This window comes from Leopardus geoffroyi, chromosome A1 (assembly GCF_018350155.1).
Source record: "Leopardus geoffroyi isolate Oge1 chromosome A1, O.geoffroyi_Oge1_pat1.0, whole genome shotgun sequence".
NCBI lineage: Eukaryota > Metazoa > Chordata > Mammalia > Carnivora > Felidae > Leopardus > Leopardus geoffroyi.
Genome location: NC_059326.1, coordinates 20,530,596 through 20,674,774, shown reverse-complemented (window position 1 = coordinate 20,674,774; position 144,179 = coordinate 20,530,596). Strand labels below are relative to the sequence as shown.

The 144,179-nt window shown below is 41.0% G+C and overlaps 2 protein-coding genes and 2 long non-coding RNA genes across 7 annotated transcripts in view; 3 read left to right on the top strand and 1 right to left on the bottom strand.

The window, feature by feature from the left end:
• DLEU7 (deleted in lymphocytic leukemia 7) overlaps positions 1–20,409 on the bottom strand; it is a 21,106-nt gene extending 697 nt beyond the window's left edge. Inside the window, 5 exon segments of the mRNA XM_045497119.1 lie at positions 1–1,175; positions 17,905–18,040; positions 18,042–18,102; positions 18,105–18,585; positions 20,329–20,409. The exon segment at positions 1–1,175 is cut by the window's left edge and continues 697 nt beyond it. Of these exon segments, the coding sequence (XP_045353075.1) occupies positions 909–1,175; positions 17,905–18,040; positions 18,042–18,102; positions 18,105–18,585; positions 20,329–20,409 (1,026 nt within the window). The 3' untranslated portion in view covers positions 1–908.
• Positions 20,410–50,864: 30,455 nt separating this feature from the next.
• Positions 50,865–54,977, top strand: LOC123602748. Its single transcript, XR_006714719.1, has 3 exons — positions 50,865–51,877; positions 52,989–53,054; positions 54,326–54,977. It is a non-coding gene; the product is annotated as an uncharacterized LOC123602748 (long non-coding RNA).
• Positions 54,978–70,975: 15,998 nt separating this feature from the next.
• RNASEH2B (ribonuclease H2 subunit B) lies at positions 70,976–128,758 on the top strand. Of its 4 annotated transcripts, none has more exons than XM_045475326.1 (11): positions 70,976–71,230; positions 95,547–95,618; positions 97,489–97,596; positions 102,245–102,321; positions 106,606–106,720; positions 116,305–116,369; positions 118,207–118,312; positions 120,635–120,716; positions 122,280–122,322; positions 126,518–126,598; positions 128,309–128,758. In XM_045475326.1, the coding sequence occupies exons 1-11, from the start codon at positions 71,179–71,181 to the stop codon at positions 128,414–128,416; spliced, it is 909 nt and encodes a 302-aa protein (XP_045331282.1). In that variant the 5' UTR covers positions 70,976–71,178; the 3' UTR covers positions 128,417–128,758. The 4 variants fall into 4 exon arrangements, with proteins under 4 accessions (XP_045331282.1, XP_045331290.1, XP_045331273.1 ...); XM_045475334.1 differs by having other exon boundaries at positions 97,475–97,596; XM_045475306.1 differs by lacking the exon at positions 70,976–71,230 and adding an exon at positions 71,602–71,839.
• Positions 107,130–110,668, top strand: LOC123597048. The gene is made up of 2 exons (XR_006711930.1): positions 107,130–109,719; positions 110,553–110,668. It is a non-coding gene; the product is annotated as an uncharacterized LOC123597048 (long non-coding RNA).
• Positions 128,759–144,179: the final 15,421 nt, after the last annotated feature.

Below are 144,179 nucleotides of genomic sequence, written 5' to 3'. Positions count from 1 at the left end.
TAAGGGTAAGGCATCACTTTAATTTACTTTGGTTCTCAATACAGCCATTAAACGATACAATCATTAAGCAATAGGAAATTTAGTTTTTCCTAGCATGTTCAGATCATTGTTGCAAGAAAAGTTAGCCTCTCTTTTCCCAGCTCTAAGTATTTAGGGAAACCTGCCAGTATATCCACTCCCTCCTTTTTTCACAAGAATTTCCTACTTCAATTGGAATATTTAGAAACAGTAAGAAGAGCTACATGGTTCCACATGAGACTTTAATAATACCGTACTTTGTATTTACATATCATATATCCTTGGTACTTCATAGCTCATTATCATTATAAATTTACAAATCACTACATGAAAGCACAAGGCTTAGAAGCAACTCTTTTCCTGTCCAACAGTAAGTTATTAATGCCAGTATTGGAACTCATAATTATTGACACATGTGGTCCTACAACATCTAAAGATCATTTTCATAACATGAAATGAAGTGCTCAGTAAGTAGAACATATCAATTATCAAATATCCTATTTATTCAAGATAATTTTAAGAACCATGAAGCTTTAACCACATAACCATATATAAATAACCATATTAAATAACCATATTAAACCTCATAGGCCTACATTAATATAAGTATAGATTAATGTATCATTTGATCAAAACTAATCCTTCTGCGGATTAGTAAATATAAACATATATGATACAATCAGCTCTACCAAGTGGAATACATTTCAATCAAACAGTAAACAAATATATCAACATACTTAAAAATGTGAACTACTGCTTTAAAAACCTGTCACCAACATGCTGTGATTCTGAAGGGTACAGATGCCACTGGTCAGACTGCTATATATGTCATCACCTCTCTCCTTCCTGGGAATAAAAGCACCCACTGTCTGCTGATTCAATTAGGAATGTCAGGTACCCAGTCCTCTTAGCAGTACTGGCTGTGGGTCTAATTCTGGTGTCTTGAGCATCCATATGTCTGGGAGATTCTGTAAGATCTGTCTCAAAGAAGCACAGGCTACCACGTGGGCATCTGAAGGAAGATTAGCAAGTGACTGAATCAGCTTCATGACTATTGTCTTCAAACACCGGTGGGCAATATCCAGATCTCTGTCAAACTGTTGTCCTTGAATTTGTAGAGCCAAATGACTGCAGATGTGTCTAAACTCAACACTATCCTGAAATAAACAGCAAACACATACAATTAGATAGGTTATGGGACATTTGTTATGTTTTGTGTACCTAGCTTCCATTCCCATCTCTTCTCATCACAGGACCTCATTTTTTCTCTCAGAGAACCTCTCCCCTCCATTTTCAGCCTATGTGGTTTGACTAAAGCTGACCCCAATTCCACAACTCCAGGGACCAGGCCAATCGGAGACCACCCCCCTTCAGCCACGTGGAGTGGTCAGGAATGGACAGGTCTAACACAGACCAATAAGCCACAGTTCCAGAATGTCTGTTAGATTGCGAAAGAGAAGCTCTCTTTAAGTGGGGCTTTTAGAAAGCATCTTGTCACTCTAAGGGGAGAATCCAAATGAGAATGAAGACAGCACAGAAGAAAGTAGAACAAAGGAATTAAAAGCGATTGATTCTAATTACATTGTCCGAGCATATTGACCCAGCAATATTTGAACAATAAACCCCAGGATTTTGGGGGTATCTGAGTCAATAAATATGCCTTTTTACTTAAGCCATTTGGAGTTGAGTTTCTGTTATTTGTTCCTAGCAGAGCTTTGAAGAATACACAGATAGCCTTTGTTGCTATTATTCCATATTCACTGTCTTCAAAATTCCAATACAGGATTTGTATTTGATAACATCATCTCAAGAAGTTTCCAATGTAAATTTAGAAAGAACAGTTCCCAGGGGCGCCTGGGTGGCGCAGTCGGTTAAGCGTCCGACTTCAGCCAGGTCACGATCTCGCGGTCCGTGAGTTCGAGCCCCGCGTCGGGCTCTGGGCTGATGGCTCAGAGCCTGGAGCCTGTTTCCGATTCTGTGTCTCCCTCTCTCTCTGCCCCTCCCCCGTTCATGCTCTGTCTCTCTCTGTCCCAAAAATAAATAAACGTTGAAAAAAAAAAAAAAAAATTAAAAAAAAAAAAAAAAAAAAAAAAAAAAGAAAGAACAGTTCCCAGGTAGTTAAAAATAATGAAGTAACTAAACAGATTTTTAATCCCCAAATGGTTCACATTTTAAAATCCATTATATAGACATGTATACTAAAATTATTCCAATAGGGGCGCCTGGGTGGCGCAGTCGGTTAAGCGTCCGACTTCAGCCAGGTCACGATCTTGCGGTCCGTGAGTTCGAGCCCCGCGTCAGGCTCTGGGCTGATGGCTCAGAGCCTGGAGCCTGTTTCCGATTCTGTGTCTCCCTCTCTCTCTGCCCCTCCCCCGTTCATGCTCTGTCTCTCTCTGTCCCAAAAATAAATAAAAACGTTGAAAAAAAAATTTAAAATTATTCCAATAAATAATCAAAATTATTCCATCTCAGCGATAATGTTAAATAGATAACTTATTTTAAATACATGTAAATGACTCTCCACAGGCTTCCGGCTCTGGTAACATGGCACACTTAGTTTCCCCGAAACCTTTTGCTAGCTGAATTCTAAATAAAATAGAACAAACATCCTTTCTGATATTGCAAGAAAGCAATGGAAATTCCTAACAGCCAAAGATAAAGGAAGAGTAGATTATTTTAGCTGTGCATCAATACTCATCAAAAAAAGAAAGTCGGTCTCGAGCTGGGTTTGGGATAGAGGATAAAGTTGCCCCGAGGATGCATAACTACTGACCTTTACTACACAGCAGCTTAAGTTTGGAGCTGCCCTCTATACTCCATACCATATATACGTTACGGAAACACTCACGCTAAGAAATTAACTTAAAAAATTGGAACTGGGCTTAAATATCCACAGACACGTTGGTAAAAGCAAACAAGAGCCTAATCCATGGGGACACATCCACAGCCCATGCCCCACAGTAGTATTCTCATAAAGCTTTGTCAAAGACAAACTCAGAATATGAAATTTAAAACATAGTCCACCATGATACAGCAGATACCAATGCAGGGCAGGATTAAACTCCGAGTATTTCAGCTAGAAACTATACAATCTGTTTAAAGTGATTAAAAATATAAAAAGGAATCAAAACTATTTTAAGTAAAAACAGGCTTGAAAAAGAACCAAATGCCATTTCTAGCATGACAACTATCATGACAAATTAAAAACTCAACAGACAATTTATACACCTGAATAAACCTCTGAAGTGAGGAATGGTAAACTGGATGGTTAATATGAGAAAATGACTCAGAATTCAAGATGAAAAGTCAGGTATGGGAAATATGAATGAGATGTTAAGCAACATGGATGACAGAATGATGAAACCCACCAGATGCACTTCCAGGAGAGACGAGAGAGGCTGGGGGAGAGGTGGGGAAGCAATATTCAAAGAGAAAAATGGATAAGAATTATTTGAAATTGATCCAAAACATGAATCCAAGTTCATGAACAGAGATTCAGGAAGTAAAATAATCCTGGAACAGAATAAGTTAAATGAGATTAAAATCTAAACTTATTAAGGCAAAAGTACTTTAAAAAAATTTTTTTTCAATGTTTTTTTTTATTTTTGAGAGACACAGAGTGAGTAGGGAAGGGCACAGAGAGAGGGAGACACAGAATTCAAAGCAGGTTCCAGGCTCTGAGCTGTCAGCACAGAGCCTGACGCAGAGCTCGAACCCAGGTACCATGAGATCATGACCTGAGCCGGAGTTGGACGCCCGACCGACTGAACCACCCAGGGGCCCCAAGGCAAAACTACTCTTGAAGGCAACCAGAGAGAAAATGGCTGATGGCTTCAGGAGATGACAAGTCAGACAGCCAACTACTGAGCTACAACCACTGAGGACAGAAAGGAATGAGATAATTTTTCAAATAATTGTCAACATAGAGTGGTTTTTTTAGTCCAAATAAACTATTATTTAAACATCAGGGCAAAATAAATATACCTTCATTTAATAGCACAACAAGAGTTACCCCACTGTCATATTTTTCTAGAGCTCTAATTCAGAAAGAGGAAATTTAATTCAAAAGGAAAGAATGAGATATAAGAAGCAACAGTGGACAAAGGAACTTAAAAATATGACGCGAATCTAAAGAACTGATTAAACAATTAGCTAACAATGAACTTGGGGCTTATAAAAGCAAGAAGCTTCTAAGACGCTGAATAGGAGTAGCATGTAGGATGGAGTGGCATTCTGAGGCTTTGTACATATTCAGAGAAAGGTGGCAAAATTGATAAACATCGGACTTGTTAAGTATGCATGTGGGAAATGTCAGTGCTATCATTAAAGCACAGAAATAATACGTAAAGTTAAAACTCAACAGACTTAAGAGGTATATTAAAACTTAATTGATCCTATCATTCGTCAGTAAAAATGAAGAAATATAAATCGAGGTGAAAAGAAAACATCAAATAAGCCACCTTTTGAAATATAGTGTTCACCAGATTGGATTTTTTAAAAAAATCTATTGGTATGTTCTTTATAAGAAACACATTTAAAACTAAAAACACCTAAAAACTTAAAACAAATGGATGCTAAAATATATACAAAACAAACAGAAGCCGAAACAAAGCCAGAAAATTCATTATTGGGGATAAAATAAACAACAATTAATAAAAGAAATTATATCCCAAGATGTTACAACAGTTTTGTACCTGTGTGTGCCTAATATGATACTGTCAATTTACATTCAATCCACAAACATAAAAGCTGATTTTTACCCAGCTTCCTCAGAAACTAATAAGTCAAACAACAAAACAATCAACCTTGAGAGAAAAGATGGAAACACTAATCACAAGCTTGGTCCAATAAAGATAAGCAGATACACTTATTCTCAAAGACATACAGAAAAATTATGAAAGCTGATTATATTATAATAGGCCAAAAGCAAATTCTCAATGAATATCTAGAAGTCTGTATCATACAAATCACAATGCAAATAAATGAGAAATCAGTAACATAATCTTCCCAGTACATATATGACTTAAAAGTCGACTTCTAAATAATTCATAGATCAGTGAAAGAATAACTGAAATTTTAAAATGCTTTATACTGAACAATTATGGAAACAGTAGATCGCGAATTTGTGGGATCCAGCTGCATTGAGAAATACATACACTTAATGCTATAGATAAGTAAAGAATAATCACTGGAAAGTCACGAGCTAAGAATTCAACTCAATAATTTAGGAAAAGGAAAAAAAACAACAACAACAGATAATCCCAAAGAAAATGAAAGAGAGAACTGAAAGCTGAAATTAGAGTTTGGAACTAGAGTTTTCTTCCTAATTCTGTACAGAAAGAGAAGGTATTCTTCTCCCTAACAAAAAATGCTGTCACTTGGGTTAGAAGGACTTGGGCTTCTGGCGAAGTGTTTATTACAGAACATCTTCTGGGAAACAAAACAAACATTCATCTATTCAATTCAGCAAACCATGGCAAACCATGGCAGCAGGACCCAGGTGACTTAGGTGCTGGGATAAAGATAAACACAAGACACCACAGTTCCCTTACTCAACTATTCACAGACACCCATGCTTCTTGTTTTGAATTCCTCTTTAAAGCATTCTCGCGCCCCTGCCTTTGTGTGTTGCTCCTTTCTGCTCAGAAGGTATCAAGGGGCTACTTAGATAATCTGTCCCCTACTTTATGGAGCAACCTATATTCCTGGAGCATATTGCTTGGGAATGGGAAAGTAGAGGGGGAAAAAATGCCTCTGGACTACTTCCCCTAGATCCACATCAAGGGGAATTGTCCGCTTGCTTTATAGAAGTAATACAACTCTAAGTACAAAGTGGAAGGATCAAAGACAACATGCAAAGGGAAATTCAAAATTGAAGGAACCACCGAAATGTGTGCTGACGTGCGCCTATTAGCCAGTCTGCAAAGGCATTCATCACCCAAATAAGATTAAAATGCCTTTAAAAATATGTTTGTGGGCCTAAAATCTGAAGTCAATTTCACGTTTACTGTAAAGAATCAAAGAACGCATCGTTTGAGGAAAGTATACATATAATAAAATTCCACTGCTGGGCTGTACTGGTCCCTGAGGCCCTGGGTAAACTTCAAATCCCTGGCAAGCTCTGCAAAGTCTCTTTATTTTACTCTTTTAGTACAGTATTTCTTTTTAATCCTTTCTCAAATATATTCACAGTCAAAGAAAACAAATTAATAGGCATAGGCTTTCCATGGGACTCTTAAGTCAGGGGATGGAAATATAGAGCAGGTGGTTGCTTCTCTTCCTTTCTGAAGGGTCTGAAGGCCAACTGTGAATCCAATAATCATGGCCTCCAACTAAACCTCTACTGATTCTGTTGCACAGGCGGGGGCCAAAAATTCACAGCATAGAGGCAACGGAATATTGAATGGCTCATGGGCTTTCAGTAGAAAATCACATCATCAATATTCGTGATGATTTCCTGTATGGTGCTTTCCGTTCAATGACAGAGCACATCCTCCCGGCAGCCTTTATTTGACAAGTCCCAGATGCTTCCAGAAATGATGTAATATCCTACGTGGGGTTTTGAGCACATTGTCAGCATTAGCACTATGAACAATCTAAAAGCAGGTTTTGTAGCTTCCAAAGGCTTGTGTAATTTCAGACTCTGGATATGAAATGTATTGATTGCTACAGTGGTCCAAACTGATAGCCAGCATCTACATTTTATACGGACTCAACTAATCTACTGGGGTAATGGCCTCAGCCTGTTTGGCTCAGTTAATTTAAGTTAATAATTACGTTTATTTCAAACGTGTAAAATCTCCACTACATGATTGCCCTCACTGGGTAAAAAGCATTAAGACATGAGTGCCTATTTTCTAAGGAGCTTCTAACCTAATAGGAGGATTGAGACACATAGAGCATATATCCAAATGTCTAGGGAAATGGGATGGGGGCTATGGTAAAAACACGGAAACCCAATCCTACAGAAGACAAACATTTATAGACTCATAATCCAAGCACTGCAGAGGGTTCATACGAAGCTCGTTCCGATGTGTGAATCCTTTCTATGGCATACCTGGTGTCCCACTGCTTGCCACACTGGAGGCAACCCCTGGCTCTAGTCTTCAGAACATTTTTTCTTAATTCCTAGCCAAAATCTGCCTTATAGTAGACAGAAGAGTGGCCTCCTGAAGATGTCTATGTCCTAATCCTCAAAACCTGTGAGCATGTTACCCTATGCGGCAAAAGGGACTTCATAGGTGTTAGTTAGGATGGGACAGCCCTCCAGGTATCTACAAAGACACCTTGAATGTGGGGTTGACTCCTTCATGGGCAGTGGATTTGCCACCAGAGCCCTGGTTCTGCCCCTCTAATCGGCCATCTGCGGACAAGACGTTTTATCTATGGAATAGTCAGTATTCTAATCTGTAAAGTGGAAACAGCGACCACGTGGAGAGACCATGAAGGTCAAATAAGCTTACAGTCCCACAAACTCTGCATTTATAAGGCACTCCATCAACCTAAGCTTGTGCATAGGGTACTCCGCTAGATGGTGATATCAGCAAGAAGGACAGAAGGGGAAGGAAGGACAGCAAAGCAAAGAAAAATATGTCCCATAGGAGTTGGGAATCTAATTGGTGAGATGAAACTATTTAAACTGTTCAGTAGAGATGTCACACAGGATAAGATTAAGGCTCAAAAAGAGTGGTCGAGCTCACCTCATATCCATTAGGATGACCACCGTCAGAAAAACCTGACCCCAACAAGTGTTGGTGAGGATGTGGAGAAGCTGGCACCTCTGGGCACCGCTGGTGGGAAGGGAAAGTCACCGAGCCACTCTGGAAAACAGTATGGAGGCTCCCCCCAAAAATGAAACAAGGAATTACCGTACGATTCAGCAATTCCACTTCTGGAACATACAAGTACAGCCAAAAGACAGAGTCAGGGTCTCAAAGAGATACCTGCACATCCACATCCACAGCGGCACTCTCCACCACAGCCTAGAGGGGGAAGCAGCCCAAGTGCCCGCTGACAAATCGATGGATAAACAAACTGTGGTATATACATAGGAGGAAATACTATTTAGCCTTTAAAAGGTGCTATGATGTGAATGAACCTGGAGGACATTATGCTAACTGAAATAAACCAGATACAAGACGATAAATACCGTACGATTCCACTTATGTGTGGTACTTAGAGTCAAAGTCACAGAAACAGAAAGAATGGTGGATGCCGGAGCCGGGGGGGGGGGGGGGGGAGGAGAAATGGGGATTTGTTGGGTTGTTTTTTTTGTTTTTTTTTTCATTTTTTAAAAATGTTTATTTATTTATTTATTTTTCATAGTAGAAGCCTTTATTTTATTTTTTTTTTTTTAACGTTTATTTACTTTTGAGACAGAGAGAGACAGAGCATGAACAGGGGAGGGTCAGAGAGAGAGGGAGACACAGAATCCGAAACAGGCTCCAGGCTCTGAGCTGTCAGCACAGAGCCCGACGTGGGGCTCGAACTCACGGACCGTGAGATCATGACCTGAGCGGAAGTCGGACGCTTAACCGACTGAGCCACCCAGGCGCCCCATAAGCCTTTATTTTTTTAATGTATTTTTGGGAGAGAGAGGAGAGAGAGAGCGAACGGGGGAGGGGCAGAGAGAGGGAGGGAGACACAGAACCCCAAGCAGGCTCCAGGCTCTGAGCTGTCAGCACAGAGCAGACATGGAGCTCGAACCCACCAACTGTGGGATCGTGACCTGAGCTGAAGCCAGAGGCTTAACCCACTGAGCCATCCAGGTGCCCCTGGGGATTTGTTGTTTAACGTGTACAGAGTTTCGGATGTTCAATATGAAAAAATTATGGAGATTAGTTGCACAACAATGTGAACGCTCTCTATACTGCTGAACCATACGCTTAAAATAGTAAACTTTATGTTATGCCCTTTTTTTTTTTTTTTTACCACAATAATCTTTTTTTTTAAGTGGTCAAGACCATCAGAGTTCTGTCCTGCCAGCCCTTGCAGAAGAAATGAGGCATCAGAGAAGTGGTGGGAAGAGTGTACCGATATTATGAGACAGGTGATTCTAGGAAAAGCAGTATCGGCCCCCCAGGGAAAAGACGGCCCCCGCAATCAGAATGAATAACATGAGCTACGGCCTGAAGTCAAGGAGGGGCTGGGACTGGGAAGGGGCCAGTCTGAAAGATCTTTGTGCTCCGCACCAGGACAGAAATTAGTATGTGAGCCTTGAGCGCCACAGTAACGTCCCTGGACTCTTCCAAGCGTGAGGATAACAGGGCGAGCCAGAGTTTTAAGAACGCTGGTCTGGCCTAACCCACTAGATGCAGGATCCAAAGCCAGGCTCCTGACACACCCTGTCTCACTCAGTCCTCACAACAGTCCGTGAATGACAGGGGTTTAGAGAGATCAGGCAATGTACCCACCTCGCACAGCAAATGAGTGGCAGGGCTTGAGTTATCCTCTCTTCCCAAACGCAGATGTTCATCAAAGACCCGCCCCCAGATCAGAAACCGGGCTGGTACAGCAGTGATTTGCAAAGCAGAGCTCACTCTCCAGGGCAGGCGGCAGAAGGGGGTGGGGGCCTGGATCCGCCCCCACCGTAGATGCCACAGAGGGGTGAGCAGGGATACCATGAAAGCACGCAGGAGAGGCACCGCCCTAGCTTCGGGATGGAACAACAATGTCTGCAAATGAATGTTTCTTCTTTGGCCACAGTCACTCTATTTTTCTTAAGGCTGAGTGTTACGAACCTCAAACTGGCATTGGTCACATACAAATTGAAAATTGGTCCATTGGCCCATCCCTCCTCCCTGCAACATAATTGAGAGGGTTTGGCTGTCTGGAAGACGTTCAAGGTGTGGAACCTTCTACACCCCATGCAAAGCCAACCCGTAGCTAATCAGAGACCTCCTAGCTGGAGCTCACTCTTCCACTGCTGGGCCCTCTCCTACCTGGGAGAAAGGGAGGTCTCTTACAAAAACTTCCCACTTGCCCTTTGCTGCCTTCTGCATTGTATTTATTAGGAATGCGCACATCTGGAACCCTGGAGCAATCGTAAATGCACCTGCAAAATCCAAAAGGGAAGAAAAGCTAAGCCTTTTTTTAGCTTCTTACTGAAAATAAACACTCCCATCGAAACTGAAGGCTTGAAGGCAAAAAGAATATGGCAGCAGCAGTTTCAAGGCTTGTTTTCTGAAACCAACACCAACGGATAGTAAAGTCAAAAACACAATATGACTTTATAGGCTCTACAATTCAGATAACTTTTAAGCAATCCATGTGGAAGATTTTTGGCTTTTTCCCTACCTCATCACCTTCAAAATCACTTCTAGATCTATAAAAACTAAAAACCAGTTCATATAGGCTTAACCCACCCCCCCCCCAGCTTTAAAATAAGTCCATTCTTTTGGAAACAGCAACATTTTAAGCTATATTCTCTTACAAGGGCCTCCGCAACCTTGTTTCTTTTCACATTTTCCTTTCTTGCTCCCCATGAACTTAATGCCCTCTACAGAGAGGATTGAAGAGCTTTTTCCCAGCTTTCTGGGATGAAGCCTGACCTTAATGAACTTCAGCTTGGCCAGCAGGCCGCTCTCCACTAAAGGAACACAAACCCCCTCCCCCAGACCCATCACAACCTTCTGCACTGGATGTGTACGTAAAATGGGAACGCCATGTCTTTATTTAGAGGCGTGTTGTGAAAACCACGCTATCAGAAACAGTATACTACAAATTGCCCCTTGGTTCATCAACATCTGGCTTTGAACTACAAATGCACAGGGCCCAGAGCAGACTCCAGTTGCCTGGACCCCAGGTCAATCTCAAACAGATATGCAACTGTGTTAATAAAACACTCAGTGAAGAACCAAAGTATCTGCCAGTCACCATAAAAAGTCTATCGTCCACAGGAAATTAAACATTTTTACGTGAGGGGTACCCAGTTTCAACACTCAAAAGTAACTAAGGTTCCTTATGCATTTGCTTTGGGTATGCTACCGTTTTCGTTAGAAAAGTCCAGTTAAAAGCACTTTGCGATAGATACAAGCACTTGATTCAGGTACATTCACAAGGCAAACCCCAAAACTGTAAAATAAAGCACGGCAGCATTTCCAGCAAGATGTTGTATATAAATAGTTTTGTTTTGGGGCCTTCCTGCCCTATCTTTCCCCAAAGTTTCATTTTGGAAGCATAAATGCCCTGATTTTCTTATCATTCACATTATGAGCAATAACAAAGCTAGAGTTAAGCTACTTGAAGAGCTGTCACTGGGCCTTTTTGTCACAGAAAAACATGATTTTATCCCCAGTGAAGGGCGATTCTGTGGCTGTGCTACTAACCCTATAACCCTGAGCATTTATTTCTTCAATAGTATGTTAGTAATTTTTAAAGGCACAGTTCCCACATTTGCAGAAATTGGCTTCACAACTCATGTTAATGAGGAAAAAAGCAGTCATCACCAATGTCTTCCTCTGAGTGACCCAACATTCACACTTGCAGTTTGCAAAGAACATTAGCAGGGACCGTGAAGCCAAAGCCAATGGTTTTATGACCACCGCACTCGGTATGTAGAATGAGAAAACCAGCAAAGACTACTGAACATGAAGGAATGACTGCTAGTGGAATTAGCTCATTGAAATGAGTGAACCCACAGGCAGGTTTTTTTTTTTTTGAGCTTTATTTATTTTGAGAGAGAGAGAGAGTCCCAAGCAGGCTTCACAGTGTCAGTGCAGAGCCCGATGTGGGTCTCGAATTCATGAACAGTGAGATCATGACCTGAGCAGAAATCAACAGTCTGACACTTAACCGACTGAGTCATGCAGGTGCCCCTCCAAAGGCAAGTTTAATCCGTAACAGCAGGAATGTTCTCTTGCCTCTGAAAGTTGGCATCAGCCATAGTTTCCATGAAACTTGCTCCAGAGCAGAACTCTTGGAAACTGTAAATGGTTTTAACTCCTCAAAGGAAGACAGACAAACTCAATCAGAGTGACTTCATAATTGGCTTGGTTAATGTTGTCTATGTGAGTTGGTCATTTTCAGCAGCTCTTAAAATCCTAGACTGCGTGTTTCTATGTTCCCTTTGAGTGGTGAGTGCCTAAAGCATCCTTGATAGTTATTGCCAGTTTGATAATGATTTCCTACATTTGTCTGGTGCTTTTTGTCACTATGTAAAGTGGCCATCACATAAAGAGACACACAAATGACCCAATATAATGAACTAAATTGTGTCCCCCCACAAAAAAACTCATATGTTGAAACGTAACCTCTAGCGTGACTGTACTGGAAAAAGGACATCTAAGGAGGTAATAAAGGTTATATAAGCTCGTGAGGGTGAAGTCCTAATCTGATAGGATTGAGGTCCTTGTAAGAAGAGGAAGAGACATCCAAGATCGATCTCTTACTCTCTTTCTGCATGTACAGAGGAAAAGCCATTCATGACATAGCAGGCAGTCTACAAGCCAGGAAGAAAGCCCTTAACAAAACCCAAATTTGCTTGCACCTTGATCTTCGACTTTCCAGCCTTCAGGACAATGAGGAAATAAATGCCCGTGGTTTAAGCCACCCAGTCTATGGCATTTTGTTACAGCAGCCCACGCTAAGATACCCAGTCTACAAGGTGACTGTTGTAGTCCAAGCAGTGTGCAGTGCACGGCACACACGACTGTACCCCGTCAACTGTACACACTCATGTACTTGATTTCAGCATGATATTCATAGCCCCTCTCTAATTGATTTGGTAGAAAAAGTCAGCTAAAACCATGTTTGGATCGTGGGCCATGACTTCCCGGCTATGAGATCTTTAGTAAAATCCTAAATTCCTCTGAACCTCAGTTTCCTCTTGTAACAGATGTTTGTCAAACTGATTAACTCTAGCCTCTCCAACAAATTTAACAAGACTCAGTACCGTGAAGCATTTTTTATCCACTATAAAGAATCTCACTTCATGTATGTTTGGCGTGTGTTTGATAATCTCTAAATATTCAAAAAGAATATTGTGTTGGTTTGTTTAAGAAAAGACTAAAATACTATTAAATATCCATTAAAATATCCATTAAAAAATATCCATTAGTATTAAAATATCCATTAGTATTGTGCTGAGAGTTTCTCTGCCTTCGAGCCTAAAAATTTCACTTCTTTAATTAATCCTCAGTGGTTTGATCAGGAAGCCATTCAGTGATAACGTCTCTATGCTATTCATAAGAGACATGGGCTAAAGCTGACTTCTGGAGAGCAGAGGCTTCTTAAAAGTCTCCTTGGGTCATCCTGACTCTGCTTCTGTAAACTCAAAAAATTAAATAGAGTCCATGGGTCAGATCCATCAATATCACGAATGCAACACAATAATAATAATTGACAAGAACATGAGGCATCAACTTATTAATAATAATAATAATAGCTCAAAGGTATTGGGACTTTGTATGGGCAGCCACTAGCTAAGACTTCATGTGCATTATCTTAGTAACCCAGTAAGGTTAGATCCCTCTCCCCCCACTTTACAGGCAAGGAGATTGAGGCACAAAAAGGATACTCTGTCCAAGGGCCTACAGCAGGCAGTGGCATAGTAGGTTTGAAATATTCTGGAAGACCAGATCACCGAGCTGTGCTGCACTGTCTCTGCTTTGGGTCCCTGCTGCCTATCACCTGGGCTGTGGGCTTCAGGCCAAGTGAGTCCTCCTCTCTGTGGCAAGTAACACTGTGAAAGAGACCTGATGTTGGAGACATTTCCACACACTTCCAAGTGACACACAAGTGTTATTTCCATTAGTACAAGTCCTCCTGAAATCATTCTGTGTAGAAAATCAATCTGCGTGTCCTTAATTTGAAAATATAGAAAACATGAAAGGAAGACACACATAATGTTTTGGAGAAGACACACATAAATGGAAATATATTCCGTATTGAGGGATTGAAGGAATTAGTACTGTTAAAATAGCCATATGAACCAAAGCAATCTACAGGCTCAGTGCAATCCCTGTCAAAATTCATGGCATACTTCAAAGAACTAGAGCAAATAATTCTAAAATTTGTGTGGAGTTATAAAAGACCCCAAATAGCCAAAGCACGATTAAAAAAGAACAAAGCTGTAAGGATCATGCTCCCTGATTTCAAGGTATCCTACAAAGCTATCCCACAATACTGGTGCAAAAACAGACGCACAGATCAATGGAACAGAACTGAGGGCTAGAAATAAATCCATACATATATGGGCAATTAATCTATGACAAAGGAGCCAATAACAATGAAGACAGGACAGTCTCTTCCGTAAATGGTAATGAGAACCTTGGAGAGCCACAGGCAAAATGAAAATGAAACGGGGGGACAAAACATAGGCAGTAAGCTCCCTTGACATCAGTCTTAGGGACACATCTTTGTGGATCTGACTGCAACAGCAATCGAAACAAAAGCAAAAATAAATGTGACTACATCAAACTAATGAGATTCTCCTCCACAAAGGAAGCCATCACCAGAATAAACGAGCAACCTATTGAATAGAAGATATTTGTAAACCAAACATCTGAGAAGGGGTTAATATCTAAATATATATAAAGAACTCATACAACTCTACAACACAAAAGTAAACTACTGGCTAAAAAACGTGCAGAGCACGTGAATAGACATTTCTCCAAGAAAGCATACAGGTGGCCAGCAGGCACAGGAAAAGATGCTCAACATCATTAATTATTAGAGAAATGCACATCAAAACCACAGTATCTCCTAACACCTGTTACAATGGCTAGTATCAAAAAGACAAGAAATAGCAAGTGTTGGTGAGAGCGTGGGGAAAAGGGAACCTTTGTGCACTGTTAGTGGGAATGTAAATTGGTGCAGCCACTTTGGAAAACGCTATGAGGATCCCTCAAAAAATAAAGAACAGAACTGCCATAGGAGTCAGCTCTTCCACTTCTGGGTACTTATCCAAAATATATGAAATCACGAATGTGAAAAGATATACGCACCCCTGTGTTCACTGCAGCATTATTTTTAATAGCCACGATATGAAAACAACCTAAATGTCCATTGATACATAAATGGATAAAGAGGTGGCTCCACACATACACACACACACACACACACACACACAGCCATAAAAAATAATAACATCTTGCCATTTGCGACAGCATGGATGGATTCAAGGGTACTATGCTAAGTGACATAAGTCAAACAGAGAAAGACAAATATTGTATGATTTCACTCAGATGTGAAATCTAAAAAACAAAACAAAAGGACAAACAAAATAAGGCAAAGACAAAAATCAGAGATACAGAGAACAGACTAGTGGTTCCCAGAGGGGAAGGGGGTGGAGGGGTGGGTGAAATGGGTGAAGGTGGTCAACCGTGTGGTGATGGGTTGTAACAAGGCTTGTGGTGATCACTATGTAGTATATACAGATGTCAAGTGATAAAGCTGTGCACCTAAAACTTATGTCACAAAAAATATATAGAAAGACAATTCTCCCGACTTTTTCGAGTTAACACCAGTGATAATGAAGCCAACTCTGCATAACCAGCCCCCTGGAAAGACAAACTACTGTGTCCTTAAGTCTGAGTTCTTTATAATCATTACTCCACAACCAAATGGAGATACTACCTTCTCTCCAAATAGAAACCCAAGAAAAATCCCAGGATGTTAGTTAGCCAGGAGGCAAATCATCCAGAGAAACCTCTGCCTGTTTCTCTCCCTTCTGAAAGTACTGGCTCTTCTCAGGAGCTCTAAGAACTCACCCTTGCAGGTGAGCAGCAGACTCCGGGAGTAAGAAAGTTGACAGCTCTGTTCCTAATGAGCACTCTGGACACTTCTAGAAAGTGGAAGCAACACATGCAGACGTCTACTTGTTTTCTCGGAAGGTGAATAAAGGACTGGGACTCAAGGTGCAGGGAGGTAAGGGAAGCTTGGGCAAGTTTATGGACTGAGGAACCGGCAGAGTGCAGGCAGCAGAAACTATATGGATGAGAAGGGAATTGATAGAACGAGGTCCAGGGCAGATGAAGGATTTGCTCTAGCAGCTAAGAGGAAGGCTACTTTGGTTGGGGGTCAGGGGGACCAAACAGCATTTCTTTATTAGCGACGAGAAGGAGGATGAGTGGAAATGAGATTTTTCAGGTCGAGAGGAAGCTATTTGTGTCTGTCGGCCTCCATTTTCTAGGCAAAGGAGTGAGGGGGTTGAGGTTTGGATAAAGAAAGCTTGAGGACGGTGGAACATGTTGAGGACAAAAGTCAAGTCGAAAGCGTTAAGAGGGTCACCAAGTAGAAGTGACAGCTGGGTGAAGTTCTGGAGGTGTGATTTGTAGGCCAGAGCAGAGAGCTCAGTGCGTCTGAGCTGGGTCAGGCCCTCGGACCACGGTCTCTGACCTGACCCCCAAACCGCGACCTCCCCGGCTGTGATTTATCCAGGGTCAGGTCCTCGCCTCAGTCATTTCAACAGTTGCCTTTGCCTGCAAGACGATTCAACGTCCTCTGCGTGACACACAGGCCTTTCGCCACCTGACCCCACTTACGTCTCCAGCATCCTTTTATACCTTCTGCCATAGCGAGCTCATTTCAGTTCCCCCAAAGGCCCAGGCCCTTTCCTTGCTTCCGGGCCTTGGATCACACAGCTCCCCCGAAATGTTGTTTCCCTTTCATGTCTGCGAGGCAAGCATTCATTTTGTTTCTTAAAGATCACTTCCTCTGAGAAGCCTTCCGAGATCACCTAAGGTGGAACTCATCACTCGGTCTCTCCTCTTGCCAACCTACCTGTGCCCCAGATAGGTTCCTGACATCACACAGCGCTTCCTATTTCGTCAGTTCTAAGATGCACCTCTTTTCACGAAGTTTCGAAAATCTCCGAAGTGGCGATACATCTTAGAAACGGCGCATCATAGTTTAACTGGCAGGGGTTTTTATTTCTTTGGGGTACCAAATACAAGGTGCATCTCACACGAGAGAGCATTAGTGAAATGCAGCTGCTTTTTTAACTTTCTAACATGAGTGGAGCAGCACTTCCCATTTTTGCCCCAAACCCTGGCTTGTAGAGAAAGAAAAGCAACTCTTGAGGACGGCTCTAGGCTTTCCTCAACATCCCTCCCTCATTTCCTTCTGCTAGCCGCCTGGGAGGCAGCAGTGAAGCAAAACTGGAAAGCCAGAAGATCTCCAGATCCGTGACCTTCAACCAATTAAGGTTAGTTAATGACAAAGCGGAGACTGGATCCCAAGCCCCCCCCCCCCCCCAGGTTCCCACAGCCCCACCCGGCCTGAGAGGCGGCCGCTATGTTCCCTGGCTCGACTGACTTAACAGTTTGGTACCGTAAGAGGAAACGTGCCCTACAGATATGAGCTGCGTGACTTAGCAGGAGTTTAGCATTAGTATTCACGCTTCAACACCCGAAACCCACCCCGCTCTCACCCCACTTTATGAGAATTTAGGTTGACTCTGTAAGGCCTCTGAACTCGGCGGGGAGTTGGATTTATGCAAAAATAATCGTGAGTCTTAAGTGTGAAGGAACTTTAAATAAATCTAGGTGATTTTGTCATGCAAAAGACAGAGGGGACCTCATACGTGTATGCAAGGCTCTGGAGAAAGGGCTATTAATTTAGAAGGGGGGCAGGGGGAGCGGTCCTCCATCCACAGACCGCTGCACATGTGGAAAGGGCCTTCAGCTGGAGCAGGAAGCTGATTTATGTGAGAGACAGAAAGGAGTTCCAGAGGCAGGTTTTGGCAAGGCTTCCCTGCGTCTCGGCTCCGCAGTCAGGTGGGCTCCAGGTGGGCACGAGTTCCTGGACTCAAGTCCCCGGGGGTGTCGCCTCCCGCGTTCTCTCTCGCCCCGGCGGAAGGTCTGTGGCCAGCGCGGCCTCGCAGTGGGCGGCCCCGCCCTGCCCGGGGATCCTGCGCCCCACGCGGGCGCGGGAGGCCAGACTCGCCTTCGGATGGTTGGGGAAGGACCTCTCCTGCAGGAGGGGGCCCAGCAGCAGCGTCTGCTCCACGCTGACCAGCTCCGAGGTCGAGGCCACCACGCGCGCCAGCGCGCTGCGCATGCCCATCTGGGCCGGGGTGCAGCTCCGCGCCCCCCTCGGCGCCTCGCACCGCTTCCGCTTCTGGGGAGCTGACCCGCTCCCCAGAACCCCCCCATTCCTGCCCTCCCCCCATCCTGGCGCCCCAGGACAGGCCCGGCCGGCCGAGGGCCTGCCTATGCGACGCGCTGGGGCGGCGGACACGTGGTCTGGATCGCGCGGGCTCCCGGGGTCGCTCGGACCGTCCCCTCAGCCCCACTCCTGCTGCAGCAGCTGCAGAATCTGCAGAGCCACCATTTGGTGGCTGATGGAGGCCACTAAGGGCGCGGGGCTAAGCCGGCTTCCCTGTCGGCGGCTCGGCGCGCTCCGCGGGCAGGTGCAGCAGTGAGCGAGAGGGGCGGGGGCGTTTGGGGTCGCCAGGGTCACATTTCCTAACCCGCGGCCTCGCGGCCCCCTCGCCTCTCCCCCGGGTGGGGCCGGCCCCGCCCCCGCCCCCGGCCCGCAGTGGGTGACCCGGACTGGCCGCTGAATTCGCTCCGTCCGAAAGGGCGTGTGCAGACCCAAGGCTGCCCGAAGCGCTGCCTCTGTGCGCTCGAAAATCAGCCAAATGCTGAGCGTTGGTTTTACATCGACTCCAGGACTTTGCCGGGGGGGGGGGGGGGGGGGGGGGGGGGGAAGCGTGCTGCTTTGAGTGGATGCATCTACCTGCAGGGATGGCCCGCCCCCATCTCCTTTGAAAGAGGCCTGTCAGTGACCATTCGTGCCGCGGGTGCTGGAGGTGGCCGGTGAAAGACCCGGCCCGATCAAAAGTGCGAAGAGCCAGAAAAAGCTCACGAAAGGAAGACTATGCCTGATCATGCCCCCCCCCCACCCTCTTTCCCAACCCTGAGAATGTTCAGGAACTTCGTCAAGGCCTTGTGTTCCCCCAAACCAAACAAGGGGACTCGGGTATGGGAAGTCCTGCCCCTCTCTGCCTTGCCCCATGCCACGTGAGCCCAGAGGATCTGACCCCTAAAGTAGCATCAGGGCACAGCATGGGGGGGGGGGACGGGGGGGGGCGCTCCTGAAGTGACTGGGGAAGCACGGGTCTGGTAACTGCCCAGATGAGGGGCCTAAATGGCTTTGTGTGAAAGTCCCAGAGGACAGGGGCAGGGAGGTTTGAAGCTAAATCCTTTTACGAGCCATGAACCCCGAGACAGCTGTACAAATAGTTGCTGCTTTTAATTAAACTTAACTTCGCCGCGTCCTTGACTTAGGAGAGAAGACTGGGACATTTAAGCTTTGATAGATTGGAAACTATTGGTGTGTGGTTACATGTTAGGAGGGGGGAGAAAAGCAACACACGCTTGAGGAGAATGGTTGGAAGAGTGTTACAGAGCAGCATGGTCTCCGCTTTCTTCCTGCATGGGAAACTGTTTGCATAACTTAGCAGGTAAGGAGGGTACAAGCCCAGGGACAGACACATAGACCCTAGCCCCGGGGGAGGTGGGGGGTGATGGAAAATGGGATTTCATTCTTCCTTTAGAAGGGAGAGTCCACTCTTGGTGCCGTCCAGTAAGAGCTGGAGAGACCTTTGTGTGGGAAGGCTGCTCCAATGAGTCTGTTAGTCTAAAGGGGAGTCCTCAGAGCTATGGGGTGAGATTCAGGGTCCTTTAAGGTTTCTTCAACTCTGGGATAACATGACCCCATATAATCCTCCCAATTCTCCAGCGAAGGTTCCTTCTAGTTCTCAGTGTTTTCTTCGCCTATGAAAACAAATCTGAATGCCAAGGTAAAGAAAACCTTTCTTAAACAAAAACGAGCATGTTCACACTAATTATAACTAAGTAAAAATGCATGTCTGTGCATTGACAGAAAGGAAATTACTTTGGAAGGAAGTAAATAGCTTAACATTGATGAGATTCTCTTGATGAAGTTACTTAAGTTCATGATAAAAAATTAAAAAAAAAATCTTTGAGTTTGTGTGTGTTTTAGTCCTCAAACATTGAAATACATTAGGTTTAGCGGAGACTAACCAGGAATAGCAAAAACTAAGCCCTAATTTGCACAGAGCACGTCAGATCTCCAGGCGTGCTCCTCTTTCTAGATAGGCAGGAAATCCAGCTTCGTGGGCTCACTCTTCCGCTATCAAATGGCTGACTGCAAAACCTTCTTGACAGATGAAATTCCAGCCAACAGCAAAATTGAAATGGCTAGACACAGCCTGACCTGAGGCCCCACTGTTCTACAGAGCAGGCTGATTCTGAGACCCAGGAGACCAGCTGAACTTCAGGGACTATGAGAGAAGGGGACACAGAACCGTGGGGTCCAGGGGCCGGTACATACTGCCCATACTGTCTGGGTTTCCTCGTATCTTTTAGAGAGCCCTGGATCGCCCGGCAACTCAAGGCCGTCTCCGGCATCTGTCATAGCCATGGACCACGTTTTTCTTTGCTATGACCTTCTAATGGCTGATGTCCCAAAGCTGGAGATATGAGGCCCTAAGTGAGGAAAAGTATTCATAGGCTTATTGAGATGGGTCAGCAGCACAGCAGATCTACCTTTGGTTTAAACACCCCCAACGTTACACATGCTAGGCTACCAGACCAAGCAACTAATTACACACTCCCAGCTCACTATGGTGACAGTTTGAGGCCACTGAGTAACAGAAGGCACACTCAAATTGGATGAGGTACTGGGCACCAGACATTGTTGCTTCACAGTATCTATTTCACTCTTTAATGGAAACAACACCCTCATCACCCAGTAGCTATCCGTCCTCCTCCGTGCTCAGTCCATGTAGTCAAGTAGGATGAAGCTGTCCCACTGCACAAGTGGACAGGGGCATCTTAGGCTGGGGCCACTTACACATCACATTCTCACTGTGATGATCAGGAGTGGGCACATGACCCAACTGGGGCAAGTATGACAATAATATTTAGGATGCCTTCAGCTGAATGTACTATGTCAAATAAAATGATGGAACTAGAAGAAAGTGTGGACCAAAAGATGAAATAGCAAAAAAAGGTGAATTCCTCTTTTAACAAGAAACCCATATAAAGGCATTTTGTCAATCAGAATAAGCTATTGTCTCGGATCACACACCTTAAGGTAGGATGGCTCCAGGGTTGGTTAATCTCTAGGGGTGTCGCATCTCCAGGCATGCTCCTCTTTCCAGATACCCTGGAAATCCAGTTTCATGCAGCTAATCCTTCTTCTATCAAATGGCTGACTACAATGATCCCTTGTGGATGTGGAACTAAGAAGACGTAAGCTCCGGAGCTTCTGCAGCCATCTTGTGAGTCTGAGGGATGAGCCTGTCCAGGAAGGAGCCAACACTCCAGAGAGAAGAGCAAGGGGTCCATAGAGAGATGCCAGTGGCCTTACCCAACACACGTGAGCCCTACATTTGGCAGCATAACAAGTAACCCCACCTCTGAGCTCTTCAATTATATAGGCCACTAAAATCTCTTTTTTGTTTGAGCCCCTTCAGGTTGAGTTTATGGCCTCTTGTAACAGAAAGTCACAATGAAAGCAAATTGCTTGCCATAGCTTATAGGGTGGATATGATGTTACAATGTTAACAGGAGTGATCCTGTAACCAAGTGCCCCTCAGGCAAAACACCGCTAAAAGGTCCTTCCAACCAGTTCCAGCAACACCTCTGTCATTCACCTCAACTTTCTATTACTTCAGCACTCGTGGGGAAAACTCTTGGAGCAAGTCTGGTATTCCGGACAATTGATAGGAGCATATTACGAAATGAGCAGTGGAAACACTCATGACCCTGGGTGATGTGGGGTGAAAAGGAGAAGAGGATAGAAAACTCGGTGAAATGAGAAGCAATATTCTATCTGTTAAGAAACATGATAGAGTGTGGTTAGAGGAATACGTAGTCCGGCGCCTCTGTTCATCCGAAGGTTCTTTTCCACATGAGCAAAAGATATGAACTTCTTTCTTCTTTTCTCTCTCTCTTTTTGTCGTTTCTTCTATTGGCATACAGTCAATGCACAATGTTACACTTGTTTCTGACGTACGGCGAGTGTTAGACCTCTCTACACGTTCCACTGCGCTCACCAAGAGTGTAGCAAGATACGAACTTGGATGTGGAATCTTGAAGAAGCCTGGCACAGTGAGGGGAAGGGACGTGCAGCTACATGAAGCCTTCCTCAAAGGACTTGGTAGAGCCCAGATACATCTGAGCTCTCCTTATATACTTTGGCACTTTTCTCCAAAAGGGATCCAAGAGCATTCCAGAAATGGAGCTGGTAACCTTCAACACACCCTGGCAAAGTTCATAGGCGGGAGCAAAACAAAACATGTCCAAAGAGACCAAAGAGTTATTATTTTTGAATGAAAATTATGGTTGAGGAGAAACAGATGCTGAAGAGATATCCCAAGATAGGAAAATGTAGCGTAAAAGAGAAAACAATGGCACCAGAAAGGATGGAAACCTGAAGAAGAAAGAGCAAAAAAGATCAAATTCCCTTTTTAAACATACAATTGTAATGTTTGAATATGCCAGGTCATAAAAATGCACGTGCAACTCCAAGTTTGGCCCAAACATTTGATTTTCAGAAAAAAAAACAAGAAAAATGCAGTCCTGCCACGAAACCTCTGAACTGCCAAAAACAATTGTTTACATAGGGCAAAGTGTTTTCAGGACATCATATACGCACTGCCTGCCCAGACCCTATTAAACTGGTGAAGCTAAGTGAAGTTTGGTAAAACTGAGTGGAGAAAAAAAAGGGAAGTGTAGTAAAGGGAGGGGGGGAAAGAAGAAGTTTAAAATGCTGAGTCTCACCTGACTGTGCCGACATAACCTGATGTGCAAGTCACATCCTCACCAGAAAATGCAGTTCTTTCTGGACATGTAAATCATTTTACTTGGTTCTGTCTTTCTGATAAATTTACCTCCAGGAGGAATCCTTGATGTTGGCAGAAAAAAAAAAAAAATCAAAAGTGGATTTTAAAAAGCACAGATAGGATTTTTCCTAATTCTTGTAGCTTTGGTGGATGCTTTTATGTTGAAGAGTGACAGAGTTGTTTTGGATTTCATGCTGCCTACACATAATTTCAACAAGACAACCTGGCAGGGTTTCCCCTTCAATTTCTGGTTACAGAATGTAACCCTTGAAGAATAACCTTTCCCTTGGAGGAAAAAAGTTAAAAGCTGCTTAATTCCCTGAACTATTTGCAGGTTCTTTAATGTTAGGGGCGGGGGGCGGGGGGCTCCTGAGGACGTGACCACCCTCATCACTTCCCATGACCATCCTGTATTTCCAGTAGGTACTCTCTTAATACGATCTAAAGAAATATACTACTCCTTTCCTTATATTTATCCTCATTCCCCGCTGCATTTTTTTTTTCCTCTAAGGCATTTTCTGTTCTTGTTCCCCAATTCCTCTTCTGTCTGGCTTTATGGTGGAGCAGACGTTGGTGTTTTTATCTACGTTCTCATTTCCTCCTCTCTCCCTTCTATTTTTCCGGAGCTCTCTTTCCTAAGACAAATAAAAGAAAGGGGGGGGGGCAGGGAGGAGGGATTTGGGGAGGTACACAGTTCTGTACAGCGTTCGCTGCAAGATCACTATGCTTATGTTTCTGCGAAGTCAGAACTTCTTACTGGGAGCTTCAATCCGGTTTCCAACTCTTAAACCCTGCGTGAGGGGAGGGGGAACTCCACATTGGCAATCTGTGTTAGGAAAACAAGAGAGGCTGACAGATCTGCTTGTTTTATTTGTTTGGTCATTTCAAACCTTTGTTTCAAAATATTATTGAGAATAGTCAGAAGAGTTGAAATAAGGTAAAAGACATTTTAAAAATAAAGATTTGTTGAATATGACTGGAAGCAATCCATTTTCCCCCCTTGGAGGAAAAAGATATAAACTATTTTAAAACTTCTGTTTACAGAAAAACATGACATTGCGTATTTTGGCATTACGAATGTCTATATTTTAATCCTCATCATCTGTTTCTTTGTTTTTGTTTTTTTTACTGTTCACTGTTAATTAGCAAGTGGGGTCTTACAGATGCTAATCTGACCATAAAACACCAATGGTCTATAGAAGTGATCAAATTTCAAGCATTTGTTCAAAACACCCATATATAAATTTTATTTGGTCTGTACTTCCCATTTGAAAATTGAAACCACATCCAATAGGATCTATAATGCTTCTGTTCAAATATCTAAGCTTACTCATAAGCTTAAATTGTAGTCTTTAATGGATCATTCATAGATAATGGTAGATAATTTGTTAAAGAAGCGTTGAAGGAATTCTTAACATCTTCATTTCAGCTAAGAATGAAATTTAATGCTTTCTGGGTAAATGTTAATTTTAATACATGATTCTATTTTACAAAGGCTTCGTTTTCTTTTTCTTAAATTTTTTTAGCATTTATTTATTTTTGAGAGATAGAGTGTGAGCGGGAGAGGAGCAGAGAGGGAGGGAGACACAGAATCCAAAGTAGGCTCCAGGCTCCCAGCTGTCAACACAGAGCCCAACGCGGGGCTTGAACCCACGAACCCTGAGATCATGACCTGAGCTGAAGTTGGACGCTCAACCGACTGAGACACACAGGTGCCCCAACAAAGGCTTCGTTTTAAAAAAAAAAATTTAAGTAAATATTATTCCAAAGTCAGCATAAAATATAAAATGCGTGTGACGGGATGCCTGGGTGGTTCAGTCGATAGAACATGTAACTCTTGATCTCGAGGGCATAAGTTTAAGGCCCATGTTGGGCATAAAGCTTACTTAAAATAAAATAAATGCATATGATGAGCAAAAACATATACCCTAAAAACTCTTATTTATCACAATTTACACTATGCTTCAAAATAAAACCTTTTTTAGCTTTCTTAAATTTCCATGTTAATATTTTAAGTTCCCAAATTTAACATTCATGGAAGCTAATAGATTGGGCTTTTGTGGATGATAGAAACACCTGCCTGTGGAATCCAAGAAAATCAACTTAAAGCTATAAGAACAAGTGAAATTTATTTCACATATATATAGAGTCAACATACAAAACCTGATTAGCTTTCCTATATACCACAATAACTGATTAGAAGTGTCAGGGGGGAAATGGTCCATTTCATAATAACAACAAACCTAGAAAACAGCTGGCAATATAGTAAACATGAACATTTTCAAGACTTATGACAAAAATTATATGTAAAACAAAATTACTAAAAAACTATAAAAGAAGATCTAAATTACTAAACTGTAAGAGAAGATCTAAAAAGAGAAAAATACTCCCTTACAGATTGAACAGTCCAAATGTATAAAGTTATAAATTTTCTCTAAATTAATCTAATAACTCAATGCAATCCCAATAAAACCTCAATAGGATTTTTATGAAGCTCAGCCAACTCATTTGCAAGTTCATCTAGAAGAGAAAATATCAAAATAGCTTAAGAAAATTTTATTTAAAAATTTTTTTAATGTTTATTTAATTTTGAGAGACAGAGAGAGCGTGAACAGGGAGAGAGAGGGAGACCCAGAGTCTGAAGCAGGCTCCAGGCTCCAAGCTGTCAGCACAGAACCTGACACGGGGCTTGAACTCACAAATCGCGCGATCAAGACCTGAGCCGAAGTCAGACACTTAACCGACTGAGCCACTCAGGCACCCCAAGAAAATTTTAAAATGAGAAAAGTTAGGAGGGACTTTCTATCCTGTGTATCAAAATGTGCTATAAGCTATACTAACTTTAAAAGTGTGATAATGGTACTAAAATGGACAAATGGATCAACAGAGTCAGAGCCAGGTATGTGTATATATACTAGAAGCTGCACATATGGTAAGGGCTTTCAACAGGAGCAGGGAGCTGATTTATGTGAGAGAGGAAAGCGTTCCAGAGGAAGCTTTTGGCACGGACTTCCTGCATCTCCGTTCTGCAGTCAGGTGGGCCCCACGTGGGCCCCAAGTTCCCTGCCTATACTGAGTTCCCATAAATGTATACAAGGTACAGTATATATACACCACAAAGGAAAAACTGGATAGATTTTATTACATAAAATTGTAAAACTTTTATTTGATGAAGACCATAAATAACATTTGAAAACTAGTGAAGTCTGAGAAAATATATTTGCAGCACAAAAATCAGGCAAAGGATTAATATATGGACACACAAAAAGAAGCTATACAATATTTTAATGAGACAGATTTTAATAAAATGTAGGCACAAGAGGGGCACCTGGGTGGCTCAGTTGGTTACGTGCCTGACTTCTTGATTTCAGCTCAGGTCATGATCTCACGGTTTATAAGTTTGAGCCCTGTGTCGGGCTCTGACTAACTGCAGAGCCTGCTTGGGATTCTCTCTCTCTCTCTCTCTCTCTCTCTCTCTCTCTGTCTCTCTCTCTCTCTGTCTCTCAAAGTAAATAAATAAACTTTAAAAAATATATATATACATAGGCAAAAGAGATAGAATCAATGGTCTAATAAATATATGAAAAGATAGTCAACCTCACTAGTTCTTAGGAAAATGCAGGTGCAATCAACATTGAGATATGGCCTTCTACTCCTCAGCCCCTCAAACTGGCAGAAATAAAAGCTGATTAAAATACATGTGGCCAACAATGTAGGGTAATGCCTACTTTCATATACCATTAGTAGGAGTATACTAAGTCAACTGTTTTGGAGCCTAACTTTTATCCTCCAGAAAGAGTCACATGCGAGGACAGTTGTACATACACTGTGTGCAATAAAGGAGGAAAACGCAAATAAACAAAACGCTTATCTGTAGGGGAATGGGTAAAGAAAATCATGGGACACTGAGAGTATATATCTCTGTTACAAAGAATGCTGATACGAAACATAAGTAGAACTATAGCCCTTAACATGGAAAGAAGGAAGTCACAAGGCAATGCCCTCACCTGACAAATATTAATACTGATTGAGCTTCTCAACCGCTCAGGCACTGTGGTAGACTCTGGGACACAGAAATAAGCAAAACAGGTCAAGTTCCTTCCCGGAGCAGCTTGCACTCTAATGCAAGTTTGAAAATAAACAAATCAACAAATAAATGTCACCAGTCGTGTTCAATAAGTGCTGTGAAGAAAAAGCAAGCATTGTGTGTCATTTTACTGCATTCAGCTGTAGGAGAGAAACCCAAGCAGCCAAGGCTTGAATAAATAAGGATTATTTATTTATCAACGTGTAACGGCAATTCGGGCTAGGGAGAGGGAAGCTGAGGGTAGCTTACCAAAGAACGACGTTCCTTCCAGCTTTCTGCTTACCACCCTCATTTGTGGCTTTCGTCCTCTTGCCTACAAGAAGCACACTGGCTGTGTGATTCGTCAGCATTCCAGGCGGGGACTATTCTTTTTTCAGTAAGCTCTACACCCAGCATGGGACTTGAACTCACGACCCTGAGATCAAGAGTCACGTGCTCTACCCACTGAGCCAGCCAGGTACCCCTCATGGGGCCTATTTTAGATATGGCAGTCAAGGCAGTGACATCTGAGTAGAGACCTATGTGAGGTGGAGGGAGTGAGCCTTGAGATGTTGGGCCTGAGGGAAAGGCTAGCAGTGAGGCCCATGGCAGGAGCAGGCCCAGGTGTTTGAGAGTAGCAGGCTTTGTGGCTGGAGCAGAGTGAGGGCTGGGGTCAGAACACACAGGGTGTTCTGCATGGACCTTGGAGGGTTTTTTTCTAAAGTTTTTATTTTGGAAAATATCCAACAGAAAAGTTCTAAGAATAATGAAAAGGACTCACGTACTCCTCGTCTAGAATCTGGATCCGTGGTTGGCATTTTTGCCCCACTTGATTGATCTCTCACTCAAATCTCTCTTTCACTACACGTATTTTGTATAACCCATTCAAGAGTAAGTTGCAGACATCAGGACTCTTAATCCCTACGCACTTTTCATGAGTCCATTAAAACAAGGACGTGTTCTTATATAATCATGGTGTGATTGTCAAATTCAGGAAATTGAACATTGATTAAACACCACTGTCTAATACACCCAAATTTCGCCAATTGCCCCAGTAATGTCCTTTTCTTCCTGAATCAGGATTCAATCCTGGATCATACATTACCTGTAATTGTCATGTGTGTTTAGTGTGTAAGCTGGAACCATTCCTCAACCGCTTTGTCTTTCATGACATCAATCTTTTTTAAGAGTACAGGCAATTTTTTGGGAGGTTTTCCCTCAATTTGGGTGTATAAACGTTCTCTCATGATTAGATTCAAGGCCTGTGCTTTAGACAGTGATGCTGCACAAACCACGCGTCCTCCCCGGTGTGTTGTATCAGGAGGCACGCAATGCCGGTTTGTCTTGTTGCTGGTGGTTTATGCTTCCGATCACTCATTTAAGACGGTCTCCTCTGCATAGACACCTTTTCCTCTTGGTAAGTAATAAATCATTTGTGGGGAGATATTTGAGACTCTGTAAATATCCAGTTCCCCCCTCCCTCACCACCACCACCAATAAACTTTGACCCAATGGATCCAAGGACTTTAGACTTTAAATTGTGGGAAGCCACTAGAGGGTAATAGTGCGATTCCAATATTTTAAAAAATTACATCTGTATGTAAGTGCTCAGTGCTAAAGGCTGGGAGCATTGTTAAGCAAGGGATTAACTGTAGACTTCTACATTATTTAGGTATTTGAGAAGAATAACATGTCCTTGAACTACCTGGGTAATTTTTTTTTAAATGTGTATTTTTTTTCATTGAAGTGTAGTTGACACACAATGTTTCAGTCGTTTCAGGGATACAACAGACTGATTTGACAAGTCTATACAATATGCTGTGCTGCCAGTGTCGTTCCCATCTGCACCATAGAATGCTACTAAAATACCACCGACTATATTCCCTACCCTGTACTTTTTATCCCCATGAATTAGTCATCCCCTGACCTGAAGCCTCTATCTCCCACTCCCCTTCACCCACTTTGCCTATCCCCTTACTCACTTCCCCTCTGGCAACCATCGATGCCTTCTTTGTATTTATGGGTCTGGGTCTGCTTTTTTTGTTTGTTTGTTTCTGTTTGTTTTGTTTTTAATATTTCACATGCAAGTGAAATCATGTGGCATTTGTCTTTCTGTACCTGACTTATTTCACTTAGCGTAATGCTCTCTAGGTACATCCACGTTGTTATAAATGGCAGAATCTCATCTTTTTATGGTTGAGTCATATTCCATTGTATATATACCATGTCTTCTGTATTCATTCATCTATAGATGGACCCTTGGGTTGCTTCCATATCTTAGCTGTTGTAAATAATGTTACAGGAAACACTCGGGTGCATATATCTTTTCAAATCAGTGTTTGCATTTTCTTTGGGTACATACCCAGTAGTGGAATTGCTGGATCGTATGATATTGCTTTTTTTTTAATGAAATTAATTTAAAATTTAAATTCCAGTATAGTTAACATACAGTATTATATTAGTTTCAGGTGTACAATATAGTGACTCAGCACTTCCATACATCACCCGGTGTCCATCACAAGTGCACTCCTTAATCCCCATCACCTATTTAACCTCTCCCTCCACCCACCTCCCCTCTGGTAACTATCAGTTTGTTCTCTAGTTAAGAGTCTGTTTCTTGGTTTGTCTCCCTCTCCTTTTCCTTCCTTTGGTCTTTTTTTCTCTAATTACTGTACACGAGTGAAATCATATGGTATTTCTCTGAGTTATTTTGCTTAGCATTATACTCTCTAGCTCCATCCATATCGTGGCAAATGGCAAGATTTCATTTTTTATGGCTGAATAATATTCCGTGTGTGTGTGTGTGTGTGTGTGTGTGTGTGTGTATAATCCATTCATTTTCTTTATCCATTCATCTATCAATCAATGGACACTGGCTGCTTCCATAACTTGGCTATTGTAAATAATGAGGTATCATAAACATAGAGGTGCATGTATCCCTTTGAATCGGTGTTTTTACATTTTGGGGGAGTACATTCCAGTAATGTGATTACTAGATAATAAGGTAGTTCTACTTTTAACTTTTTGAGAAACCTCCATACCGTCTTCCATAATGATTGCATCAGTTTGCATTCCCACCAACAGTACAAGAGGGTTCATTTTTCTCCACATCCTTGACAATACTTGTTCTTTCTTGTGTTTTTGATTTTAGCCATTCTGACTGGTGTGAGGTGATATCTCAAGGTAGTTTTTTTTTTTCCTTTCATTTCCCTGATGATGAGTGATGTTGAGCACCTTTTCATGTGCCTGTTAGCCATCTGGATGTCTTCTTTAGAGAAATGTCTATAAATTTCTTCTGTGCATTTTTAAATTGGATTATTTGAGGTCTTTTGGTGTTGGGTTGTATAAGTCCTTTATATATTTTGGATGCTAACCCTTTATTGGATATGTCATTTGCAAATGTCTTCCCCCATTCTGTAGGTTACTGTTTAGTCTTGTTGATCATTTCCTTTCCTGTGCAGAAGCTTTTTATTTTGATATAGTCCCAACAGTTTATTTTGCCCTAGGAGATCGATCTAGAAAAATGTTGCTATGGCCAATGCCAGATAAGTTACTGCCTGTGCTCTCTTCTGGGATTTTTATAGTTTCAGGTCTCGTATTTGGGTTCTTAATCCATTTTGAGTTTCTTTTTTGTTTTTCTTTTGTGTTGGTGTAAGAAAGTGTTCCAGCTTCATTATTTTGCACGTAGCTGTTCAGTTTTCCAAACACCATTTGTTGAAGAGACTGTTTTTTCCCATTGAATATTCTTCCCTACTTCGTTGAAGATTAACTGACCATATAATTGTGGGTTTATTTATGGGTTTTCGATTCTATTCTATTGATCTATGTTTCTATTTTTGTGTCAGTATCATACTGTTTTGATTACTAAGACTTTGTAATACAACTTGAAATCTGTAATCCTGATACCTCCATCTTTGCTTTTCTTTTTCGCAATTGCTTTGGCTATTCGGGTCTTTTGTGACTCCATATAAATTCTAGGATCATTTGTTCTAGTTCTGTTGAAAAATGCTGTTGGTATTTTGACAGGGATTGCATTAAATGTGTAGATGTTCTGGGTAGTATGGACTTTTTAACAATATGTGTTCCTTCAGTCTCTGAGCAAGAAATGTCCTTTATGTGTCATTTCTTGGTGTCATCTTCAATTTCTTTCATCAGTGTTTTATAGTTTTCAGAGTACAGGCCTTTCTCCTCTTTGGTTAGGTTTATTCCTAGGCATCTTATTGTTTTCGGTGCATTGTAGATGGGATTTTCTTTTTTTTTTTTTTTAATGTTTCTCATTTGTTTATTTATTTGTTTGTTTAGAAAGTGCAAGGTGGGGGAGGGGCAGAGAGAGAGAGAGAGAGAGGAGAGAGGAGAGAATCGCAAACAGGCTCCACACTGTCAGCAAAGAGCCTGACACAGGGCTCGAACTCACAAATCGTGAGATCATGACCTGAGCCTAAATCAAGATTCAGATGCTTAACCTGCTGAGCCAGCCAGGTGCCTGGGACTGTTTTCTTAATTTCTCCTTCTGCTGATTCATTGTTAGTATATATAATGTAACAGATTTCTTCATATTGCTTTTGTATCCTTTGACTTTACTGAATTCATTCATCAATTCTAGTAGTTTCTTGGCAGAGTCTTTAGGGTTCTCCCTATATAGCATCGTATTATCTGCAAATTGTGAAACTTTTACTCCTTTCTTACCGATATGGATACCTTGGTACTTCTATTTTTAATTTTTTGAGGAAACTCCATACTATGAAAATAATTCTTCCAAAACATGAACAAAGTCTGGAGTCAGGCCGATATGGAGTTAGGCCCAAAACATCTATCACTAGCTGCGTAAATTGAGGAATTTATTTACTCTCTGTGATTCAAGTTCCTCATCTGTAAACTAAGAGTAATATTAGTTTTGTATGAATTAAATAAGAAAAAAATATGTAAAACACCTAGTACACAAAGCAATCTCTGAATTCTTTTTTATTGTTTTTTCCCCTCATAAATTTCCAATTGCACTCTTTATAGTGGCTTCTTTCCATCAGGTATGCTTGTTATTTTTCACATCTTAAAAATTCCATCTTCCCTCAGTCCAGTTTCTTTTCTTCCTTCACCTCTTGAAAGACCTGCCTATTCTCTGTGTGCTCACGTCCTCACTTCTAACTCTGTTCTCACGCTGCAGGGATTCTCATGCTGCCAAACTTCCTCCACTCCAGAAACAGGCCCTTCCCCAGGTCCCGTCAGCCTCCTGTTGTCAATTCAGTGGTCACTTGTCAGTCTCTTAACCTTTCCATTCTTGGAAAGCTCTCTTCTTTCCAAGAGCTTTCCATGGCTTCTGCTACCTTTGTGTATGGATGCTCTCCCAGATCTCAGGTTGGGCCTTCCCAGTCGTCCTTGTGGGATCCTGTCTCTTTGGCCTTTAAAAGCCAGTCTTCCTCTGGTTTCAGTCCTTGGCCCTCTTATCTCTTGGCTCCAATAATACAACACCTCCTCAGAGAATTCCTTCCCTAAACACCTGATCTGAAACACAGAGTCATTCACTGTCATATTTTTAGCACTAGGACTAATTGAAAATCTTATTTATTGATGTGTTTACATGTTTATTTTCTGTCCCCAGAGGTTCCCCCTCTGGATTGTAACTTCAGTGAGAAACAGATCTTGCTTCTTCAGTGCTTTTTCCTAAATGCTGACAGTGAGTGACCAGTTTGATGAATGAATGAACTCTACACATTCTTTTTGAGCCATTTCTTTACTTCAGGCATTACCTACTACCTTTATGATAATGTCATCCCAAAATAAGACTCACTTAGCTCTCTCTAGAGTTCTGTGGATGAATATCAACTTGCCATGAGACGTCTATCCCTGGATATATCATGATCACTTCAAACTCAACTTATTCAGGACTGACCTAATTTTCTTCACTCTTTGTAACTACTCTTCCTGCTGTGTTTCCAGCTCCTCTTCCAGTGTCCCAGACAAAAAACTAGATGTCATTCTTTACTCTTCCCTGTCCTTCACCTTCTCCATAAACTCAAGCCTTGTGATTTGTCCATCTGCCTCTGAAATATCTCTGTAACCAACCCACTTCTCTCCACCCACTACCTACACCCTACTCTGACCCATCATCATCCTCTGACATCTGGGTGGCTACCACTTTCTCCTGTTTTCTCAGCTTCTGTTGTTACTACCAGCTAACTCATCTTCCATATGGCACTCAGAATAGTTTTTCTAAAATACAATCCAACATTTAGAAAAACAAATGTTCACTAGCTTCTCATTACCCTGAAGATAAAGTATGAACACAGTAAGACAGCTTATGTGGTCTTCATGAACTTGACCACGTTCCAGCATGTGTCAGTTTCCAGCATCATGTCTCTTTCTTCCTCTTTCTCATATTATACTTTGGCCACTTCGTGTCACATTCACACTCAGCTCTTCGGATTCAGTATACTTCCTCTTGCCATTGGAGCTTTTTCCTATGCCGTCCTTTTTGTGAGGAGCAGGGAGCCATTCTCTTCCTATTCTAACTTCTATTTCATCGATGCTTAACTTAAGTATCACTACTTCCAGGACACCCTCTCTCACCTTCTAAGGATGGCTAATTGTCTCTTCTATATACTCTCAAAAACCCCTGTCATACCATTATATTAATTAAAAGCTAAAACAAGTAAATTTCAAAAATTCAGTAGTTTAACACAAGAGCAGTTTGCTTCTTCCTTCACTGACTGTCCAGTGAAGATGCTCCTGGTTAATGGGGACAAGAAAGAAGGGCACTCACTCTGCACTTTAGGTGCCAGTGAAGATGAGAGCTGTGGAGATTTTTAGCACCCTCAGTAACTTTGAAAGCTTCACAAGAATATAGCACGGATTTCCATCTCAGGAATGCCATTGTTGCATTTTGGTCCTGCAGGGATCTGAGGACTTTCAGTTATGAAATTTTAGCTCCAACCTAAAACTTTAGTCTGTGTTGTGGTTTCATGGCTAAATATTTTGCGTAAGATAGGATGTTGAGCATTATATGGCTTAAAGAAGTATCAGTCAGATAAAAGTAATACCCCTCACAAAGGAAAGACAAATGCATGTGGCAGAGTGGGGCAGGATGTTTTCTTTATCCTCATCAATATCACCTCTAACTTGCTAGTACCCTGGGTTCTCACAAGGCCCGAGGTCTAGCTATGTCTCTGTAACTCATCATATGTGAGATCTTGAGCAGCGAATTAGCTCTTTGGTCTTCATATTTCCGATTTGCGGCCTTTACATGTGTGATTTCCAAATATCCCTGCTGGTTCTGATTTATATTTTGTTCATTTTTTCATTCTTTTATTCATTCACTCAACAACTATTACTGAATGTCTGTTATGTATAAGGCATTGTTCTGGATATAGCAGTGAACAAAACCAGACAAAATCCATACCTCTTGGAATTTATGTTCTATAAATCTGCTTCTTTACCATTAATGCAATACAAATTATAAGTGGTCAGAATGCAAATTTTTTGACACCTTAGTTGATTGTGACTTACATTTCTTGATTTTTCTGATTCTAAAATGAACCCTCAGTTGATAATATCCTGGATTAGTGAGGATGTAGAAAACAGAATGAGCAGTCTCTGAGCCTACAGGTACAATGTAAATTAAGTCAGCCATTTTAGAGGATGGTTTGGAGGTATTATTAAGATGTCAACCAAAATTTCAAATGCACATGTATTTTGATCCAGCAATTCCCCTCTGTGGAATATTTCTTATGTACACACCATGTTACCATTCTAAAAAAAGGAAAACTATATGATTGTATCAACAGATACAGTAAAGGTGTTTGACAGAATCTCACATCCATTCCTAATAAAACTTGCAGCAAACTAAGAGCGGAAAGGAATTTCCTTAATCTGAAAAAGTACATCCTTGAAAAACTTACTGCTACACCATACGAATGGTAAAAGACTGAAAGTTTTCTCACTAAGATTTGAGATGAGGAAAGGATATTATTCACTGTTACCACTTCTATTCAATATTGTTCTAAGAGATTCTAGCCAGTGTAATAAGGCAAGAAAAATAAATTATGCATCTAGTTTGGAAAAGAAAAGGTAAAACTATTTTTCTGTTTGCATTCAACATGATCATCTATGTAGAAAATCCAATGGGAACCTATTAAAAAATCACTAGAACTAACATGAATATAGCTTATTTACAGGACAGAGGTCAATATTCAAAACTCAATTGTATTTCTATACATTAACAACAAATCATTAGAAATTGAAGCTTTAAAACAAGTGTCATTTATAATACATCAAAAAGTGAGAAATAACTAGGGATACATTTAACAAAACATGTACAACACTTGTGTGCTGAAAATGATAAAACATTGATCAGGGAAATTAAAGAAGATCCAAATAAATGGAGAGATATGCCATGCTCACTGATCAGAAACATTAAATATTATTAAGATGTCAACTCATTGTAAATGGATATACAGATTCAACACAATCTCATTTAAAATTTTAGTATTTATTTGTATAAATTTACAAACTGACACTAAAATTTATATGGAAATGCAAAGGCCTAAAATAGCCATAATATCTTTGAAGAAGAATAAGGTTGATTTCACAACTTTTTGTAAGCTACAGTAATCAAGACAATTTGGTATTAGAATAAGCTAGGCAAAGAGATCAATGAAACAGAATAGAGTCCAGAAATGGACCCACACATATGATCAATTGATTTTTTGACAAAATTGCTAATGTAATTATGTGGGGAAAAATCATTTTAACAAATGGTGTTGGAATACTTGCAAAGGATTTATAATAGTGAGAATTAATTCTGAAAAAGAAGAATGAAACTATAGAACTTCTATACAGACATTTCAGATAATTTTTTTGACAAAACATCTATCCATGGGGGAAAGGAAAGTCTTTTTACTAAAATAAAGTGCTAGAAAAAAATTGGATATCTATATTTTAACAGCAAACTTCAACCCCCATGTCATTATAAAGAAGAAAATTAATTTAAGATGCACCACAGCCTTAAATGTAAACAATATGTACTTATACAGCTTCTAGAAAAAGAAATGTTCTTAGAGAGGGCTCCAAAATCACTAAAAATAGTTGCAAAACTATTGATAAAATGCACTTCATGAAAATTAAATTTTCTGCTATTTAAGAGCTATTGTTGAGAAAATAAATAGGCAAATCAGAGACCGGAGAAAATATTTAAAATTAATATATGACAAAGGACTTGTATTCTGATACATACATGTTAATAATTGAGAAAATCCTATTTTTAAAATAGGCACAAAATTTGAACAGACATTTCACAAAAGAAGCCATTAATAGCCAACAGGCACAAGAAAAGTAGCTGAACATCGTTAGTCATCTGGAAAAGACAAATTAAAACCACAACGTGCTACAATTTCACACTCACTAGAATGGCTTAAAAAAAAAGAAAGAAAGACTGGCAATAACAAATGTAGAGAGCATATGGCACAGTTGAAACTCTCATACATTGCTAGTGGGAGTGTAAAAAAATTGTACGAGCAACTTGGAGAACTGTTTGGCAGCTTCTTATAAAATTAAACATACATGTCCCCTATGACTCAGCAGTTACATTCCTAGGTACTTACCCGGAGAAATGCAAACATATGTTAACTAAAGGACTTATAAAATTATATTCACAGCATTCTTATTCACAATAGCCAAAAATTGAAAAAACACACACGTCAATCACAGGAGAGTAGATAAACAAACTATGGTATATTCGTGGAACAAAATACTTCTCAAGAAAAAAAAACAGTTTAAAACTATTTATGATTGCAAAATATGCCTAAATCTTACAGGTATTAATCTGATTGCAGCAAATGAACCAAAAAAGAGGACTCACCACAGGTGACGGAATTTTGTCCCCATGACCTTGGTCATATGGTTATGCTTGTGAATATGTTATATAACTTGGCAAAGGGACTTTACAGATGCAATTGAAGAAACTCATCAGTTGACTTTGAAATAGGGAGATGATTCAGGATTATCCTGGGAGGCCTAATTAAGCATATGAGCCCTTAAAAGCAGAGGCTGAAGGGAAAGTCGGAGAGGTTCAAAGCTTGAGAGGAACTCCGACTGGTTTCAAGGTGGAGGAATCCATGAGGAAACTGTGCGAAGGAATTGGATTCTGCCAACAAGCAGCGCTTGGAAGATGACCCTGAGCCCCAGACGAGAACTCCCCTCAGCCAACACCTGGATTTTGGCCTTGTGAGCCCCTGAGCAGAGAACTGAGCCATGCGGTGACAGATTTCTTACCTACAGAAACTGTGAGGTGATAAATGTCTGCCGTTTTAAGCTGCTCAGTTTGTGGCAAACTTTTATGCAGAAATAGGTAACTAACATGCTATGTGATTTCATCTATTTTAATTACTAGAACAGCAAAATGGATCTATGGTAATAAAAATCAGAAAATAGTTGCCTGTTAAAGGAGAGAGCTAACTAAAAGGGGCACGAGGCAAATTTCTGGGGTAATAGAAATAAGTGTTCTATATCTTATTTTACACAGTGACTGCATGGTTTAGAAAACCTTCAAAATTCAATAAACTTTATATGTCCATCAAAAACAAAGAAACACAATGAATGCCCACCAGAATGCCTAAAAACAAAACAAAACGAAACCGAAACCAACCAAACAAAATACTGACAATAAGCCTTGGCAAGAATGTGGAACAATTAGGACTCCCCGGCATTGCTGGCCAGAGTATAAAATGGTACAACCAATCTGGAGAATGTTTGGAGGTTTCTTAAAAAGTTAAATACACATTTTCCCCATAACCCAGCAATTCCACTCATAGGAATTTACCTAAAAAAATTAAAACTCTGTCCACAAAAAGACTTGTGCAGGAATGCCTGGGCGACTCAGTCATTTAAGCATCCAACTTCAGCGCAGGTCATGATCTCGTGGTTCATGGGTTCCAGTCCCAGGTCAGGCTCTGTGGTGACAGCTCGGAGCCTGGAGCCTGCTTCAGATCCTGTGTCTCCCTCTGTCTCTGACCCTCCCCTGCTCACACTGTCTCTCTCAAAAATAAACACTAAAAAAAAATGTTTAAAAAATATATTTGTGCATCAATATTCAAAGTAGTCTTATTCGTAATAGCCACAAATTGAAAAATAACCTAACATTCACCAGTAGGAGAATGGGAAAACAAATTGTGGTATATCCATACCATGAATACACTGTATACTAAGTGGCAAAGAATGATACGGCCACATGGATGAGCCTTCAAAATGGCATATTGAGGGGTGCCTGGGTGGCTTAGTTAAGCATCTGACTTCCTTCTGCTCAAGTCACGATCTCGCGGTTTGTGAGTTCGAGCCCTGCGTCGGCTCTGTGCTGATGGTGGAGGCCTCCTTGGGATTCTCTCTCCTTCGCTTTCTGCCCCTTCCACGCTCTTTCTCTCTCTCTCTCAAAAATAAATAAATCAACTTTAAAAAATTTAATAATAAAATGGCATAGTAAGTAAAATAATTTCGGCACAAAAGAATGCATACTGTTGATTCAATTTATGTGAAAGTCCGTGAACAGGAAAAACTAACTATGGTGATAAAAATCAGAAAATGGTTGACTCTGGGTTAGGGGGATGGGTAATGAATTGGAAAGGGCCAGTAAGAAATTTCTGGGGTGATGGGAGTATTCTATATTTTGTTTTGGGTGATGATGACACAGGAGTAAGTAATTATCAACAATTATTAGACTGATAGCATGATGTATAAACTTGTCAAATCACTAAATTGTACACCTGAAACTAATGTAACATTGTGTGTTAACTATACTCAGATTAACAACAAAATTATTGGACCGAGCACCTGAGTTCTGTGTATTATATGTCAACTGTATTTCATTAAAAACGAAAAAAAAAAAAAAATCCTAAGGAGGCAGGGATAGTATTTATTTAATCAGCATTCACTCTCTTACATAGTTAATTGAGTCCCTTCTATCTGCCCAGCCCTGTGCTGAGCTTTGCGTTGGAAGACCATTTTGTTTTGACATTCTCTGTCCTGTTTTCCAGACAGATGTGCCTCACACCAGACATATTCCCTTCCTTAATGGCAATTTCATAATTTCAAACAGATCTCTATCACATCCATAGTGGAAAGCTACACATTATAAATACACTACTAACATGTAACATTTGTATGTCGCAACAACTATGGTATGAAACAGGACGTAGCTTATTTTCCTAGGAAATGGAAATTGTGTATCTGCGAAATGATTTGATGTAGAATTCTGGGTCCAAGCAAACCTTATGGGTTTGAAAGTTTTGAGATTTACGTGAAGGAAGACAGTGAGATTTATATTCCTTTTTCACCTATTTTTACGCTGGCGGGTGTCTACTATGGATTATTTATTTACTGCTTCCACCTTTGCTGATACCATCCAAGATGTTTTTAATATTATATTGCAGTGATTATAAAGATTTGAAAGTTTGCTGCACAGTAGAGGGATTATTACAGAGATAGAAAGTTTACTTAAAAATTCCACTCAGCCTTTGCAGAGCATTTTGCTTCAAAATTTAAAGCAGTTCAGGAAAGGAGAAACACAAACGATTAATAAACCTATGACAGATGTTAAGGTCTTCTAACAATAAAAGAAAACTAAATTACGAATTAGATACTATTTTTTTGCCTCTCAAATTCTCAACGATTTTTAAAAGTGACATTATTCAGGTTTGGCTGGGATGGACCACAGGTTGCATTCTATGGTACCACTTTGGAAAAGCGATCTGGCATGTGTGTCTGTAGCCATCCGAAGGCAGGTGGCCCTCTCTTTTGCACACTGTTGTGTGACACTGAAACTCAATCATATAAGAACCGTACAAAGTGAGGGGTGTCTTCACGGCTTTAGACACAAAAACCTCCACTCCCAAGCATCTGTGTCGAGATATTAAATAGGGATGCCTGAAAAGATTAACTATATTTATTGAGGCATTGTTTATAATAAAAAATGGGAAGTAATCCGCATGTCCAGCAATAAGGAATTGGTTAAATAAATTCTGATGCTTCCATACAGTGGAACAGCACACTTCCATAAAAATCATGTTTTCAAACAACAGCTAAAGACATTTGGAAATGCTTATGATACAGTATTCAATAAGAAAGCAGGATGCAAAAAATTACATACAGAATGATCTCAATTTTATGTGCATCCGTGCAATCGTGCTCCCAAGGAATATACACACATGATACTATTTTAAATTGAACCAAAATGTTAAGAAAGCTCTTTCTGAGTGATGAGATTATGGGTAATCTGTAATTTTTCTTATAAGTTTCTGTACTCCCTGAATCTTTGTTATGAAACCATACCTTTTATAGTACATTTTAAAAATCTGGGCCTATACAGAGTAAAAAGTTCAAATTTCCAGCCTACCTCCCTGTACAGAGGTGATGGTCCAAACCATTTTCTGTGCCCTTGCATATGTCTGAAGTTGTATATCCATATTAAAAAATGACTTCATTGAGGTGTAAGTTACATATAATAAACTGCAACTTTTTTTTAGTTAATTTATTATCAGAGAGAGACAGCATGAAGAGGAAGAGCAGAGAGACGGTGAGGAGAGAATCCCAAACAGGCTCTGCTCTGTGCTGTGAGCACACAGCCTGAAGCCAGGCTCGATCCCAGGAATCATGAGATCACAACTTGAACCAACCAAGAGTCGGACGTTTAACCAACTGAGTTACCCAGGAGCCTCTAAACTACATCTATTTAAATTGTACAGTTTCATAAATTTGACAGATGTGCATCCCTGTTCAACTGGCACCATAATTAAAACATAAAACATTCCTATCACCCCCCCCAACAAATTTTTTCACGCCCCTTGGCAATCCAATGTTCCCTCCACTAATCGATTTTTTGCTACCATAGATTAATTTTTTTTCTAGAACTTTATAGAAATGAAATTGTACAGTATTTAGTCCTTTGCATTTAGCTTATTTTACTCATCATTATGGTTTTGAGAGTCATCTATGTGGTTGTAAATAGAAGTAGTTGTTTTCTATTGTTGAGTAGTATCTCAACGCATAGATATACTACATTCTGTTTATGTATTCACCTGCTGAAATACTGGGGTTGTTTCTAGTTTTTGACGAATATGAGAGCTCTGCTTTATCATTTAGTGCAGAAGCTTTTTATCTTGATGAAGTCCCAAGAGTTTATTTTTGCTTTTCTTTCCCTTGTCTCAGGGGACCTATCTAGTAATACGTTGCCACAACCGATGTCAAAGGAGTTACTGCCTGTGTTCTCCTCTAGGATTTTGATGGTTTCCTGCCTCACATTTAGGTCTTTAACCCATTTGAAATTTATTTATGCGTATGATATAAAAAAAATAGTCCAGTTTCATTTTTTGCATGTTGCTGTTCAGTTTTCCCAACACTATTTGTGGGAGAGGCTGTCTTTTTTCCATTGGATATTCGTTCCTGCTTTGTCGAGTATTAGTTGACTATATGGTTGTAGGTCCATTTCTGGGTGTCATATTCTGTTCCATTGATTCATGTGTCTGTTTTTATGCCAGTACCATGCCGTCTTGATTACTACAGCTTTGTAATATACCTAGAAGTCCGTAATTGTGATGCTTCCAGCTTTGCTTTCCTTTTTCAAGATTGCTTTGGCTATTCGGGGTCTTTTGTGGTTCCATACAGATTTTTGGATTGTTTGTTCTAGGTCTGTGAAAAACACTGGTTGTGTATTGATGGGAATTACATTAAATGTGTAGATTGCCTTGGGTAGTATGGACATTCTAACAATATTTTTCTCCCAGTCCATGGGCATAGAATGTCTTTCCATTTCGTGGTGTCATGTTCCATTTCTTTCATCAGTGTTTTGCAGTTTTCAGAGGACAGATCTTTCTCCTCTTTGATTAGGTTTATTCCTAGGCATCTTATTACATTTGATGCACCTGTAAATGGGATTGCTTTCTCAATTTCTCCTTTGCTGCTTCAATATTAGTGTATAAAAATGCAACGAATTCCTGCACATTGACTTTGTGTCCTGTGACCTTACTGAACTCATTCATCAGTTTTAGCAGCTTTTGGGTAGAGTCTTTGGTGTTTTGCTTTGGGTAGTATGGACATTTTAATAATACTCGTTCTTCCAATCCAGGAGTGTGGGATGTTTTGCCATTTCTTTGTCTCATCTTTGATTTATTTCATAGGTGTTTTATACTTTCCAGAGTACAGATCTTCTATCTCCTTGGTTAGGTTTATTCCCGGGTATCTGATGGGTTTTGGTGCAACCGTAGATGGGATCGGTTCCTTGATTCCTCTTTCTGCTGCTTCGTAATTGTTAATTACATGTATACTGGATGATTTGCTATTTTCCCACAGGTGTTTTAAAACAAACTTTCTTAAAGGAATAGTTTTAGATGACAAAAAAAGTGCAAAGATAACATAGTTCCCATATACCCCATATCCGATTTCCTCTGTTGTTAACATTTGGGCCATCTGTGGACCTGCTTCTAATAACATTATTTGTATCTTGACTTTGGGTCACACTGTCCTCTTACTGTCAGTAGCTCATGATATTGTTGTTTTATACTGGCCATGTGGTCTAATAGAGCAACAAGGTTGGAGGTAAATAATATTTACTCCTACTGTGCAGCATGGGTCCTGCTCTTTTAGTCCTCTGTGTTTGAGGGGCTGGTCAACCTGATCTTTAGTTGGGCGGGTTCCAAGCTTTGTTGCAAGTTTTTGGATTCAGTTTATGACTGGTTTCATGAGCTTTAAGAGTGGGATCAGGACTTTCCTTTTGGTATGTCTTGAAACCCTAGAGCCTGCAAGACTCTGGAAATTTCCTCAAGCTTCACAGGCCAGCTCCCAGATTTCCAAACTATGGAAACCTGTCTGTGCTTTAGAACCCAGCCACCAAATTTTGGGGGTTGTTGTAACATTTTCTTTGCCCCCCCCCGCCCCCACTCTGCCTCTTCATCATAGAAGTTTGGGGTATCTGTTTCCAGTCTGACGCCCTCCCCCCAGCTTTCAGTAGGCAGCTGCAATGTGTTGAGAAAGGGCCTGCTGTGCCTCCAGTAGGGGACATTCCTGTCAGTTCTCCTGCTTTGCCTCAGTTTCTACAGGCTGCTTCCTGGCCCCGGGTGAGAGCCCGTGCTCTGAGGAGAGAACTCCTCTCAGCTTTGCTGGCTACACCCAAGCTTTGCAAGCCAATGCCTAAGAATCAATGAAATTCGTGTACCTAAGAGAATCTCTCTTCCCGCTCCCGGTTGGCTTCCACCTCCAGCAGGCTGCTTTCCTGTACTGGGGAAGCCTTGATGTACCTCTGGGGGATATTTTTTGGCACCCCTGCCCTGGCATGAACTTTCAGTGTACTCAGCCCATGTACTCAGCACAGGTATCATGCCTGCCCACATACGATCATTGAAAGTGTGTTTACGGATAGGCTGGTCTCTCCCTTCCTTTGCTATATCCCTTCCAGACTGCCCTAGGGGTGAAAGCAGTGTGGGACTCCTCTTCTAGAAAGTACCTGATTCTTTCTAACATTTAGTTAATTTAGTTATTTTTGCCTCACGAATTCCCTGATGGGTATAAAACAAGTAAACAAAAACAGCAACAAATCCAACTATGATTTTTTAGCATTTCTGGCCTGTTCTTGTTAGGGTAAGAGTGACAGACTTGAGGGGTTCCTGAGTGGTTCCATCAGTTGAGTGTCCGACTCTTGATTTCAGCTCAGGTCATGATCCCGGGGTCATGGGATCGAGTCCCATGTGTGGCTCTGGGCTGAGCGTGGAGCCTGCTTAAGATTCTCTGTCTCTCTTTCTCTCCCTCCGCCCCTCTCCCCCACTCACTCTCTCTCTCTAAAAATAAGATAAATTGTAAAAAAGAGATGAGTGACAGACTTGTAACTTTCTGCATCTTATACAGAAATTAAGTCTTGTCCCCTCATTAGATGTGCATTGTCCTCAGGGGGTAGGTTGTATACCTGTCACAAGGTTACCTGAAATACACACACACACACACACACACACACACACACACACACACACATTCCTTTTAAAATGGCTAAACAATGCTTTAAAGCCTCAAAGTTCAACATCCATACTAATGTAAAGGAGCTTAAACTTCCCTTTGTCTTCAAAAATGCCCTCTAGAATCTCCCATATTAGTGATGGACTTTATTCACATAATTCTTTATCCAACAAATGCTTGTTGTGTGCCTACTATGTGCTGGGGGCCATCTCAGGGCCTGAAGCTACAGGATAAAAGTCCCATGGAGCTTACATTTTAGTATACTTGTAGAAAAATAAAAGGATCATGATTTAGATGGGAGAACTCCCACAATGTACAAGTTCACCATGCTCTAACATTGGAAACAGCCATTTCAGGAGCCAAATTATTAAGGATAATTTATTCCAGATCTCTGCTGAAATAAACAATGCTTCTGAGTTCTGTACAAATGTGTAGCCAGCAGGGAGCCGCCTGACTCCATCAGTTTCTAGGCATCTTTCAGCAAAGTCAGAGCTCCACAAGGAAAGCCGAGTATTCAGGGCCTCTGTGCATATGCAGGCATGCCCTGGGGTCTCAGGCTAATGAGGGGATTACACTCTTCTTTGTGTGCCATTATTTCATTGGTGACAGACTTAATGTGGACAGTAATGCTCACTTAATAAGCAATGCAGTATAATTTAACAGGAGTTATGAGTATACGTTAAAGTGAATCTTCATCTGCAATTTGAAGAGCTTCATGTCTATGACAGAACAGTGAATGAAGAACTCACCTAAAAATAGTGACATCCCGAATTATGTTATTACATTCAGTTCTTTTACTTAAACTTCTTAGACGACGAAAAGTGGAAAAATATATTTCATGATTCGGGTATAATACTAAGAGCTTAAACCAGATGGTTCTATTCACCGAACGTATCACAAGACATGAAATCATGTTTACTCACACAGTTTTAGCTTACCAACTGAATCAGGGTCATGCGTAATTTGTATTGATCCATAGCTGGCTACAGGCAGAAATCAGTGGCTGTGTGTTATGCATAAAATATGACTCTATCATGCAGATATATATGCAGACGTACATGATGGAATTTAGGAGTGAGTATCATATCAGTACATAATGATGCTGTGCCTGAAGGTAGTCAGGGAAATAGATTTTCAATAGACTCTGATGTAGTAGCTTTCCTCTGGGTGGGGAAGAATTAATTAGAATAAGGTCCCTTCAAAGTTAGAGATGTTTTCAACACCATTCCTTCATCCGGCCAGCACTGGTGTTGTTCACATCATGCTAGGATCTGGGGATTCAAAGATAAATAGAAAACAGTATCTGCTCCCAAGGGCACACAGTCTAGTGACAGAAAGTGATGAAAAACTAAGACTTAGAGGGATCTGGTAAGTTCTGTAGTAAAAGCATGAACAAGGTACTCTGATATGGAGAAATGGAATCTCTCGACTTTTCCTGAAGATATTAAGGAAGACTTTGTGACAAAGGTGTCATTTATTTGGTCTTACAAGAGTCAGTATTTGCCAGGCAGACAAAGGGAGTAGATAATTTCAGACAGGCGGGCAAGTTCATGTCTCTTTCTTCACTTTTCCTTAACTCCCTGCCATTTGGCTTTTGTCTCTGTACCTTAAACTATTCTGTCCTGAAGGACACCAAGCCATTAACAGTTTCTCGGGCTGCATTCTCTCCTTGACCGTTCTGTCTCGTTTCACTTTATTAACCACTATCTCCCCCACGCTTCTTTAAACAGATTCCTCCTTTTGGAAGATCATTTAACCTGAAGTATGAAAATGACTGCAGGGAGTATTGGTTAGGATTTTATTGTGTTAATCAAAGTGAGAAATGATAGGGCCTGACCCGAGACTTGGAGTGCTAATACAGAGGGGGAATAGGTTCTAGAGTGATTCGAAAAACAGACCCTAGGGAGGAAGGGCAGATTGGAAGTACACTGTGGGAGGTGGGTAGGGTATGACCCCACCAGACTGGACTTAATGTCTTAGAACCTTGACAGAACACTTAACTTCTCTCTCAGACGGGCTGTCATCCCTGGACACGTTATAAAACAGCTCCAAAAAATAATGTTACTCATTTCTTTATTTTTAAAACTGTCTTAAAACACACATAACAAAATTTATCACCTTCCCTATTTTTAAGCGTGCAGTTCAGTGGCAACAGTTACATTCACATTGTTGTGCCACCATCATCACCATCCATTTCCAGAACTTTTCTCGTCTTTTACAAAACTGAAACCCTGTATTCATCAAGCAGTAACTCCCCTAGCAACCACCGCTTACATTCTATCTCCATGGATTTGACTGTTCTAGGCACCACATATAGATGGGAGTCATACAGTGTTTGTCTTCTGATGACTGACTGATTTCACCCAGCACAGTGAAACCTCCTGGTTCATCCGTGCTGTGGCACGTGTTCAAATTTCCCACGAAAGCGGAACAATATTCCATTGTACCTATTTAACGGATTTTGTTTACCTGTTTAATCATCGATGGATACTTGTGTTGCGTCCGCCTTTTGGTTATTTTCTTGCTTCTTAAGGCTGAAAATAACATTTGAAAGATGCTTATACTATTCCACACTGAAAATACCTACAAAGTACCCATTCTTTAGAAAAAGCATAAATCTGTTATTTTTTTTTTTTCTTACTAACTCACATCATGGAAAAAAAGAGGAAAGCACCAAGTTTGATCTCAACCAGCACAGATTTCTCAGGATCTTCACCTTCTATTGAGTCTTTCTGTTCTTCTCTCTGCTTTGCCCTTTCTTACCTTCTATGACATCGTTAAGAAGGGATTGGCTGTTAAATAATGGTTGGATGAGCCGACGTGTATTATGATCATTGCTTGATGGTCGGTGCTTGTTTTGTTTCAGTTACATCTTTGCCAAATAAAGCAAAGATGCACAGCTTTTCTTGTATCTTAATTCTCTCATCTGGTTTCAATTTTCTTCTGTCAGAGGGGTATCTTTCACAGTAGTTCTTTTAGCAAGGATCTAGTAAATGTCCCAGGCTTTGTTTCTCTGAAAGTCTATTTTGCCCTCGCTCTTGAATGAAAATAATAAGACCATAGCTAGACCTGTGACAGTGAAACTTCAGAACGCCAAAGACAAAGAAGTCTAGAAACTTAAGAACTTCGATATAGACATTTGAAACAGCATTACAAGTTAGTAGTCTTGAGGAAATTGGCTATTCAGACAGACGAAAAACCTAAACGTCAGAAAAGCAATATTGTACAAGTTTGGACGAGAATAGAAAAATAATATCTTTATGGCATTAGAATAGAGACGTAATTATTATGTAAAATTCAAGAGCATAAACCATGAAAAATATAATATACTTGAATATCTTAAACTTTAAAAAAATCCTCCACCCAGTACCATATAAAAGTAAAAGAGCAAATAAAACAAAAACAAAAACAAAAACAAGACAAACAAAACAGAAGTACAAAAGCAAGATGCACACTAGGATATTTGCATAGTACACAGAAATTATTAGTATGTAAAGAATTCCAACCAATCAATAAAAAAAAAAAAGCCCGGTGCGCCTGGGCGGCGCAGTCGGTTGAGCGTCCGACTTCAGCCAGGTCACGATCTCGCGGTCCGTGAGTTCGAGCCCCGCGTCAGGCTCTGGGCTGATGGCTCAGAGCCTGGAGCCTGTTTCCGATTCTGTGTCTCCCTCTCTCTCTGCCCCTCCCCCGTTCATGCTCTGTCTCTCTCTGTCCCAAAAATAAATAAACGTTGAAAAAAAAAAATTAAAAAATAAATAAATAAATAAACAACTTTAATAAATAAAAAATAAAATGAGGATAATAATAATAATAATACCTATTCTATTCTACATGTCTCCCAAGGTTATAATGAGGATCCAAAGAAGCATTGTGTGTAAAAATATCTGGTAAATGGGAAACAAATATTCTGTAAAAGTACAAAAAGTTTTCCATTTGTAGTCATCAGGGCAGTATTGGTGACTTGACATCTGTTTTATCTTTTCTGAGAATATATCATGACTATTGCAGCCTTCAGGCCTTCCCTGGCCTGGAATGCCTTCTCCTCTTTCCTCCACATAGTGAAGTCCTCAGTGTCCTTCAAGCACACTTTCCCCACTAAGGTGCCCTTCTTTTGAGCTTTTCTGAGTCTCTTTAGTGGAGTTTGTGGGATCACTATTGCATACTATCTTTCTCTGGCCATTGCTTTAAGTCTCTTTCTCCCTTGTCAGGGACATTATTTTATACACCTTCTCCTCCCACAGTACATGACAAAAACAGCGGACTCACAGTAAGTAAATGTTTGTTGAGTAGCATTAAAAGGTGAACTGAGACATATCAAAATTTTTAAGAGCATGAGCCAAAATTAATTCGAATCAGGAGGTAGCCAGGAAGTAGAAAGGAACTCTGAGGAGCCATACAAAATGAAAGACTTTTACAGCCAATGTAGCAGGATCAAGGAAATGACACTAGGCAAAAAGGATGTTGGTGATTGCAAGATTATTTTCCTTTGGGGGAGAGCATTGTTCCATCAGGCAGTCTACCTAACTAGTACTGACCAAGTGATTCCTGATTGACTGGTTCAAGTTTCCATTTCTGGGAGAAGATTCCATTTATGTAATTAAGTCTCAGTTTGGTGATGGGGGGCTTAGCATAAGCAACTCCATTTTGGATGTGTTGTTTTTAACAGTAGTTTAATACTCTCTGAGTTGGCTCGTATCCGTTCCCAAGAGCCCATTATGCATATCTCTTCCCAATTTTTCACTTAGTGATGTCAAGTTGGTAGCTTGAAAGTGGCAGTTCTGGGAGCGTTTCTACCACAGGAGTTGGCAAATGCTACAAATTATAGCCCCACGCTCTACCATAGCCAACTGTTGACATTTACCAGCACACCATCCATGAAGGTTCTGCATGAAGATGGTCTGCAACGGAGAAGAGAACACAGTTCCTAAGATGGAGTCACAGCTGGTAAAGGGTGCAGAAGGGTGGCCTGAGCCTTTAAAGGTAGCCTGCACTGGGGTGCCTGGGTGGCTCAGTTGGTTGAGCATTCGACTTAATTTCAGCTCAGGTCACGATCCCAGGGTTATGGGATCAAGCCCTGCATTGGGGCTTAGGATCCTCTCTCTCTCCCTCTGCCCCTCTCCCCGACTGTCATTCATATATATGTGTGTGTGTGTGTATATATATATATATATATATATATATATATATATCTCCATATTACAAGTACATGTGGGAAGGCTGCCTTATCTTTCTCCTTGAATTCCACTGATGCCCTCTTTTAATCAAGAGTATTACTACTATGACAGACATATAGGAATAGGGGAGGCAAGGTATTTTTATCATTACTGTCAGGGGTGTAGAAACAAAAGAGCAGTTTAAAAAAATCTTTAAAAATATAGGTGGGGGGAAAATATAAAGGTTTGACCAAACTGTACAATTACACAATTAGTTATGGGGGGAAATGTGATTGCTGGGTCTTCGTATTTTAGCCTTACTATTCATGGCATTGAATATGTTAGCATATAAGAGATTTTGTTTAGAGTGAACAGGAAGTGAGAGAGGATATAATCTCCTGGAGGGTGCAAATGACAGCCTAAAGAAGGAGGGCATGGCGACCAGCCTGGGGTGATCAGGAGGAGAGTAGGTTGGAGCAACATGATCCACAACTTTTTCTACTAGGTTTTTCAGTCCCTTTTCTTAATGCCAGTTATCCATTACCTAAAGCAAGATAAAATAGAGATTTTTCCCCCAAATTAGGGAATAGGGTTAATCTAAATCGTATGTTCCCCTTTTATGAATTAATACACTTTTTAAAGGCATTGTAAGAGAAGAGTACTTTTTGGCAAACCTCCAGCCAAATGCCTATCAAGATAATGCTTTCCACATAAGTTTAAATCTTCAGTCACCTGATTGATTTTAATGTAGAAATTACAGTATCATAACCTATCACCCTTAAGGGTAAAATCAAGAATAAATAAAGGCCAGCCTTTTGGTCCAACCACTTCCCACTCAATGAGTGATCTCATTATTGTCAAAATATTGGCCTACAGTTGTGGGCATCTGTGCTGCCGTGCACAGTCTCGTCCTCACTGCCACATAGGAAACAAGGGGCGGGGGGGGGGGGGTCCCTGGGCAGTGCAACATAGCGCTGGGATGGTGCCCGTTGTCTCCTTGCTCCTGCTCTGCTGTGTGGGCACTTGGCTGCAGCTCATTTTCTCTGGGAAATCTCATTTTCTCTGAGAAACCTTTCCCTCTGTAAAAGAAACATGAGTCAAAGAGCGGAAAAGAAATTGAGGTGATGGAGGAGAAAAGCAAGAAAGGGAAGATGAACTACAGGGTGTGGTTTGAAATGCAAAGCCTGGATAACAGAAAATTAAAACAGAATAGAGGAACACAAATTGAAAAGCTTTGGAACAAAGTAATCAGAGAAACCAAATTTTAAATCTGGAAAAAGAATTAACTGATTATAACAACGGGAGATGGAGACTAGAGCTTCCTGAAGTCTCCTTGATTACAGAGAAGGCAGAACTGGACCGAAGCGTGGTTTTATGTCGTAAGGATCGTCACTAAAATTTTAACTGATGAAAAATAGCCTTGTAGAAGAAATCAAAGAACTCGTGTGAGTTAATATGGACCTGCCTGAATGAGTTAAATACATTCCCTCCCTCTTAGTGCCCTGCAGTAGTCAGCTTTCCAATTCTACGGGACCATGACAATCTCAGCTATGCTTGGGATTCTTTCACTTTATAATGTTGGTACCAAAGCCTTATAAAATGCTGTTTGTGTAGAGAACTCAGTGATGTTAAAAAAGCAATCGTTCGTAAGAAAAATTCCGAAGGGAGCAGTAACACGAAATGATGAAAATGCCAAAGATATGAAAAATAAAGACAATTGTTACAAGACGCAATAGCTTTGAATGTTTGCTTTTATGTGACAGATGTTTTTAACCAAAGCTCAACGTTGGCTGTTTGAGTACACTTATGATTTTAATTTGTGCTCTATTCCCTTTTCATATCGATGTCTACTTACAACATCTGTGAAGGCTCTGTAACCTGAATTTGACAGGGGAAAGTGAACAGACTGCTTTTGGAGTGTTTCCATTAAGTCCACATAACAGACTGTTAACAAAAATCTTAAATAGCTATTCTAATCATCAACAGCAATCTTACACAAATTAAATTAGACCCAAAGGGCCCGATTAACTTTAAAATGCCTTACAGGCATGTAACATAAATTTAACTTTTTTTTTTTTCCTTTGGAGAAGAAATAGGATTTTTCAGTGTGAGTCAGATATACAGTTAAAAAAAAAAAAAAAAAAAAAGCCAGCATGCATGTTAGACTCATAATAACGTGGAGACAGGATTTCATTTTCTTTATCAGGAAACCACACTTATGTGCATAGAAATTCAGTTAGGCCGCAACCAAGCTCCCTGTTTACATGCAAAGTAGATGCATCGAATGAGGTCTTATTGCTGAAGAAAAGAGGCATGTATCAATTGGCCTTAACGTTAAAATGATGCCATGAGCAGAGGTAAAGCTGAGCTAGAATTTCTGCGGTTCGTCAACCCCACCTACCAAGAAATAGGCTGAATTCATGATTTAAAGCATAATTAGACCATGAATCAAGGAAAACCCATTAAAAAAGATATCTTCCCTTCTCTGCTTTGGCTAAATCCCCAGGGGTCTGTCCAAATTCATTTCTTGAATTTTCACTTATTCCAAATCCCAGCCAGCAGGTTCACCATCTATATATTTAATAGCCTCCATTCCTCACACACATTGGATACCTTCTCTTAGGCAACTTCCTTCCAGCTGCATGAAACATGTGATTTCTGCCCAAATCAGTAGCAGCAAATGAGAAACTTCGTATTAAAGACCATGAACTGTCAGAATTACCAAAGCTACATTTTGGACAGCCTATTGGTTTGAGGAAACCGCGTCCTTTCAACTCTTGGAAAACTATCGCAGACAACCTCCTTGGCAGGCAACACCCCCTGTGTTCTGGTGCCCTCAAGGTAAGTGTTTTCAACCACTTGGAGATGTTCTCTTCTCCCCACCTCTCCAGATGCTAGGTAAGAGTCTTGGGAGATGTTCATTGCCTGCAGAATATTCATTGGTACCTTACAGTACAAAAGTGCTTTTCAGAAACCTACCCTCTTCCACACATTGCTGGGGGCTTTGACCGCCACCTGGATCATCAACAATGGAACCTGATTAGTTCAAGTTCACGTCAATGGCCATCTCCCAGGCACTGTGTTGGGCACATAATCTGAGATGAGATAGGCATGAGGTATTTCATGCCTCAGATAGACCAGGAAGCAAGTAGCTCCCGTTGCCACTGGCAGCCAAACTGGGACTAGAAACAGAACCAGTCTTAGGAGGAGACTAAGGCTTCTCTACCTTCAGGATCTGGGTATAGAAATAAGTATTCTGGTTATTTATGCCAGGTGGTGTCAGGTATTTTGATTCCTCACAGTTGAAAATACTTGGGGCACCGGGGTGGCTCAGTTGGTTAAGTATCTGACTCAGTTTCAGCTCAGGTCATGATCTCATGGTTTGTGAGTTCAAGCCCCGTGTTGGGCTCTGCACCAACAGTGCAGAGCCTGCCTGGATTCTCTCTCTCTCCTTCTTTATCTGCCCCTCCCTTACTTGTGCGCACTCTCTCTCAAAATAAATAAATAAACTTAAAAAAAAAAAAAAAAAAAGAAAAAACTACTCCACTGATTTAAGTGGTCTTCTGAGCAATTTGTACACCAATATCTCAGAAGTTTTCCTAGAATTCAACCACGAGTCCATAAGTGCTGGACCAAAGAGGCTCTAAATAGCAGACAATGCACGGCATATTGTCTCCATTCTCCAGTGTTGGAGAACTGATTGTGAACCATGTGTGTGCGTGACTCTCTAGGACGGAGTTCTTTTCCCAAGAGACTTCCTCATGCAACTAGACCTCTTCTGCCCACCTGTCAGATATGTCCAGTGATACCCTAGAATATGCCAGGTTAAACTCAAGCTAGAACCCCAGGTACATAAATAAATATATTTAATGTATTTTCATATCAAGTTTGAACTGAAAAATGTTGTTTTGTTTTGTTTTCGTTTATCAGACTTAATTCCCCTTCGTTTTAGATAAAACCCAGACTGGAGAAGTGACTTGACCTGACTTGAGTCCGGAAACACTGAGGAGGCACAGAGGTAGGACAGAGCCCACATTTCCTGCTCTCCACTCAGCGCTCAGCCTGCTGCTCGGCAATCCTGAACCTTCGAGCATAACCCTCGTGCCCTTTTCCAGTAGCAGATGAGCATTCTACAAGCATTTTTGGGGGATCTGAAGTAAAACTGTTGAGATTCTATATTTTAGGAAGTCTGAAGTTTTCATGGCTCTGCCGTGTTAAAACTGTTACTGCTACTTTCCAAGAAATTGTCCTCGGATGCAATGAAAATTTAAAGAAAGACTAACTGTCAGGAAAAGAGTTTTAAGCTCCAGGTTAAAGCTCAGACTAAACTGAATGATAAGAAGGTTATTCAATCATACCTAGGCTTCTTTCCTTCAGTGTGTTCTAAAGTAATTAAGAGTAGTCATTTAACAATAACAAAAAATCCCAAGTTTTAACATAAAAAAGAAGCAGAGGGGCACCTGGGTGGCTCAGTCCCCGGGTTAAACTTCCAACTTTGGCTCCGGTCATGATCTCCCAATTCGTGGGTTCGAGCCCCACGTCGGGCTCTGTGCTGACAGCTCGGAGCCTGGAGCCTGCTTCGGATTCTGTGTCTCCCTCTCTCTCTGACCATCTCCCAACTGTGCTCTCTCTCTCTCTCTCTCTCTCTCTCTCTCTCTCAGATATCTCTCTCTCTCTGAAATAAGTAAACATTAAAAAAAATGCAGAAAAACATGCAGACCTTTTATGTTGTACCTAATCCATATGAAATATTTAACTGTGAAAATTGCTGCCAAATAAATCCTGGACACACGCTTTTCAGTACATCCCTGCCCGACTCAAGAACACACACAGGCTCCTTTCCCCTTCCATCCTTAATTCTAGAATTCTCTGGCTGGTTTCCAAAGCATTCCATGACCACACACCACTAATCAACCATCTCACTTCATCACCTCCCATGTCCTCTGAAGCATCTGCACGATGGCCAGAAGCCTCCATGGACAACATTCTCTGATACTCATGAATATTCCTCCCTCAGGTCTGAGCCCACATTTAGCTGACATCTGAAATGCCCTCAACTCTCCTGTGATTGTTCAAGCTCCATCCATCCCATAGGGACTCATCATAAACCCCTCCTCAGTGACAGCGAGCCCAGCCCATAATGTTTCCTTGCGTTCAGAAGTACTTGCCGTTGATTATCAGTCAGTGTGTTGTTTTTCTAATTATTTCAAACATATGAGTCCTTTCTAAGTTGAGTGTACACTTTTAAGGATAAGCAGTAATGTTACTCTTCCTATATTCATTCTGCAGAGCACTTTGCACAGTATGGATTTCTAACGCTCCTCTACAAATGCATATTGATGGGTGAGTAGAAATAACCTGGAGTACAGATGAAACCGCACCTTACCCCGCATCACGGGTTCCCCAGAGCCCTGGTCACCACTAGTCTGTTGGTGTATGACAGCTTGTCATTAATTAGTACAGGCTCTTATAAGGGCTGAGGACCAAGTTTCTTGTTCTCTTCCTCGGTGTTCTTCCTGCCTTGCTGTAGATTCTGAGATCTGTTGAGATCTTCATACCTGGAGAGTTCACAGACCAAATCTCAAATTTCAAAGGACACCTATGACATTGATAATCCTTTCTAGTTCCAAGTAGGCTAGGATCTCGGCTATTTCAGCAAAGCTCTTGTTCTCCAAATCCCCAGGCAATCTTGAATGTCTTGCAGAGATATGTAGTTATTTCTAATGTCTAATCTAAATCTCTTTGGCTGCAACTCAAGTCTGTTGCCTTTATCCCAACCCTAAGTGGAAACAGGGACCAGGACTTTCTTTGCTGAAAAGCATGTCCACATCATATAACTAATTTCTTTAAATGTTATTTACCAGCCTGTCTTCTTTACAAATTAAGGATGTGGTATAGTGTTTTATATCTGGTCTCAGTTTTGTTTTTTTTTTTAATTTTTTTAAATGTTTGTTATTTATTTTTGAAGGAGAGAGAGGAGCATGAGCGAGGTTGGAGCAGAGAGAGAGGGAGACACAGAATTCAAAGCAGGCTCCAGGCTCTGAGCTGTCAGCACAGAACCCGACGGAGGGCTCGAACTCACGAACCACGAGATCATGACCGGAGCTGAAGTCAGACGTTTAACCACCTGAGCCACCCAGGTGCCCCAACAACAAATTATATTTTAAAAAAATAATAAAATACAGTAAAATCTTGGGGAAAAAAAGACATTCTAAAAATTTGTGTGCTATCAACAAATTCTTCATTCTTGAGAAATCATGTTGTACTTTGTGCTTTAAAGGCTCAAAATCTTTGGATAAAATTGTCTGTTTAATCCAAAGTGAATCACAATTAATAGTCACTAATGATTTTTCTTTTTGTAATTATTCTCAAGCAACTATTTTGGGTTTTTTTTTAGACTTTAAAAAATTTACTTCCCCATCCATTAATAAGCATTTACTGAGCATTAATTATATGCCAGGTCTTGCTATGGGCAAATAAGACAAGATAGACAGAGCCCCTGCCTCATGGAGCTTACAGACATTAAATAAATATGTAATCACAGGGCCAAGCTTCACTACCACTGTAATAAGTGCTCTCCAGTGCCCTTCTTCTTAGTCCTCACGTAATGTGGCTTCTTTTCCTTCAGAACTTCATTGAAAATGTCATATCCTCTGAGAATCCTCTCCCTACCTGCCATGATTATCTGGTTTGGTTCAGAGCCCAGATTTAAGAAGCTTATCACAATTTACTATTATTTAGATTATTTATTCTAAAAAGTCCATCATCCTAACTAGACTATAAGCTCCACAAAGACAAAGGGCCTGTTTTATCGTGTTCTGTTGTCTTTGCTGTCACTTGCTAGCATGATGCTTGGCTCGCAGTTGGAACTCTAAAAAATATTTGCTGAACGAATGGGTAAGTGAACCAATAATAGAAAGAGACCTAAGAAATGAATAGGCTCTGGCCAAAGAAATGGAGGACGTGAGAGGGGTGTTGGGTGGGGGTGGAGAGAACTTTCCTGTCAGAAGGAGCAACCTGTGTCAGGTCCTTGAGGGTGAAAGGAGCATGGCATGTGGCAGGAACAGAAAGAAGACCAAGGAACCCTGGCATTACAGGAGGAAAGTAGTGGGCAGCTCAGCTCCTCTTGGCCCTGAATATCAAACTGAGGACTTCAAATTTTATTTGAATCATCATTGGAAGCCACTGGTGTGGTTTAAGTAGGGAAATGACTTGTTCAACTTTTCTTTGTAAAGCTGCTCTATCCAATATGGCAGCCATTAGCCCGGCATGGCTACTTAGATTTAGATTCATTAAGAATAAACGAAATTAAAATTTCAGTTTCTCAGTCGTACAATCCACATTTCAAGTGCTCAAAAGTCACAAGTGGTTAGTGGCTATCTTAACAGAAAGCACGGTTAGAGTGCTCAGTGGTTCAGAAGACGATTCCAGTTTACTGTAAAACTTGAACCTAAAAACCTAAATGTGAGACGTGAAACCATAAAACTTCCAAAAGAAAACATAAGCAGTAATCTCTTGTACATTGGCCTCAGCAACATATTTATGTGTATGTCTCCTCAGGCAAGAGAAACAAAAGTACGAATAAACTGTTGGGACTACAGCAAAATAAAGTTTTTTCTTTTAATTTTTTTTTTTTTTTTTTTTTTTTGCATAGCAAGGGAAACCAATAAAAAGGCAACCTATTGGTTAAGAGAAGATATTTGCAAATGATGTATCCAATAAGGGGTTAACATCCAAAATATGTAAAGAACCTACACAACTCAACGCCAAACAATTAAATAAATAAAATAAATAATCCATTTAAAACTGGTTAGAGAACCTGAATAGACATTGCTCCGAAGTAGACATACAGGTGGCCACAGACCCATGAAAAGATGCTCTATATCCCTCAGCCATCAAAAAGAATGAAATCTTGCCATTTGTGACAACATGGATGGACCTAGATAGTATTATGCTTGGTGAAATCAGTCACACAGAGAAAGATAAATATCATATGATTTCATTTATAGGTGGAATCTAATAAAGCGAATGAACAAGCAAGCAAAAAACAGACTCAACTACACAGAACAAACTGATGGTTGCCAGAGGGCAAATGGGTGAGAGGATGTGTGAAATAGGTGAAGGGGGTTAAGGGGTACAAACTTCCAATTGTAAAATAACTAAGTCACAAACAAATAAACTGGAACCTATCCAACGGCAAATGTAAGAACTTTTTTTGCAGCGGAAAAAAAATATTTAAAACTATAGCCCCGATTTGAAACAAATTTTGAGTTTTGACAGAGCAATTTAACAGTTCAGAAAAGTACCAGTGCTTATAAGCTCATAAAAAGAAGCTGCTCTCAAACATGTTGAGAATCCGTCAAAACATTTTGAGCTACAGTTCTAAAATTTGTATTATCTAAAAACAAATACATCTTTTTTTTTTTTTCTCAACGTTTATTCATTTTTGGGACAGAGGGAGACAGAGCATGAAGGGGGGAGGGGCAGAGAGAGAGGGAGACACAGATCGGAAACAGGCTCCAGGCTCTGAGCCATCAGCCCAGAGCCCGACGTGGGGCTCGAACTCACGGACCGCGAGATCGTGACCTGGCTGAAGTCAGACGCCCAACCGACTGCGCCACCCAGGCGCCCCTAAAAACAAATACATCTAAAGACTGGTCTGGAGATAATGAACAGGAATCTATTAGCAAATTTACTAATTAGGGTTACATCTATGCTTTTATGGAAACACTAAACATTTGTTTATTTGAAGTCAAATCTCTTTAGCCAACTACCACGAATATTGGCTGCCTGTCAAAAATGATGTGCCCAAATTTCATATGTTTTACATCTCCTAGTAGTGATCCAGCCCACACAGTATTTTTATATAATGACAGCTGTCATGAAAGCAGAATATCGTATATATACATTGGATTTTGATTAATGAGCTAATGGTAGTTCCCGGTCAAAGTCATTAGGCCCTGTGTGGTGTCTGGCATGCTCAGAGTTGATGTCAATGACGTCATCCATGTGTTAGGATGTAGCTAAAATGAGCACATTACTGATAGCCATGCTTTTTCAACGGCAGGTCACAACCTATTACTAGGGTGTGAAATTAATTTAGTCAGTGCTATCAGGGTTGAATAAAGAACAGAAACCTAATAGACTAGAATTAGAGTCCATTGAACATGATGCAAGTAAGTATTGGTTTGGGAAAAGTTTCAGTTGTGTGTCTGTCCTGTGACTTCTGGGTCATACTGTAGAATGTATTTCTTACTGTGGGTTACAGTGAAAATAGTTTTTTCATGTTTATTTATTTTTGAGAGAGAGAGAGAGACACAGCACAAGTCGGGGAGAGGCAGAGAGCGAGAGAGGGAGAGGGAAACACAGAATCTGAAACAGGCTCCAGGTTCTGAGCTGTCAACATAGAGCCCAAGGCGGAGCTCGAACCCACAGACCGTGAGATCATGACCTGAGCTGAAGTTGGACGCTTAAGCAACTGAGCCCCCCGGGCGCCTCCAGATGTTACCTTTTTTAATGAGGCCTGCTGTGACTTCTTTATTCAAGACTGCAACCCTCCTCACACTCTTTCCTCATAACCCCCCTTTCCCTGCTGATTTCATTCCTCCATAGTACCAGCCACCCTCAGTTGTACTATAGAATTTATTTATTATGTGTATTGTTTGCCTTTCTCCCTCTACTAGATGTAAACTTCAGGAAGGCAGGTATCCTTGTCCCTTGTATTTACTGACAACCAGAACAGGGTCTGGCACATAGCAGGTGTCAATAAATATTGTAGAATTAATTTAGATTGGGCCCACATCAAGAGAGACCAAGCATCAAATTCAAAATTACCAGATGGATTTTGCATTCATAGGTTATTTTCTGCATTTTATCAGAAACTTCTAACCCTTCTTAAAAAGCAGGCATTCTAACTTACATTTGCTCCTTATAAGCCTCAGTCCACATCTGGTTCTATAAGCCATTAGACCAAGAGCCTCCACTAACTTCTTAGAATCCATCCCAGAGGAGTATAGCATAAGAAATGAGCCTCTGGTGATAATTTATAGATTTAATACAGCTAATCTAGGTAAAATCATCAAAACATGTGCCTCTGCTGAACACGCTTATTTATCCAACATGGAAAATGAAATAGTAAAGGAGGTCAGAAAATAAATTACAGTGTCACGTGGTTTACAACTTAAAACTTAAGGAGAAAAGTAACCGGATCAAGGTGATGGGCCCTGAAATTTGGGTTCCGAAGCCATCCAGTTCAGGGAATAAAGCCACCCAGTTCAGGGAATAAAGGTCCCCAGTTCAGGGAATAAAGGAGTTGACTCTGCCACCCAGGTAGGAGGGTTATGTTCTTGGTACATTTCATTTATCTTTCACCTCAAACTTTCCAACATAGAAGCAGGGACTACTCCTGGCATCTAAGGGAATCACCAATGCCTTTTTGTACTTATTCCAAAACAAGTTACCTTGATCTGGTTAGTGTTATGAGCATCATATATGAAGTAGTTTCCATTTTTAAAAAGCTGGGAGATGGTTGGGTCACCTGGGTAGCTCGGTCGGTTGGGCGTCGGACTTCGGCTCAGGTCATGATCTCGCGATCCGTGAGTTCGAGCCCCGCGTCGGGCTCTGTGCTGACAGCTCGGGGCCTGGAGCCCGCTTCGGATTCCATGTGTCCTTCTTTCTCTGCTCCTTCCCTGCTCACACCCTGCCTCTCTCTCAAAAATAAATAAAGATTAAAAATTTTTTTTAAATAAATAAGTAAATAAAAAATAAAAAGCTGGAAGATTGTGAAATAAATAAATAATTTCTGGAAGAAATGGTAGAAGTATCATTTTGGGTTTGTGCATGATTGCAGTATGGATGCCATTTATAAAATGGCTCACAGAAGACATATTTGATGTTAGAAATAACAAAAGGAGACTTCAAATAGATTGACCTCATATAAATAGCAAAAAACTCCAAAACAAGGGCACCAGGGTGGCTCAGTAGGTTTAGTGACCATCTCTTGGTTTTGGCTCAGGTCATGCATGATCTCATGGTTTGTAGGATCGAGCCCCACGCCAGGCTCTGAGCTGACAGCACGGGGCCTGCATGGGATTCTCTCTCTCTCTCTCTCTCTCTTTCTCAAAATAAATAAATAAGCATTAAAAAAAAAAAAAAAAACCTTCCGGGGCGCCTGGGTGGCGCAGTCGGTTAAGCGTCCGACTTCAGCCAGGTCACGATCTCGCGGTCCGTGAGTTCGAGCCCCGCGTCGGGCTCTGGGCTGATGGCTCAGAGCCTGGAGCCTGTTTCCGATTCTGTGTCTCCCTCTCTCTCTGCCCCTCCCCCGTTCATGCTCTGTCTCTCTCTGTCCCAAAAATAAATAAACATTGAAAAAAAAATTTTTTTTTAAAAAAAAAACCTTCCAAAACAAAATATAACCAAACACTTCACAAAAGGATGCTACACATTTGGCCACTTATTTTAATCATTATCTTAATTTGTGCTTATTTATTTACCACACTGTTGTGAGAAACTTAAAGCTATATTATTTTTCCTTTTGTCCCCAAATCTATCCCTCTTCCTCCCAATCTGTACTGATATTTGAGGAATTTGAACATAAACTCAACTTGAAAGCTTTCTTCTATCTCAGTGTTTATCTCCAAAGCCAGAAGAATTGCACCAAATCTTATTCATACTTCTTAATATTGTTTTTATTTTAAGCTACATTTTAAATAAATGGAAACATGTCTGCATGGTTCCTGTCTACAAGAAAGATGACAGAATCTGTTTCATTATAGGCTTGTCACGGTTCAGTCAATATTGCCAAAGCTGTGGAATAAATATTGCAGCCTTTCAGGGTAGGGCAATTCTTTCACATCTTAAATCAATGTTAAACTTTTAAAATGTCTCTGTTTTTTTTTTTTTTTCCCAACTCCAGAACAAGGGGTACTTACTTGGTTACAAATTCTTCACCTCTTGGCATGATCTTGATAAGAAATACATGGGATTAGGGGCACCTGGGTGGCTCAGTTGGTTAAGCATCAACTGCAGCTCAGGTCATGATCTCATGGCTCATGAGTTTGAGCCCGGCATCGGGCTCTGTGCTGACAGCTCAGAGCCTGGGGCTGTTTGGGATTCTGTGTCTCCTTCTCCCTTGGCTCCTGCCCCACTCACACTCTGCACTCTGTCTCTCTCTCTCTCTCAAAAATTAATAAATATTAAAAAATTTTTTTTAATAAAAAAAGAAATACATGGGATTCATTTGTTTTGTCTAGAGGTCTTGATAGGTTTTTTCTTAGTGTGTTTCATATTTACACTAAAACGTAGAAAAAATATATAAGCACTTTTAAAAGATAATCATTTTATTAATTTAACTAAGTTCTTAAAGAATTAGGGATATTTATGAACTAACAACATTCATTTGTTCTGTCTTGAGACCTAGATGATTTTTTTCGTAAATTTTCTTCATGGTTATGCTAAAAATAGAGAAGTTATAAGCTCTTTTAAAGGACAGTCTTTTTACTAAGTTCTTAAAGGATTAAGGATATTTCATGGACTCTGAAGAAGACTCTAAGACCTAAGAAAAGTTACATAGTCAATGTAATTACAAAGCTTAATGTGAGGGATGCTTAGGTGGCTCAGTTGGTTAAGCATCCAACTTCAGCTCAGGTCATGATCTCATGGTCTTGTGAGTTCGAGCCCCTAGTCAGGCTGGGTGCTGACAGCTCAGAGCCTGGAGCCTCCTTTGGATTCTGCGTCTCCCTCTCTCTCTCTGCCCCTCCCCTGCTCTCTCTCTCTCTCTCTCTTTCAAAAGTAAATAAACATTAGAAAGCTTAATGTGAAATTAAATATCCTGTAGAAGATGCAGAAGTTCCTCTTTAATCAATATTACTAATTTTTGCTGTTGAGCAAAATGTCGGGTGGACGTCACACTACCAGGAAAATTGTTCATCTTTGGTGATGCATTAGTCATATTTGTCAGTTGCAGTTCCTGTTTTCAGATGGTCGGACAGGATGAGTTCCTAAAATATCTCATTACTCTTTGAAGAATATTTTACTTGTAGGCAGAGGGCAGCAGAAATGTACTGCTTTGATGTAATCAGTGAACGTGTATCCTCAACCCTCTTAATTGTGAGACCATTGGTAAAGGTAATCGAGACGAAAAGGGAGTAAGAATGTTATTCTTTAAACAGATTGGAGGGGGGGGGGCCCTGGGTGGCTTAGTCGGTTGAGTGTTCAACTTCAGCTCAGGTCGTGATCTTGTGGTTGCTGAGCTCGTGCCCCATGGCGGGCTCTGTGCTGACAGCTCAGAGCCTGGAACCTGCTTCACATTCTGTGTCTCCCCCTCTCTCTCTGCACCACCCCCCCCCCGCTCATGCTCCGTCTTTCCCTCCTCAAAAATAAATAACCATTAAAAATAACAACAACTACAAAAAAAAAAACAGATAGGAGGAAGCACAGAGTAAAATGAAACTAGAAATTAATAATATATTTTTAGAGTACATTATTTATTTAATTTCAAGTTAGTTAACATACAGTGTAGTATTGGTTTCACGAGTAGAACCCAGTGATTCATCACTTGCATATGACACCCAGTGCTCATGCCAACAAGTGCCCTCCTTAATGCCCATCACCCATTTAGCCTGTCCCCCACCTACCTCCCCTCTGGCAACCCTCAGTTTGCTCTCTGTATTTAAGAGTTTCTTCTTTTTATATATTAAATATGATTTATTGACAAATTGGTTTCCATACAACACCCGGTGCTCATCCCAGTGTATTTAAGAGTTCCTTAAGCTTTGCCTCCATCTCTGTTTTTATCTTATTTTTCCTTCCCTTCCCTTATGTTCAGCTGTTTTGTTTCTTAAACTCCACATGTGTGAAATCATATGATATTTGTCTTTCTATGACTGACTTACTTTGTTTAGCATAATACACTCTAATTCCATCCACGTTGTGGCAAATGGCAAGATTTCATTCTTTTTCATCGCCAAGTACTATTCCTGTGTGTGTGTGTGTGTGTGTGTGTGTGTGTGTGTACCACTTCTTTATCCATTCATCAGTCAATGGATGTTTGGCTCTTTCCATTTTTTGGCTATTGTTGATAGCACTGCTACAAACATTGGGGTGCATGTGTCCCTTCAGACCCGCATTTTTGTATCCTTTGGATAAATACCTAGTAGTGCAATTGCTGGGTCATAGTGTAGATCTATTTTAAATTTGGGGGGGAACCTCCATACTGGAGGTTCTGGAATCACATTCCAGAGTGGCTGCATCAGTTTGCATTCCCACCAACATTTCAAAATGTTCCCCTTTCTCCTCATTCTCACCAACATCTGTTGTTTCCTGAGTTATTAATTTTAGCCATTTTGACAGGTGTGTGGTTGTATCTCATTGTGGTTTTGATTTGTGTTTTCCTGATGATGAGTGATGTTGAGCAGCTTTTCATGCGTCTGTTAGCCATCTGGATGTCTTCTTTGGGAAAGTGTCAATTCATGCCTTCTGCCCATTTCTTCACTGGATTATTTACTTTTGGGGGGATGTTGAGTTTGATAAATTCTTTATAGATTTTGGATGCTAATCCTTTATGTGATACAACATTTGCAAATATCTTCTCCCATTCCATTGGTTGCTTTTAGCTATGTTGATTGTTTCCTTTGCTGTGCAGAAGCTTTTTATCTTGATGAGGTCCCAATAGTTCTTTTTTGCTTTTTTTTCCCCTTGCCTCTGGAGATATTTCTAGTAATAAGTTGCTGCAGCCGAGGCCAAAGAGGTTGCTGCCTCTTTTCTCCTCTAGGGTTTCGATGGTTTCCTATCTCACATTTAGGTCTTTCATCCATTTTGAATTTATTTTTATGTATGGTATAAGACAGTGGCCCAGTTTCTTTCTTCAGCACCATTTGCTGAAGAGACTTTTCCCATTGGATAAACTTTCTTGCTTTGTCAAAGATTAAGTTGGCCACACATTTGTGGGTCCTTTTCTGGGCTCTCTATTCTGTTCCATTGATCTATGTGACTGTTTTTGTGCCAGTATCATACTGTCTTCATGATTACAGCTTTGTAATACAGATTGGTGTCTGGAATTGTGATGCCTCCAGCTTTGGCTTTTTTTTTTTCAACATTACTTTGGGTCTTTTCTGGTTCCATTCAAATTTTAGAATTGTTTGTTGTAGCTTTGTGAAGAATGCTGGTGTTATATTGATAGGGATTGCATGGAATGTGTAGATGGCTTTGGATAGTATAGACATTTTAACAATATTTGTTCTTCCACTCCATAAACATGGGATGTTTTTCCATTTTCTTTGTGTCTTCTTTAGTTTTTTTCATAAGCTTTCTATAGTTTTCAGCATACAGATATTTAACCTCTTTGGTTAGGTTTATTCCTAGGTATCTTATAGCTTTTGGTGCAATTGTAAATGGGATCAATTCCTTGATTTCTCTTTCTGCTACTTCAGTACTGGTGTATTAAAGAAGCAGATGCAACCAATATCTGTACATTGATTTTACATCCTGCAACTTCGCTGAATTCACATATCAATCAGTTCTAGCAGTTTTTTGATGGGAGTCTTCCAGTTTTCCATGGACAGCATCACATCATCTGTGAAGAGTGAAAGTTTGACTTCTTCTTTGCTGATTTGTATGCCTTCTATTTCTTTTGGTTGTTTGATTGCTGAGACTAGGACTTCCAGTACTATGTTGAATAATAGTGGTGAGAGTGGACATCTTTGTCATGTTCCTGATCAGAGGGGGAAAGCTCTCAGTTTTTCCCCGTTGAGGACATGGCCTTCGTGATGTTGAGATATGTTCCTTCTATCCCTACTTTCTTGAGTGTTTTTATCAAGAAAGGATGCTGTATTTTGTCAAGTGCTTTTTCTGCATCTATTGAGAGGATCAGATGGTTCTTATCCTTCCTTTTATAATGTAGTGTATCACATTGATTGATTCGTGAATATTGAACCAGCCCTGCAGCCCAGGCATAAATCCCACTTGATCATGGTGAATAATTCTTTTAATGTACTGTGGAATCGGATTTGCTAGTATCTTGTTGAGAATTTTTTCATGCAGCTTCATCAGGGATATTGGCCTGTAGTTCTCCTTTTTAGTGGGGTCTTTGTCTGGTTTTGGAATCACGGTCATGCTGGCTTCATGGAATGAGTTTGAAAACTTTCTTTGCATTCTACTTTTCGTCATAGTTTGAGAAGAATAGGTATTAATTCTTCTTTAAATGTCTGGAAGAACTCCCCTGGGAAGCCATCTGGCCGAAGAGTCCTGTTTGTTTGTAGATTTTTGATACCTGATTCAATTTCCTTGCTGGTTATGGATCTGTTCAAATTTCCCATCTCTTCCTGTTTCAATTTTGGTAGTGTGTAAGTTTCTAAGAATTTGTCCATTTCTTCCAGATTGCCCAGTTTGTTGGCATATAATTTTTCATGGTATTCTCTTATAATTGTTTGTATCTATGTTATTTGCCGCCTGTGTGGCTCAGTAGGTTGAGCGCCCGACTCTTGCTATCAGCTCAGGTCATGATCTCTTGGCTCTGAGATCCAGCTCCGTGTTGGGCTCTACACTAGTGTAAAGCCTGCTCGGGATTGTCTCTCTCTCCCACTGCCCGTCTCCCCACCCCTCTCTCTAAAAACAAAATAAAAATTAAAAAAAATATTATCAAATTAAAATATTAACTGCACCATTTAGAAAATACACCAAAGAAAGAAAGAATGAAAGAACAACTCTGGTTAGATTTTAGCCACCAGTCTTTTATTTCTGTTATTCTTCTTAGTTGTGACCATACTTTCTGTACAAGTTTGTATCCTGCTTTTGAACATAAATATTTTTTTTTTAATTTTTTTTTTCAACGTTTATTTATTTTTGGGACAGAGAGAGACAGAGCATGAACGGGGGAGGGGCAGAGAGAGAGGGAGACACAGAATCGGAAACAGGCTCCAGGCTCTGAGCCATCAGCCCAGAGCCCGACGCGGGGCTCGAACTCACGGACCGCGAGATCGTGACCTGGCTGAAGTCGGACGCTTAACCGACTGCGCCACCCAGGCGCCCCTGAACATAAATATTTAAATGAAAAGTAGCCGATATTTGAAACATTTCTCAATTTATTGACTTGCTAGGTAATTCATGGCTTAAAAACACACATCTCAAAAGCATCGTACTGTTGAAACATTAGTATTATATGAGAGTAAATTAAATGAGTAATGAAGACATCAACTTATTAAAATTTTCTGAAGTGTATGATAATTGCCTCATCAGTCACGCAGCAAACTATGTAATTATCTAGTTATCTGATTCATGTGATCATGGTAGCCTATCTTTACAGATAGTTCAGGCACAAAAGTATATTTTGGAGTTTGAGTTGCCTGAGATTTCTTGCTACCTTGATTTTATGTAAATATATATGATGTTTATAACTCTACATGCACACCCGGACTGGAATGTGTAAGCATAATGCCAACAAGCTTCAGCCAAAGACTACCAGAAGCACACCTGTAGTTGAACAAGTTCAACTTGTCACTTGTTGCAGGGAGGGTGAATACATGCCATGGGAAATCATGGGTCTTAGTAAGACAGTGTTAGAAGGAAGCTTCAGTTATGTGACCCCGGGGGAGAGACTAAGGAAGCAGACATGGCCTCCAGATTGGGTGCTGTTGGAAAGTGGGGCAATTCTGTGATTGAGGGTCTTAATTGAATCTCATCTACAGGAAGGGAAAACTGGAATGAGGATAAAGCTGTACATGGTAAAGAAGTAGCAGTCACTCATTTGGTCTAAGAGAGGGGAGGTGTGTGGCATTTTGTGGGTGGCACAGTGACCTGTTTTTGTCTGTGCTTGGCCAAAACCATGAAGTGGTCTGGCTTTGTCTCATTTTCTTCTGGTTTCAGGGCAGGCTTGTGTGAGGCTGGTATTCTGGGAAATTGTTTTTGTCTCCTGGCAGAGTCACACGGTCCAGCTGTGAGCCCCAGGCCAGCTTCTCAATGTCAAGGGTGGTTCTTCTTCCTTTCCTAATAGCTTCAGTCATTTTTCTTCTAGAACTGGCAGATCTCACTAGTTTACACGTGCCACACTGCCCGTCTGCAACAAGTATAATCCAATTTTAGGTTGGGTTGGATAAGAGAGTGCACATAAAGGAAACATTCTCCCCAGAAAGGATGGTTCACTACTACTCATTGGTCCCCTTTGTAAACAATTGGCTCTTTTGAGAGCTGATCCTTTTCTCCTCCCCAGCTTATGCTCAATGTTGTCTTCTCTGTTGTCACTAGATGAACACTTGGCAACAAGACAAAAACAAGGCAACAATCTTTTCTTATGGTAAAAGTGATGATAGATGTGAATTTTCATTTGCATTTTGTTTTGAAAGAAGCATTCTCATAAGTTTTTAATAATCTCTAAGAGAAAGAAATTGTTTCTCTGCGCCTTAGCTCAAGGATTTTCTGCTCTGGTCACCACTAAGCATTGCTAGAGGTCATTTGATTCTGAACGTCTTCCTCCCAGTTCCTTTTTTTTTTTTTTTTTTAAACTAGAAAATGAACATCTCTTGCTTTTGGCATTTAGAAGAGCTTCTGTGATTCTCTATTGAATTCTCTACTTGCTGTTTCTTTCTTATTCTTTGGAGAATGACCTGCTTGACTTTTTGCATGTTAGCATGACTAGTATAAAAATTAATTTCTGGAATATTTTTTGGTATATGGAAAATCCGTGTGTTCTTGTTTGTAAAACTTAGAAATACCAGAAGCCACACTGTTACCATAACTGCCTATTTACATACATATTTATTCAAAAGATATATGCTAAGCACATGGTGTGCCCATAAGCTTCGTCCTAGACATTGGACACCAGGGCAGGAGGGAGGAAGGGTGAAGAGCCATCTATGGGTTGGTATTCCTGCTCGGTCACTTGCTGGTTGGGCATGCTGAGCAATTAGTTATCTCTCTAAATTTACATTCTTCCTCTGTACAATGTGGGGATCCCACTAATACTTCCCCTTAAGGCTGCAGGAGGATGGAAAGAGATCATCCGAGTTAAATGTTTAGTACGGTGCTGTCACAGCTAGTACTAAAAGAAAGCCATTGTTATTTTTTGAGGATTAAGTGGTGAATAACTAGATGCTGTCCTTCCTCAAGGAACTGGTGGAGGCTTGGGCTCCCCTACCTAGTGATGCACCTGGGAAGACTGGAGGCATCTCGCTCATTCTTGGGGAGGGTGTTGGGGGGCAGCAAGACGAGTGCTGTAGAGAAGGAATTGCCTAAATAAGACCTGGTGGGTGAGTAAAAGTTGACCAAGCGGTGGTGGAGAGAGAGAAAGTGAAGGAATGTGGCTAATGGAGAGCAGGGTGTCCGTGCAGTGGGAACACAGTGTCAAGTGCTCGATGTGACAAGGGCAGTTCCTTGTGGCTAGACTGTGGACAGGGAGGGAGGCAGTGGGAAGTATGGTTGGAGGGGCAAGAGGACAAGATCTCAAGGTCCCTCTGTTCAAAGCTTAGTATCTTGGACTTTATTTATCCTGAGGACAATAGGAATCTGGAGTCAGTTTCCTATATCACCACTGGTACCCCTTCTAAGAAGGTACTCAAATTAAACATTTTAAGTGGATAAAGGAAATCGTTTAGAAATGTTTGTTGGAACAGATTTTTTAAAAAATGTTTTTATCCCTGGACCGAAATGCCAGAAAGTAAATTATACTCTCATTCATAAAACATAGTGACAGTCGCCCATGTGTGCCCTGGCTCCTCTCTTATTTGACTTTTCTTGCCCCCTCATTCTTTACTTGTCCCTTATCCCATTACCCTCCATTTTGAAGATGCCATTCCTTATGCGTTCCATCCATGGTCTTAAAACTGCATGTATCCTTTGAAAAGACACAATGTTTTAAGTGGGTTTTATTTTTTAATGTTTGTTTTTGAGAGAGCCAGAGAGCAGAAAGCATGAGCGGGGGAGAGGCAGGGAGAGAGACTGGAGACACAGAATCTGAAGCAGGCTCTAGGCTCCAAGCTGTCAGCACAGAGCCCCACGCGGGGCTCAAACTCACCAACGGCGAGATCATGACCTGAGCCGAAGTCGAACGCTTAACCCACTGAGCCGCCCAGGTGCCCCTTATGTGGGTTTTTGATTTATCTACTTGGTATTCTATTAGTCCTGCATCTTTTTTTTTCTCTTGATATGAAGCATCCATGTTGCTGTGTGTACATGTAGTTCATCATATGAGCATCTAGTCCATTGCTTTGAACTGCCACAAAGTCCATGTATATATAGTATGCACTGTAGCATTATTTATAATAACAGTTTGAAATAACCTAAATATTGCACACTAGGGAATGGCTAAGTAACCTTGGTACATTAGCAGTATGAAATAATGCCTCCTTTAACAATACTCTGGATGCCATGGGAAACATGTTTATACAATGTTAAGGGAGAAATGCAGACAAAATTGTCTTTACTCTGTGCAAACTACCTCCTGATAAATACATATTCATACAGCCAATGGCTGGAAAGGATCAGAGAATGAAAACAATTCTGTATGTCAGAGCAAGGGAACTGTGGGTAACGTTTCTCTTGTAGCTGTTAATAGCGATTATGGTGTGCCTGGGAATTTAACCTACACACGCTTTTCCCCTAGTATAATCTTGGGGGAGGGAAGAGATCAGAGCAATACTAATCTGCTGCCTGTCCCAGCGTTGGCATCTGGATGTCCCTCCTGAGGCAGAAGGGTGTGTCCTCCAGTCAATTTCAGCTGCATTTGCCACCACCACTCCCCATGGGAAATTGGACTGAAATTAAAACTCCTTTCAGAAGGCTGAGATAGATGGAGTTCTGCCAAAGTTAACTATCTTCAAGAAAAGTGAAGTGCATTAAGCTATGTAAAATATTATTCTTCCATTCGTGCAAAAAGACATGGACTTGTACGTGCATGGAAAATTTTTGGAAGAACAGACAAGAAACTGTTAACAGTAGTTGCCCATGGGGATGGAGATTGGGGATCTGGGGTAGGAGGCAGACAGATTTTTCTTTAAAGTGTAAGAGAAGTATTTATTATTTTCTTTTAAGAAACCCTGTACCAGGTACCACTTTTTCAATTAAAATTTTATTTTTCAAAGTTTAAATCACCAAATTTCATGAACTTAACTTTTAAACATCGCTTTGATTAAGAAAAAAACACACACACACAACTTTTTTTTACTTTGTTTAGAGACAGAGTGTGGCGGGGGGGGGGGGGGTTGTGCAGAGAGAGGGAGAGAGAATCCCAAGCAGGCTCCACACTGCCAGTGCATGCAGGGCGAACTTACGAACCCTAAGATCATGACCCGAGCGGAAACTGAGTCCCCCGCTTAAGGACTGAGCCACCCGGGTGCCCCTTAAATATCCCTTTTAAAATGTCTTACATTTTTAACTCATTACAAAGATTCTCCCCAAATAACAAATTCGTATTTTGAGCACCTCTTTTTAGTGGTGAGAGCTAAGCCCAATTCGAAGACTACTTACAATGCATTATGAATCCACAAAGCACAAAATACTGTGACCTTAATTCCAACGCAGAATGCAACCGACAAACAAGATATACTAACAAGAATGACATCCGGATTAAAATCTGATGGCAGTTGTCCTTAACACGGATCTGCTGCAGGCTTTTTCCTCCACGCTTGGTGTTCGCGCTCCCCAACCCTCCGGGTGCGGCGGCCTCATCCGTCCCGGCCCCCCCACCCCCGCTCCCAAGGGGGGGGCGGCCTCGCTCGCTCTCCCACCTGGGACTCCTTCCGCCGCCGGCCGCGCCACCACTTCGCGGGCCGCGGCTCCCCCGCCCGCCGCCGCGTCCCAGGGTGGCCGCCCCGCGCGCCGCGTCACTCCGCGCCCTCGGTGAGGACCTACCACTGGCCGCGCAGCGGAGGGGAGAGGCCGCGACCCTTCCCCTAACGGCGGGCGACGCGCCACCACTCGGGTCGCCTCGGCCTGGCGCTAAATTTAAAAACGTTCACAGGCGCGGCCGGCTGGCTGCGGAAACGAAAGTTAATTCGTCCCGCGGGCCGCCTCCCGGGCTCCGCCGGCCCCTCCGCGCGCCGCGCTAGCGGGGATACACCCTTCCCCCGCCATCTTCCGCCGGCTCCGGGCAGGTCCCGCGCTCCGCGGGTGAGGCCTGCTCGCGCCCCGCGAAGAAGGCGGGCGGCAGGGACGGCATGGACGGCGGGGACCGGGCTCGCGCCCGGCAGCACGTGTTCCTGCTTCCAGGTAAATACGCCCGCCCCGAGCGGCGGCGCGCCTCGCCCGGCCCTCCGCCCGCGCGGTCCGGCGGCGGCGGCGGCGGCGCGCGGCCGGACTTCCACCTGGGGCGGCGGGGCGCGCCCCACGTCGGCTCTCGGCGCTCGCGGCCCTGCGGGCGCACCCCAGCGGGTCCCACTCCCGCGCGGAGCCCGGGCGCCGCGGGCACGGGCGCTGCGCGTCCCCGGGCCCCAGGTGTGGGACCAGATTCTCTCTCCGACGCGTCGCACCCGCTCTTGGTCACTCCTTACAGCTGACTGCGGGGTTTGCAACCCAACGCCGAAAGCGCATTAACGGGCCGAGCGTTATTTCTCCCGCTGCGGTGGGCTGCAAGGAGCGGCCCAGGCCTGTGGAGAATGACGCGGGCTCAGGGTCTCGCGGCACGCTGTGGGGCCCGGAAGTGTCTGTTTCGGGGGGCAGTTTGCTGTCCCCCTCTCTCTCCCCACTCGGCAGCTGGCCCAGCCCTGGGTTCCTGCTGGATAGGATCCAGTGAGCCCGGAAAGGCCTCAGACGCTGTGCACCTTTCTAACAAGGCCCAGATGATGGTAGGGGTTAGGACAAGTCTTCAAAGAAAGTCAGGTGGGTAGTTAATGAAGTGATGGAGCCAGGCCCTTTTTCAGCCTCCCCCTAGGTGGTGAGGGGCCATCCGGGGTCTGCAGAGGATTGGAGAAATAGTGAGATACCGCACGCGATGGGCTCCAGGAAGTGTCAGAATCAAAGGCGTTTGGGACTAGGGAATGCAAGCCCGTCAAGTTTGGCCCTCTTGTAGGTTGATACATTGATATGATGGCATAACATTGGAAATAAGGAGAATCCTTGGTTCACTGTGTTTAATTTTTAGGTTTAGCTCAGCAAATGCAGTGTTTTTACAACAAATAATGGTCTGATGATGTTATAGGTATCTAGCAATCTAGACTTTCATGATGAATATTGAAAATTCTTACCTGACAGTGTGTCAAGAATATTTTTGTGTGTATGTTTCACTTTTTCTCCCTTTATAGTTATTACACACAATACGGTATACAAATTTAAGTGTGCAATTCAGCAAATACACTCATGTATTTTCATTATGTACACGTATGTGTACACCCCTGTAATCATCCCCCAAGTCAAGATGTAGAACTTTTTCAGCAAGCTCATGCTTGCTGCTAGATAGCCTCGGGTCAGTGCTGACCTTTGTCACTAGAGATTTGTTTTGCCTGTTTGGGTAAGTGTGTACTCCTATAGGTCTGGCTTCTTTCACTCAGCAGTATTTCTTGAGATTCATCCATATTATGTGTAGCAGTGGTTTGGTTTATTGGTCGATTTGTGTTTTCATTGTTGTGTATATTTTATTGTATGAATATCCATACTGTTTATTTCCTCTGCCGTGGGTGGACATTTGGATTGTTTCCACTTGGTAACTATTGTGAATTGCACTTTTTTTTTTTAAGCTTATTTATTTATTTTGGGAGCAAGCGAGAGAGAGGGGGAGGGGCAGACAGAGAGGGAGAGAGAGAGAATTCCAAGCAGGCTCTGCACTGTCGGCACAGAGCCCAATGCGGGGCTCAAACTCACCAACCTTGAGGTCATGACCTGAGCCGAAACCCGAGAGCCAGATGCTTAACTGACTGAGCCACCCAGGCACCCCATGAATTACACTTCTAAGAACATTCTTTTATGAGGCTTTTGGTAGAAAGAGGCACTCATTTCCCTGGCGTGTGTACCCAGGAGTTCCCATTGCTTCATATCTTCACCAGAGATTTGTATAGGCAGTTTTTTAAAAATTTTGTATTTGAGAGAGAGAGAGAGAGAGAGAGAGAGAGAAAGGCAGAGAGAGAAAGGGAGAGAGAGAGAATCCCAAGCTCAACATGGGGCTCCATCTTGCGACCCTGAGATCGGGACCTGAGCCAAAATCAAGAGTCCGACACTTAAACAGCTGAGCTACCCAGGTGCCCAGAGATGTATATATACTAAAACCGTTAAAGCAAATTTCAGGGTTTTGATAGAATCTAGCAAAGGCCTACTCGTATACATGTTTTACATTAGAAAAATCTTCTTGTTTTTGTCACATCAATTCAGTGAGATTTTAAGGGTAGGAACTCCAATTCTTTCACAATCAAGTGCATTATTTGGATACACACAACGGCTGCTGATAATTTGAGTTTCTTATTTTGTTCTGTTTAATTGGTATTGATATTTTCATTCTTGAAAATGCATATATCCTCATCGTATTAAACACAAAAACCTGGGGTGCCTGGGTGGCTCAGTCGATTAAGTTTCCGACTTCGGCTCAGGTCATGATCTCACGGTCTGTGAGTTCGAGCCCTGCGTCGGGCTCTGTGCTGACAGCTCAGAGCCTGGAGCTTGCTTCAGATTCTGTGTCTCCTCTCTCTCTGACCCTCCCCCATTCATGCTCTGTCTCTCTCTGTCTCAAAAATAAATAAACATTTAAAAAAAACCCACAAAAACCTTCATTAACTATTGCATCCCTGAAAATTAAAAAAAAAAAATGTAATGTTTTACCTATTTTTGAGAGAGAGACAGAGACAAAGTATGAGAGGGAGGAGCACAGAGAGAGAGAGGTAAACACGGAATCCAAAGCAGACTCCAGGCTCTGAGCTGTCAGCACAGAGCCCGATGCGGGGTTCGAACCCACAGACCATGAGATCATGACCTGCGCCGAAGTCGGATGCTCAACCGACTGAGCCACCCAGGCGCCCCATATCCCTGAAAATTTTAGGTTTGATGTGTTTACTGCTGGACTGTGAGAAGTTCAGTCTGCTTCCCGTTCAAAGCTGAGATGTCCTGTGGCCTATGAACTCATTGGAGAGGGCTGAGCCAGCTGCTCAGGAGCTGCGTTGTCTGGCTGGCTTGTTCTTTACCACTACTTGAGCTTCCTGTTCCTGCCTGTCCGGCCGGCCTTTAGTGCCACCTGCAGGCTTTGAGCGTACAAACATTGGTGGTTTCGCAGTTCCTGCAGTGCAACATTGCCACTCAAACTTGAGGGCGTAGGTCATCTGGGGAACTGGGCCCCACCGCCAGGGTTTCTGATTCGGTGGCTCCCGGGAGAGGCCTGAGAATGTGCATTTCAAACAAGTTCCCAGGTGATGCTGATGCTGTCGGTCTGTGGACACCACTTCGAACCCCTGTACTGAGACAGCCCTTGGGAATGGGTAGAGAGGAGTAGGAATGGCCAGCCCCAGGTTTAGCTCTCTTTTCTTGGGCCAGAATTTGTATCCTCAGGGGTGTGCGTGTAAGTCCAGGGTATGAGGCCCATCTTCACAGACACATATTTGTGGGTTTTTTCTAGCAGATGAGAAATCCGCTACGGTAAGCTATGCATGTGAGACGAGGAGACTATATCCTCCTTGGAGTGAGCACCTTAGCGCCAGTGAAATTGGGCCCTTAATTAAGAAAACAAAGATTATAGAAGATTTTTCAAGAATATTTGGTGGAAGCCGTTTGTACTCAGTTTTAGGAAATTTCTGGGATCGGAGGAACTTACTCTGTCACTGGAACACAAGCTCATTAGCCAACAGATGAATAGAACTTTAGAGATTTACCCATGAGGCAAATGCAAAGCCACTGGTCCTTGGGATGACACTTTTTTCTTGCCATTTAGTTCATGTTGTTTATCAAGTTGTCTACAATAACACTGTGTTATAGGTTGAAGGATATATTAAAAAGGACTATTTAGGCCTCTTGCTTTTTAATTCCTCTGGAGAAGTCAAAATTCCCAGAGAAACAAAAACTGAAACTTGGAAAGGATACTTGTGAGGTAGTAAGGCTTAGGGCCTTGACTTTCATAGGCTGCCAGGGACAGAACTGCCTCCCATGCAAACAAGACAAGCATTTCTTGTAGTTTGGGTTGGTCTTCAGTGTTTCTCCAAAAAGGCCTGTAGGTTCTAGCCTATTCACAGTTTTAGTTACTGTAAGAGACCATTAACATCTCTATCTTTTAGAATTTGGTATAAGTTTCTATCTCTCTTTGCTGCCCTAAAAATAAATGTTTAAGTCATATTCTTAATATTTTTCTCTAGTCTAAGTTTTGTGCACTTGTCAGCTCTACTAGGTTGGGATAGACCCTAATGTGAAAGGTGGGCTGGGAACCGATTCACCAAGTATAGAAGTCTGTGTGGATTGTTTGTGTGGCTGCACCCTGTGGCTGGACCATCTCCAAGGAGATGTCAAAACATTGGAAAACCCTAATGTTGTGTGAGGGAAGAAAGGAAGGACAGAAATGATCTCAGGACCACTAAATTGATTTGGGTTAGCTTAGGCTGAAAGCATCCCTCATTCAGCCCCCTGATTAAAAAGCCCCCAGATCAAGGTAGATGCCACATCACTTTTTCAGCTGTAGACAAGTTTTGAAATAAAATTATTCACCTTTATCTCCAGAAAACACACGTTCAAAAGCATTTTAAGAAGAATTGTATTTGTTCTTTCCCCACAGCATGAATCGTGCCAGCTTTTGCACGGTAGAGGATGGATTGCTTTTGGGGGGGAGGTAAGAATCACAGGCCGGCCTGCCTGCCTACCTTAGACATTCCAAATACATTAATGAGCCTTTTATGAGAGGCAGCATGATGATCACAAACAATACGATCCTCTTTGTCTCTCCAAATAGAATACAGAAATAGATTTGAAAGCATTGTCAGAATGCAGGCTTTAGAACCATGTTCTAATTAAAGGATTAAAAAAAATCAACTTTAAAAGGCAAAAGTAGTTTTTGTAATTAATGGTAGAGACAATTTATATTAATGTTATTTCTGATTCGAGTCTTGTAACTTTTTAATAAGCCCACAAGAAATACCTCTTATTTGAAAAAAAATAATAATAATAGTGTGAAGTATGTGGTAAAGGAAGAATTGCTATAGACCCAAATGACTTTTTTTTCAGTGACCCTAAAACGCATAAATAAATAAAACTTTTTTCCTCCTTTACCTAAAGGCACATGGTTAATGTCAGAAGAAAACTGTAAGCAGATTTTTTGGTTTTTTGTCAACACTGTTTACATGTATGCATGTTTGTGTTTGGAAATCTAGCTTGTGGGCTGAAAGCTTCCTTACTTTCAGAAGAGCTTATTCACAGGGCAGGAACCTGTACTGTACTTGGTAGGAGGTGGGGCACAATTCCAGCCCTGGTTTTAGACCATCTCTGAATAATTAAGCTCCGCTTCTTGGGAGATTTGTCTTTTACTGAATAGTCTTCTGCAGGCCGTCAGCAGCACGGGAGTCTCTGAGTTCCCCAGCATGGAGCATGTTTAACGTTTTCCACACAAATCCTGAGGCTGGTTTTGTCTTTACGAGGCTTTTTTTGGTGGCGGTTCCACCGACCTTTTCTCAGACGGCCACTGGATCTGCCCTATCTGAGCACACTCTGAAGCGGGTGGACTTAGTCGGTTGTCAGTTGTGCAGTCAAGCTGAGCCTGATACTGTCCCGCTAGTAATTGTTCCGAAAGATTTGGGGTATTGATAAGAACTTTTAACTCTCACACATTTATGCTCCAGGGCAGAAAAGAGTTTTCATAAAAGGAAAGTAAGAAATGTTCACAATTTTTATTTGAGTATGGTTGTCACCTAATGTTACGTTAGTTTTAGGTGTGCAACATAGTCTTTCAGCCACTCTGTGTGTTATGTGTGCTGTGCCCACCACGAGTGTAGCTGCTGTGTCACACACCCTGCAATACTATGATACCATTGGCTGTTCTCCCCATACCCTACCTTTTATTCCCATGACCTGCTCATTCTGTAACTGAAACCTGGATCTCCCACTCCCCTTCACCCCACCTCTTCTCCTCTGGCAACCGTCAGTTTGTTCTCTGTATTTATGGGTCTTTTCTGCTGTTTGTTTTGCTTGGTTTTGTTTATATTCCACATGTAAGTGAGATCATACGGTATTTGTCTTTCTTTGTCTATTTCACTTAGTATAATACCCTCTAGGTCCATCCATGTTGTTGCAAATAGCAAGATTTCATCGTTTTTATGGCCAAGTAATATTCCATTGTGTATGTATGTATACACACGCATTTTACATACACACACACACACACACACACGCACACACATAATCACATCTTCTTTATCCATTCATCTGTTGATGGACACTTGGGTTGATTCCATATCTTGGCTGCCACAAATAATGCTATAATAAATATAGGGATGGCCATAGCAACCTTTTTCTAGATAGGTCACCTAAGGCAAGGGAAACAAAAGCATGTCAAAATAAAAAGCTTTTAAAAAAAGTTTTGACTGCATCAAAATAAAGAGCTTCTGCACAGTGAAGGAAACCGTCAACCGAATGAAAAGGCCACTCACTGAATGGAAAAATATATTTGCAAATAATATGTTCAATAAGGGGTTAATATCCAAAATATAGAGAGAACTTATACAACACGACATCAGGAAAACAAATAATTTGATTAAAAAATGGGCAGGAGACCTGAATAGGCATTTTCCCAAAGAAGACATCCAGATGGCCAATAGACACATGAAAAGATGCTCACCATCACTCATCATCAGGGAAATGCAAATCAAAACCACAATGACATGTCACCTCAGAACTGTCAGAATGACTAAAATCAAAAAGACAAGAAATAACAAGTATTGGTGAGGATGTACACAAAAAGGAACCCTCATGCACTGTTGGTGGGAATGCAAACTGGTATAGCCACTGTGGAGAACAGTATGGAGGTCCCTCAAAAAATTAAAAGTAGAATTACCATATGAGGGGCACCTGGGTGGCCCAGTCGGCTAAGCCTCCAACTTTGGCTCAGGTCATGATGCCTGTGTTTGAGCCCTGCATTGAGCTCTGTGCTGACAGCTCAGAGCCTGGAGCCTGCTTTGGATTCTGGGTCTCCCTTTCTCTCTTCCCCTCCCCCACTGCACTCTGTCTCTCTCAAAAAATAAATAAACATTAAAAAAATAAAAAAATACCATATGATCTAGTACTTCCACTACTCTGTATTTACCTAAAGAAAACATAATTTTTTATTTGAATAGCAGAAAAGGGGGGCACAGCACATGGGTTTTTCCCATATCCTCTAGGCTTTTACCATGATGTTAAGACACAAACAACTTATCAGTATTTTCTAAAGTGTTGTAATAAAACATACCTAAAACTAGATTTATGCTATTTATTGGCTCTATGTCCTTGGACAAATTGCATCTTCTTTGTAAAGCCTCAATTTCCTCATCTCTACAGTGGGGAGGACAGCTCTTTCTCCTAAGCTCCCCTTTGCACCCCAAGATGTTAGTCCCAGACCTGGGACAGAGTAGGCATTCGGTAAACATTCACTGAAGGATGCATGTCTCACGTGCCATTTTCTCCTGCAGTCTTTGCTACACTGCCCTTTGTCCTCCTTTTACACTTCTATCCAAATCCTACCCCTTTCTTCAAGGCCTGGTTCAAAGTTAGTTTCCACAAAGCTAAGCCATTTGTATAGACCACAAATGAATTCCAGTATTCTTCAATTTTTCTCATTTTTCTATTTCTGCCTTTATTTCACTCTGCACTCATACTACTCGCTAAAATACTCAGGGTTATTGGGGTTATACAACATATCTCTGTTTGAATGCCCGTGACTTTGGGTCTGCCTGGACTCTCCTGCCTGCTCATCTTCACGTTCTCTGCCTGGCAAATGCCTGCCTGTCTCTTAACCTCAGCCCCTGGCTCCTCCAGGCAACCTTCCCTCCGAGCCTCTCCCCTGTGAGTGTGCGAGCTCGTGGTACCTTCTCGGCCACCTACGTATCTTGTGATTATTCTGTCCACTATCCTTTTTATGTAAAGACGTATTGAACCCCCAGTACATGCCATCAGCTGGAGAGAATCCACATGCGTTCTGCCTGCATCACCACCACCAGCTCCTCAGTGCTGGGCACCTTGGCCTGAGGCTCCAGAGCCCTCCCCTGCCCAGTGCCTCTGAGAGCAGAGGCATGCCACTGAGGACTCCCAGCCTTTTTGTTCAGAGGTCCTTTATCTGTGCCTTTTAAACATCTGCCTTTCTAGGTATACCTTGCCTTTCCAGGTATGACTGTTGCTAAAGTGGAATGGGCTGCCTGCTGGAGTGGTCAGATCTGCATGTTCTGATGCCTGTTTTGTCATCTGCCTCTGAAACGCCGAGGATCCAAGCTGGCCGAGGTCTCTAGGCAGAGCTAATTTCTCTGCAAGAGTCTAAGACATTTGGTGAGGCTCTGCTTTATCAGTATAGAATAGTATAGATTAGACTATACTGCACTATACTATGCTATACTATACTGTATATTTTAATAGTAGAATATTATTAGAACAGTAATACAGACCCAGTGCTGTATGGAAACTTTACCCAGTTCCCAGTATGGAAACTTGAGCGATGCAGAAAAATATAAAGAAGGAAATAATTTATCTATCATCTTGCCACTGAGAAATAACAATTTTGGAAATATTTCTTTTCAATCTTTTTATATTGTATGTATCCTAGTGTGAACTCAGTGTTTTTCATTTTTTTCTCATTTTTCTATTTTTAGCTTTATTTCACTGTTTATTCTTTCTACTTATACTATGAATTTATTTCTTTTTTAAGAAAAAATTTTTAATGTTTATTTTTGAGAGAGAGAGAGACAGACAGAGCATGAGTGGTGGGGGAGCAGAGAGAGAAAGAGGGAGACACAGAATCAGAAGCAGGCTTTAGGTTCCAAGCTGTCAGCACAGAGCCCGGTGCAGGGCTCCAACTCACAAACTGTGAGATCATGACCGGAGCTGAGGTCGGACACTTAACCAACTGAGCCACCCAGGTGCCCCTGAATTTATTTCTATTGTAACAAATATACCAAATAAGTTTTGCTTCAGGGCACCTAGGTGGCTCAGTTAAGCCTCTGACTCTTGATTTGGCCTCAGGTCATGATCTCATAGTTCGTCCCTGCATCAGGCTCCGTGCTGTCAACGTGGAGCCTGCTTGGAATTCTCTCCCTCCCTCTCTCTCTCTCTGCCCCTCCCCTGCTCATTCTCTCTCCCTCTCTCTCTCAAAAAACAATTAAAAAAAAAAAAAAGTATTACTTCACAGCATAGACTGCATATTTCGAATGGATTATCTTTAAGAGTGGGTAAAGACTGAAAATACAAATAGATGCAGGAGAGGTGAACGTAAGTTCACAGAACCGTAATGGCCACAGTGGCAAGCTGGGATTCTTTGAAAGCCATTTGAGGTTGAGGTTTTTAGGACAACCATGGCCTCCTGCAAACATCCCTTGGTGTGCTTACCATAAATAGGATGCCAGTTTGAGTAGACCATGAATCTAGCTTGTTATGGAAATTACTATGCATTTAGTGTTGAGACATTCATCCTAATTGTGTTACAAAACCTGGCTTATACTTCCTTAGGGGTTCCCTAGCCAGTTCATTGATCCCTGGGAAGGGCCGGCTGTGTGTTGGGGGTAGAGGCGAGGTGGAGAGTATACAAGCATTGGAACTAGGGTGTTGCAGCACTTAGAGGTCCAGGGCTTCTGTCCCCCTGAGAGTTTACTTCCTCTGCTCAAACCAACTTCTTCCACTTAGTAGATAATAGGCTGCAAATTGCACCCGCGCCTCAAATCCCCCGGTGTCTACTGGGAGAAGCTGCCCCTTTGCTCTTCTTCTCTTACAGCCTTTTGTCTGGCCCCACTGTGATCACATGCAACCCCAGCCTCACCCCCTGTTAGCTGTAGCCTTGGAGGGGCAGCCTCCACTACAGCACCAGGTGGGAGACGGGGAGGACAGAGGGGTTCTGGAGGGTAGGGAGCACTTTTCCAGAAGAAGGAATGGCGAGGCTGGGCAGCGCAAGAGCTAGCTGCTGCCCTCACCCCCCGGTGTGCCTGAGCTCTGGCCAGAAGCCTGCACTGCGTGTGACGGGGTGGTCTCAGCCGAGCATTCTCAGTTTCCCAGTTCTTGGGGGTCTCTTTGGCTAGATGGCGTATGGGTGGGGCAGAGGTTTATCGTATGAAGGAGTAGATTTGGGCTGTAACTTGCGCTCTTCTTCGTTTACCCAAGGTTTGTGTAATTTCTAGGAAGCCCATCTTCTAGGTCCTGTATCTTCTAGCTCTTATACCTTTGCAGTACACTTTGATGTCTGCTGTTGTATTTGACCCTCACGATGGCCTTGGGAATTAGTCAAGGCAAGCTTTATCATCACTATTTTACAAGACTTGGAGAAGTCAGACAATCTGTCCCAACACCCCACAGGAATTAAATGGCAGACACTCCAGGCCCTCCCTGGGTGTCTAGGACCCCTGCTGTAGGCCAGAGGCCACTCTGCTGGCCGAGTGGTGGCATCCCACCAGGATGGGAGAGGCGGGAGGATCAAAAAGGGCTGGGGTTCCCTCTGTCGTCAGTTTGATGACCAGGGACCAGGCACACCGCCTGTCCTGGTGCCAGCCCTGGTTATCAGTAGATATCCCAGTCGGGTCTGTCCTTTCTGCCTCTCTAGAATATTCCTGCTTCGCAGATATTTCAAAAGCTTAGCTCCATCTGTACGTGTCGTTGGTCTTCGTGACTCTGAATTGCCCGCCTGAAGTTCTTCATCAGTTTCTTCTTCAGCGCACGGGTCCGTCCTAGAAACATGGCTATTGATAGGGGCAGCCTTGAGAAAATGGAAAGTTTATCTTCTATGGCCTTGGTGAAGGCCAGTTTTTGGTTTTTTCTTTTTTCTTCAAAGCTTTAAAATTAAGAAGACATTCTTAGAGGAACCCATTACTTGAGAATTATTTTTCTGGTGCGTGCCTCTGTCTAGCTTTCTTGGTTTGCCTCCTGTGGCGTTGAAGGAAACAGAGTGCCCCAAAGCCAGGAAAGTGACCCAGATCTCTTTGATGGCAGTGGTTAACATCTTGGGAAGGGAAGACGTATAGCTATTGCTTAAATTAACATTCCTGGAAGTGGCAAGTAACTTAAAAATTATGCTGATTTGTCTGTCTTGCGTGCATTGCAAGTGTCCTAGCCAAGTGTTTCCAAGGAGCTGTCCCTGGCGATCAAACCAAAAGGAACCAAGGGGGGTGAATATGTTCTAATGGCTGAAGACTGCAAAAAAATGAACCAGAACCTATTTAGGACAAGGTATTGCACGAGCATGAGAGGGATGCTCTCATCTTTTTTTTTTTTTCCTATTAGATCTTCTTAAGAAAACTGAATAGCCTTGATATAGTATCTAAAAATAAAGTAAATGGTGCTTTGATGTCTGTCCTTTCTTCCCCATGTAACAGCGGGTGTGTGTTTCTCAGAGCTTATCTGCTGTGTGCCAAAAATCAGACAGGGTCACGGACAAATGTCCGTTGCTTCCAAGTCATAAGAACACTTGGCAAAAAGGTGGCTCTTTCTGCTGCCTCATGTCTTTGAACTTTAAATGATACAAAGAAACTTGTCTTAACCAAGAGAGAGATAAGAAAGAGCTGCCAAGTTTAAAAACTGGTTGATAAGTAACTTCGTATCAACGGCACAGCCCATACCATGTAGTCTGAAGATGAAAAATAATGTTGCATTTTGGCTTCTACAAGACTTCCTGACTAACTTTTCAATATTACATAATGGTTAAGTCTGTGCAGTGATACATGCTGTGTACAGGCAAGTTTTCTGTGAAAACTTGGGGGTGTATGTAACTGTGTAGAGGATGTTATATTCTCTAATGGGAAGAGCAGTTTCCTTTTCTTACCTTTGGTCAAACTTGTTTATCTGTTTTTATCACCTGATGTTTCTTGTTTCCCACGACAGATTTCTCTCATCGTTTGTTCGTATATTTTTTGATCCAGCCCTTTTTGTCTCTCTCGCTTTCCCCAGCACCCCCGCCCCTCTTTTCCTTCTGCGGCACCCCTGGCAGTGTGGGAAGCCGGCTGGATTGGAGTGGGGGCAGCTGATTAGATGACCCTCTGGTCCTCAAAGCTGAACAGGACACAACAAGAGAAGACAAATGGGTCTGCGACGTCTTCGTTGTAAGAGAACAGGCGTGCAAGATAGTCACTGTGCCTCAGAGCTGCAGTTTGTGTTTTCGGAGTTAATGCGGATGGGATTTGAGGTTAAGAGTTTCTCTCCAGTGTCTCTTAAATCTCGGCTCTCTGTCCAGCTACATAGCTCTGTGACTTTGAACAGGTTTCTTAACTTTGGGCAAGTTTTTCACCCAAAAGAGTGGGAATCAAAATAGCACCTACCTCACTCATAGAAATAGTATAAGGACAACATCATGTAACTTGTATCAAGGACGTCGCCTGGTGTGGTAGATGCCCGACACGTATTAGCTATTATTTGCTGTTTTACATTCATCGGACACAGTTGTCTCTTGATCACTGGTATGTTTTCTTTAAAGTTCAAATGTCAGGAAGGTAGCAATGAGACTTTCCTTTCTGTTGAGGTGTTTAGATCGGGATGGTAAACAGATGGAGAATTTGCTGCTAGAGTTAATGGTGACCAGTGGGACATAAAATTGGGTCTTTATAGAAAACACAAAGGCCATAAGAAAACTGCCGTGGAGTTGGTTAGACAAAAGCTAGCAGGGCTTGAGACAATTGGCAATTAGCAAGTTTGAGATATCACTGAGTCCAAAATGGCCCAAAATACCAAGTACCTATGTCTGACTTTTTTTATTTTTCTGAAAACACTTTTGGCCAGCATGGCTTAAGTCATCTCTTACGTAAGAGAAAACAGTCAGAAAAAGAAGGGTGGGAAGCTTACTCTTTAAAAAATGTAATTTGAATCTTATTTTATTTAGCGTAGCTTTAGGTGTTTCATATGAGTCAATTTTCTAGATAAATGAAGTTCAACTTGTGGGGTATCAAAACTTTTTTACTGTTTCTTACTGAGCTTTTGCTAAAGTCAAACAATGCATTCATGTAACATTTATTGAGCACATTCCATGTGCCAAAAACTGCTGGGTACTTTACTATATATTGGATTATCTTCATTTTCGCACCTAAAATGAATATTGTGTTTTGGCTTTTAGAAAAGGATATCCTGGTCCTAACTTAGTCTCTTCTTAAAAAGCTAATCATTAAGCCCTTAGGTAATTCTGTGTTTAGAATTTTTAACCTTTATATTTTGATCTTATTATTCCCTGCATATTCTTAATGTTTCCATGTCGCTGAGAGAAAGGGAACTGATTTTTAATTGTTTATTACATGTTCTAGGCACTTTGACGTATATTTAAGCTTAAGAAAAACTTATAAAATTTGGGGGCGCCTGGGTGGCTCAGTCAGTTAAGCGTCCGACTTCGGCTTAGGTCATGATCTTGCGGTTTGTGAGTTCCAGCCCCACGTCAGGCTCTGTGCTGACAGCTTGGAGCCTGGAGCCTGCTTCGGATTCTGTGTCTCCCTCTCTCTCTGCCCCTCCCCTGCTCATGCTCTGTCTCTCTCTGTTTCAAAAATAAATAAAACATTAAATTTTTTTTTCTTTAAAAAAGCCTATAAAATTATTTTATAAATGAAACAACTGAGGCACACAGTTCATACTGTGCCCAAGTTCATACTGCTGAGCAAGAAAAGGAACTGAGAGTGGGTTATGCGGACCTCTCTGTCTCTGGATCTTGTACTCTTTTTTTTGTGCTGACATTATCAAAGAAATAGGCCTTAGTTACAACTAGGTTAATAGAGGACAACGTTTTCCAACTCCCACTCTCATATACTTCTTATTCTTTCTAAAAGCAGATTTTTTTTTCCTTCTTTAATTAATTTTGCTATCCTTCAGCTGTGCTATGTGCAGGTAAAAGTTAGAAAAAAGATAGAATTTTTAAGCTTGTGGGTAAGGAAATAGTCCATAGGATGACCCAGAATTTTCCAGATTTAAATGAAAATAAAAAAACTGTAACTTTTATAGAGCCTTTAATTTATAGTCGCAAGTAACTTTGTGTGCCTAAGGCCAGGTATAGACTAAAGAATTTATCAGAAGTCTTAAAGCAATATAAGTTCTTTCCTCATGCTAAGCCTTCAAGATTCGGTGGGGGTAAATCCACCCCTCCATAAAAGCAATGAAAACATTGGCAAAGATGGCCAAAGTCAACTTTTTCAAAACTCTTGAAATTAGCCAAAGTCTTCCAACAATCTGAGAAGTGTTTATTCAAGAAAAACTGCTGAATCTCATTAAGTAGGGTTTGTGGCATTGTAACTTGAACTGCTCACATCTCCCTCTCTCCAGGTCTACAGGAACCTTGAAAACCAACAGTCTTGCAAACATGGTACTTGTAAAAACCATCAGCATTGCAACCCCTGGATGGGACAGGCCTTGTTGGAGCTTCTCCAAATGTTCCATTCCCAGAGCATTGTCCCTATTTGACCTGTCTTGCAGTTCCCTAGAAAAGCTAGATTGGAGCTCAGAACTTGCTCTGCAAGAAACACCCTGTCCCCAGGGCCTTTGTCAAAAATAATCAGTGGCAATTGTTAATATATCAGCTCCTGAGGGAGCAATAGCAGTTGGGCAAATAAGAACCTGGCCAAAAACTTAAAAGGAAGATATGAGGAGAAGATATCCATAAGGGACTTTGAAAAGCTCTGACATATTCCTAGGAAATTAAAAGGCCGAGCACATATTCAGGACGGTATGCATGCCCAGGAAAGACCTGAGAGGGCCCTAATCTCTCACAGTTAGGTAAGCAGTAAATAAAAGGTAAGGTAGAAGTTTAAATTGGTTGAGTGTTGAGGGCATGTCCCAAAACACATGCAGAACTCCTTAGCAAATGTTGGAAGGCTTATTTGTTCAAAACATTTAAGGGAATCTCTGACTACTCATTAGCTAACCACTAAACTAACTGAGACAACAGTGGTTACAAGCGTAACAGACTTTATAGGATTAGTCCAGGAAGGTCACTAAAAAAACAGCAACAACTACAATGATGACAAAAAGCAGCAACAACAATAAATCTTAGGGACTTGGGGCAGGGCTTCTGATTTTCAGAATTGTCACATCAATCATTATATTATCTAAAATGTCTAGCTTTTTGTTTTTTTTTTTTTTTTAAGGGTGTGGGACACCTGAAGAAATAGGAAAGTAGGTTTATACACAAGAGAAGAAAAAAGTAGTCAATAGAAACTGTCCCTGAGGGGGCCCAGTTGTTGGACTTATTTTGTGAAGATTTTAATCAGCTCTTATAAATACATTCAAAGAACTACAACCAATTATATCTAAAAAATTAAAGTATGGTAATGAAGTCTCACAAAATAAAGTATATCAATAAAAAGAGATAGAAATTATAAAAGAATATATAAATTCCAGAGTTGAAAAGTATAATAACTGAAATGAAAAATTCATGAGCAGGTTCAATAGCAGATTTGAGCTGACAGAGGAAAGAATTAGCAAAACTTGAAGATAAGCCAATTAAGATTATCTAGCCTGAGGAACAGAGAGAGAAAAATATTAAGAAAACCGAACATAGTCTCAGAGACCTATAGCATACCACCAAGCATAGCTGACATATGTATAGTGGGAGTCCCAACAAGAGAAGAGAGAAAGAGGTAAAAAGAATATTTGAAGAATGGCCAGACCCAAATTTGATGAAAAACATTACATATCTAAGAATCTCAACAGACTCTAAGTAGGATAAACAGAAAGAGATCCATGCCTACACACAGCGTAGTCAAACTGTCAGATGACAAAGAAAGAATCTTGAATGCATCAAGAGCAAGTGATTTATCAAGTACAGAGATCCTCAGTAAGATGAATAGCTGACTTCTCATTAGACATCAAAGAGCCCAGAAGTTAGTTGGATGGCATATTCAAGATGCTGAGAGAAAAAGATACTCAACAAAGAATTCTGTATCTGGCAAAACTACCCTTTATAACTGAGGGATTCTCAGATACAGAAGAACTGAGAGGATTCATCACTAGTAAACTTGACCCTCAAAAATCATGAAGTTAGTCCTTCCAACTGAAAGGAAAAGAGACTAGATGGTAACTTGAATCCACACAAAGAATGCAGAGCACTGGTAAAGATAAATATAGATAACTACAAAAGACAGTAAAAATGTACTTTTGTTTGTAACTCTTTTCTATCTGATTTAAAATATAACTTCATAAGCAAAAAATATAAAATGGTTGATGGGCTTATCATAGATAAAGATAATTTGTGTGTATATGTATATATGTACACACACACATAGATATATGGCACATAGTAATAGCACAAAGGAAGGAGGGGAAAAGGAATATATTGTGGGAAAATTTCTAGATACTATTGAAATTTTCAAGTTAATATTAATTTGAGCTACATTGTTGTAAGTTAGGTTGCTAATTATAACTCTCAAGACAACAACTGAGAAAATTGCTCCCCCAAAAACATGGTAAAAGAAAAGACAAGGGAATTAAAATAATGCCCTAGAAGATATCTATTAAACACAAAAGAAGGCAATAATAGAGGAATATAGGATCAAAACCATATGACATATAGAAAATAAAGTTAAATGGCAGATATAAATCCTACCTTATCTGTAATTACATTAAAGGTAAATGCATTAAACATTCCTATTAAAAGGCAGAGATTGGCACAATGGGGAGGCATGATGCAACTATATGTTATCTACCAGGTGCACACTTGAAATTAAAAGACACAAATAGGTTGAAAATAAACAGATGGGAAAAGGTATAATGCAAACAGTAACCAAAGGAGAGTTGAATGGCTCTACTAATCCTATGAAATAGACTTTAAGACGAAATTGTTGCTAGACACAAGAGTGGATACTTTATAATGATAATAATGTTAGTCTATTATATAACATATATACCCCTAAACAACAGAGCCCCAAAATATACAAACCAAAAACTGATCAAATTGAAGGTATATATACACAATTGAATAATATTAGTGGGAGATCTAAATAATCCATTTCCAATATGGTTAAAACAACTAAGAGGAAGATCATCAAGGGAATAGAAGACTTGACCAACACTGTAAAACGACTAAAGAGACATCTATAGAACACTCAATAATTGTGGAATACACATTCTCCTTAAGTGAACATGAAACATTCTCCAGAAAAGACCATATCACAGGCCATAAAACAAACCTCAGTAAATTTAAAAGGATTGATATTATACAGAATATGCTCCCCAAAAACACTGAAGTGAAAATAGAAAGCAATAACAGAAAGAAATTTTGGAAATTCACAAATACGTGGAAATTAAACAACACACTCTGAAAATAACCAATGGATCAAATGAATCGAATGAAAATGATACATTATATATCAAAAACAGAAGAGATGCAGACATATGAGTGTTTAGAGCAAAATATGTAGTTGTATATGGCTATCTCTAAAAAGGAGAAAGATCTCAAATAATCTAAACTTCCAGTTCAAGAAACTAGAAAAAGGAGAACAAACCAAACCCAAAGCAAATAGAAGGAAGGAAATGAAGATCAGAGCAGAAATAAACAAAGGAGAGAATAGAAAAACAACATAGAGAAAAATCAATGAAGCCAAAGTTGGTCCTTTTGAAGAGATCAATGAAATTGCCTAATCTTTAGTTAGAATGACCACAAAAAGAGAGGGGAGGGGAGAGAAAGAGAGAGAAGATTCAAATTACTAAAATCAGGAATGCAAGAGGGGACATCACTAATGATCTTACAGAAATTAAAAAGGACCGTGGGGAACGCTATGAACAACTGTATGCCCATAAAATAGATAACTTAGATAAAATGCACAAATTCCTAGAGTGGCATAAATTACCAAAGCCAACTCAGGAAGAAATAGACAATCTAAATGGACCTATAGCAAGTAAAGAAGTTAGTAAATTAAGTTTCCCATAGGAAAAAAAAAAAAAAAGCCCAATCCTACATAGCTTAACTGATAAAGTCCACTAACCATTTAACATATTGGGGCGCCTGGGTGGCTCAGTCGGTTAAGCGTCCGACTTCGGCTCAGGTCATGATCTCACGGTCTGTGAGTTCGAGCCCTGCATCGGGCTCTGTGCTGACAGCTCAGAGCCTGGAGCCTGTTTTGGATTCTGTGTCTTCCTCTCTCTCTGACCCTCCCCTGTTCATGCTCTGTCTCTATCTCAAAAATAAATAAACGTTAAAAAAAAATTTAAAAATTTAACATATTAATATTAATCCTTTTTAAACTTTTCAAAACAAAAAAGGAAAAAGAACATTTCCCAACTCATTCTGTAAGGCCAGTATTACTTTCATACCAAAACCAGACAAAGGCATAGGAAAAGTATAGATCAATATCCCTAGCAAACATAGATGCCAAAGTGCTCAACAACTAGCAAACTAAATCCAGGAGTATGTAGAAAAGAATTATAAACCATGAGCAAGTGGGATTTATCCTAGGTATGCACGGTTAGTTCAACATACCAAAATCAATGAATATACCATTTTAATAAAATAAAAGCCCCAAACCACATAACCATCTCAATAGCCACAGAAACAGCATTTGAAAAAATACAGTACTTTTCATGATTAAAAAAAAAAAAAGTTAAAAAATTAGGAATAGGGAACTTTCTCAGTCTGATAGAGCACATCTATAAAAAACAGGTAACATGCTAACACATTTCACATGAAATTTTTTTACATGTTATGAAAAGACTTTAGGTATATTGGGTTAAATAAAATATATCATTGACACTCGTTTTACCTATTTTTAATTTTTATTTTACCGATTTAAAATTTTCTAAGTGACTCACATTTGTGGAATGCATGTTATTTCTGTTCTGGACCCAGGGCCTCCAGGTTCTGGTACATGTGGGCCCTATCCCCTGTCCTGTAGCACTGGATGATTGAGAGGTTAAGGGTAGAGCATGGGGACTGATGAAATGGGGTGGAGAGGAAGTAGACAGAGATAAAGGGGTGTAATGAGTGCAGTCTTGCTCTGCGAGCCGGGGCCTTGTTTTATTCACAGCTGTATCCTCAGTGCCTAGGTTAATACCTGGGCTGGTAACAGAAAACTGGTAATAAAATAAAATAAAGATTGGCAATAAAATAAAAAAGATTCGGTAAGAGGGTGGTGTCTATTACTAAATGGTTATTTATTCAGCACTTGATACTTGTTAGGTCCTGCTGTGGGTACACAGAATCTAACAGACAAGAATGCAGTTCAGTGAGGACATATGTGGCATCTGTCAATGGTCTGACCATGGGATGGATGTACGAGCTGCCATAGGGGGATACGGGAACTAGAGAGTGGTAGTTGGGGTTTCACAAAGTTAGCTTGTTGTTGCCAGGTTTCTTTGATTGCACAAGGCAACATCTTTGCCTAGTAATTTTTTTTTTCACGTTTAGGGAAAATATACTTAATTTGCAGTCTGCACTTTATGTAAAATCACCTGATTTCCGAATATTGGCACCTAAATTCAGATTTTTTTTAAAGGCACACATCAAACAAAACCCTTCTGTGGCTTGGGTTGGGCCCAGGAGACAAGGGGAGATTTAGCTGGTGAAGTGAATGCATAATTCCTTTGACTTCGTAGCCATCAAAGCAAAGTACTTAACCATTGCTAGGCACCGGAGGCCTTAGGCCTCCTCGTCTCTGTTGTTATCCTCTGTCTTAAGGTCTCAAGTTCCATGTATTTTTTCATCTTAGCAGCTGTTATATTTGGAGTCCGCATTTGTGGGATAATTTCACCCAATATCTTTCTCTTCCATGGAAAGTCCAAAAGCGTCTCATGGGTAGAGGCTGGGTCAGCTTTGCTAATCAATAGTTAATAAATGAATGACTGAAGTAGGGAGGAGAGATTAGTTTTAAAATCCATTGTGTCGTTGAAGAGGAAAAACAACCTGAGTATAGCATCTCACTTGGAATTCTGTGTTGAAAGATTGAGTCCAACAGCAGTTCATTTTATTGGCACGACTGAGAAAAGATGACTTTTTTTCCCTACCAAATAGACATTTCAGCATTATCTACACTAATACCTCTCAAAGTATATTCCAGAGAACCCTGGCATTTGCAGCAGAACACATTGTCAGTATTTATTTGTACTTAGTAAATCCAAAGTTCTTACAGTTTGACATTTTAGGCCATACCTAATCCTCGGACTTAGTGCTCTTCCTGAGAAAAATGGAAACAGTGCTTCCCTTGTCTAGTTGTTAAAAATATATTTTTTGGCCCTTTGGTGTTTGTAAATTTTAATTATTTTAAGCTCTACAGGAATGGGAAGGCTGAAGGAGACCTGGCAAGAATCACCACAACTGGCACTTTCTATTAAAAAAAAAAAAAGGAAACAGAAAAAATCAATAATGATTCACCGAGTTAACGGTGAAAGATTTACTGTGGTATTGATATAAAATAAAGGGTGTATTGCCGAAAGACAGAGGTCGCCTTTTCTGTGCCTGGAGACACAATGGAGATAAGCGAGGCTGGACAAGTGAGAAACGGCAGGGGCAAGGAGAGAAACCAAAACCTGTTTTCGTTTTGTGGAAAAGTTTTTAACAGTGCTAAACTTTATCCTGTACATTTTTACAAGTTGCAGAAAGGAAAGTCTTAAAAGATTCTTAAAATTAAATCGGTATGGTTCCATTTGTATCACATTCTCAAAAGCACAAAACTGTAGAGACGGAGAACAGATTTAGTGGTTGCCAAGGGTTGAAGATGGGGCAGAGGGTTCTCTGAGGGTTAGCACGTCCTGCGGCTCTGTATTTGTGAGCATAAACATTTAAGATTATTTCCTCTTGGTCTTTTTCTCATTGTGAAATGACATGACCGGCTTTAAAAAAATTATTTTTTTAAATTCCAGTAGAGTTTTATTGGCACATACATACATTAGTTTCCGGGGTACAATACAGTGATTCTACAATTCTATACATTACGCAGTGCTCATCATAGTACATGTATTCTTTGTCCCCATCACCTATTTCACCCATCCCCCAACCCACCTCCCCTCTGGTAGCCGTCAGTTATCTGTAGTTCAGAGTCTGTTTTTTTGTTTGTCTCTTTTTATCTTTTTTCGTTTTTTTAAATTCTAAATATGAGTGAAATCATATGGAAAACGGTATGGAGTTTCCTCAAAAAAATTAAAAATAGAATTACCATATGATCCAGTAATTTCACTACTGGAAATTTACTCAAAGAAATGAAAACACTAATTTGAAAAGATAGGTGCACCTGTATGGTTATTGCAGCGTTATTTACAGTAGCCAAGATACGGCAGCAACCCTAGAGTCCGTCGGCTGATGAGTAGATAAAGAAGAGATGATAAATATATGACGGAATATTACTCAGCTATAACAAAAGAATGAAATCACCATTTTCAGCAACGTGGATGGAGCTAAAGGGTACAATGCTAAGTGAAACCAGTCAATCAGTGAGATGACCTTCTTCATTCCTGGTAATATTCTGTGTCTGTTATTAGCAGAGCTATTTCATCTTTGTTTTTATAAGTAGCATGATAAGGGCGATGTATCTTCTTCCTTCATTGTAATCTGCTAGTGCTTTCAAGTGTGTCTCTTACAGGCAGCATATGGTATAACCTAACTTTTTTAACCAATCTGAAAACTTCTGCCTTTGAATTGGGGTGCGCAGAGATTTATGTCACATGTGATGATTAATAGTAAGGTTAGGTTTGCGTCTGTCAGCCTCTGTTTGTTTTCTCTTTATCTCATCTGCCCTTTGTAACTGCTTTTACTCTCTTTCTGCTTTTTTAAGACTGAGACGGCATAAGAAACTCACAACAGTATGCTTTCATTTCCCCCATCCTGGCCTTCGTGCTATTGTCGTCATGTATTTCATTTATATGTAGGTGGTAAGCCCCACACTAACTTGTTATTTTTGTTTAGTCAGTGATCTAAAGAGATTCAAGTAATAAAAAAATTCTTATTGATTTACCCCTGTAGTCACCATTAACGGCACTCTTCGTTTCTTTGTTTAGATTCATATTTTCATCTGGTATCGTATTCCCTTTTTCCGGGACTTCTTTTAGCATTCCTTGGTAGTATGGGTCTGTTGGTGGTTATTGCTTTCAGCTCTTGCTGTCTGAAAAAGTCTATTTTAACCACCCTCATTTTTCAAGGGTATTTCTCTCGAGGATCATCATGTTTTCTTTCAGTGCTCTAAAGATGTTTCTGTTGTCTTCTGGCTTGCATTATTTCCAACAAGAAATTTGCTGCCATTTTTAGTTTTGTTCCTCTGTACATAAATGTGTCCTCTTTTCTTCTGTCTGTTTTTAAGATTTGTCTCTTTATTACTGGCTTTGAGCTATTGATTTTGATGTATAGTTTATTCCTCTTTCTGTCCTTTGGGTTTATTGAACCTCATGGATGTGTGGGTTTATTGTTTTCATCAGATTTGAAAATATTTAGCCATAATTTCTTCAAATATTTTTTCTGTTCCCCACATCCCCTTTCAGAACTCCAGTGACATGTATATTATTAGGATGCTTGAAGTTGTCCCACAGTTCACTGATACTCTATTTATTTTTCATTCTTTTTTCTCTGTGTTTTCATTTTACATAGTTTCTATTGCTATGTCTTCAGTTCATTAATCTTTTCTCCCGCCGTTAATCCCATATAGTGTATTTTTCATTTTAATTTGGGTCTTTAAAAAAAAAAAAACTACGTCTCTCTATTTAATTTTTTGTACATGAGGAATACTGTTCTTATGCCCTTGCCTGTTCATTCTAACATCTGTGTCTAATATCAGTACCCTTCTCTCAATATTGATTTCTTTATTTTTCTCATTATAGGCCATATTTTCCCGCTTCTTTGAATGCGCAGTAACATTCGATTAGATGCCAGACATTGTGAATTTTACCTTTGTGGCTGATGAATACTTTTGTATTCCTATAAATAATCTTGAGCTTCATTCTGGAGCACAGAGGAGGTACCTAGAAATAGTTTGATCCTTTTAGGTCTTGCTTTTAAAATTAGTTTGCTGGGACCACAGCAGCATTTAGTCTAGGGCTATCTGCTCCCCATTGTTGAGGCAAGGCCCTTTTGAGTACTCTGAATTGTGAGGTTTTCCAGCCCATCTGGAATTTGGAGCCCTGAGTGAGTGTGAGGTCCTATTCCCTCTAATCCAATGCGGGTGGCTCGTCTCCTGGCCCTCAGGTAGTGTCATCAGATGCATGCACTGATCAGTACTCCCTTGAGTACTCAAGCAGTACCTTTGCACATCTATGGCGTTTTCTTTCTTTGTAGCACTCTCCTTTCCCATAACTGCCCTGGGAACTGTAGCCGTGGTGTCTCTAGAACTCTCCTCTCCACCTCTAAAAGGGAGTCTGCCAGGCTTCACCTGGGGCCTTCCATTCTGCTCTGTGGACCGGAAACTCTCTCAAAGCAATAAGCTGGGGCATTCACAGGGCGCACCTCGGTTGTCTCCCATCTCTCCGGGGTCACTGTCCTGCAGGGTTCAATGCCCAGTGTCTTGAAAACAGTTGTTTCATGTATTATTTTATTGTTGTTGTCATTGTTGTTACTGTTTTGGTTGTTTCAGGTGGGAGGATAAATCAGCTTCCTGTTACTCCATTTAGTTGCAAGTAGAAATCTCAAAATTAGGGTTTTTAAACCTTTATATATTTAGTGTTACTATTATTTTAAGAAGAAAGTTGTATTTTAACCATGTGTGAGTAAGCCGATTTCTAATCATGCTTGCTGTATTTAAGTTTATGAAGATCCGAAATGGGGTGAAGGGAACGTGGGCCACAGAAAAGAAAACACACCGAAGTGCCAGTCCTTACCCCAAAGCTCTCCCATTTGCTCTTTGGTAGGTTGTTGCTCTGCTTGGTTAGTAGAGCCCCTTTGTTCCTTTTGGAGAGAGATTCTCCAAATGACTTGTATGAACGTGCATTTAAAACGTCTGGAAGAAATGTTATAAATAAAATTGTCACGATCTTTGTGTTTCGATCTACACAATTAAAACTTGGACAGGAAAATATTGTAGAGGAAACATACCACGAGAACTTACTTCAACAGGTAATAAAGTGCATCTTAAAGCCATAATAATTGAAATATTGAAGTAATAATGCTAAAGCAGACACAGATTAGTGGACCAAAATAGAACTTCATAGACAGACTTATAAATGTATTTTAAACATTCAGCATAAAGGAATTGTTTCAGTAATGAGTCCTTCAGAAGATAGTGTTGGGACAACTGGACAATTCACTGAAAAAAAAAAAAAAAAAAAAAGCTGGATCTCCTCTCCATATCTTACACCCAGATATATTTCAGATAGATTGAAGATACAATGTTAAGGTGTTTGGAGAAAATGCAGGTGATTCACATAAGCTTGAGGAAGAGAAGCCTCTCTAAGTATGACCCAGAAGGTCCAACTCTAATGAAGTTAAAGATTTTACAAAGAAAAACCATATAAACAGAAGGAAGAAAAACCGAGTAAACTAAATAAGGTGATCAACAAAGCAAATGCCCTTTAATCTTACAGACTCATTGTTTCTTTGCAGAGTATTTCAAAGATGCTTCAAAGAAGATGAAAAGTGGGCTTATGTTTGTCAAACTGGTGAACCCGTGTTCAGGTAAGCTTTCCTCCTCTCTCTTCCTCACCACCTCCGAGAACTGTAACTTTATTGTTTTTTAAACACTGCTGCCCCAAAGTGTATATACTTATTACCGTGTATGTTTGTCCTTCCTTAATAGCTTTGAAAGGTAAGCTGGCATTACTGGATGATCAAAACAAGCTTGACCTAAACATTTTTTGTTGTTGTTGTAATTTAAATCTGTAGACGATTCACTCGTCAGAAATGCATGCAGGACAAAAAAGTGGCATGTTTGGTTTCTCTCGGAAAACGGACTAATTTTCTTTAGCTTTCTTAAGCCAACTCTTCTTAGAGTAGTTATCCAACATTAGCCTCCACTTATATTCATTTTATGTTGTAAAGTAAAATAAACAACCAGAGTGAAAAAAAAAAAAGTTTTTACTTGACATGCCAAGATTTTGAGTGGTTTCATTTTTAGCGGTACTTTCCTTATTTTGTTCTGACCAAAAGGCAGTATATTCGTTCCCAGTCAAGGGGCGAATTTTTTATATTAAAAGCATTGCATACGGAGATACCTATTTTATTGCAAGCCGTTTGAGTTTAACTTTATATTCAGTGCATTTTGTTTCCTAATTTTTAGGCAAAAATGTTAAAGTATACCGTAAATATACTGTAATATTGATATTTGTCTTTATGTGGGATTGTTTTTTCATTAATTTATTTTACAAGGTTTATGTTATAAAGTTATTTTATAAGGCTTTGAGTAGACACCTAATACTTAGCAAATTAGAGCATTGTGCTGGCGGGTACAATATTGAATAGTGAAAGCAAGGGAAAGCCAATGGGTAGTGCCTTGTTATTATTGTTGATGGAAAGACATACAAATAGAAGCCACAAGTGAGGCAGAATTTCCTGGCTTCCTCCAGTTTTCTTTCCTCAAGATGAAATTGAATTTGAATTGAAAATGAAATCAGCCAGCTACGTTATGTGGCACTCCTCACTGGATGTGAGACTAAGCTGAGGTGGGCAGTTTTGTTCAAGAGAAGTCTTAGGTAGTGGTAAAGGTTGTAAAGAATCAAACGAAAATAAAGGTATAAAAAAAAAAAAGCTAAGCTTCTTGTAAAATTTCCATTTTGTCTAAATTGTCTGTAAACAACAGAAGAACAAATGTTTGCCTCGTCTACGTTGGCTGTGGAAAAATAAAGGCTAACATTTGCTGAGCGTTTACTATGTGCCGAGTACGGTTTTAGGAACTTGACATATATTCTGTCTTTCTACCCCTTACAAAAACCTGTGAGGTAGCTTCAGTATTGCTTCTGTTTTACAGGAATGGAAACAGAGGCACAGAAGGGTTTCCATAACTTCCCCAACGGCACACGCCAAGCATGTGGTACCCACGGATTCAAACTCAGGGTCCTTGACAGTGCTGTGGTTAGAAAAAGATTTCATGCATTGAAGGGCCCTCGCCTTTTCTCACTTCGAGCTGGCCCTGGGGTGTGTAGGATCCGTCCCTTTCTTGGGCCCTCTGTGTGCAGAGCCACACGCTCCACTGTTGACAAGGACCCACATGCCAGCTCAGTTCATCTGGCTGAACCATTAGGTTTGGGTAGTTTAATAATGGGCTTCCCCTCATGATCTAATGGAGGATTCAGTGAGAGGCTTTGTAGCAGTTAAGATGAATGGCTTGTACTTTTGTATTTATTGGTTTAAGTTCAGTGAGGATTATAGAGCTGGAAAACAAGCATCTGTATATAATAGCTATAAGCTTTCCTTGGAGTCAGTTTGTGTAGAATATATCTATGTATGTTTATGTTCATATTAGGAACATTCCTCAGAACTATTGGACAGTCTTTTGATTTTGTGTGTGTGTGTGAAAACTTACAAATAAAAAACAGATTTGTCTTAACAGGGGAAGGAACCATTTACTTGTTCAATATGTGTCTACAGCAGCTGTTTGAAATAAAAGTTTTCAAGGAAAAACACCATTCTTGGTTTATAAATCAGTCCGTTCAATCAGGTAAGTGACTAGTGTATACGTTTCCATTAACTAAACACATACTCTAACTTTTCCAACCTTCATGCATGGTGGGGGTGTGGGGGTTGGTACAGGCCTGTCTTTCCAGTTTAGAGTCTGGTCCATGCCTTAGCCTTCCTTGGCACCAGAGCAGGGCTTAATCAAGGGGAAAGGAAAGATAATTTGAGCAAGTTTAAATCAATACCTACATGTCTTAGATAGTAGGAAAATTTAAACGAATACCTCTGCTTTGTCTCCTAAAACACTGACATGTCCTTAGTCAGAAATTAGAGGATCTTCCTACCACTGAAAGTACAAATCTTTCATTTTCACTGCACATTGCGCAGACTGGGAACTCTTTGCTCTTCTGTTAGACACTTTTGAAGATTTTCAAGTTTTAACATCTTATTTCTTTGCAAATGGATACTGATATTGCTTCTAAAATAAGATAGAATATAACAGATTTTTTAATGCTTTGTCACATAAATCACTGCTGCCCCCACCCCAACATACCCCCAACACACACATATACTCAACACCGAAGAAAGTTCTGTTTCTTTTAATGTTCTAATTTGGGGGTAGTATTGACTCAGAAGAAAAAAGTAAACCGCATGTTGTTCTGATGGTTCTGGCAGTTGGGGGGAGTCAGGGATAGTTGAGGCATGGTTCTGTATTCTCTCTGCCTTTTTTCTCATTGTTTCCAGAGAGTGCTTTCTGCTTCTTTCTAAGCCCTCTGCTTTCTGTTGATTGTGTATGTCTCCACTTAGTGCCAAGGTAGAAAAGCCACTTTGTCTTTCTTCTTCTCAGACATTCCAGAACAAGGGTTTATTGCTGGTGATAAATTTCACATGCTTGTGTGCATGAGAATATCTGAAATGGCTTTCAGTTGCCAAAATGCAATGGCAGTCTGTGTATAGTCTGGCAGGTGGAAAGTATATATTCCCTTTTATTGTCACTGCTATGCTTATTCATTTGGCAATATATGAGAGTTCTAACTTCTAACGTAATACACTTGCAGTTGGGTTTAGCTCGATAGACACAGTAATATCCAGATGAAATTGGGATACATTGGGGGGCAGTGATTGATCATCTCTCCCTCTGAGCTGGTACCTGCTTTTTTTTTTTTTTAATAGACCTTATTTATTTGAGTGGTTTTAGGTTCACAGCAAAGATGTCTGCTTTTTTCATCATTGTCTTCTTTTAAACTTAGCCTTGAAGAAAGAGCTGTTTTTAAGAATAGCCACCAGGATATTAGAAACCTGTTCCTAATTTCTGACTATCATGGATGCCTCCTATAAAATGAGCTTACAGCTTGTTTTCATACGTTTCTCTTCTACTTTTTTTTTTTTCAACGTTTATTTATTTTTGGGACAGAGAGAGACAGAGCATGAACGGGGGAGGGGCAGAGAGAGAGGGAGACACAGAATCGGAAACAGGCTCCAGGCTCTGAGCCATCAGCCCAGAGCCTGACGCGGGGCTCGAACTCACGGACCGAGAGATCGTGACCTGGCTGAAGTCGGACGCTTAACCGACTGCGCCACCCAGGCGCCCCTCTTCTACTTTTAATAAAATAATCAACTAATATAATATGAAATTACTTTCTTAATTTTTCTTTTACTTGCTATGAAATGGATTCACATATATAATTTAGGGTTAGAATTTCTTGGCTGTATAGATAGGTTGTTCTGCTAGGGAATAAAAGTAAGTACACGTGTTTCTGAAACCAAAATAAGGATGGAAATAAAGGCATTATTTATTGTTCCATTTGATGAAATACCTCTTCTGGCTTACTCCCATGGGAGAAGGAGTCTTGGATGCTTGGAGGGGGCTGTGACAGAGGAAAGAAAAGTGGGGAATAGGTAGGCTAGTTTGTTTGATTCGCCTTTTTTCCCTTCAGCCTGGATGGTAGAGTTAGACTCTTACTGCAGAGTTTCCTGTTTCTTATGCTCAGTCTTGTTAGATTCCTTTCCTCTTGCCTTTTCTTCAGGAGTAGGAGGATAAGGTAGGATGTGGATAGGATAGGGTCTGGGGTGGGGAACCACCTTCTGAGCCTTCGATCATTGGAAGTTCCGAGCTGTGAACCCACAGACCATAGAAGGAGCTATGTATGGAGAGAATACTATTGCTTGCCCATGACCTCATCCTCAAAAGCGTAGGAAATTACATTTTACTGCAGCTTTATAGATAGACTTCTACAGGTTTTGTAATGTTTTGCTGGTTCACGTTCTGTCCATATTTCCCCCAATTCTTTCCTTTTTAGGGGTGGTGGGAGGACCTCTGCTAAAAATGATTTCTAAATATTCCACACACACACACACACACACGCACACCCTATCTTCTTTATTCATTCATCCTTCAGTGGACACTTAGGTTGTTTCCATACCTTGGCTGTTGTAAATGATGCTGCAGTAAACATCAGAGTGCACGTATCTTTTCAAATTAGTGTTTTCATTTTCTTTGAGTAAACACCTAGTAGTGGAATTACTGGGTTATATGGTACTTCTATTTTTACTTTTTTGAAGCATCTCCATAATGTTTTCCACAATGGCTGCACCAATTTGCATTCCTGTCAGTAGTGCACAATGGCTCCTTTTTCTCTGCATCCTTGTCAACACTTGTTATTTCTCGTATTTTTGATTCTAGCCGTTCTGACAGGTGTAAGGTGATATCTCATTGTGGTTTTGATTTGCATTTCCCTGATGATGAGTGATGTTGAGCATCTTTTCATGTGTCTGTTGACCATCTGGATGTCTTCTCTGGAAAAATGTCTGTTCAGGTCTTTGCCCATTTTTAAATCAAATTGTTTTTCTGGTGTTGAGTTGTGTAAGTTCTTTATGTATTTTGGATATTAACCCTCAATTGGATATATCATTTGCAAATATATTTTTCCATTCAGAGATTTCCTTTTTGTTTGGTCAATGGTTTCCTTCACTGTACAAATCTTTTTATTTTGGTGTAGTCCCAGTAGTTTTTTTTTTTTTTAATGTTTTTATTTATTTTTGAGACAGAGAGAGACAGAGCATGAGCAGGGGAGGGGCAGAGAGAGAGGGAGGCACAGAATCCGAAGCAGGCTCCAGGCTCTGAGCTGTCAGCACTGATGATGACATGGGTCTTGAACTCACGGACTCTGAGATCATGACCAGAGCTGAAGTCAGACGATTAACCAACTGAGCCACCCAGGAACCCCCCAATAGTTTATTTTTGCTTTTGTTCCCCTTGCCTGAGGAGAAATATTTATATACAATGGAATATTTTTTTAACTTGATTTGTTTGGGGAGAGAGAGCACAAGCAAGGGAGAGGCAGAGAGGCAGAGAGAGAGAGAGAGAGAGAATCCCAACCAGGCTTCATGCTGTTAGCACAGAGTCCAATGTGGGGCTCGAGCTCACGAACATGAGATCATGACCTGAGCCAAAATCTAGAGTCAACCAGCTGAGCCATCCAGATGCCCCTATATACAATGGATATTAATCTGCCATAAAAAAGAATGGGATCTGGCCATTTGCAACAACATGGATGGACCTAGAGGGCGTAATGTTAAATGAAATAAGTCAGAGAAAAATAAATATCATATGATTGCACTCATGAATGGAATTTAAGAAACAGAACTAACCGACAAATAAAAGAGACCAAAATAACAGACTCTTAAATACAGAATAAAAACTGGTGGTCACTAGAGGGAAGATGGGCTGGGAAGATGGGTGAAATAGATAAAGGGGACTAAGAGGCACACACTTCCAGTTGTAAAATAAAGAAGTCACAGAGATGGAAAGTACAGCATAGGAAATATAATCAGTAAGAGTGCAGTAACGTCATTTGGAGGCAGATGGTGAGCACTGAGTGTAACGTATGAGCACTAATGTATAGAATTGTTGAATTATGTTGTACACCTGAAACCGATAACATTGTATGTGAATTATACTTCAGTAAACAACATCAACAACAAAAAGATGTCTAAAGACAAAAGGAATTTAAAGATCAGTTTCATTGTCTTGGCTGTCCTCTCCACGTACGGATTCGAAGCTTTTTGGAGCAGAATCTCATGGACCGCCTCCTGCCTTTTGAAAGAGTCGTGTAGAATCTTGGGCTTGTGGAGGAAAAACTTCTGAATTTGGAGTTTCACATATATTTTTCTTCTTTTAAAAAAAATTTTTTTAATGTTTATTTCTTTCTGAGACAGAGTATGAGTGGGGGAGGGCAGAGAGAGAGGGAGACACAGAATCCGAAGCAGAAGACACAGAATCTGAGCTGTCAGCACAGAGCCTGACACGGGGCTCGAACTCACAAACTGTGAGATCCTGACCTGAGCCGAAGTCGGTCGCTCAACCTACTGAGCCACCCAGACGCCCCTCTTCTTTTTTTTTTTTTTTTAGATGTTTATTTAGTTTTGAGAGAGGGCACGAGCAGGGGAGGGGCAGAGAGAGAAGGGGACAGAGGATCTGAAGCAGGTTCTGTGCTGGCAGCAGAGAGCCCAACATGGGGCTCGAACTCGTGAGCCATGAAATCATGACCTGAGCCAAAGTCAGTAGCTTAACTGACTGAGCCACCTAGGTATATTTTTCAGTAAATGGTTTCCACACTGGGATTAAGATGAAATAACTAAGTTGTCTTTCCAAGACATTTAATTCCCTTTGTTCTCTTTTTAATCTATAGGAGGTCTTCTCCACTTTGCCACACCTATAGACCCTCTATTTCTGCTTCTCCACTACCTCAGAAAGGCTGATAAAGAGGTGAGTTCCCAGTTTGGGATATTAACAGTGAGGGAACAGAATACACTGTTTTGGCTTGATCTTCTCTCTGTCCTTTTAATGATCCAAATGTAGATTCCCCACAATTCACATTTGATTCAATTTAATTCAGGTTGGTATAGAACACCTGTATCACATGTGCTGGTATGGACTCGATCACTGACTCAGATCTGAGAAGCAGCACTAATCTCAGACTAGTTTTCCTGTGTCTTCTGAGAATCGCCTAGCCCTCCATGCTATGTACCTTACTTGTTTGACTCAGCCTGACAGTGAAACTTTTATCATTAACTACCCTTTGATACTACTCCAAAAATCAACAAGGAGTAGAGGTTTCTGAGAAGTTAGTTGCAATGCGGAATCTGAAACCCTGTTAATGAACTTCTCATGCTCTGTTCACATGAAAATCAATTGGCCTGTCTTGCACTGAAAATGGATTTTTTTCCCATGTATGACTTTGTAATGTCATGCATTGATCACTTAGAAAATATTGTTTCACTGAATAATGCAGATCTTACAAATGTTGACACATCTCATTACACACACATAGATTCTCCCTCTCTCACATTTGTAAATATTACCACTGGTCTCATCAGAAAACTATTATTATTATTTATTAGGAAGCTGTCATAGTGGCAGATACAACTTTTCTACAGTTGTAATTTTTGCTTAGAAGTTAAAGTTGTATCATTGGTTATAAGCACTGTCAGTCTTTTCCTTGAAGTGACAGGTTCACTTCTTTTATGTTCTATCAAATACCTAAGTCTAAATAGCCATTGTCTGTAACGTTTCCTTTTTTTTCCAGTTAAAAATGGTATCCTACAAAAAATGATTATTTTTGCTCGTGACTCAGTGACGCAAGCACTTTTCCTTGACGTGATCACTGTGCCTGGGTAGTGGCAGAAGGACTTTAGCATCTGTCTTAACACACGGAGTATTTAAGTTTATTTATTTATTCTGAGTGGGGGCAGAGAGAGAGAGAGAGGGAGAGGGAGAGGGAATCCCCAGCAGGCTCTGCACTGTCAGTGCAAAGCCCGCCATGGGGCTTGAACTCGCAAACAGCGAGATCTTGACCTGAGCCCAGATCAAGAGTGGGACACTCAACCAGCTGAGCCACCCAGGCGCCCCTAACACACAGAGTATTTAAAAGATTTGTACTCGGGTTCAAGGTTTAACTAACAGTAGTTGCTTTTACTCCTTGATCAAGGATATCCTTAAAGTGAAACTGGCTTTTTAAAAAAATTTTTTAACTGCCCTGCATGGCCATGAGGAGTACAGGGACTCCTGGGACAGTTTGTTGGCATGGCCGTGACTGGTGCTAAGGAGCCTACGGTTTTACCCACCTTTGCACTTGAATCTTCAGTGCAAGTGTCAACACAGTGAAAATGCAGATAACATCTTAGCATTATTGTGAAAATTGTTTTATGTTTGCGGACCCCCTGAAAGGATGCTGGAGACTCCCAGGGATCTATCAACCACGGTTTGAAAATCTGTGAATTAACAACTTTAAGGAGTAAGTTGTTATTTAAACTGCTCAGAAGAATCTGGATTTTCGTACCCTGGTGTTTACTTACAGTTTAAATGTTTATAGCTCATCTTATCTAGTCCTTAGACCAAATTTCCAAAACTTCCATATTGTAGGTGTGTCAGTTTAATTTGCCAGAAAAAACTGAAAGTAATAAAACTGATTTCAGACTTTTCAAGTCCTGCTTTCTCCTGATGCAGCTTAACTTCTTTTGTTCTCCTCCTTTCCTACATCCTCTGTCCTTTAGTGTGGATTAGTGAAGTTGTATTCCTTAGTTTATTCATGGTGCTCATTATCTGGAAGCTATCATGGAGCCAGTCTATTGAAGGCATGTAAGCAGTGAGGCAAGTAAGTCTTATATCTCTAACAAACAGAAATGGTTCTGGTCACCACCACGAAGGCCCTAGTAGTATTCAGGGAGGAAGCTGAAAACTTCCATTGGCTCCCATTTGCTTTCTAAGATACATTAACAGAGAGAAGGCCGCGGACCAGTACCTGTAATGATGCACATTTAAAGTGCCTCCCCACATGTTGTAGTGATGTTTCCCTAAGACCATGACTGGGGTGAATTAACTCTCACCTTGGCCATCTGTGAGTCCTGAGTGTGCTGTGGCTGGTTCAGAATGGCACAGAATGAAGCAGAAATCCTGCTCAAAGTGGTGGTTGGCTTTCATTGTAAGCCGTCTTACTTCCTCTTCTGAAATACTTGAAATGCCCTATAAAATAACTCATGAGACATTTAGGTACTTCCTTCCCTGCATTTTAGACATGGTCTTTTCCTGTTTAGTTAAAAAATATCGGTATGCCCTTTTAAAATGTTGACCATGGCGCCCGGGTGGCTCAGTCGGTTGAGCGTCCAACTCTTGATTTCAGCTCAGGTCGTGATATTGCAGTTCATGAGTTCAAGCCCTGCACGGGGCTCCGTGCTGACAGTATAGAGCCTGTTTGGGATTCTCTGTCTCCCTCTCTCTGCACCTCCCCTGCTTGTGCTCTCTCTCTCTCTTTCAAAATAAATAAATAAACTTAAAAGAAATACAATTAAAATGTTGACCTAGTCTTTTTTTTTTTAAGTTTATTTCTTTCTTTTGGGGAGTGGGGCAGAAAGATCATTCTAAGCAGGCTCTGTGCTGTCAGCACATGGACTATGAGATCAAGACTTGAGCCAAAATCAAGAGTCAGACGCTTAACCGACTGAGCCACCCAGGCACCCCAGACCCAGTCTTTTTTAATCCTGAGTTTTAACATCAGGAAAATTCTTTTTTCTAGCTGTCCCAACTGTTGTTAACTTTATGTTCAAAGCAAGTTGCTATTACATTTCTCTTTGGGGCATGTATGGTAAAGAAAACGAGAATAAAACATTAGTTATGAAATTATTATATCATAACTGTGTGGCAGTCCATTGTATATAATTAGAATATTTTTTTAATTGCTAAATATTTAAGGTATTGGTTGATCATGGGATATAGATTAAGGTAGAAGTCTAAGAGAAAGCCACTAACCAGCCTTAGTACCTATAATGATGCACATTTAAAGTGTCTCCCTCCTATGTAGTGGCGATGTTTCCCTATGTCCCCTTAAGACCACGGGCGGGGGGTGCGGAATTAACCCTCACCCTGGCCGTTTGGAAGTCCTGAGTGTGCTGTGGCTGGTTCAGAAGGCACAGAATGAAAGTAAAATTAAGTAAGTAAGTGAAAGTAAGACTCGGGAAATCCCCGGATTATTCTTACTATCTGAAGGAAAAAGATAGCATTTAAATTGAGGCACTTCTTGCCACTTGTTGACCTAAGAGAAAGTATGACAAGCTTTCACATGTGCTGCTGAATGAATGAGATTTCATCTCAAAACCAAAGAAAGCTGCATTTGCAGAAAGAAAAATGATCAGTTTTTCTGTCCTCAAATGGAGTTGTCACTAAAACAGAAAAGCATAGCGAGCTAAAAGTGGGACATGGGCAAAAGAATACGTTTTTTATAAAGTCTGGTATCGTTAAGTCAGGGAACTAATAATTTAGACAGACTTCACCCCTCCATGCCCCTGTACAGTTGAGTAAAAATAAACCTGACTGAGAAGAAGAATGTTCTGAATTCCTATGTTCTGCCTTCTGGCCCATTGGCTACCAGGCCTTATACACGTATATAGGTGAGCCTGATTTAATATGCATGCACCTTCACTGTACTCATCCATCCGGCTATCTTTTCTTTTATTACGGTCTACATTCGGAAGTACTTCAGACAGCTCTGGCAGGAGTAGATTCATTTTGATAATTTTCTTCTTGCTGTGGGATTTCTTTCTTCAACCCGGAGTAAGGATAGGGAGCGGAGCAGTTTGCTCCGGGCATGATCTGGGCTTATTCCCGAGTGGTGGTCAGGACTCCTGCTCTGTTCACTCAGCTGGTTCTTCTGCATGTTGAATGGGTCGGAACGGCCCCAGGTAATATCTATCATCTTCACAAGCTTCCGTGGCTTCTCGCATTTTTTTCAGAATTTTGTTCCCCTGTTTTATCCAGTGGCTATGCCTTTGATGTGGGTAGTTTGCTGCTTGGAACCCCAGTGCTTTCAAGAGCTTGCTGAAGGGAGCTGAGAGTCAGTGCTGGCACCAGTCCCAGTGTAGGGGTTCCTTAGGTGGAACCAGTGGCTTTGAACTTAATTTAGAGGTTCAGTTACAAGATGATGTCTTTTCCTCTTTTTTATGTGTGAGTTTGCCGACTGGAGTGCCTACATTCTGACCGAATAAAGTCTTTTTTCAGGGCAAGTTCCAGCCCCTAGATCAAGTCGTGGTGGATGACATGTTCCCAAATTGCATCTTGTTGCTGAAACTTCCTGAACTTGAGAAGTTACTTCAACATGTGACAGAAGAGAAAGGTATAGTACGTGGCCTTTGAAATGAGGCTTTGGCTGCTGGAAAGGCTGGGCGTCCGTCCCACCGAATGTAATACTTGTTCTAGTTTGGTCATAGGAGAGGCCGACATTCAGACTTGCTTCCCCTTGTCAGTACTGGTCCTCTATTCTACTGGGTTGTTCAGCCTGTGAAATTCCAACCAGTGGAATACAGTGGCCTGTCTCCTACAGGGCCAGGAATCGTGAAGCTTGGGCTTTGGTCTCAGTTCTTCTTTTAACTAGTCTGTGACTTTAGTTAAGTTTCTTGCCTACTTTCTGCCTTGGATTTCTCACTTGTAAAATTACATAAAATCTATACCTTCACCGAATCAAGACGTGTTTATTGAGGGCCAACTAAGAAGCATATGTTGAGCACTAGGGTTAGACTCTAAGCTAGTTATAAATAAGACATCATCCTTTCCCTCACTAAGCTTTGAGTCTGCTGGGGACAAATGCAAGTAGGGCAATGACAGCAAGGAGTCACAGGAGTGAACTCTCGGTTTTCTGGGGATGCACAGGACAGATTCATACCCTGGCAGGTAGGGAGTGCAGAAAGTTGGGTATTGTGTTGCTCTCCTGGGGGGAAATGACCTCTAAATGGATCCCTGAAGTGCTCTTAGAGCTCTAAGTGGAGCTCAAAGAGTAGCAGCATGACAGGGGCATCAATATATGGGAAAGTGTCATGTTTAGGAAGCTCCAAGGGGTTCAGGGTAGCCAGAGTATAGGATGCCTGGGATGCATTTAGGTTGGTAAGGAAGGAATGGGGTAGGATGTCGGGCAAGGGCTCACATGGTGAAGGGTCTTGTATGTGTCTGACTCTACCTCGTGGTAGTGGAGTGTCGGCAGAGTTGGAGCAGGGCAGAGCTATAACGTGGAAAACGTGCTAGAGAAGCCAAGTCCACGTCCATGGAGGCTGCCGCAGCGGTTTCAGCAGGAATGGTGGTGGCCTGAGCTTAGCGCCTGCGGAAAGTAGCGCCGAAAGGGAAAACCGGCCTCATTTAGTGTTGGGTGGTAGTCAAGGAGAAGGAGGAGTCAAGGATGACTGTAGAGTTGTGCCCTGACCCGCAGTGAGGTTGGCGTCCTGGAGACACAGGTGAGAGGAGCAGGCTGGGGGTAAAGAAGAGATGAGTAGCAGATACTCTTCATTTGAATTCTGAGGGGGGGAAGTGAGTCGATAAGTTGATAAGTTAGAAACACTACAACCTCAGTGTCAGTGTCTCAAAAAAGTCATCCAGGTAGTTTCAGGGTTAACATGGAAATACAGCGTGGGAACCAAAACAACAGGCTGATGAGCTGTGGTTGTTTGGGGTCACGGTCGGTTTGGCAACTATGACGGATCTGAGACCAAAGTAGCAGTGGTTCCAAGAAGTGTAAGCTTACTGTGGGAGAGGGGAGAACCTTACTGACTGCATTTCACATTTTAGGTTCTGCTAAATTCACATTTGGCCAGGCTCAGGGCTCCATTTTGGATATGGTGTGTGGCACCAAGGTTTTATTAAAACAGGCCCGTTAAAGACATTCCCTGATGCTGAGCTCGGAGAAGATGTCCATCGTTTTGTGGATGACAAATAGCCACTTCTGAAAGCTTAAGTAGTGACGAATAATTACAAGTCATTTTAATTTTGCCAAGTTACCGGAAATTGAAAATGCAATTAATTCATTATCCCAGATTCTTACATTAGCTGAATAAAGAACAGTTACCTTAAACCCAAACCCAGAAACCCAAATTCAGAAGCAACGTTAACACACTGGCATTTGTTAGCTTACAGCCTGCATTTCAAAGCAAGATCTTCTCTCTCTCTCTCATTCCTTCCTTCTTGTGTGCTGAACTTGTGACCATTTACTGAGTCATTATCTGAACCCCTGTCGTCATCTCTTTCTCTCCTCGACATCGCCTGATCATTGGAAGTTCTACTGCAATAGAAAGTACATGCCCTACACTTATCTTGTTTGACCAGCTCTAAATAAACTTCAAAATACGATGCCTTTCCCTTTGGATCTTCCTGGAAAAAGATGTCTGACTCAATATGCTGTCCTTGTATTCAGAACTGATGTAAAGAAAATATTTCACATATTTGTGTTCTGGATTAGGGCTGAAATAAGTAATGTGAGATTGCTTATGTGTATTTTGATGAAGAGGCCTTTTTAAGGGTGAAAAATAAGAGATCCTACTATTTCCTTTTTCTGTATTTGTTCTTAAAATTTTTGGTGTTGCTTTTAAGCCTTCCATGATTTTAAGATTTACAGAATGCCGTTCTTTAGGGGAAGAATTTGATTATGAAGAAACTGTCAAGGCTTTTAGAGAATTTCATACATCTTTTAGTATATGAAATGTAATCTGAATTACTTTATGTTTTGCCTTAATATCACTGAGACAGAAAGAAAAATTTGAGGCCTGGAATGTTTAGAAACCTGGTTTATGTATAGGCTGATACTATATCTGCTTTGAATATGAAAGTACATGGGCAGGTAAAATAATTATTTTAATTAAAAAAATCAAAGATACAGGAAAAACTCAAGAAAAAAAAACTGCAGATATTATTTGTACCCAACCCCAATAATCAACAAATGTTAATATTTTGTTACAGTTGCTTCAGATATTTTTGAGGAAAGAATTTTTTAAGAACAGTCTGGTAATCTGATCTCAGGATCTGATGGCTTGCAAGAAAAATTAGAAGTGTATTTACTATATAGTTTTGAAGAAATCATTCAAATTTTTCATCATCTTTGGTTTGTAAGATGAAGAGTTTGAAGGGTTGAGAGCATCCCTCATACATTGTATTTACTACTTTGCAAAGTTCTTCTAAATCACAAAATAAAGCTTTTTGCTCTTAGCTTTATAGCATTGAGATTACTGAATGACCAGGAATGACCAGAATGTGAACATTATTTAAATATTGCAATTAATAGTGTCTGGAATCTACCTTAAAGAGATGTGCCATGTCCTACAAGTAACTGAGTGCCAAGAGAGTACCAGATATATAGTAAGTGCTCAATAAGTGTTCATACTGTTAAGGCTGCTAAATTAGAATTTTTAAATTCTTTGCTGATGTTTAAGTACTATATACACTGATACACGTGTGTTTTTGAAGGTCCATTGCTAAATTATATTCAAATGGTTTAAGTAGAATGGGGGTAATCAGATAACAATAAAGATATCTATCTACCCTATAATGAGAAATTATGATGTATCATTTCTGTGCCTACTGCTTTACATATGTTACGGTATCCTTACAGTAATTTCCTTTCACTATTATTACAACCTGCATTTTTACAAATGAGGAACAGAGGCTCAAAGAGTTGTAGTTACTGGACTAGAGTCACAGAGGTAGAAGTGGTAGAATCAGGATTTGAACCCGTATCTGACAGCAACTCTTTCCTTTCCTTCTTGCAACTGCAAAACACTTCCAGAACACTCCATTAGAATTGTCAGTTGGTGTCTCCTATAAAAATAGAAACATCCAAAAAATCTTGTATACTCCGTCTTAAAAGGCAAAGAGAGATAGGAAAGAAGACAGAGAACTTCAATAACTTAAGGAAAAGACGTCTAAGTTTCTCATCCCAACAATGAGCTTTCTTCCGTTCTCAGGTACCCATTCCCCTCTTTTTTAGTGATTGCCTTGGGTACTGGTTGCTTGTTTGAATTTGGCTTACTGTCCATTTATAAGTTAGTGTTTGGTTCTGTTCTGTGTTTTACTGCTAGGATTTTCAAAATAAGTAACAAAGAGGACTGCTAGGGAGTGGTCAGGTGATATCCATGAGAAGGAGCAAAGATAAAGAAGAGAGCTGATTATCTTTAATGTCCTTCTTTCCCCAGGCACTGTGCAGACAGAGCAAAACCTGAAACACTCACATTCCCTAGCCAGATGTTTTGATATTAGACTCCAGATGCTGTCTCAAAAGTCTATGGCATTAAAGACCTGGTTAAGCCTGCTAGGTTTATGAGAACCTCCCCCTGCCGTCCCTGTGTCCCTACCGAGCAAACCCAGCCATGGTTGTTTGCATCCCAAATGATGATGGTGGTGACCTTAGTTAACATCGCCTGCTTTGTTAGTGAAGGAAATGATGTGTCTCTGTTTGCTAGCTCTGGGGCCCAGTATATTTTTTTGCCAAAGAAGCTCACATTCAGTGGAGGGATGACAGAGGAAAGGCCTAATAAAGGCTTATGAACTTCATCTTGAGTGTAACACTGTTTCATATTGCAAGCCAGAGCTGCGCTGGGCTGTCCGATGTGATTAACAGGAAGAGCCAGGAAAACTTACCTGATTAAAATACCCCAAGTACAGTTGCCAAGTTTCTATCCCCAAGAGGCAGGAAAAAAAAAGAGACCATATGAGTTTCTCCGTTATGGAAAACATTGAGAAAGTAGATGTGAGAATGTGCTCTAGGCAGTTTGTTCAACAACGCATCAGGGAAATTCAAGATTGTGAGCCGATTACCCAATTGCTGAACCTGTTATTTAATTGTGGACTCACTTTTATTCCATCTTTATTTTGTAAACCCAATCTTTCCAGATGTTTGAGACCAGTTTTATCGGCACCAGACACATTAGGGAAAGAAACCTTTCCAGCATGTGCACATAGATCTAACTCACCAGCTCTTGCAAATATTAAACTTAAGACATGAGCAGCAAACATGTTATGGTATTTTTCATAAGTGTGGGTAATTCATAATTGTGAGCCTTCGTGGATATTTTGAACTCCCTTGCTTATCAAAATTTGATAATTTCAAAATTAAGCAGTAGTTTAGCACTTGATGCTTTTGTAGCATTCTGGGATATCCGAGCTGGATGTTTTGTAGTGACCATCTTGTCCTGGGAATGTTTAATTAGAAACAAATTTATAATTAAAACCTTCCTAGAAAAACTCCTCCAGGCCCAACTAGCTTCATTGGCGAGTTCTGCCATACTTTAAGAAGAAATAATACAGTGGAATAAAAACATACCATTCATAATATTATCAAAGATCATGCAGTTTTAGAAATAAATATAACACAGTGTGTGTAAGACCAGTACACTAGATATTATAAAATATTGCTGAGAAATTAAAGAATTAAATAGAGAGATATACCATTTTCATGAATTTGAAGACTCACTATCGTTAAGATGTTCCTTCTCTCCAAATTGATCTATACATTTAATGTAATGCCTATGAGGCTTTTTTTGACGGGGAGTAGAAATTGATGAGCTGATTCTACAATTTATATGAATTTGCAAAAACCTGCAATATCCAGAACAATTTTGAAAAAAGAAGAACAAAGTTGTAGAACCTACACAATCCGATGTCAAGACTTACTCTAAAGTTATAATAACCAAAGTGTGGTATTGGTTTAAGAGTAAATATATAGATAATGGAACAGAATAGAGAATGCAGAAGTGGACCCACACTTATATAGTCAATTGAATTTTTTTCAGTGGTGTCAAGATAATGGGAGAAAAGACAGTCCTTTCAACAAATGATCTGGAAAAACTGGATATTCATATAAAAAACAATGTTAACCGTCACCTCACAGCCATACAGAAAAATTAACTCAATATGGATCACTAACTTAAATGCAAAAATCAAAATTATTGAACTTCTAAGAGGAAACTTTGTGACCTTGGGGATAGGCGAGGATTTCTTAGGACACAAACCCAGTAACCATAAAAAAAAATTGTAAATGTAACCATAAATTACATTTCATCAAAATTAGTGTCTCCTGTTTTCTGAAAGATACCATTAAGAAAAAAGAAAAGAGAAGTCATAGTTGAAAGAAAATGTTTACATGGCACATCTGATAAAAGATATGTATCTCAAATATATAAACTCTTAACGCAGTACTAATATACATATACAGCCTAGTAAAAATGCAGCAAAAAGTTTGAACAGACACTTGGCAAAAGAAGATTTATAAATAGCCCATAGGCACATGAAAAGATGTTCAATATCATTAGTCACCAGGGAAATGTAAACTAAAACCACAAGGAAATGTCATTAGCATTCACCAGAGTGGTGTGAAATAAAAAGAAAAACTATAAATTGAGGAACAACTGGAACTCACCTACCTGGTTGATGGAAGCATAAAATAATATAACTACTTAACAATTTCTTATGACTCAGTAATTCTAATCCTAGAGATTTACCCAAGCCTTACAAAAACATATCTCCATATAAAAAGACTTGTGCAAGGATGTTCAGAGCAGCTTTTTTGTTTTTATAGCAACTTTTTCAAAATGGCCCCAAACTGGAAAAAATCGAATGCCCTTCGGTAGGTGAGTGCGTAACCAAAATGTAGGATATCCATACACAGGATACTACTCCATAATACAAAGGAAGGAACTATTCCTAGCTGCAACACAATGGGTGAATCTCACAGAAATTATGTGGAGCAAAAGAAGATGATCACAAAAATATACTTACTGTATGATTCCATTTCCATGAAATTCTAGAATCAAGCAAAAACTAAACTCTAATGACAGCAGATCAGTGGTTACCTGAAGTCTGGGTAGGTGTGAAAGCATTGACTACAGAAGGGCTCAAGAGAACATTTTGAGGTGACAGTTACGTGACCATATGTATACATTTGGCCAAACTCCTCAACTTGTACACTTAAAATGGGTGTATCAACCATATGCACATTATTCCTAAATAAAGGTGATTTTTAAAAAACTAAAGTAGTTACTGATCCAGCACAAGAAGCTAAGCCTCCTCATTTCTGATACAGTGTGTTTTGTTTTGTATTGTTTATCCTACCCCACAGCTCCCACAAGGTAATGCTGGAATCCAGTGATAGAATGTGGAAAGCAAGGCAGGAGTGAGTAATGGCTTTGAGATTCAAGCCTGGTTGACCAGGAGGATGGTTTGGGAGGAAGCTGAACTGTCTGTCTTTAGATACAGAGCCTCAGCTCAAGCCTTTGGACTTCCTGATTGGGTTTGTTTAGTCTGAAACAAAATGAACTCCGACCCCCCGACCCCCCTGCAGAGAAAGGTATAGTTAGCCTTGGAGCAGGGGGAAGCAGAGCCAGGAAAGAATCAGAGGAAAAGTCATCAAAGACAGAAGAACCAAGAGGAAAATTTTTGTAGAACCTAGAACCATGGAGGAGTTTTTCCCACAAAGAACAAGGTCAGAAGTACTGAGAAGGGTAGAAGACCTAATTGATTTCAAAAAAATGAATATCAGATCCACAGCTCTGAAGTCATCTGGAGTAGGAATCTGGTGCCTCTGCTTACTAGCTCAGTGACTTTGGACAAGTCTAGTTAACTGCACTGTAACCCAGTCTAGGAAGGTAGGGACAAACAATGGTTTTGACCTGAGATCCATTCTGAACATTCAATGAGAAATGTATATAAAGAACTTACAAAGGCTTGATTGTATATTTGTTTCTGATGCTGTTATCATTAACAAGCTGTCATTTAATCTTTTTTTAAAGTAATATTAAGTATTTGTTACATGCCAGGTGCTGTGCTATTGGCTTTGTGTGGATCATGTCACATAACAGGTGACACTGTGCCCTGGGTGGGTCGGAACCCAGGCAGTATGGCTCAGAGCCTGTGGTCTCCGCTTCTTCTGGTAGAGTATTAAGGAAGGGCCTACAAGGGGCTCAGGGAGTGGGAGAGAGGAAGGAAACTGTGGCAGATTGTGGAATGTTCTTGCAGGAAATGCGGAGGTGGAGGCCAGAGAGAAGTGAGCAGCCGAGTCAAGGTGGGATTTCTTAGGAGAGACCTGCATGCTGAGCTTCTCTGGAGATTTGTCTCGGGCAGTGACCAGAGCTTCTTTAGAAGTTTTAACCCATGCAGCAGCATACATTTATTAAGTGATTGCTGTATGCTGTCAGAATGCCCCTTACTCTTGCACATGGGTAGGACACTGTCTCCAGGGAAGTTGAGTCCAGCCTTGCCTGGTTCCACAGCAGACTGTTGCCCCCGGTGGTCCTGGCTCCAGCATGACAGACTTTGCACCTTGGAATTCTCGAACTCCTGACGGTGCCACTTGCGGCGGTCTCCTTTTCATTACACCAGTGACACATGCCGAGGGGGTGGATGCAAAGGCCCAGCCCGTGCTCCATCATGCCTCCTGTTGCCCACAACGTGAACAACCGCAGGCTGCAATGGGGAGGAAGACTACAGGTGCTGAGGCCAGCCCCTCTCCCATCTAAGCCGTCCCACGGAATGCAAGCAATTTAACAGACTGCAGGAAACGATCCCTCCCTAAGCATTTCCACTTCCCACGATGATTATGGAAGAAAGAGAAATTGTCATTCTGCATGGCTAGCAGCATCACATGGGGCAAGTCTGCATCTGGCTTTAGGATATTGAAGGGTCCCCAAGATAACTCCTGCACTGGGCAGGAGGCTGGGAGTGCAAGCCCCGCCTCTGCTGACTGCACAGAAAGCAAGAAACTCCATGAATGAAGTGTTACCAAGGAACTAACAGCTCAGGTCACAGTATGCAAAGCTGGGTGGATTGTAGGGTGGGGGGGCAGCATAACTTCCAAGAAGGGAACCTTTTATCCCCCATTACGGGCCAAGTCAAGCCTATCATAAATCTAAATTCCCCTGAATAGCTATGGTTAGACTGGTGATGTGTTCAAAGATAGGCATATCTTTTCTTCCTTCTCACTAATCCCACCAGGACAGTACTAAGTAGTTAACGAGATTTTTTTTCCCTGAATGTTTGCAACACACTTCACATGCATCTCCTTTTAGTTTTTGTTTTCTTTCTTGGGATTTCCATTTTTATTTTAGAAAAGAAGTCTTTCGGGGCGCCTGGGTGGCTCAGTTGGTTAAGCATCTGACTTTGGCTCAGATCATCATCTCACGGTTTGTGAGTTCAAGCCCCGCGTCGGGCTCTGTGCTGACAGCTCAGAGCCTGGAGCCTGCTTTAGATTCTGTGTCTACCCCTCTCTCTGTTCTTCCCCCTCTGACACTCTGTCTCTGTCTCTCTCTGTCTCTCAAAGATAAATGAACATTAAAAAAATAAACATTAAAAAAATTTTTTTAAAAAAGGAAGAAAAGAAGTCTTTCATTGAAAACACTGAGGTAAGCTTAAACTTATGTCGACAAATGAAGGTTGCTTGGCATGTTCATTTGCTGAGTTTTAAAAATTGCAGATTTTCTACAGATTTGTTGGTAACGTTTTTTCCAGTTTTACTGAGAAATAGTTGACACACATCACCTTATAAGTTTAAGATATACAGCATAATGGCTTGACTTACATATATTACGAAACGATCCCCACAATACATTTAGTTAACATCTATCATCTCCTATAGGTGCAATAAAAAGACAAGAAAGAAATTTCTCTTTGGGATGAGAGCTATTAGTATAATTTGATGATTTTCTTAAATTCCCATTCATTTAACGGTTGGATGAAACCTGAGTCACCCAAGTTCTGGCTTGGGATGATTTTTTAACTTCTCAAGTATGTTCTCAGGCTTAGAGATTGACTTTTTTAAGAATATAAACTGTTACAAAACATTTTTAAATTACTGTGGATGTTACATACATATCTTGTACACCATATACCCTTATGAGTCTATTTTTTTTGCTTAATCCACGCTTCTGTTTTGTTTTGTTTTTCTCTTTAATCCAGAAATAGACAAAAAGAAATATTACAAGTACAGCAAGGAGAAGACGATAAAGTGGCTGGAAAAAAAGGTAGAGTACGCCTCCAGTACCTTACGGCAGAAAAAGTTTTAATGCTCCTTTTAAAAAATATTTACAGAAGGAAGTAAGTGTGAATCTAAAGGACCATGTTGTTTATCCAGCTAAAATACAGAAACTGTATAGAGATACCCAAATCCTCTTCATCCTCCCTAACTCATGTATCTCTGGGTTTAGCTCCATGTTTTCCTTTGACCTGCATCCCCATTTCCCATGATTCCTCACCCCTGAATGAAAGAAGTTCCCACCATTTGGTGATGGATATTTGAGTCTTACAAGCCAGATAATACCAGGCGTGACACGCACTTACTGCTTTCAGTCCCTGTCTCAGAGGTTGCTTTTGCTCACACAGCGAGGCAGGGGGCTGAGGCCGACGGGATTCAGGCCTAGGGGAAGTGTGTTTCCCCTTCAGCATCCGGATGCTGGAAGGAACTTAGTGATGCTACCATCCCAGAACTAATCTCAGGTCTGGGGCAATGGTTTTCAAATAGATTCCGTGGGTCACAACCAGTATTTCTCTTGAATGGAATGGGATTGGGGTGGGATGGGATGGGATAGGATAGGATGTATTAAAATGTAGCACACTGGAGCGCCTGGGTGGCGCAGTCAGTTAAGCGTCCGACTTCAGCCAGGTCACGATCTCGCGGTCCGGGAGTTCGAGCCCCGCGTCAGGTTCTGGGCTGATGGCTCAGAGCCTGGAGCCTGTTTCCGATTCTGTGTCTCCCTCTCTCTCTGCCCCTCCCCCGTTCATGCTCTGTCTCTCTCTGTCCCAAAAATAAATAAACGTTGAAAAAAAAAATTAAAAAAATAAAAATAAAAAAATAAAATGTAGCACAGAGTAAGGGCAAGTATTAAGTATGGTTCTACGAAGCATATATATGTGTTGAAGTACTGGGTTGCTGGGTATTGCTCACTGTAGGTGTAGTAGAAACAAACTCCTTTGAAAGCCACTGATCTAAGAATATTGTGGACTTTCATACTGATTAAGAATCTCACCAGTCTAGGTCTACTGATGACAGAGTTTTTCAAGTTCAGTATAGTACTGATTCTGAAGATTCTCTTCTGTCTTGTATGTGGGAAACACACTTGTCGTACCATGTTACTGGGCACACGGGGAACCCAGAAACATGGAAGTGAACCTTGCGGAATTAATCAGGCTCCTACTATACAAAATAGTGGAAAGATTTTACAAGTGCCCCCGTGGTTCAGTTTTCATTTGCCTTAGTAGTAGGTGAAAAATAAGGGTGAGTGTTGAGCAGGGTCTCGGCATTTAGGATTTGTTGTTAGCAAGTGATGATGATGTGAATCGCAAATTCACATGTGTATTTATCAATTGTGTTTCTTTTCTTAAATTCCTAGGAAGTGGGATATTTATATGATTTATTCCATTTAGAAAAAAAATTATTGCATATAAACTTTGTGCCAGGCTCTTTTCTAAAGGCTTTACATATATGAACTCATTTAAGCCTCACCACAATACCGTGCATTAGGTACTATTTTTGTCCGCATTAGATAGAGGCACAGAGAGGTTAAGTAAGTAGTCCCTGGTCACAGAGCACAGCCAAGTAGCCTGACTCCGGAGGCAGTGCTCTCATACTGCGTAGGCATTTAGAGGTCCATGTTTTGACATCATCCCCAAATGCTGCCGCTGTTGCTCAACTCCTGTCCAAATGTGCATCTCTCTCTCATCTTCTGGTATCTGGTCAAGACATTTCTAGGTCCTCAGTTACTTCTTCCTGGATCTTAAATGGATCCAGGATCATCTGGAAGGTTGTGGATCTCTAAAGTTCCTTGGAAATACCCTGATGTTTCCCTTTTGGTTACTTTATAGGTTAATCAGATTGTGGCAGCCTTAAAAACCAATAATGTAAATGTCAGTGCCCGGGTACAGGCAACTGCATTTTTCTCTGGTGACCAGGCTTCCAGTGACAAGGAAGGTAAGGAAATCAGTTTTTTTAATATTATGTATTTATTTATTTATTTTTAATTTGAGAGAGAGAGAGAGAGAGAGAGAATGAGCACGAGTGGGGGAGGGGGCAGAAGGAGAGAGAGAAAGAATCTTAAGCAGGCTCCACGCTGAGTGTGGCTGATGCAGGGCTCGATCTCAAGAGTTATGAGATCATGATCTGAACCAAAATCAAGAGTCTGACGCTCAACCAACTGAGCCACCCAGGCACCCCGGTAAATCACTTTATCAGAAATTCCTTTTGCCTGGAGTAAGTTGCTGATTTACAAATGCCTGCCTTATGATTTTAAAATCTTAATGTCCCAGAAGCTTCGCATTCCTGTCCATGTGTTCTCATAGATCTTGTGGCAGTGTGCATTTCGTTTCAGAACCAAGTGGTATTTCTACCATAGATCACTGCTGTCACTAATCGATGCTTAAATAATTCCTTCGGCAAGTACTTATTTTGCAAAAACAGTAATAGCCACCCTAACAACTCTGGCCGTCATTCGTTGAGATCATGTTGTGTGCCAAGCCCTTGGCTCATTTGCCAGTATACACACAGTATCCCAGCTAACACTCCCCTTAAGTCTCACTTTACAATGAGAGTCTGGAGGCTGCACCCAAAGCCACACAGCCAGTAAGTGGTGAAGGCGAGCCTGCCTGACTCTGGGGCCCACACGCTTCCCCTTTCTGTCATACTGCTGTGTGTCCCTAGGCTTCCAACGGGCTGCTTCTGTTTGCATCTTGGTCTCCAGAAGTGTATGTCCTACCTTGGATCTTAATATTTTGATTTTCGATGGAAATTGATGCCCTTGGCAATTTTTTTCTTTTAGATTCTTAAGGTACATTCTTTTGCTTTTTCCAGTGTAGTGTCCCCTTAATTTTGTATGTATAGTTGAATAAAAACAGCTGTATAATACAATTAACATTCTCAACTGTGGGACAGAAATTATTCTGGGGGCGCCCGGTGGCTCAGTCGGTTAAGCATCCCGTTCTTGATTTCAGCTCAGGTCATGATCTCACGGTTCATGAGACGGAGCCCCGCGTCAGGCTCCATGCTGACAACGCAAAACCTGCTTGGTTTTGCCCCTCCCCTGCACTCACTCTCTCTCAAAATAAATAAATAAACATTAAAAAAGAAAAAAACTTATTCTGAGTTTAAACTCCAATTCAATGTTCCCCTGTTCTAGACAGGCACACCACTCCAAAGCATCAGAATTTCATCATTAAAAACATTAAAACTGGGACCAGGGATCTGTTTGTGATTGAAGGTAATTCAGGCAGTCCTTGATTTGCAGAAATCTACCTTAAAACACCTTACACATGTAGATGTTAGCAGGCTCCAGGCATTCAGGAAATGGTGGACAGCTCCGCTGAGCTGAGTTTACTGAGTTTACCAGCTATCACTGGTTTTGACTGGCTTTAACAAAAGAGAAGGGATTGAGTCAAATGGATGGATGGACCCCAGATTTTTTTTTTTAAGTAGGAGAAGGGATGTTAGACATTAGATAGACCTCATTTTAAAAGTGAAGACTCATGGTATCAGAGAAGGAGATGACTTATCCAGCGTCACCTGTCATAGCTAGTAGACTTCTGTCTCTGAATTCAGTTGGGCGTCCGACTTCGGCTCAGGTCACAATCTCGCGGTCCATGAGTTTGAGCCCCACATCGGGCCGTGTGCAGACAGTTCGGAGCCTGGAGCCTGCTTTGGATTCTGTGTCTCCCCCTCTCTCTCTCTCTCTCTCTGTCCCTCCCCACTTGTGCTCTATCTCTGTCTCTCTTTCAAAAGTAAAATAAACATTTAAAAAATAATAAAAAGAAAAAGATGATGAAAAAGATCGGCCCCTCTTTGTTATGCCTAATTTTTCTACCTTGAAGTCACAGCATTCACATACCACAGACCATAGCGACTATTAAAATATATAAAAACAGGGGCGCCTGGGTGGCTCAGTCGGTTGAGTGTCCGACTTCGGCTCAGGTCATGATCTCGCGGTCCGTGAGTTCGAGACCTGTGCCGGGCTCTGTGCTGACAGCTCGGAGCCTGGAGCCTGCTTCGGATTCTGCATGTCTCTCTCTCTGACCCTTCCCCGCTCGTGCTCTGTCTCTGTCTCAAAAATAAATAAACGTTAAGAAAAAAAAAATTTGTTTTTTAAATAAAAAAAGAACAAATGACGAAACTGAGGCTGTGAGCTTAAATGAGTCTCTAAGGCCAGCTAGAGCCAGAATTTTAACTCTGGTCAATTTGGTTGTAAAACTATCATAATTGTTACTAATTTTTTTTTTCTTTCACTCTCCGTTCTGTTTCTTTCAGAGGATTATATTTGTTATGCCCATGGTCTGGTATCTGATTACATCCCTAGAGAACTCAGTGACGACCTGTGTAAATATTTAAAGTAAGTATCATTCCTCTTCAGTCGTAATTAGGAAGTACCTCAGTGCTTCCTGGTCTCCCAGCAAGAGGTCCTTTATGGCTCATCACATCACATCACTATGTTTGATAAGAGAGTATTCTCGACTTACCTCCTGGACCGTGTGGTTTTTTCGTGGACACTGGTGGATTGGAACAAACTGGTTTGGTGGATACTGATTGCGGAAACTTGTGAATGTTAGGACTGGATTTTTGGATTGGTATGATTTTAGAGGGTAAACAGTATTAAAATTGATCCCCAGTTACACTTAACTAATTTGGTTCTTTGTGATGATTTTAAGAGAAATAAAGGTTAGAAGGAAAGAAGAGATGGCATGTGGAATATTCTTGAAAGCTACATGTAAAGGCTTTGTACCATATTTACCATCATTGGATACTCACCAAATACCTTCATTTTGCCCAGCACTCGAAGCTGAAAGGATGAAACACAATCTGTGTCAGAGGGCAGAAAACGGGTTTAAGAAGGACCTGATTTGTGTTATGTCCTTCATAAAGATATTTAATATACTATAAAGACTTTACCTTAGGCTGAAAAGAATGTGTTTATTTTCTAGATTTTAGTGACTATTGTTAAGATTTTATGGGTGTGATAATAGCTTTCCCTGATTCTTCTAGTAGCTTTCTCCTCTGATACATAAACATAAAGCGACTTCTTAACAGATGCATAGTTGCTGTTTTTAGCAAATTACTTAGGTCCTACTTTAAAAAACAATCAGTGGGGGCGCCTGGGTGGCTCAGTTGGTTAGGCATCCACCCAACTCTTGGTTTCAGCTCTGGTCATGATCTCATGCATCGGGCTCTGTGCTGTGGCACAGAGTCTGCTTGGGATTCTCTCTCTCTCTCCCTCACTCTCTGCTCCTCCCCAACTCACGCTGTCGCCATCTCTCTCAAAAATAAACTTAAAAAAGAAAAAAAAAAAACAGTGGGAACTGGTTTCTAGTGTAGTTAAAGTGTTTGCAAAGCCTGCTTTCAATCAATAACCCTATCTTTCTGTTTAATATTCCCCTGGGTTTCTCAGTGCCTGTTTGTCTCATTAGAGACCTATGTCTCTGTACTCCCATTATTTTTTAGATTCTTTTCTTTACCCTGAAGTGTTTGAAGATTTGGGGAGAAAGATAGGTCAATTAAACTTCTCTTTAATTGAAGAAAAGTAAAGTTTGTGTGACTTTTTGTCAACAATTAAAATAATTTTCAATTTCATATATGTGCTGCATTCGTCGTTTTTGAAGAAAAAAAAAAAATCCTACAATGCCAGAATGCAAATTTCTAGAGGCTAAAGTAAAGCAATTCCATTTCAACAATGAGTTCTAATTTTGTTTTTTAGTTCAGACAGTGTCACTACAAGGAAAATGAAGATTTCTTCATTTAGAGAAATTTCATTCCTTTCACTGAGGCAGTTGTACAGTCAGATACATGGAGGTGAAGCTGTTCCCTAAAAGTGGGACTTGTAAGTCCTAAGCTGGCCCAGACTCTCTGTTTGCTTGTCTATGAAAAACAATGACTATGATTCTTATTTTTCACTCCTTAGGCTTCCAGAACCTTCAGCTTCATTGCCAAACCCTCCATCAAAGGTAAGGAGCTGTGACTAAGCTATCTTTGGGGCACTTGGAAAAATATTTCATTTTTACCACATACGTTTAGTTTGTTCTAGTACATTTGAAAGCTTTTTTTTTTTTTTTAAGGTTATTTATTTTGAGAGGGAGAGAGCACAAGCAGGGAGGGGCAGAGAGAGAGTGGGAGAGAGAGAATCCTAAGCAGGCTCTGAGCCATCAGTGCAGAGCCCGACATGGGGCTCAAACTCACAAACTGTGAGATGGTGACCTGAGCCGAGATAAGAGTCAGATGCTTAACCGACTAAGCCACCCAGGCACCCCCATTTTAAAGCTTTCTAAATCCGCCTTGCATGGACTGATGTTGTATGGATTAAAGATTGTAATGAGCTGTCCATCGGTATTTTTTATTTTTGTAGATTTTACCTGAATGATAAAGTGCTGTGAAAACCAGATAAGAGCTGGTTTTAGCCAGATACCTACGTAAAAGTCTTATAGATACGTGACGAAATCTTCTTGAGTCAGCCAGATCCTGTAATTAACTTTATTAATCATCAGGAAGACTCCATGTATAACTTAAACTCGCTTTGCCAGATCTAATTGTTACTGGCACAGAGGTGAGCAGAGCATGATTTTTGTAACACAGAGAATCCTTTGAACAAAGATAGCCAAACTTTTTTTTTTTCCTCCCCTTGAAATGATCAGCGCAGCTTTTGTGTTGCACAAAACTCTTCCTCTTCCAGCTGTTCTCCGACCGCCACCCACCGCTCCCCTGCTCCGTGGGCCGCAGCTTGTTTTTGTCTCCCAGATACAGAGAGTAGAGAAGGCAGCCATGAACCACACCTGATGGCACACTGCGGCATCCCTCAGTCCAGGCCTGATCTCAGACAAGCGAGCGCTGCTCAGAGACAGGGAAATAAACACATGCATCAGCTTGTCAGTGAGGCCATTCTCCTGCCAACAGAATAATGGATGCCCTGAGAATGTACAGTGGACACGTCATGGATGTTAAAGCACTTTCTGTCTTCCCGGCCTTCACGATGGCCAACATACTCGGGGTCATTTTTGTTTGTTTGTTTTTGTTTGTTTTGTATCATGTCCTGTTAAAGTGCGTCAGTAGTAGCTATGGGCCATTTTCAGCAGATCGAGGAGGGGCATCCTTTTCTCTGGAGGAATAGCACTGGGCAGAGGTCAGTTGCTAAGGTCATTCTAGGGCAGACCCACACTTCTTCCAGTCTGGTAGTTAATCTCTGACAGTAAGTAGCTCTAGGGGACAGAGACATGATTGCCTTCCTGTAACTAGGGAGATGGGCATATCCGTTTCTCTCTCATATCTCTCCTTCCAAAACCTAAGCATCTTTCTCCCAAATATCCGTCTTCCATAGTAACTTAGAGATCATTCGTGAACAGATTGAAGCCTGTTCTTGAAGCTTTTGGCCTCTGATAGTATCCGGGGTAATGCATTTCATACGTTTGCTTTTAACCTGTTTTTCTGTTTTCCTATTTGAATTTCCAAAATGTAAATCATTTGTGATGTCATTCATCATTTATGATTTAGATCGGAGGTCAGCAGACTTACTCTGCAAAGGCCAGAGAGTGAATACTTGAGGCTTCACGAAGCAGCTGGTTTCTGTCACAACTGCTCAGCCCTGCTGTGGTAGCACAGAGACAGCCACAGACGATTCATAAACGAAGGCGGGCGGCCGTGTTCCAGCCCAACTTCATTTATAAAAACAGGCGGCCGGCAGGGCTTGGCCTGCGGGCGGTTTGCCAAGCCCTGATTTAGATCTCCCAGTCCTGTTTCCCCTAAATCTCAGCCTCATCTCCTGGATTGTTTAGTTGCTTTTTGAGGTCTCCCGGTCTATTGTGTCTTCCTGGGGCTCCAGCGTGCAGAGTGCGAACTGCACTGGATGATGTACCACGGCTTAAACAGGCTTAGGATAATGTCTTCTGCTAGCTTTCTTGTCTGCGTCCAGGATTTGATTGATTTTTACAGTAATAGAGTTGACCGTTTTCAGGAAATACGTTCCAGTGGCTATTAGGTATCTTTGTATCTGTTTGTAATGATGGCACGAAGCCTGTCATCCTTAATATGTTTCGCATTATTTTCTTACTATCACATGTTTGCCTGTATTGAAGCCCTGCTTCCACCCGTCGCCCCCTTCCATCCTTTGAATTTATCGCTGGCAGCTGGCAGAGCCGAATGCAGTCAGTAGGTTGGAGACGCTCCTGAGCTCCTTCTTGCAGCTCGTTTGTAAGAATCAGACCATCCTAGCATGAATCCCTGTGGTACTCTTCTGTTTGCCCCCCTCTCTTTCCAGAACTGTACCCGCTTAGTCATACCCTTTGTTACTGTCTTTCTGAGCCCTTTTCTATTTCTTCTGAAACATCCCTCCAAACCTATAGTGATTTGGTCTTTTAAATAACAAAAATTCAAGTGAGTGTAACAACTATGACTCTTTCAAGGGTATTCAACGTGAGCTGTGAATAACACTCAAGAAAATTCCAGGCAGAGCCTTCCACAATCAATTTCTGTTATTGTGAGCACTGATGACTGGTGTCTTGCTTAGCAGTGAGCCATTAAAACACCTGGACAAGTCAGTCATCTTACGAAACATTTTATATTTGTGAAGAAGCACTTTTCATCTTAACCTTTACCTTGAACATTTTTCATTTGACTTCCTTTTCCGTGAAAAGTAAATACGCCCAAGGGTTTATAATGACATCTGTAGAACATTTTGCCACAGAGAAGGAAAGTAAACCACCTTATAACGTTAAGCTTTTTGCAGTTTGCATCAGAGCCTTCATCGTTATTCCCTGCGAGTTCCACTCTCCTGGCTGAAGAGACTTTTCTAGTAAAAATATGCATCACCTAAATACCCCTTACTGATCTTAATTTAAGTAGAAACATGTATTCTTAAGTTCCTTGTATACATACTTTGCTGGTAGGTAGTTCATTCGTGATAAGCTAGTCTTTTTCTTTTGAAGGTTCCCTTCTTAGATTGTGGTGTGCCCAAGAGAAGGTTTTGCCTTATAGATTTCCAGGATGCCCCTGTTTTTTTTTTTTTTTTTGAGTGTCACATAATGTTATAGATTCCCAGGAGTGTGCCCCCCTCCCCGCCCTTGTTTAGAATGAAGTATTTCAAGACCTGTTGTTTTATCCCCTTGGGTTTCATTCATGTGCCAGGGTATCTTTTAGCCCTAGCCCTGAAGTTCTTTGTTCAGCAAAAGATGGGATATGAAGAGGGAAGCCAGGAACAAATCTGCATTTCCCAGGGAAGAGTCACGTTAGATCTTGTCAACCCAGTGTTTCCACAAAGAACCCAAAAACCTATAGAAGACCAGGTTGTGGTCACTGTGCAGTTAGTTCTCTGTGTTAATCATCAAGACTTCCCTGCCCTGTTGTGTGCCTTTTACATAGTAAATGTGTCACGATTCCTTCTATAATGGGACCATTAAGGCCACAGTCTAGCTCTTGACAAGATTCTCCCATTCCTTGGTGCACGAGGCTCATGTGGATGGTGAAAATATGAGGTAGAGGTGGGCTTGGTTGCACCGGGCCTCATGGAAAGAGCACTTGTTAAGAAATGGAGATCCCAGCCCTTGTCCTCTGCTAGGTGGCCTTGATCATTTGATTAGTCTCTCTGTGCTTCCTTCTGCTGGCTTCATGCTTTGCAAGGTTGTCCTTGTGTGACAAACTGAGATAGTTCAGTTGAAAGGAGGTAAGAACATGAAGCTATACAAAAATGGTAACAACAGAATCATGGTGTGCCTTCTTCCTCAGTGGACGTTACACCAGCCCAGATGGTGAATGCAGTGGGGGTTCTGGCTGGACACCTGGCCCCCTTAAAGGAAATTCTTCTCTTTGACCCCTGTGCCTGCCTTCACCCCGTTAGACTGTCCTGGAAGTCAGCAGTCACCTAGATGCCTCCTGGTCCTGGTACATACAAAATATGTGATCAGTACCACTAGACTGCCCAAGGGGCTGGGTCGTGGGCTCACCTGATCATATCCCGCCATCACCAAGGCTGCTTTTCAGAAGGGACGTGTGGCTTCATTCCCCAGACAATTGGCAAAATGCAAAGTAAAGCCCTTTGCCGGGTCTGTTGTTCCATTTGGCCTTGATGTGGGTCCAGATTGGCCCTGTTGTTTTCTTAAAAATGGAGTGATGTGTCGAGGTGACATTTTATACCACTTTACTGCTCTAACATTGCAGAAAGTAAAGTTATCCGATGAGCCTGTAGAAGCAAAAGAAGATTACACTAAGTTTAACAGGAAAGATTGGAAGACTGAAAAGGTATGTCCAGCTGTAGTGGCATATTCTTGGATCCCGTAGGTGATCCTGCATGAGGACACGTAGGAACAATTACATGCTTGATGGTGATTTTACAGTTTTAACCACGAAGAATTGTTAACTTGCATTTCTGCGACTCAGTAATTCAAAATTGTGAATGACAATGGATATGTCAAGTCAAGAAGACTTGTGAGGCACGAAGGCAATATGCTTAGCAAGAGTGTGCCTACCCTTGGCTCTATATTAAGAGTAGGGGGGCACAAAGAGAGGGGGCCTCCACAGGTCATTTTTTTGTCAACTCTACTACCTGGAAGCTTCCTGGAACTTATGACGAGGACCATAATTACTAATATGAAATAGGGTACAAATAATTTTCTAATCTGTGTTTATCCTTTTCATTTGATTTTTTAACAGCTTTAAGTTTTTCTGAGGATTAAATAATAGGAATTGTTTCTTCTTGTGATTTTCTCATTATTTTTATGCTTAAAAAGACCTTGCCCAATCCAAGATAAATTAACTTCCACTTGGATTTTAACATTTAACCCCCCCCCCCACCTTAGAGCTTAATGTTTTTTTTATAATTTTTTTCTTTGATCTATACGTAATTCATCTGGGCATGTGACGTCAGGGGAAAATCCAGGTTGAGATCTGGCAAGATAGCTGGTCCCCTCAATGGCTTCTGTAAGCAGGGCGGGTTTTGGCATTCTCTGTGAGAACTGCTTCTGCCCCACCCTTGGAACTGCTGCTTTCTGTTGTATCTATTTGGGCACCGCCCCAGGGAAATGAGGGGCTGGACCCGGCTGTCTGTTAAAGACAGGGGATAACTTGTCTCGAAGAGACTGCCACTTTTCACCATCCCGTGAGAAAATAAGCCTTCTAAAATATAAGTACAGAATGTGAGAAGCAAGGTTTCAGGGATCAGACACCGTGCCCTTAAAAGGTTCTCTGTCAATGACTATCTCACAGTTCACAGGGAGACACAGGAATTGTTTTCCTTCGCTGCTTCCCATCGCGTATGCTTCTGCTGAGAAGTTATGATGCACTGAAGGAAACTCGGCTACTATTTACCTCCTGTTAGTGCTCGTTCCAGGATGTGGCAAAAAACCAAAACAAACGGAAACAAAACAAACAGTGACCATAAAGAGATAGAAATTTAAAAGGCAGAGTCACTTGGAGTCAGCTTTTTGAAAAGTTCTTAGTTGGAGGAATCCCCGGGCAGTGGTCCTGCTGGTCTGGGATGCTCTGCAGTACAGGTTATCTTTTGAATATTATAGTGTTGGCCTTGGTTTCCCGGAGAGCCTATGAATAAACTCCAACAGTAAATTGTTGTGAATTATTCATCGTGCTGTAATACCAGGCTGTAATTCCTCCTCTGATAACCGCAGCCTATGTCAGTTCCTTTGTTGGTGTTATTGCACTTAAAACACCCTCCAGAATTATTCCCCTAAAGTAAACCATTGGTTGCAACATTCCCCTCCTTAGAAGGCAGCCGTTTTGCGTCCTGGTTCTTTTAACGTATTTTGTGTCTTAGGTCTGAATTCTGAATAGAAATCAGAACTTTAAAAAAAAAAAAATTATCATTCCCTTATGAAGCACGTTACCAGCAAATACTTCTCTTAATGAACCTTGAGACATGCGTGGTCTTGTTTGATTTGCATGTATGATTCATAAACGTTACATTTGTAACAGTTGTTCTCTTATTTTCCTTAACAGAAAAATAACAAAATGACCGCAGCTCAGAAGGCTTTGGCTAAAGTTGACAAGAGTGGAATGAAAAGTATTGATTCCTTTTTCGCTGCGAAAAATAAAAAAAAAAATTGAAAAGACTTGAAACTTTGAAAATGAAATCTAGCAAAAAATATTCGCCTTTTCCAGGTTCCGTTTTTGTCCTTCCTCCATGCCACTCTACCTCCTGACCCTTAATTACCACCTTTTGAAAAAATAAAACAAAAAAGCTTTTTTAAAATGAGGGCAGTTTTCAGAGTCGAACATTTCTTGGCATTTGATTTTTGTGTTTCTGAACAAAATATGGGAAAGTAATTGGGTAACTTCATGGCCTGTGGCCTTCAGAGTCTTGTCTGACATCATGAAAAGTCATCAAGTGAACAGAGCTGATCTGTAGCTAGCCTCACAGTTTCCTCAATAAACGAACATGTGACCATATTTGAGTGTATGCCTGTAATTTTGCACAACTTTGCCACATGGTACCTGTGGCGATCTGGTTTTCAGGGTACCAAGAGAATTCAGATAACAGCTGTCAGAAACTACTAGTTTTCTAAAAGCCTTTAGTTTTTGGTAAATCTTTTGTTTAACACTGTCTGTTTTACGAGTACCTGTTGTTTGCAGAAAATAGAGAAAAGTATAAAATTAAAATTCGAATCTCCCACCTTGACACTGGCTGGAGATAATATGGCATGTGTTTTTATAAGAATAATTTTTTAAGGAATCCTAGTAGTAATTTTATAATCTTTTTCCTTGACAACATCATTTCGTGAGCATTTTCCCAGGCTGCCAAAGTATTTTTCATAAGTATGCTTTTTAAATCATGGTCATTTTAGGGGCACCTGGGTGGCTCAGTCAGGTAAGCGGCCGACTTCGCCTCAGGTCATGATCTCGCGGTCCGTGAGTTCGAGCCCCGCGTCGGGCTCTGTGCTGACAGCTCAGAGCCTGGAGCCTGTTTCGGATTCCGTGTCTCCCTCTCTCTGACCCTCCCCTGTTCATGCTCTGTCTCTCCCTGTCTCAAAAATAAATAAAAGACTAAAAATATTTAAATATTTAAAATATTTAATTTAAATAAATAATAAATAAAAATAAAAAATAAATAATTTAAATATTTAAAATATGTAAAATATTAAAAAAAATTTTTTTAATGATGGTCATTTTAAATTATTTGGATACTTGATTAGTTCATGACCATGACATTTAGATTACTTACACTGTTTCACTGTTTGAAGAATCACATTATAAGTAAATATTTGTCCAAGCCTTTATTTATTTTTTTATTTTTTTAATGTTTATTTACTTATTTTTGAGAGAGAGCAAGAGAGAGAGCGAGAGAGAGAGAATAAGCAGGGGTGGGGGGAGGGGGAGCAAAGAGGAAGGGAGACACAGAATCCGAAGTGGGCTCCACGCTCTGTGAGCTGTCAGCACAGAGCCCGACGCGGGGCTTAAACTCACGGACTGCGAGATCATGACCAGAGCCAAAGTCAGATGCTCAACTGACTAAGCCAGCCGGGTGCCCTTTGTTCAAAACGTTTAGTTCTCCATTAGAATGGATTTTTAGATGTGGGCTTCCCAGTTTATAACTAAACTTTCCAAATACATACTTATGGGAAGATCTTTCACAGAAAGTGTATGGGATCTTGTACTGTATCATATGGTAGTATCAGTCCTTGTCTTATTCATGCCACCTGGTTAGCTTTGAATGTTATCTTTGCAAATAAGTGGGGGGAAAGGCATTTTATTGTGGTTTTAATTCGCATTTCCCTAATTAGTAATAATATTTAATATTTTTTCACATTTCCTTCACCATTTGTCATCTTATAGAGAATTGTCTGATTATGTCCTCTGTTAAATTGTTGGAGTGTCGGGGCGCCTGGGTGGCTCAGTCGGTTAAGCAGCTGACTTCAGCTCAGGTCATGATCTCGCGGTCCGTGAGTTCGAGCCCCGTGTTGGGCTCTGTGCTGACAGCTCGGAGCCTGGAGCCTGCTTCAGATTCTGTGTCTCCCTGTCTCTGACCCTCCCCTATTCATGCTCTGTCTCTCCCTGTCTCAAAAATAAATAAACGTTAAAAAAAAAAATTTTTTTTTTAATTGTTGGAGTGTCAGTATTTTTCTTATGGACCCTAAAGATATTCTATAACTTAAAGACATTCTTGTTTGTCCACTATATTCATTGTTAATTTTTTTTCTTGGCCTGTAAATTGTCTTTAATTTTGTGTATGACTTTTTTGTCATGCAGATGGTTTTGGTTTTTTTTTTTTTTTTAATGTTTATTTATTTTGGGGACAGAGAGAGACAGAGCATGAATGGGGGAGGGGCAGAGAGAGAGGGAGACACAGAATCGGAAGCAGGCTCCAGGCTCTGAGCCATCAGCCCAGAGCCCGACGCGGGGCTCGAACTCATGGACCGCGAGATCGTGACCCGAGCTGAAGTCGGACGCTTAACCGACTGAGCCACCCAGGCGCCCCCAGATGGTTTTGGTTTTTAAGTAGACGTGTGTGTGTGTGTGTGTGTGTGTGTGTGTGTGTGTGTGTATAAACTTTTCCTTTACATTGATGTTATACTTAGAAGGATGTTTCCCTTTGCAGGAAGGTTAACCACTTATTTTCTTCTAATTTTTCAATAATTAATTTTTTGTTTTATATTTAATTCCTTAAATCATCTACAGAATTTGTGTTTAAATGTGCTGTGAGATAGGGGCGCCTGGGTGGCTCAGTCAGTTGAGTGTCTGACTTCAGCTCAGGTCATGATCTCACGGTCCGTGAGTTCGAGCCCCGCGTCGGGCTCTGGGCTGACGGCTCAGAGCCTGGAGCCTGCTTCGGATTCTGTGTCTCCCTCTCTCTCTGCCCCTCCCCCGTTCATGCTCTGTCTCTCTCTGTCTCAAATAAATAAACATTAAAAAAAAAATTTAATAAATGTGCTGTGAGATAAAGTTCTAATTTAATTGTTTTCTCACCTGTTTATTTTTCCATTGGATCTGTTGGATTATTTTGTCAGGTTCTAAGAATAAGCTCCAATGAGATTTCTATTGAGATGTTGTTAAATCAGTAATATTTGGAAACAAACAGATGTGTTTATAAAATTCATTGTTGTTATTCAGGCATGTAGTAGTTTTGCATATTTCCTAAAATCCTAACCATACCTTTCACTAACATTTGGTTCTCCATCTCCATATAGGTTCTAGATATTTCTCTTAAGGCATATCTCTAAGGTATTTTTGTTGCTATTAATGAAATCTTTTTTTTGTCCTTTAGTTAGATCTTCTAACTGGCTATTTTGTGGCAAAGTTTTACATTTTTACATATTTATCATTTAAATGACCAATTTACTAAACTATTAATTTAAATATTTTTATTATATTCATATTGGGGTTTTGATGCATAAGATACGTATCTTCAAAAAATTGTGTGTAACTCTAATTATATCTCTTATATCTTTTATGTCCTTTTACATGGGTTAATACCTGGAACAGTTAAAGTGTAATAATGGTAGTCATTCTAATTTGTGATTTGATTAATGTACGTTTCCATTAATTCTGACACTAGCTGTAGTTAATATAAGGAATGTCTATTTTTGAAATTTCCTTTCATACTTAGTTTCCTTAAAGTTTTAATTAGTAATTGGTGTTGGCTGTTATCATATCTTTCTGGCATCTCTTGAGATGACAAGAGAGTTTTTATCACTATTGAACTGTACTTGAGTTCCTACCATAAATTCCACCTGACATTAGATGAAGAATACCAAAGTGTATGCTTTCTATGTGGTTTAGCCATGTCAGTTTGTTTTTCTGGGCTTTTACTTAGAATTTTTGCATCTGTATTCAAAAGTAATATTGCTGTTATGTTTAGCGTTAGAATTATGCCACCTTTCCATATTGACCAATGTTCTGGAAGGAATAATTTTGCATAGGAATATTCTATTATTGAAACGTATCAAAGAAAACGTTTGATAAAACCACCTAGCACTGAGACTTCTTTTTCCTTGTTGTTACAGTCTTTAATCTGGAAGAACTTCCCACCTTTTCTTTGTCTTACTTGATCTTGACATTATTGAATACAGGCCATTACTTGGTAGAATGTTCTGTACTTTGAGTTTGCCTAGTGTTTCCTCTTGATTAGATTTGAATGATACCTAATGGGCACCCACGGAGGTGATGATGTGTCTTTCTCATTGCACCGTACCAGGAGTCACAGTGTGACCCAATACCAATGATGTTCACCTAGATTAAGGGGGTGGTAACCTTTGATACAGGTTTATCCACTGTAGAGTTACTGTTTTTTTCTTTATAATTAATAGATAATTTACAGATAAACACTCTGGGATTTTTAACTACACTATTCCTCATCAAACATTTGCCCACAAGGCTTAGAATTGACTGGTGATTTTTCTAACTCCTTCATTTCTTCTATATTTATTTCTTTTTATTTAGCTGGCATTTTAAAAATAAGGAATAGCTTTCCCTTCTCTACTTATTTTTCATCTATGAATTTGTATCAGTATGGACTTGTAGATTTTTTACTTTGCCCACTGTGTTATATTAAATCATTTTGTTGTTCATGTCCCAGAAGGGCCAGTGGGAGCCCCTTCTAGCTGGCCTCTGTATCTTCTTGGTGTGTTTCTATTATTCTTTATTACTTCCTTTCTTCTTCTGTGACAGTTTATTCCAGGCTCTGGTACTCCTTCTGCCCAAGCCATGAATCAGCCTTTTTCCTAAAAATCCAGGGTTCCTTATCATGGAGAATGGTATTTAGAAACCAAAATCTAGGCACAAAATGTGCTCATTGCTTCTATCAATCGATGTGCATGGTTTTTGTGGATTTCTCTCCTACCCCCAGTTCACCAAGAGTTTTGATCAGGAATGGGTATTGAATTTTGCCACATATTTTTTTTCCTAATTTATTGAGATGATCATGTAGTTTTCCTTTAATAGAGGAATATCTCTTAATATGTGAAATATAATGATTGATTTTGGAAAATTAAAATATCGTTAAATTCCTGGGAAAAACCCTACTTGGTTTATAGTGTATTATTCTTTTCACATACAGTATTGTGTTTTACTTCCTAATATTTTGTAAATGATTTTTGTATCTCTATTCATGAAGGATGTTGGTCTGTGGTTTTCCTTACTTGTAATAATCCTGTCTAGTTTTAGTGTCAGAGTAAAACTGACCTTAGAAAATAAATTGAGAAATATCCTCTCATCACCTATTTTCTGAAAGAGTTTATATGAGATTAGTAATTGTTGCTTCCTTTTATGTTGGACAGAATTCACCAAATGAAGCCATTTGGGCCTGGAATTTTCTTTCTGGGGAAATTTTTAATTACTAATTCAATTTCTGTAACAGATAGAGAGCTATCCTAATTTTCTTCTGTGTGTGTGCACCAGTTTAAGTAATTTCTGTCTTTCAAAGAAATATGTGTTTCATCTGTATTGTCAAGTTTATTGACATAAGTTGCTTCTCATATTTTTATTATCTCTTTTATATCTGTGGATCTGTAGTGATTTTCTTTTTTCATACCTGATTGGTCGTGTCTGTTTTTGTTTTTGTTTTTGTTTTTGTTTTTGTTTTAGTTTTTGGTTGATCCAACTAAAAACTTTTTAACTTCTTTGATCCCTTCAAAAAATCATTGTCTTGTGGCTTGTGTGATTTCTGATGAGACATCTGTGATAATTTTTGTATTTCCTCTAGCTTATATAAAGTGTGTTCCCTTTCCTCCCTGGCTTCTTTTAAGATTTTTCTTTATTGTTAGTTTTCAGCAAGTTGATTATGATGTGTTGATGTGGGTTTCTTTGTGATAACTTGTTTGTGGGCCTATCGAGCTTCTTGAATCTTTGAATTTGTAATTTTTTATCAAATTTGGAAAATTTCTGGTCAGTGTTTCTTTAAATATTTTTCTGCTTTTTTTTTCTCCTCACCCCCCTCAGCTTCTAGAACTTCATCCACATGTATGTTAGACCACTTGATAATAGCCCACCAGTCCTCTCACTGAGTTTCTGGATTTTGTTTTATGTTCCATTTTAGACAGTTCTCCCATTGTGTTTTCAAGTTTACTTTCTTATACTGTGTCATCTTCCATTAGCCTCAGCTAGTAAATTTTTATTTCAAATATGGTAATTTTCAGTTATGGATTCTCCATTTGGTTCTTTTTTATGTCTTTCCATTTCTCTTCTCAAATACTTCATTATAGTTACAATAGTTGCTTAAATGTCCGTGTCTACGGGTTACATCGTCTCTGTCACTTCAGGGTCTCTTTCTCTTTCTTTTTTTCTTTACTTTTTAATTTTGGAGTGATTTTAAATATATAGAAAAGTTGCAAAAACAATAGAGTTTACATATACTTTTCACCCAGCTTCCTCTAATGTCAACACCTTATGTAAACATAGTATAATGATCAAACCCAGGAAATTTACAATAATGCAATAGTATTAACTGATTTACCACCTTATTTGAGTTCCACCTATTTTTACATTAACGTTTTTCTATTCCAGAATCTTTTGAAAAAAATTTTTAAGTTTATTTATTTTGAGAGAGAGACAGAGTGAGCAGGGGAGGGGCAGAGAGAGAGGGAGAAAGAGAATCCCCAGCAGGCTCTGTGCTTTCAGCATAGAGCCTGACGCAGGGCTTGAACTCATGAACTGCAAGATCATGACCTGAGCCAAAACCAAGAGTCAGACGCTGGACCGACTGACACTCCACGGCTCCCTAGGCGCCCCTCTACTCCAGAATCTAATCCACCATCACACATTGCATTTAGTTGCCCTGTCTCCTCTGATGTTTCTAACATGTGAGTCTCTCAATCTTCCTTTGTCTTTCAATGACTTTGACAATTCTGAGAATACTGGTCAGTTATTTTGTAAAAATGCCCCTCAGTTTCTGAAACTGTGCTACTATCCTGTTTTTCATGTGATCATTTCATAATACTAAGAACTGATGATTCTAATAACCATGCACACTGTGTAGCATTTATGTATTTCTGCTGTTCTGAGCACTTTACATATAATAACTCCTTGAATCCCCACAACAGCTACAGTCGTAGGGCAGGGTGACATAGGAGCCAGGATAGTGACGTCTAACCCAAACAGCTTACTTAAGTCTCTTGGTCCTTTGCTTCTGTTACTTAATGTTATTTATCTTTTTTGATTCATATGCTGAGTTCGGGGTAAGCTTCAAAAACTTCTGCAAACTATAAAACCACTTAGGTACTTACACAAGAGCCTCCGTTTTCACCAAACCATACATAATTCTGAAGTGGATATCAGAATTACCAGCGTTCTTTTCTTTTTCATGTCTGGTTTGTCTTCGATTTAAATGTTCCCTGTACCCCGGCTCTCAGGCTCTCTCGTCTTTCGAGGCTTATACTTCTCTGGTCCTGCGTTCCCGAGGAGATTCTCCTCCATCCGCTTTAATGTGGATGTCAAGTGGATTGTGTTGTGTTAGTTCGGGTGTGTTTCTCGTGTGCTGTGCCCATTGCCAAGATCATGTTTCTCTCATGAGGAAACTTAGCAAGACACGAAGGCAATTTGGAAGTGAGAAACTAAAAAGCATCCCTTTACTTACCCAATGTACAGTGTTGCTTTTGTTATATGCGAACTTATGACACTAACAAGAAACAGATATCTGAATCTGTAAAAATGTAATAAAGTGAAAAGTGACCAACAACCACCGTGTTTCCAACTGAACTAAAAAGTTTTAAAAAGTAAGAATAATTGGTCTAAAAAGACCGGTTAATTTACAGTAGCTGGATTATACTGTCCCTGGAACCTGCCTTAACTCTGTGGGCCCGGGAGCAAATCACTAGCTTTGTTGGCCCACAGCCGTGTCTTCCCTGTGAAATGAGTCTCGATCAGTGAGTCCTTTTATGTCCTTCCCTGCAGTTGCTGCTGTGTGGGGAGCCTCAGCTCCTTTATACCCAGGAGAAAAATGCTTCAGTACTAAGCTAAGTACATCCAGTACTTAGCATGCATCAGGCACTCCTCTGAGTTCTTTAAGTGGATTATCTTACCTGTTTGACTGGAAGAAAGTCTGAAGGAAACCTGCCAACATGCTCGTTCTGGCTCTTGCGGTGTGCCTGGTATAGACTTGTCTCTTTTCTTCATTTTCCTTAGATTACATTACCTTGCAGCGAAAAAAAACCGTGAAGAACACCATTTGGGGGAAGTAATAACAAAGGCTCACCAAGTGCTCAGCAGATGTTAAGCACTTTTCACGTGGATTTATGTGATTGATCCTTCCAGAAACCGTAGGGCACAATTGGTATTATCTCCCCCATTTTACAGTTGGAAAAGCGAAGTTCACCCTGTGTGCCTGAGGTCACTCGGCTGATAAAGAGCTGAGCCAGAAGCTCACCTCAGGACCCTGACTCCCAGACCAAACTCCCTCTCTCCAGAGGAACTGACTTCCATCACACTCTAGGAAGTCATGCCATCACTAGATTTGAAAGATAGTCTCCTCACATGGTTAGGACGGACTTCCTCCGTTATTAAAGGTGATGGAACTTGCTAGACGTCCTCCCACAAGCCCTCTCTCCAGGACTAATGCAAGCTTTGGAGAGCTCCAGAGTCAGCTGCATTGAAGAGTCAAACCTCTCTATAGAAGACAAAGAGCTCCTGGTCCAGGAAGGGAGGTGTACTGGTATTTTCTTAGTGTCCTTGAGGATGGCCACAGGCTTTGACTCGTCTGAATAATGGGAAGAAGCGATCAGGCTTATACACCTTTCATACACTGGTGTTTATACACTGCTCAGGGTCATTAGACTGACAGAGCGGTTTCCTACCTTGTGTTTGAATAGCTCTTTATGGTTTCCGCAGCCACCACTTCTCAGTAGCTGCACTGATCCTTACAACAACCCTCTGATGTAGACCAGAAAGAGAGGGTGTCCCTGTTCCATGTTGGTCACGGTGGGTGGCACAGACTGAAAGTGGCTGAGCCCACCGCTGCCCTTTTACCTAACTCCGGCCCAGGCCTCTTTCCTTTCAGCCTACCTCAAAGGTACCTTACTCATACCGTTGTGTGTGTAGCTTTATGGCCGTTTCTCCTTCGCTAGTCTGTTTTAATCATGAGTTTTATCTTAAGGAAGGGACACTCAGATTTCCTGGGCTTCATCTTCTTGCCGTATTCAAAACGGGTTCTGCAGGTCCGTGCATCCTCAGCAGTGGTGAGCCAGAATTTAAGGAAAGCCTCTACTTAGCTGGTGCCTCTGCACGTCAGATCTTCAATTCAGCCTCAGCATTTTAGCATTTCCTGTACTTTGGTTAATAAATGTTATTTTGATGGCCTCACGTTAGTCAAGCCCATGTGAGAGGGAGGAAAAACACCATATGTGATTTATAGAGGAATCGACTTCTTCACACGTTAGAAGAGGTGTTACCTTACACGTGTGTTTGAATCAGAAGATGTGTAAAGTTAAAGTTAGTCATGGTATTTGCTCTTTGAAAAGAGAAAAAAGCCAAGGGACAAGCGCAGATTCATTTATTCCTTTAAAAACATATACCAAGCACCTGCTACACGCCAAATGTCCTGGGCGCTGGAAATGCTGTTGTCAACGTGGCCAACAAAAAACACCTGCCTTCAAGAAGTTTCTGGTCTGTGAGCAGAGAGGTGGGCATGTCATGTGGTGCCAGGGCTATGGCAGAAGGGGAAAGGACGGTGATAGTCCTGGGGAGGCAGGTGCTTAGGGAAGGTCATCCCCCATTATGGCACGGAAATCTGATTTCCATTAACTTAAAAAAAATCTTTGAGAACACAGCTCCAGAATAAATGATGTTTGAACTTGGACACGGAAAACAGCGGATCGTAATTACGCGTGTTCAGAGTCAAGTCTTCTTTAGGGACAACTTCCGCCAACAAGTCTGTAGGTACCTATTTTTTATACACTGGAGTCCACATAAGGCCTCCCACTGTCTCATAAAAGGATCTGCGTTTAACAAAAAAGAAAGGAAAAGGCAAAGAGTAGAAAGGATTTAAGAATCATTCATCGTAGAACCTTGTTTTCATAGGTTTCTTATTTTTTTTTTTTTTTTTTTTTTTTTTTTTTGCTAAAATGATGGTGTCCATTCCATAAATTTGGGTGAACTGAAGATTTTGTCTTTCACTCCATTTGAACAGTGGAAAGAAAATACGCTTCCTCCCCACCCCTGGTCCTGGAGGAGACTAATACTAGCTCCAGAAGGAGCTTGGGGATGGAGGCTGGCCACGACCGGAGCCCTGGCCCTTACCTGAGGTCTTCCCTCAGAAGCAGAAGTTTAACCGCTGCTGTTCCTCAGAACTAGAACAGCCCGCCTCGCTTTTCTGTTCTAGAAGGTGCAGATAGTGCTGGGGGTGTCAGGTGACTGCTTCTCCTCAGCAGAATACAACATATGTTTTCCTTTTCTCTCTAGGTGGCAGCACAAAGACAGAGAAGGGACAAGTGACAGCCGTTCCACTCAAAGCTTGGCTGCTTCTTCTAGAACTTCAGATACTCTCAAAGGGCTAAGACTGTTTCTTCTGCGCCTCCTGGAAATTCTCCAAATGCCAAAAGGTGTATTTTAAAGAACTACCCACTGATGATTCATTTCTTCTTTGACTGCTACCGCCCGTCCATTGGTTAATGGCATGCCACCCTGGAGGCAATTCTGTCCCTGGAACTTGAGAGCAGCCTCTGGGTGTGAATCCGCCTGGGGTCTGAGCAGCTCCAGCCACACCGCCCCTCTGCCCGCAGCCTGTCTTCTCTTCCACAGCCTCGTGCTTCTGATTTCAAAGCAGTGGGAGGAGAAGGCTCTTTGTGAGATTGGGGTCCTTTCGAAAACCTGACCACGCTGGCCTAGAATCAATGCCTCCCTGGGGCCAGGTGAATGTGTTTTAGGGATGTGTGTGCCGACCATAAGTACTTGATTTCCACACACTAAAAGCTCTGTTGAACCGAGTTTCTACCCTTACTTAAAAAAGAAAGAAGGGGAGGGGAAGGGAGGGAAAGCCTGACTTTTCTTTACTCTTTATTAATTTGTCAGCTTCTTCTAATTCAACGTGGTAGCTGAACATGGGTATCTTACGACCTGCTGGAGTTACAAACATTGACATTTTTAAAAGAAGCCTAGTATGTGTGTTATTACTATTTTTAAAAGTGGGGACCTAAGACATGGGGGAAAGTGGCAAGTACCTGCCAGAAAATTTCATGGGGAAATCGATGCACAGTGAGTATGTTGTAGGGGGCAGTGGAGGGATTTTTGCAAAGACATCCAGGGATTTGAGCGGGCTCGTCCATCGGACACACAAGGGGAGCAGAGTAGAAGCCACTCGGTGATCTTCCTGCATTCAGACAGGACCCCGAACCTCTTCTTCTTGAAATAGCTTTGTTTCCGATTCTCTAACTCCAGCAGGTAAGTAGAGCCTGGTTCTGGAAAGTACACATCTCCTTCCACACAGAGAAATTTGCATTAACCTTGAAGGACTTTTAATATTCCCGTGCTCTGTAGTTGGTACGTGAGCCGTCCTCTTCAGAAACCCAACTCTAGAGAGCCAGCTGTGGAGCGAGGGTGTACTACAGGCTTCCAAGAGGGAGCACTTGGCAGAAATCACCTGTTTGGAATCCAGGCCATTTGGGTAAGAACCAAGAGCCTGACACCTAGTTCAACATACGGTTGTAGAGTTAAAACCCGGCCTTTTCCGTCCTCTCCTTGCATAATCTCAAGCACTGTCCTTGGGGGCCAGTGTATATTTTGGCCCAGAGCAACTGCCAGCCCTGGAGTTTTACTGCAAAGTGTGCTATGTATCCGGGAGCAACTCGGTTAGCCTCTCAGGACCTCGTATCAGGGCAGAAAAGCCAGCGGATGTGACAGCTGTCCCTTATCTCTTTCTCCTCCAGAAAGACACTGCCGGGAAACCTTGGGTGGGCACCAGGCTCCCACATGGACGAGGCTTCCCCAGCTTGAGAAAGTCTTGTTGGAACAGTTCTGAGTCTTCCACTGGATCCGCTTATCAATTGTGTCCTTGTTCCCCTGCTGCTTTCTTTTCTCCTCTTCTCCTCTCCCTCGCCCTCTCTGTCTCTTGCTACACACACACGCGCACACACACACACACACATACACACACGTACACATACAAATACACACACAAATATCCACACACACATATGTACACATACAAACACACACACACACACACACATACTACCTCAAATATAACCCACTCCTTGGTGGCCAAAGTCATGAACACGGGTGACACCTAACTTGTCACCGGATTGCCCCACTCTCTTACCTGTGCCCCGACCTCATATTTCATTGACCTCGGAACTGTGAAGAACTACCATCACTTTAAATTCAACACACCTAAAATTCTAAACATTCGTTACCTTTTTAATCTTTACGCAGCAATTCATGAGACATTCCCAAAAAGTTTAAAAGACAAGAGAAGGTGAAAACAATCCCTACCCTCACCACTGCTCAGGCTCCTCTAGGTGACTGTTTCCTTGGCCCTGAACCAGCTTCTTTTCTTAGCTGTTCAATTTCCAATATCGAGTTTCTACCCTTTTCCAGCTGGCAACCCCACACTCACTTTTCATGCAGTCTCTTTCATTGTTTCATCTACATGGTTTTAATGTCATATACTTATAAATGCCGTATATATTGTATGTGACTATGTTGTCTTATTGGTTCCTTCTTCAGAAATATTTCACAGGAAAACTAAAACTAAAGTAGATCAATGGCACTAAAACCCCAGCACTTTCAAAAAAAAAAAAAAAAAAGCCCATTCCTCCACACGCCCGCTGCCCCCAGGTTTAAGGCTGTTGCCCACCTGGATTGTTGGCAGTCTTGAGGGTAGAGACCATGTGGCCCGTGTCTCTAGTCCCCACAGAGCTGAGCGTGTCTCACATGTTCCCCACTCAGTACAGGAGTCGCCGATGCACAAATACAAGGAGATCCTCCTTCTTCGTCAAATTGTCAAGGACTTTTAAAAAACAGTCCGGCGTAGAGCCAGAGAGGGTGCTAGAAGTGAACGCTGCTGGGAAGAATATAAAAAAGGACAACTTCGGGAGGCCGAGTGGGAAAATAATATCAAAGGCCTTCAAATGCTGCATTCCCTTTGCCTCAGCTGTGCCCACCGTGAGCCACAGAAGAAATAATCACGAATGTGTACAAAGATTCAGCCACACTGTGTGACCCCCTCACTGGAGAGAGAGAGAGAGAGAGAGAGAGAGAGAGAGAGAGAGAGAGGAGCATGAGGAAGCCTGCACAGGATTTCTCCCGACCACCTGTGTCTTTGTCCCTTATGATCTGGCTGTATTCCCTCCATATGCCGCTGTAATGAATCTTAGCTGGGAATACGGCTATTTGCCAACTCCCGTGAGTCCTTATAGCAGATCTTCAAACACGGCAGTGGTCTTGAGGACTCTCCCAGCACCATTGTGTCCCCAGAAACTTGCACAGTATTTGACATTTATCAAGTGCTTTATTATCTATTTTTTAAATGAAAGTGAAAATGACTTCAGAGGGCTGGGGCTTAATCTATCCTGTGGAAATTCTCAAAAGAACTAAGAAATATTATAATTTATTAACTGTATCCCCATGACCCAAATAAAGAATGCACAAACCTCCCAAAAAAGCGGAATAAGAAATGATTCCGGAAATTTAATACAGTCAAAGCCAGTCAGAATTTTTTCTCAAGACAATGAATTTTCTGTGTCTAAAGTCGGGGGAGGCACGGGGAGCAATGGGCTGGAACCTTCACTCTGGCCCAGATGCGTCTTCCCTGGCTTTCCTGTCTCCCTGCTGCCCCACCACCCATTGGCTATCACATAGAGTGACACTCAGCGTGGGGAGCAGTGAGTGCGTCCCAACTTCGACTGCGCATTGGGAATCATCTGGAAGTTTTAAAACACAATGACACTGGGGCCTCTGCTCTAGGAATTCTGATAGAATTGGTCTGAAGTGTAGTCTGGGCACCAGGATTTCAACGTGCAGCCCCCCCCTGACACCCGCACTGCCCTTCTCCCCCCGCCCCCCAGGCCATGTTTTTTTTGACAATCATATTTCACAAGGCCCAGGCTTCCAGTCAAGGCCAATTTATCCTTATTTTTGAAAGACTTCTTAAAACTTCTGTTTTCTGGCGTCTTCGCTCACAACCAATAGGCAGGCACACTGATAAGAGGAAGAAATAACACCTTGTAATCTCAGCAGGGCAAGAAGAGGGGAAGAGTTAGGACACGCAGTTAGAAGAATTCAAAACCATTAAAATCAGGATGATTTCAGAGTGGGTCACTCCTAAGAACATCCCTGTAGGGCTGAACATCCTTCGTGAGAACGTTGTGTTCAACAGTGAGCGGTCTACACCACCACTTAGTGCCATGCCCATCATACTGCCTCACTTTACGTATAAGCTGAGGCCAATTAATTTTAATATTGGTTGTATTTGGCAAGAGCTCAATATCAGTAATGAGGATGCGTATGTTACATACTGTCTTGGGGAAGCTCTCTCCTCCAGTAAATGTAAACCCATGCATTTACTATTTTTAAATTTTTCTCTAGGGAAGACCGCAGACTATGAGGCGCAGCAGCTGTTGATTGGCAAAGCTGTGAGCTCTCCTTGCAGGACCCAGCATGGCTGCTCAGGGAATCCGGGAGCAACGTGCGGTAAATTGGGTGAGGTCAGGTTATCCAGGTCTTGAAAGCCAGGCAGAGGAGTTTGGCTTGAAAATGGATGGAAACGTAGGTTCTCAAACAGAATAGAAGAAGAGCCACAAAAAGAGATACGGATTGTGGGATACAGACTGGAAGGTTCCATGGCGAAGGTGCACCTGAGCTGGGATGATTGGGATCTAGGCAGGTGCGGCCTGAGGCGAGGCCCCAGGGAGAGTGAACTGTCCGTGCGCGCAGACTGCGTGCGCCCCAGCCCTTCCTCAGGATGAGAAGCAGATGAGAACTCAGGAGGAAACAGTCTCAGCATCTAAGGGTTTGGAGAACCTCTTTGGGATCTGATTTCACTTTTCTCTGCCTGGTGCCATGGCCTAAAGGTGGCAGCGATAATTCCAAGTTGAGTGGTGGTTCGAACCCGTGCTCCAAGGAGACACCACAAAGGCTAACAGGTCTGTGAGGAGCGCCTATCCAGGGGCCCTGGAGTCGGGCAGGCCCAGGCAGGGCCCCAGGAGACCCCATCTTTCAGGTGCGGAGGAGGAGTCAGCTTTCAAAGCCCCTCAAGTCAGCTCTCCGTTGTTAAGCCCAGAGGTAAGTAATCACTAAATGGGCACTAATCATTTTACTGCTCATTTATCTTCCCAGGCGATGTTTTTCAACACAAGTGTTTATATTTCCAAAGAATAAAGACTTGTAAAAAAGGGTAGTGGAGGTTTTGGCTGCAGGAAACTGGCTTCCAGTTTCCTCTGCTGACACGTTTATAAGGCCAAGGAAGTTCATAAGGTAAAAAGAATTTCTAAGCAAATGTATTTTGAGGAAATGAAGTTTTCGCCTTTTTATTCTTTTAATAAACATGAAGGTTATTTGCATTGATTTCATTAGTGAACAATCAAAAACGGTCGAAATGAGGTATGTAATAGTTTTTAAATGTGAACCAAAGTACCGATGGGTTTTTTGTTTGCTTTGTCTTGTTTCAAGAGATGAGCTCCGTGAAAGGTGCCTTGGGTCTTCTAATATATGTAGTTTGTCTAGTTTAAAAATGGCTGATTTGGCTTAAAATGAATTAAAGTTTTAGTAAATGAATACCGTGTTGTTTAGAATATAGTTTCCAGAGCATTAGCCTGAACAGGCATAATGTAGTTACCTTAACACAGCCTAGATGTGGCCATTGGGGGATTAATAGCAGAGTGGGTCCAATTAGCTTGGTTGCATCCATGATTATATCAATATGATGTGTATTAAAACATCTGGTCTTTTA

What these genes read in the sequence shown, in the direction of transcription:
- RNASEH2B (XM_045475306.1), top strand. Translation starts at nt 71,617, where the DNA reads ATGACGCGGGCTCAGGGTCTCGCGGCACGCTGTGGGGCCCGGAAGTGT. An exon ending in TAAAGTGGCTGGAAAAAAAG is followed by an intron (nt 116,370 to 118,206) that starts GTAGAGTACGCC and finishes GTTACTTTATAG; the next exon opens with GTTAATCAGATTGTGGCAGC. An exon ending in GGCTTCCAGTGACAAGGAAG is followed by an intron (nt 118,313 to 120,634) that starts GTAAGGAAATCA and finishes TGTTTCTTTCAG; the next exon opens with AGGATTATATTTGTTATGCC.